The following is a 128,649-nucleotide window of genomic DNA, read 5'->3' as shown; positions in this document are numbered from 1 at the left end:
TCATGGTGAGCTTTTGTGATCGCCTTTTGTCCGTCGTGCGCTGTCTGTCGTCCGTTGTGCGATGTCAACATTTGCCTTGTTCACTCTCTAGAGGCCACATTTATTGTCCAATCTTCATGAAATTTGGTCAGAAGATTGGTTTCAATGATATCTTGGATGAGTTCGAAAATGATGTGAGTTGGTTGAAAAACATGGCTGCCAAGGGGCGGGGCATTTTTCCTTATATGGCTATAGCAAAATCTTGTTAACACTCTAGAGGCCACATTTATTGTCCGATCCTCATAAAACTTGGTCAGAAGATTCATCCCAATAATATCTTGGACGAGTTTGAAAATGATGTGAGTTGGTTGAAAAACATGGCTGCCAAGGGGCGGGGCATTTTTCCTTATATGGCTATAGTAAAACCTTGTTAACACTCTAGAGGCCACATTTATGGTCCAATCTTGATGAAATATGGTCAGAAGATTTGTATTAATGATATCTTTGGTGAGTTCGAAAATGGTTACGTTTGCTTGAAAAACTTGGCCGCAAGGGGGCGGGGCATTTTTCCTTATATGGCTGTATAAGGCTATAGTAAAATCTTGTTAACACTCTAGAGGCCACATTTATAGTCTGATCTTCATGAAACTCGGTCAGAAGATTCATCCCAATAATATCTTGGATCAGTTAAAAAATGATGCCGGTTGGTTGAAAAACATGGCCACCACGGGGGCGGTGCTATTTTCCTTATATGGCTTTAGTAAAACCTTGTTAACACTCTAGAGGTCACATTTATTTTCAGATCATCATGAAACTTGGTCAGAAGATTTGTCCCAATGATATCTTGGATGAGTTCGAAAATTGTTTTGGTAACTTAAAAGACATGGCCACCAGGGGCGGGGCATTTTTCCTTATATGGCTATATATGGCTATAGTAAAACCTTGTTAACACTCTAGAGGCCACATTTATTTTCCGATCTTCGTGAAACTTGGTCAGAAGATTTGTCCCAATAATATCTTGTTATCTCAGGTGAGCGACTTTGGGCCTTTCAGGCCCTCTTGTTTCATTAAACTTGAAACATGGACAGATGGTAATATGGAGATTATACACGTCATTTCATTTTGTTCCTACGTCAAGAATTCTGGTTGCTCTGGCAACACATAGACTAAAAATATTACTAAAAGTGGTGGATCCTGCAATAACTTTAAAAGTTCTTCATATTTTTTAATGAAACCTGAAACATGAACAGATGGCAATATGGTGATTATGCACGTAGGTAGGTAGGGTACTTTTATTGCTTTGCAATAGTCTTGTTGTCCTCTACGGGTGAAACTGGAAGAGACTTATGGTTTGCACACGCCTGTCCATCACACTTTTCTGGATCCTGTGATAACTTTATAAGTTCTTCATATTTTTTCATGAAACTTGAAATGGATTGATGGCAATATGGAGATTATACACGTCATTTCATTTTGTTCCTACGTCAAGAATTCTGGTTGCTATGGCAACAAATAAAAAAATAAAAATTATGACAATGGTGGAGTTTCACCAGTAGGGGACAATATTGCTTGGCAATCTCTTGTTAAAACTATTTTTGGTTCAAGACAAAGGTTATTCATGTGATTATTATTAGTACTGTAGAATAAGTTATTGTTGTCTAGTTTTCAATCCTTATACATGGATCTAATTTTGTCATTCCAATTTGTGGCTAATGCATAATATAATAGATTTAAAACATCCATGTGAAATAAAGATATGAACAATATTTGAGTCTTAAAGAAATCCTTCTTGGCAACTGTCAAACGACGAAAGCTACCTTGGTTTGGTCACGTAATCAGGCACGACTCAATTAGTCTAGTAGGAACGGAGGTCCACGATGCATGATTGGAACCTTTTAAGCAGGTTTTCCGAAGGAAAAAACTGGTTATTAGATTGGCGAATGTCGGCGGGCTGGCGGGCGGGCGGAACAAGCTTGTCCGGGCCATAACTTTGTCGTTCATTGTGAGATTTTTATGTCCCCCACTATAGTAGTGGGGGACATAGTGTTTTTGCCCTGTCTGTTGGTCTGTCTGTTTGCGCCAACTTTAACATTTTGCAATAACTTTTGCTATATTGAAGATAGCAACTTCATATTTGGCATGCATGTGTATCTCATGAAGCTGCACGTTTTGAGTGGGGAAAGGTCAAGGTCAAGGTCATCCTTCAAGGTCAGAGGTCAAATATATGTGGCCCAAATCGCTCATTTTATGAATACTTTTGCAATATTGAAGATAGCAACTTGATATTTGGCATGCATGTGTATCTCATGGAGCTGCACATTTTGAGTGGTGAAAGGTCAAGGTCATCCTTCAAGGTCAGAGGTCAAATATATGTGGCCCAAATCGCTTATTTTATAAATACTTTTGCAATATTGAATATAGCAACTTGATATTTGGCATGCATGTGCATCTCATGGAGCTGCATATTTCGAGTGGTGAAAGGTCAAGGTCATACTTCAAGGTCAGAGGTCAAATATATGTGGCCCAAATCGCTTATTTTATGAATACTTTTGCAATATTGAATATAGCAACTTGATGTTTGGCATGCATGTGTATCTCATGGAGCTGCACATTTTGAGTGGTGAAAGGTCAAGGTCATCCTCATCCTTCAAAGTCAAACGTCATATAGGGGGACATTGTGTTTCACAAACGCATCTTGTTAAATCATTTAGCACATTTGTTCACCATCATTGGACGGTGTGTATCGCGAAAGAATTACGTCAATATCTCCAAGGTCAAGGTCACACTTTAAGTTCAAAGGTCAAAAATGGCCATACTGTAAGCTACCTTACATGTAAGATACAATTGCTCATCTCTATGCGCTCAATTGTAGTTTGAGTCCAGCAACAAACTCTTAGAAGGAAGACGGAGACCGTTTAACGTTTTACATAATGCATCTTTATTCAGACAAGCATTAAACATTATATAATACAATAATATCTCTAGACTGTTAGAGTTGACTTAAAAAGGATGGACGTTTGGTGAACAGTTGCTCTGCTTTAAGGTTGTCAATATCATAAATAGTACTGATATTTTATGAAATACTAAAAACGTTCGTTTTACTTAAATACCAGTACACTGTAACTCCAATATAGTGCGGTCCGTTATAACGCTGTGTCCAATATAACGCGGGGGGTCCTTGGATCCCGTTTTTTCTCCAACCTTCCATTTCTGATTCAAATCCATGTTATGCAACTTCATGTATTTTCAGAAAATTCAAAGAAGCCGTCGATCACAGCTTGATTGCTTTATCCGTCCGCTTAACTGATTTTAATCGATTAGAGGTTGAACGACACTCGACAGTTAATTGGTGTTAATCTGTTGTGTAATGTCAAAAAAGGTGTGAAATCTCGCGAGTCTGTGTTTATTACATGTATTCCCTATCAGAGCGGTTCAGTGCGCTAATTTCAATACGGCAAGTGCAAGCGGAATAATTATCAAATTAAAGTTATTTAAAACGATTACCTGTTTATGTTTTGTATTTATCGTGTATGGTATTTCATTGTATAAACTATTGCTGTGTAAGTGTGTTATCGTTTATTATATGCTACACATGCTTGATAAATAAAAATATCTGTGTGTGAGATGCACTTAAATTTGTGCCCGTTATCTGAAAGTCCACGGAAAGCACGTTTTTCACATGCTGCATATGACGCAATAAAATGTTTTTTTGTATATGTATCGTATTGCATTCAATCTAATTTTAAATTCGCTCGTCCAATGAAAGCTGTGTCCCATAATGCACTGTACTAATTTTTCTGAAAAATGGCGTAGGCATATGAATTTGTTTACAAAATTCGTAAACATATTTCTTGTCATAAATGTTTAACATTATTTTTTTCGTAAGTGATGTTGTAATTATATTGGATTATCGGATAAATGTGCACATTCAAAAAGCGGTATGTATACTGTTATCGTTCGATTCGGTTTATATGCATGTATTTGCGGATGACAACACAGCATGACATAACACAGGACCTATATTATAGGCTATACTTTACATGTTTTTATAGCCCTCTTAATTAAATAAGCTCAAAACTTATAACGCTGTCCGTTTATAACGCTGTTGCGTGGCTTGGACCCCGTCATCCGCGTTATATTGGAGTTACAGTGTAGCTAGTAGTTAATGTAACAAACAAATTCTGGTTATTACTTCTAATTCGTGAAATGAAAATGTTTTATGAAGTATTACTGTTTGTTTCTTACTTTTTGGAAGGGTTTTCAATTGATCGAACAGTGATGTTTGTTGTTAGCAACTGTTGCCAAAACTGTGCGGAGAACCTCCTTTTATACCCTTCGGATGCTGCAGATTTGGCTGCAGTCAAAGATTCAGCTGCAGCCAATCACAATCCTGCAGCATCCTGCACCATGTATGAAAGTAATGCGGTTACATGTAAACAAGAATATGCTTCTAATTATAATAAATCGACAATCATCATAAATATCACATCTTAATCAAAGAAGGCAATAAGTTTGATGACTTGAAATAATAGACACCTTTAAATATGCATGTATAACAATACAATATTAAATGCTGCAGCATGAAAACTTAAGAAATTCTTACGCATTCAGCGTCTCAAAATAGTTCCCTGCAAACTATTATGTTTTAACAGTTAATATAAATAAAGAGTTTGCAAGTTATAATAATTATCATCTTTTTATACAAATAGAGTAGTGAATATTATAATTTTACAGCCTATTTTAAAGTCAAATGCATGCAATAACACTCCACCATATTCCTACGTATGACGTCATCAATATACATTGCTGCAACGATTTTGACAGTGCAGGAATTTCGAATATGTTGGATTATTCTCACAACAAACAACATATAATGGACTAAACACAAGGTAAATACAAATATATAAATATATTAGATCTTGGAGAACATTATCTTGCTAAATGCAGTGCACTGTATAGACAAAATGTGAACAACAAAAATAATGTGCACCGATATTCGGATGAGGAATGAATTCGGATGATATTTACATGTTATACATGAAATATACATTACAATACATAAGCTTGTCTGGGCCATTACTATGTCGTTCATTGTGAGATTTTAAAATCATTAGGCACATTTGCTCACCATTATTGGACAGTGTGTCAAGCGAAAGAATTACGTCAATATCTCCAAGGTCAAGGTCGCCACAACTAAAAATATATTGATATTGAAACAACGGGGGGGGGGTAACTATGGACAATCTGTAACAATGCACATTTTAGTTGTCTCCCTTTATGAGACTTTTTTCAAATTAAAATCAAGGTTGCCACAAGTAAAAATAGATTGAAATTGAAACAAGGGGGGTAACAATGCACATTTTCAATTGTCTTCCTTTATCGGACTTTTTTTTATTACTGAAAACCTGGTTTTGTGACAGTTTTGTCCCTTGTTTTCTTATATGCTGATGATGTTCTACATTGTCTTGGGTAAAAAAAAATTGTTCCCAAGAAAAATGTCATGCCCACAGGGTCTAAATCCAAGATGGCCGACCAAAAACATAGTAAATACCAGTTTTTCGCAAATGACACAAACAACATATATTTTCCATGATTTTGGTAAGCATTTTAATTTTAGCAATTGAGAACATATTATTCTTATGAAACAAATAAGTTTTTTGGTGAAATATTAAACATTGTATGAAAACAATGACTATATCAATGAAAAAAAATGTTTCAATTTGTACCTGAAAAACAGTTTAGAAACAATTATTATCCTAACCACATTTATGTACACTTTTTATTAATTAATGATAGAACTTCAGATCATAAAGTTATAGATAAATATTATCAAAGACATATAAAATACATTTTATTTTATAGGTCTTTGCTATTATTAAGCCGAGTTATTTCCTTTTGATTAATAAGACTGAGGCACTAGTCTGGTTCCTAGCTTCGATTGTAAACATATGAGAAAACAAAGGGGCAGGTCATCTAGACTACTGAGGCACTTGATTAACACATTATTTTAGCGGTATGACTTAGTAGCGGAAAGGGCCCATTTCCGCGGAAAGGGCCCATTTCCGCGGAAAGGGCCTTCGGATTTAACTAGAATATTTTTTAATGTCGTACAATATGAGTAATGGAAAAGGGCGAGCACCACGGAATGGGCTCGTAGAGGAAAGGGGCCTCGGCCTTCAGAAAGGGGCTAAAATTACTTTTTTTCAGGTTAAAGACATTTATTGGTATTTTAATTAACGAAACCCTTCTTTATGTTTACATTTTAATGTCATAAATATGTTACCTGCTATCTAATAGCTACTACCGTCCAAGGTGCGTTTATTTATCCGGAAATTTCTGCAGCCGCGACCCTGTGTCCGCAGTTTAGACTAGGTTGGAACATAGTGTAACGTAACCTAGCTAAAACGGAAACAGTGCCACCATTATCAATCTTCCGGATGAGTACATATAAACAACGTCCATTTTGTCGACTTTGAGTATCGATTTAATTTTCGATCTTTTTATTGTGTATTCGTGGGTTATTGTTCGCATATGTTTTATCACTTGTCTAACAACTTTTTATCTGTGTATTTTCATATGTATTGTATTAAACTTTTGTTATACCCCCATTACCATTGGTAATGGGGGCTATATAGGAGTCACTTTGTCGGTCGGTTTGTCGGTCGGTCTGTGGGTCTGTCCCGAAATCTTGTCCGGGCAATAACTATGTTGTTCATTGTGAGATTTTAAAATCATTTGACAAATTTGTTTACCATCATTGGACGGTGTGTCGCAGGAAAGAATTACGTCGATATCTCCAAGGTCAAGGTCAAACTGAGTTTAAAGGTCAAAAATGGCCATAAATGAGCTTGTCTGGGCCATAACCATGTCGTTCATTGTGAGATTTTAAAATCATTTGTTCACCACCATTGGAGGGTGTGTCGCACGAAAGAATTATGTCGATATCTCCAAGGTCAAGGTCACACTTTGAGTTCAAAGGTCAAAAATGGCCATAAATGATAATGGCATAATAATTCTATAAAATCGCCATAAATTACATTCTCTTGTTTTGTGAAGGCAGCATGCAAAATAGTCTGTGTCAATGCGGCACTTAAGGATATACATCACGTCTGTGACAAAGCTCTAGTCTAATTTATGCAAAGTAGAGTGTATTCAATTGTTCACATGGCGTTCTTTTTTACAATAATAAACTGGGAGAATGTTTATCGTTTGCATTATGTGCTAATAATGATTTTACTTTGCCGTATGACAATCTGGTATGATGAACAGTTAATTGTTTTACTCGTCTTTAAAAAAATAAATAATTGTATATAATTATATAATTGAATATTATGAGAATCCAATACTTCTCCAGCAGCTGGAGTTTCACTTCTTTATATTTCATGTACCGGCTGCACGACCTTCCAGAGCCGCAAGTGTGGAGAAGATCCTGTTCCTGTGGACCTTCGCCACCGTGCAAGACGTTGATCATGTGGCTTCGGCCGTGCGTCAGTCGATGTCAGACCATATAGCTCCCGCCATACTTCGGTCTTTACCTGGTAACGTCACCGGTCATCTTATGACAGGTCCCTTCAGCGGGCACTGGTCACCAGTCCCCATTCATTTACCAGTTCGGTCCTGTCACAGGGGACCAATCACCGGGTTTTACCCGGTGTCCTCACCGGTCATATTATGACCAGTCCATTGACCGGTCCGGTAACTGGGTATTGCCCGGTGATGTCATCGGTCATATTATGACCGGTGTGTTCACTGGTCATTGACCGGTCCGATCACCAGGCATTATCCGGCGAGTTCACCGGTCATATTATGACCGGTCCATTCACCGGTCACCGGGTATTAACTGATGACTTCACCGGTCATGTTATGACCGGTGGAATCACCGGTCTTTCAACGGTCCGGGCACCGGTCATTGACTTGTCCGGTCACAGGTCACTGGGTATTGCCCGGTGACGTCACCGGTCATTTTATGACCAGGCACCCGTCACCGGGTATTGCCGCAAAGAAGAAGCAGAAGATAAGAGAGAAAAGAGATAAAAAAAAGATGAGACATTGCCCGGTCACGTCATTGGTCATATTTTGTCCGGTCCGTTCACCTGGTACCGGTCAGTGACTGGTATGGTGAAATTCAGAATGGTCATTTGAAGACCGGTCCAGTCACCTGTCATTCAATGACCGGTCCGGTCACAGTTCAGCCTTTGACCGGTTCGGTCACCGGTCAGCTTATGACCGTTCCGGTCACTGGTCAGTCTATCATCGATCCGGTCACCGGTCAGCTTTTGACCGGTCCAGTCACCGACATTCTGGTTTGCTTGGCCATTTCAATGGTCATGCAACATCTGCCTTAAAGAAAGGAGGCGCTGCACAGGTGTAACGCTCTGTATCACCGGATTTCAACATTCGTTTATACGTTTACACGACGTTGTGGACACTTCACAACTTCCTCTAACCTAAGACGTTTATCATCAGTTGTTACTGGCCATTCATCCACATCTGATTATTCGTCGTAGGACTCATGTTTTACTTCAACGATCCCTCATCATTGCCGGAGTGAACATCAGGCACACTCTCCGTATCCGAGCAGTTGTCGGCGTCAATCCCCTGGTTAGCGATTATTAACCAGGTTTTCCGAAGGAAAAAACTGGTTATTAGATTGGCAAATGTCGGCGGGGGACAGGTGGGCTGGCTGGCGGGCTGGCGGGCAGGCGGGCGGGCGGAACAAGCTTGTCTGGGCCATAACTTTGTCGTTCATTGTGAGATTTTAAACTCATTTGGCACATTTGTTCACCATCATTGGACGGTGTCTCGCACGAAAGAATTACGTCAATATCTTAAAGGTCAAGGTTGCAATGACTAAAAATAGATTTATTTTGAAACAAAGGGGGTTAATTATAAACAATCAGTTCAGTTTGAGTAGTCTCCCTAAATCAGACCTTATTTTCAAATTGAAAACCGGGTTTTGTGACAATTTTGTCCCTTGTTATCCTCGCCGAAAAAAAATTCGGAGGGAATATAGTAATTGGTCCTGTCCGTGCATACCTCAGAATCTATTCAATGGATTTACTTTAAACTTAGAATATAAACAGATGGCAAATAGGAGAAGTGCAGTGACCAAGAACCATAACTCTATCTAGCTTAGATTTTTAATTATCTCCCCTTTTATATGATTTTAAAGTAAATTTTTGTCCGGAGTATAACTCTAAATCTACTGAAGGGATTTACTTGAAACTTGAAATATAAAACATATGGAAACTAGGAGAAGTGCAGTGACCAAGAACCATAACTCTATCTACCTTAGTTTTTGAATTATCTCCCCTTTTATATAATTTTAAAGTACATTTTTGTCTGGAGCATAACTCTAAATCTACCAAAGGGATTTTCTTGAAACTTTAAATATAAACAGATGGCAACTAGGAGAAGTGCAGTGACCAAGAACCATAACTCTATCTACCTTAGTTTTTGAATTATCTCCCCTTTTATATAATTTTAAAGTAAATTTTTGTCCGGAGCATAACTCTAAATCTACTGAAGGGATTTACTTGAAACTTGAAAAATAAACAGATGACAAGTAGGAAAAGTGCAGTGACTAAGAACCATAACTATATCTACCTTAGTTTTTGAATTATCTCCCCTTTTATTTAATTTTTAAGTACATTTTGTCCGGAGCATAACTCTAAATGTACTAAAGGGATTTACCTGAAACTTGAAATATAAACACATGGCAACTAGGAGAAGTGCAGTGACCAAGAACCATATCTCTATCTACCTTAGTTTTTGAATTATCTCCCCTTTTATATAATTTTACAGTAAATTTTTGTCCGGAGCATAACTCTATATCTACTGAAGGGATTTACTTGAAACTTCAAACTTAAACAGATGGCAAGTAGGAGAAGTGCAGTGACTAAGAACCATAACTCTATCTACCTTAGTGCTTGAATTATATCTCTTTATTTAATTTCAAAGTAAATTTTTGTCCGGAGCATAATGAATTATCTCCCTTTATTTGTTTTTACAAATATTATTCTACTCTCTAAAACAAATGTTGTCATACAAGCAAACACATTTCGGTGGGGATTTGGCACTACTGTGACAAGCTCTTGTTCATATTAAAAGAGTCAAGTAAAAGTGTGATCGCAAGTGTAGCGATTATTGATATTAAAAGAGTCGTGTAAAAGTGTGATCGCAAGTGTAACGATTAACCGCAAGTGTAGCGGTTATTAATATTAAAAGAGTCAAGTTTAAATGTGATCGCAAGTGTACCGATTATTGATATTAAAAGAGTCATGTTAAAGTGTGATCGCAAGTGCAGCAATTATTGATATTAAAAGAATCATGTAAAAGTGTGATCGCACGTGTAGCGATTATTAATTTGTGATCGAAAGTGTAGCGATTATTGATATTAATAGAGTCGAGTAAAAGTGTGCTAGCAAGTGTAGCGATTATTGATATTAAAAGAGTAATGTAAAAGTGTGATCGCAAGTGTAGCGATTATTGATATTAAAAGAGTCATGTAAAAGTGTGATCGCAAGTGTAGCGATTATTGATATTAAAAAGTCATGTAAAAGTGTGATCGCATGTGTAGCGATTATTGATGTGTGATCGAAAGTGTAGCGATTATTGATATTAAAAGAGTCAAGTAAAAGTGTGCTCGCAAGTGTAGCGATTATTGATATTAAAAGAGTCATGTAAAAGTGTGATCGCAAGTGTAGCGATTATTGATATTAAAAGAGTCATGTAAAAGTGTGATCGAAAGTGCAGCAATTATTGATATTAAAAGAGTCATGTAAAAGTGTGATCGCATGTGTAGCGATTATTGATGTGTGATCGAAAGTGTAGCGATTATTGATATTAAAAGAGTCGAGTAAAAGTGTGCTCGCAAGTGTAGCGATTATTGATATTAAAAAAGTCATGTTAAAGTGTGATCGCAAGTGTAGCGATTATTGATATTAAAAGAGTCATGTAAAAGTGTGATCGCAAGTGCAGCGATTATTTATATTAAATGAGTCATGTAAAAGTGTGATCGCAAGTGCAGCGATTATTGATATTAAATGAGTCATGTAAAAGTGTGATCGCAAGAGCTATTCTCAAATGGCCAAGCGATTGGTAGAACTAGGTTTAGCCCAGTCATGTATATGTTTTTTCCTAGTTCGGTCGCTTGATGAGCAATAGCATTTATTATTTTGGGCAGGCGGTGTTGCTGCTATATTGGCATTACTTCATGTCTGTAATTTTAACGTGTGCCCATCCACATCCGGTAGTCATATTTTTCAAGTAGCCGGTTTCCACCATTGAATAGCCGCTCGTTCGGGGCTCGTGGTTACCACCGTCGTTTTTTTGTGTTTAACGCTGCGGCCATTATATCCCACTTTTTGTTGGAAAACAAAAGAAGTGTTAAGTGTTTTTGTTATTATTAAGTAGTTAGTAGTTTAATATTTAGCATAGCCAACTTAAATATTCATTTATTTTGTTAAAGTATGTTCGTTTGTGTTCCAAAATATACTGCATTATTTACATATACATATACACATACATGGTTCAAGGTTAACATATTAAGTCCCAATTGATACATTTTTGGGAATGAAGGCATAATTTACAGATTTTGAAATCATTTTGCATAATAGCATAGGCACAAAATATATGGTACGGTCTATGGCAAAAAAGGGGTTCGACTTAAAAAATAATGAGCATGCGTATCAATCTTTTTGAATTTTGTTTTGGAATTTTTTAGTCATTCATGACAAACTCGATAATAGGTATCATCAAAATCAAAAGGTATAGATTGACATTTAAGATATTACAGATAACGTTGAAAATATTGTTTCATTTGTTTATGTATTTGTTAAATGTCCGCTTGTGAAATATCAGTGATAGAGAGAGAATATAAAGAGGGGGGTAGACATTTTGTTTAAATAAATCTATTGTAAGCAGTTTTAAAAATAATTTACACTATTCCAAAAATAGTAAAAATTTCTTTACTTAGTTGAAAGTTTAACGGGTGGTTAACTTAAATAAAGCGGTCGAGCATTTGGTGTTAGAGAAAAGGTATATCAAGATAAATAACTGCAAAAGCTAAGTTTGATATGGACATATAAGAACAGGTAAACATGTAAGTGAATATTGATTTTTTTAGATCGTTTTTGTAATTTTCTCATTGTCAGAAATGTGTGTAAAAAGAACATTATATGGTGTAATTGGTTTTGTTTTTGAAGCGGAACAGACTAAATTTTCAAAAGAATAATCATTGTATTTAAACAATGATTTAAATTAACTGGAGTAAAACATTAGAAATTAAAAGTTAATAATTGTTTCCATTGTAAAAATAGTGAGTTAATGTGTGCAAAGGCAATTAAATGTAAAAATTGACAATTGAATAACAAAAATATGTTTACAATTAAACAATGATATAAAATACACAATTGGAGATTAATAAAGATACAACTATAATGTACAATTGAAAATTCACACACTATGTAAGATGAATTAAAATAATTTGTTATTCGTGTCCGTCTGAAACAAAAAAGAACAAGAGCATGGTTTAAAATGAGATAAGCGCAAAGCATATATGTAATGAATGAAATGAAAATATGTATCAATCGACTTCTAAAATGAGAAAAACTTGTTATATGAAATGGAGATTAAATAAATTCACTATAATATTTTCTTAAGTGTGTATAATGATTAAATGGTTGAATGGAAAAAATGAAATAATACATTATATCATAAAATTGTAATTTTCGATTAAATGAGTTTGAGGTAATATGGTAATAGGTTATGTAAATAAATGGTACTCTATTATATTTTGTGTCAATTACATAGGCATACAATTAAAAATAAAAAAATACATGCTTGCACATCTCAGCATGTTGATACGCAATCATAAATCTATTTTCTAAAGACTTATTAAAACATAAATAGTAATGGATCAAAAAGAATTATGTTCTTTCAGACATGATAAGCACTGAGTATTTAAAGTTGTTTAAGGATGGTACGAGTCCCGTTTAACTTTGCTTCGATGCGTATTGATTCGTCAAGTCTGTTTTGTATTCTGATAGGCAGACTCGTCTGCAAGCGAAACAAATTAAACATTTATGAATTGATATATAAATATATTAAAACATATATATGTATATAGGGGTATGACCTTTACCTAGTTAACGTGAATTAAACTGTTCATTGCACAACAAGATGTCAAGATTCGCTTTATTATAATTAATATATATCTAACGAACGTACAAGAACAAAGCGTTCGTTAAGTTGATAAAACTTCAATCTTTCCTAAAGACTGGGTGTCACTTACCTCTTAGCTCAATATCACTCGTCCCCAAGGTCATTTGTTGTGCGAACCTGTTGTCACCAGAAAATTGGTCTTGAAGAGTAGAGTATACGCCCGTAGATCTTAAAGTAAGAAAGCTTTTACCGAAACACCACAGAGATCAGTTAGGAGAGTACTCAATGCTTAGTTTAAACTTTATTTAAAGCAAATATTGCATGTTAACATGTACACATGTAAACTTTATTCGAAATACATAGAAACCAAAATTAAATAAACAATGTCGATGTGACACTTATATAAATTCCTCTCCGTTTGTGTGGAGTAGCGACTGTAATCATTGTGGTCAGAAGTTGAATTGTAAGTGTTTAGGTTACATGTGAAAAGTGTAGGAGTAGACACTAGGAGAAATATAAAAAAAAGGAAATAAAAAAAACAAGCAAGAAAAGCGTTATTTTATATGTAAACCTGGTGCACGGTCCGTTGTAGAGCAGTAGAAAGACGATTAAACGTTTGTCGCAAAACGTTTCGTTGCTAAGATATATCGCTGTACAGCGCGGAACAGAAATACGTTTTCTGCTAGAGAGAATCGGTCAAAGCCATTTAGCAGATTATTTGTAGAAATATGGCATCGTATATTGGCAAGGCAGTGGGATCTGAGGTTTATATAATGTGGACATCTTAAGAGAATGTTCGGTTGTTTATGAAGATCCAAAGGAACATAATGGGGAGTTTACTAGATACCTGCGATGTAGATCGTAGTTCAAACCGCTACAATCGAGTCGAAGACGTGTGTGTAGGATTTGTCCAGTTCGTGAACCGCAGTTAACGAGAGGTGAGGATTTCTTTTTTGTTTTATTTAGAGCGTTTTGAATGATTGAACGTCTGGTGAATTTTTTATTGTTATGTGCAATTGATTCCACTCGCGTATTTTGTTTTTGGCAAGAAAGATAAACTATATGCTTGCGTGCGTGCTCTTGCATGTCGAATGTGTCTTAAGTTGTATCCGTCTTATTGGGTTTGATTAATATGTAGAATCAGATCTGACATATAGGATGGTGAGAATCCGTGTGTCATTTTGTAAAATAGGAGTAGGCGATGTTGTTTCCTTCTTTCCGAGAGTGTATCTCATTTGACGTCGTTCAATAGCTTTTGGATGTTTCAATATTTTGTTGCTATTGTACATATGCGGGCAGCTTCCACTTGAACTGATTCGAGTTATTGCTTTAAGTATTGCTACAGTTGTCGCAGACAAAATCAGAGTATTCAAGTGTAGGGTGAATAAATAAAAAATACATTTTTTCGAGGCAAGAGCGGTTTAGGAAGAATTTACGCGTCCTGAGGATACCGATAAGCCGTCAAGCTGTTGTCAGAGTAATTGAGATATGTGCGTTCCATTTTACGTAAGAGGAAAGTGTAAGACCCAGGTTCTTGTGGGTGTCAACTTCTTTAATATTTAGAGAATTCATAATTAAAGGTGGGTGTTGTTGTTTACGCCTTTTCCTGCTGAAAATAATAAATTCAGTTTTCTCAGGGTGAAACGGTACAAGCCATGACTGGGACCACGAATGTATGGACGCAAGGTCGTTGTTTAACGTGGTTGATGCACTTATCGGATCTTCCACAATGATGTAGAGACTGGTGTCGTCGGCAAAGAGCCGGCTGTTTGAGTTGACAGCAGAGACGATATCGTTAATATTGGCGAGGAAGAATAAGCGGCAAAGGATAGAGCCTTGAGGGACTCCTGCTTGTATATGGCGCCATGAAGATGTAGAATTTGCGTACACAAAGCATTGCTTGCGATTTGACAGGTAAGACATAATTAAGTTAAGTAGAGGGTCACATATTCCAAGTGACGAAAGTTTGTGATGAGACCACGAAGCCAGACTCGGTCGAAGGCTTTTGAAATATCGAAGAATACAGCACGCACTTCCTTGCCCTCGTCCATCGCCTGACATATGTCGTTGTAAAGACATGTAAATTGATTTAGGATCGAGTCGCCGTTAATGAAGCCATATTGGAAAGTGCTAAGAAGATTATTTGTTGTTAGATAATTATATATGCATTTTTTTATGCTGCGCTCCATAAGTTTACCGAGGCAACTAAGAGGAGAATTAGGGCGGTAGTTGGAGGGTTTAGAAGAATCTGATTTTTTGAAGATTGGCGCAACGTTAGCAAGCTTCCAAGAATCGGGGAAATGCGAATTTTGCAAGAGCTTATTGAAAATGTTGAAAGGGGTATAGAAAGTTCGTGTGTGCCTTCTTTTAGAAGCCTAGGACTGACAATGTCTGGGCCACTTGCCTTGCTTGGGTCAAGAAGAGAAAGAGCGTCTTAAACGTCGTTGGGCGTAATGGTGATGCTTCTCAAAGAGGATTCTGTAAGACGATTTATTGGTGGAGGATAGTTATGTCGATCGTCGACAGTTGACTGAGAAGAAAAGTAGTTGTTAAGATCAACTTTGTCATCGTCAGTAATTGCCTCTTGATTGTGGTCGTATAATGTTGGTATTGTTTGCGATTGTGTTTTGTTTGTAAGTAGTTTAGCTGTTTTTAACAACTTTTTTAGGAGATGTGTTGATTTAATTTCTCAATAATTTATTTTGATAGTTTTGTTTTGCCTGACGGATATGTTTAGTGACTAAATTTCGTGCGTGCTTAAAATGTGACCATGCGTCTGGCGTATTTGACTTTTTAGCTTTTTTATGAAGTTTTTTCCTTTTTTTAATTAGAGTTCTAATCAGGTTTGACATCCATGGGATGTCATGAGGTCTTACTGTGATAATCTTGTTTGGGATATTTTGGGATGCAATTGATAGGATTGTGTCTGTTATCTTCTCGGTAATATCATCTAGGTTGTCGTTGTCGAAAAGACTGCTCCAGTCCGTCGTCCGTAGGCCGGCTCTGTAATCATCATAGTTTCCTCTGTCGTAGACCCATATACGTCGTTTGAATGGAGCTGTTCGGGGCTTATGAAAATGGAGAACTACCACTACTGGACAGTGAAAACGAGTTAAGTTTGAAATGAAAGGGTCTGCAACAAAGCTGGATAGTACGTGATTTTTGTTTTTTACGAAGATTAAATCGATAAGTGAGCTAGAGTGTTCTGTGATGTGAGTTGGTGAGGAGATAAGTTGTTCAGCGTTGTATGATGTCATAAGTTTTATGATTTTATTTTGGGTTTTGCTCAAGACGATCATATTAAAGGGATCTTTTCACGCTTTGGTAAATTGACAAAATTGAAAAAAGTTGTTTCAGATTCGTAAGTTTTCGTTTTAGTTATGATATTTGTGAGGAAACAGTAATACTGAACATTAACCATGCTCTAATATAGCCATTATATGCATCTTTTGACGATTTTAAAACCTAAAAATTATAAAGCGTTGCAACGCGAAACGATTGAATAATTTGGAGAGTTCTGTTTTTGTCGTTAAATTTTGTGAAACTACGAAGATTGCTTATATAAGGTATAAAATACGCCACGGATGTGTACTAGGCGGAATAGCTCAGTAGGGTAAAGCGTTTTTACTTCAGGACTCTGGCAGGACTCCAGGGGTCACTGGTTCGAAACCTGCTCCGGGCAATGTTCTTTTCCTTTTTTTATTTTTTTTCTTGATTTTTTACTGGAGCTTTTACGATCCAATGTTTACATTTATCAATATAAAGCATTTAATGAATAAGTTAAAAAAATGCCAAAATCTGTGAAAAGGCCCCTTTAAAGTCCCCAGTGATGATGATATCATCGTAGGACATTGTAAAAGCTTGTTCAATGTTATGTTCTAGTAAGGTCCAGTGTTCATTGTTTGCGTCCGGAGGACGGTAAATGCCTCCCAACAGTATTCTGTGTATACCTGTTGATAACTCGACCCATAGGGATTCTAAGCCATTTATAGAGAGATCTGATCGCTTAGTTGCATTGATACCTTCTCGAACGTATATAACTACACCGCCGCCAAGACGATGAGTACGATCACAGCGAAATGGTTGCTGAAAATTCAATAAAGTGATGTCATCTTCAGGAATGGATGAGTAAAGCCAAGTTTCCCTAAGGACGAGTACGTCGTATGGATGTGCCTCGACTTCTAGGATATCAAGCAAGCTTTGGTCTAAGACTCTGAATATTGTGGTGCATAATGCTGAGTCCGTTGTTGTGCAATATATGGCTTTAGCCTGAGAGGGAAGAACTGCTTGATGAATCAGTGCCGGGGTTAGGGTGAACGTCTCCAGAACACAGAAGAAGTAATAATCACCGGTACAGCCGTGTATGTTTTCTGAACATTAATGCTTGATGAATGAGGTTAAGCAACAGAAAACTAGGGTTGTAGTAGAATGGGCGGCATGTCCTATCAGTGTAGATAGACATTGAACTAAGGAGGATGATATCTCGGACGGTTGGGTAGAAGCCATGCCGCCTTTTCAGTTATTGACAAGGTGTGGTGGTCGGATCTCATACCCGCCAACGTGAACCGTGTACCAAGGGGCTTACTAATAAAATAAAATAAACAGATGAATGGAAAAATGTTACATATTATGATTAAGGACATGATGATTAACGGGCATTATGGTATTGGTAAGAGCTGGCGGAAAACCAGTATATCCAAGATATGGGTATCGTGGAAGTAGCTTACAATGGAGGTTGTGTGGCTTATGTTTGATTACCTTTCGTATTAAGTTTTAAACAAGTACAAGATTGGTTGTTCGAATGCGTCTCAGCAGCCTTGTTTTCTGGTTAAATGGTTAGTTAACGTGCCCCACTATAGCAATGACAACACTCTATGCTATTTAAAAGACGAAACGTGAGTTGTTAGTACATAGTTGTTAACTATCTTGTATATGTCAGCAAATATATAACAGGGCAAAATTATATGATGCTGCATAAGTGACATAAAACACACGGCGGATAGGGATATATCAGATTATTAATAAAATACTTGAATGTATATAAGTATGGTTGCATTATAGGTATGACATGTTTGGCAAGCATGAACAAGTGATATATTTAACTGTAGAATACAATAGGCAATCATCTGGCACAATACAGCAACAAGATTTCAAAAATGATCAATGGTTTTAGGTGATCACTTAAACTAGGTATTGTGGATCGTTCATTGAGCAAAAGTCAATGCATGTATAAGAAGTGGTATTTTGTGAATATCTGATGTCTATAATGTAGTTAAAATAGAAATAGTAATAATACTTGTACTATAAATACAACAAATTGTAAAATCTTGACATGCTCTAACGATTCCACAAAGATAAGTCTGCTTAGTTTAGAAAATTAATTCGGTTATTTGCGTGTTACTCGAGGCGAGGCGTATGTGTTACAGTAATAATCAATAATCAAGCACTAATCTGTCGACTCCTCGGGAGTTTCTGTAAGACCCGATACTCTTAGACAGTTGCGCCTAGAGTATTGTTCATATGAGTCGTTCTTATCTTCCATTTCGCTGAAGTTCTTTTCAAGATCTCCTACCTTAGATTTAAGACCGTGGATTGTTGATTTAAGTCCAGCATTATCGGATTCAAGCGCGGTTATCTTTAGTTTCAGGCCATCAACCACTGCTGATACGATAGTGCTCACAAGGGAAGTCAACTGATGTTCGACCGAATCCTTCATCAAATACTAAGTTTCTTTAGTTGCTCGTCACTAAGTGTTACTTTGACATAGTCCTGGCTGGTGTCAATGTCAATGTCATCGCTTTCGCCACCATTTGAGCCAATGCGAGATTTCTTAGTTTCGTCATCGTCTAATGGTGATGATGCCTCACGTTTTTCGTCTGTTGCCACACGAGATGTTTCAGGCGTAGACGACATTTTCAATTGGTGAGGCTAATGTTTTTGCGAACAGTATAGATGAACTATCGTGCAAATGGGGGTGCCCTGCTTATTGATCTTCTTGTAATGCGACTGATTGTTGACAGGTAAACAGATAAATTCGCTCAAGCGTGAAAGTAACATTAACCGTGTTTCAAAATTCAATAATTCAGTAAATCGTTTAAGATTCACCTTTGTAAAAAGTTATCTCGTAGAATCCTTTTCGAAGCTAATCACTTTCGATAGAAACGTTTTCCTTTGGATTTCTGTTCCGCCTGTCGCATAGTTGGTCGAGACACAATAAACGTAGACAGTAAACGTTATCAAAGTCCATTTCTGATTTCATTGCGTTTATTTCTGCTTATTAACACAACACAACGTTTCGTCGAGACACAATAAACGTAGACAGTAAACGTTGAAAAAGCCCATTTCTGATTTCATTTTTTTATTTTTGCTTATAAACACAACACAACGTTTTCAAAATGTTTGTCAAATACAAGATACATGCGAAGCCCGCAACGGGCCCAGCCCGCGAAAGTAAGCAATAATGCACCTTCAATGTTCCACTGCTCAAGTAAAAATGTTTTATCAATATAGATATAAACAAGGAAAGCTTTGATAATTGTTTCGTTTTCAATTCTGATTGGCCGTGTAAAATCACGTGTCTACGTGTACAATTCTGATTGGCCGTTTATTAAGTCACGTGTCTGCAACATAACTATGACGTATGCAGCGGACACATAACGAATACATACGGAAATGACCGAAGATTGACACATAAGGTAAGCAAATATTCGTGGCCGGATTTGATAACCCGAGGTTATAGAAATATTGATCCAGGTGGCCGCTTATCCAAGAATGTATGAAACCTGGTACAAATTTCGATTATTATACGGTACCAACTCAATAATGCCCCAAATGTGCGTTTTGTGTGCGTTATGTTTCACGCCTACTCAAGAAAACAACACTTGTATATGCCCTGGTAAATTGTCTAGCCCGCCATTTTCGGACCGGAAGTTAAAGCTACTCAATGCTTTGTTAAATGTATTTCCTACGTTATACACTAGCTAACAACTACTCTCCCGTTAACGCGTCTACTCATTTAATAACATTTCAAGTGAATTTGTAATGTTAATAGTATAAATTAAACATCTATGCGGGTTATGAGACGTTGAATAAATAACGACTGTTTTGCCAATAGAACGAACGTAGTTACATTAAATACATATAAGTTGTAAATAGATATTATCGGATGTGACAATTCATATAAGCTTTTCGTATTTTCAATTTTGTATTTGCGATTTAAAATTTCATACAAACAAGCATTTATATCAAATTGAATTGTATGTAATATGATTACAGGCTTCTGATTCTTACAAACAAGTGCAAGTTATATGCTCATTTATAACCCATTCCCCCGCAGTAACGCGCTGTGTTTGTATAATAAGAAGGGTCAAATTTAGTCAAAAACTGACAAAGACTTTCGTTATCAAACAAGCAGGCGAATACCGCCGCATAATCATTTGCAATACATTTCGTTCGAATACTCATGGATAATAAAACTCACAAAACATTTCTTATCATTAAGGGCGATTTATTTTGGGTAAAGTCAGTTCGGAAAAACACCGACTGCGTTGTGTGATATCAGTTGGGTCGTTGGAACAGAAACTATCGTTCAATTCGACGTCGCCGGTAAAGGTAAATATTCAGTTTTTCACAATTGTCGTCCATTTTTTTTTTCGGTGGAAGCAACCTAAAGCACTGGGATGGGCGAATATTTTTGGTCTTAAATTTCTCCGTTAAGGGGTATGTTTACAATAACATTATAATACTTCCGATGTTTATGTCTATACTATTCAAGATTATATCACTTGCTATTGGGTTACATTCTTTCTGAACGCAAATGCTACTATAGAGATAACTAATTGACTATGATGAGTTTGCTGCTAACTGGTTCTAGGCCCAGGAAACGGACTCGAGAGCGTTTATATAAGCCTAAGGCTTTCGACGCAATCGAGCTAAAATAAATAGGTTTAAACTAACTATGTTTTTTTGTATGTGTTTTTTTTTTGGGGGGGGGGAGGGGTAAAACAGGTAAACGATACATGAATGGCCTGAATATACAATTCTTTCCCTTCACTAATTACAGAAGCAAAAACTTTTAAGAGAATGTAAAGATATGTCAGAACTGGCGTTTAAGTCTAACGTTCAGAGTATGCACAAAAAGCATCCCTAACCAAGGCTTTGTCCTGAATGAACCAGAAAAGCGTCGGGGATCTAGGGTCTTAGTCTCCGGGTTTATTTCGTAATGAGAAAGTTTTAATATTAAATATTTCAAGTAATAATACGACCGCTCTACGCCGCTACATGAACGTGTGTTACATACACAAACGCAGAAATTTGATTGATGCTTTTTCCATTTTTCATTAACAACTCTTCGTATCAAATTTAAAATCAACGAATGTATGTTCCAATTAATTTAACAGGGGCGTCTACTTCAATTTTTATGGTAAAATATTTAAAATAAAAACAGAAATGTCATGCGATGTTAAAAATGTTATTTATGTCTTAGTATGCAGTGGTTGCAATAAATATTACATAGGACAAACTGGAGATAAACTACGTAATCGACGAACTGTTCATAAACAACAAATGCGCGATCCCTCAACAAGACAAATGCCATTAAGCAAACATCTTGATGATTGTTCTAAAATGGAACAAAAATTTAAAATATTTCCATTTTATAAGTTATATTCGGACATTGTTTCAGCTAGGTTAGCAAAAGAACATTTTTGTATTGATGTATTTAAGCCCCTGTTAAATTAATTGTAATAATTTGACGTCATAATATAAGTAACGTTATTTGACGTTGTAACTCTGACCATTTGACGTTATTGTGTATATTGTATATGCCCTGATGAGCTGTGCGAAACCAGTCGGCATATTTTAATACAGTTTTACTTATACCCATGCGACGTTTGTTTACTTTTTCAATATATTGATATCTTAGTCCGGATTCATTTTACATTTTTAAATTGTATTATATATGTTTGTGTGTATATATATAGAATACACAGTAATTGACATTCTGATTTCAACAAGAAATGTACTTTATATAACTGAATTATATTGGAATAATGGGCCATTATTTCACGGACTGACATCACCGCCGCCATTTAAAGAATTTAATTATAAGACACATATTTATTGATAATATTACAGTAATCGGACATTATTGACATCCAATTCAGTTGTAGACTTCTATTGAGATCAAGTGATAAACGCTGCTTTTTATTTATTGGCAATTGAACTCCAAATATAATGAAATGTAATTAAAATGACCCATTCTTAATAATCAATCTGTCTATATCTAATCATCTCTATCACACGAAGACACACGTGCTACTTTTTAAATTGTATCTTTTTTGTCAATGTAAGCTGCGGTGAAATGCGTAACAGTAAAAAACAACACACCTATTTCGAAGGTTTAAAATGATATTGAGACAACCGATAAACATGCACACATTGGAGCATATCTATTGGAGACTGACCCTACATTTGATTTCAAATCGATGTTACCATACATAAACATTCATAAAAAAGTAATTTTGGTTTATCAAATTCATAATGGCTATACTTTAACTTTAAATTACATAGTTGGTTTCGCTACTGGTAAATTTCCGCAACTGGCTACTCGACTGTACATAGAATGTCAAATATTTAATGTAAATACAAGCTTTCTCTTTGTTGCGCTTCTTAATCTTATACATCTTCATCTTATAATCAAACAAGTAATTTGAATTTTAAACTGCTACGATAATTCTGACAAAAAAGAAACAACAACAAGAATAGCATACACAAATAACATAGTTAGCAAACATATATATAATCATTTATACAACCAACTCTTTGTTTACAAATAATAATTAATTATTTGAGTGAATAAAGTATAAATTCAGCAAAAATACATTGAATTAGTTTTGAATTGTAGTTTGTAAATAAAAATACACTTATAAAAAAGTACATCATTCTGACAAGTACATATAAAGACATTCATATAAGTTTGCAACATGATTGATATACGAATGGATTGTACGAACCAAACGTTTTCCGATTAATCAAAATACCAGATTCGTGCCAATCTATGTTCAGTATTGAGATATGTGTCATACTTTTTATAAATACCTATTTCGTAAATGATTGCAGTTAGTTTAATTTATAATTATATTTATAATGAACAATACATACCGAGAAGCGGATGACAATCCATCGTAGACACCTGCAAAACTTTGCTCGTTTAAAGAGGACATATGTTGAAATCCACGTGATCAATAGTATTCAATGTGTGTTAAGTGAAAACACTCTATATTTACGGCTTCATTAATATAATAGCAATCGCTCAACTAGCAAGATACAACATGCATACGGTACAGGTACAGTATTATGCCATTCAACCAACACCGTCAACATTATAAGCGGTCTTTAAACTCACGGTTTGTTATTTCGTTCCTGCTGCTCACATCGTCGTATAATGCTGCATGCGTCTCATTACCTTAAATTATTAACATAGCTATGATATATTTCAAGTTGTATATCAACACATATAAATAAACACTATTAAAACACAAGCTTTGTTTAACCGCATGCGAATATGCTCGAATCTACAACTGGCCGACACAACTCATACCTTCATAAACAATTAACAACTCAAAACTTATTATCTTATTGATACTTACATTTCTTTGTTAAGTGAATGCGATAGGTTAGACGCATATAAATAAGAATAGCGATGACACCAACAAGAATACAACCCGGCACAATTCCAGCAATGATTAATCCGATATTGGACACCGATTTCTGGGTAGCAATTGTGCCTGAAAAATAAGTGTTACATTATATGTGATCATGGTATTTTTGTTTTAATTTATTACAGGTTGTTGATTCAAACATCATTATTATATGTTTCGGTATGCAAACTATACCTAGTGTTGTAAAATTTATAGAGTCACTTATATCTGAGGATCCGATCTTGTTTATTGCATATATCCGCGCTTGATATTCTGTTTCTGGTCTTAAGTTGCCGACAGTGATGTTCATCAGTTGCTCATGTTTATCCTCAACGACAGTCACCTGATCCCATCTTTGTGATTCAATTTGCTTGTATTCAATGTAAAATGTTTGTATATAACCCCCGTTATAGCCAGCAAGCCAGTAAAATGTGGCTGACGCTTCAGGATGCAAAGATTGCGTGTAATGAAAGTATCTTGGTATTTTAGGTCTGACTGAAACAAAATATGTGATAAATTTTTATATAAGTACGTAATTTATCTTTAATAAAAATAAAAGCTTTTCAAGGGTTTAGAACACATAAACAACAATCTCTCTCACTTATTGTCAACTGTTCTTTTGGAAATAAACGAATCCAAAACACACCAGTGACTGAATAAGTGGGCCAAATAGTGATAGGTGGCCTACTAAAGAGTATTAATGTTTAAGTCTTTTTTTAGATTTTTTTTTATTCAGATTCAACGATACACAGTAAAGTATGTACATGTGTTTTAATTTAGAAACACTTTTGCTCTAGTTTTGGACTTGTATCATGTATATTGCCCAATTAATATTTAGTAAATATTTGGCTAACAGCGACTTCATACAAACTTTCTCTATAGTTGGCTAAAGTAAATTTAACAACCACAAATTACCCGGTAAACACTTTACCCAGGAAGTTATGCATTGATATTAAATAGCGCAATATATTCACTGCATTTAACATTTAAATTTCCAGTGTGATTTTTAATTAAAAACGCAACAGACTCAAATGTGCTGAAGTAGTATATTTACCAAAAAAAACACGTATGTCCTGTAAATGTAATAGAAACCATAACATAAAATATTTTACTTTAAAATAGCTATAGATGTGCATTAGCGCCACCTCCTAATCTGAGCGCCACCTCATTGGCATTGGCTCCATCTCTTTACGAAAAATGCAAATTTATCTCAAATTTATCTATTAGATCGGCTAGAAGCCGATGTTTTTGTGCACGTATTAACTTGTACAGGTTCAAATCAATCGTTTTATGTGATGAGCAATTTAATTGGCTGGGCTTTTGCTCGTCACACAGGCAAAATTCATCGATTTGCTTTTGCGAATTGCCACAACTTATAAAGGTCCTCACGTTTCCAAATGGTTTGTGATTGTATGTTTATGAACATCTTTGGATGAATTTATAATCGCTGAATCGCACTACATTGGCCGTTTTTTTTTAAATAATGCAAAATGTGTTGAACAACATATAAACAATAATCACCCTGAAAAGTTATCCGTTAAGTTTAAAAACATCCGGGCCTGAGCGCCACCTCGGATGTAAGATTGGCTCATTTATTAATGCATCTCAAAAAAGAGGTGGTGCGCGTGATTAACGGCCGTGTAATACAGCCTCGGGAGTTTATCTACCTGACCCGAGTACTTGTCCGGAGTTCTCATTTAACTGACCTGTAGTCGAGTGCTTCAGTACATAAGCTCGAGGTATATGATGGAATAAGAGCAACCTGACATAGTAGCTTTTAGTAAACAATGCTTGAGATAAACATTTAATTAAATTTTTATGATAAGTTATTTACTCTTCCATCATCAAGCTTGGTCGCTTGGGGAAAATTATATTTTAATTTAATTGCAATTTAATATATATTTTTGGAGCTACAGTCAAAACTGACCTAACGGCCACCTGAGAATAACGGTCAACTGCAGACAACGATCAGTCTGGATTCCCCCCGACCAAAATCACTATATATTACAATTGATAAAAACGGCCAACGGCCACTATATTTCACTCCAAAAGTCGTGTTTAAACTGAAAACAACGGTCACGCGTCAGTCGTTTTGAGTCGCGAAAATTAAAAACACAGCACATCATTTGTCCTTATATTTTGCCGGTTAAGCAACTGATAGCGGTAATTGCCTTTGATATTATAAAAGCGGCCCGCTGCGAGTAAACTAATAATAGGGGGTTGAGTAGGTTTGTTTTCCGGGGATAATTATGGGAGGTATCTTCAAAATAAAATCTGTCATAGTTTTTTTACACGTTTAAAGTAATTTTCGCTCATGAAATGACCGCTAATTAGTCCGTTGTACTTACAACCTTGAGTATGGATTTGAAAATAAAATATTTGGATTCATTTAAAGAGCTTTCTAGCGTACGCAACACGTTTACAAGCAATCGGAATAATAAATCACGGAATTAGTTACTCACATTAGAGGAGCAAGTCAAGTGCTTGAAATTATTTGAATCTGGAAAAAGTTCGCGTGTGATAGCACGTGAGCTCTGTGTTGGACATACGCAAGTGCAGAGTTGTTCGGACGTGACGTCAATGGCACGTGACAAGCTTTATTTACTGATGAATGAGATGCATGAGTAAACAATTATACTAGCGTTGATGAAGTCATTGATTTAGTTTAACAATATGAAATTAAATCAATCGATAAGATATTATTCCGTATTATCTAATGTAAGTAAATTATGTTATTATGCTTAGTTATCGGCAATGAGCCTTTGTTTTACACTGTATGCAAACGACTTGGTGGGGTAACGACGTAGCCAACTACCAACTGACTAACCATCTCAAAACTGTGATCCGAAAACAACGGTCACCTGTGGACAACGGTTTTTTTGGTCATTTCCCTCGACTGACCGCTGTTTTCAGTTTTTACTGTATGCTTAAAACTCGAAGGTCGATCGAGCGACACGTAACACCATGTTCATCTTAAAAGAATCAGGCTACTAATGTGGCATAAGTCTTGAACGAGGGGACCAAAATTTGCTAGCGAAATCAATCCAATTTACAATAAACGTACATATACAATTTCTAATTTGATCATAATTGGAAATCAATTGGTGACCTAGACCTTGACCTTGACCATAGGGGGTTGCTGATTTTTTCATGCGACACACCATCTGATGTTGGTAAATAACCGTGGGAGGTTATTTCTAATTAAAATAATGACAATGACAAGAATTATACATGATAAGACAAATATGTTATCTGAATAAAGTTGATCGTTTATACTAAGTGTTAAATTGACCTTGAGCCTAAGGATCTTAAACTCTGTTATCTAAGCATTGAAGATAGTTGGCGTATTCGTTCAATTCAAACAGTATTCGACATTGTTTAGTAATTGTTTCAAAGTATTTCAGAATTGTCCAATGCAATGAATTTGAGAATAATATCCGGAAAATAAATTCAGTACATACTCAACAATCAACTGCTACGAACTATATTTATTATTTAGATATATCTGGAAATTCTGAGTGCTAATTTTAAGAATGTTTAAGTTTAAAAAAAGGCACAAAAACAAGGGCTTATCGAAGTTGGTTTTGAAATGGGTGGGTAGCGAAGTTAAAATGTAGAGTTTTGAAAGATAAATCGAACATTTTATTCAGGTTTTTTTGCTTTCGGTAAAATTAACAAAACTCGAAACAATTTAATTGGTTTTTGACTTTTACACGAGCATCACTTCCCTGGATTACTATGACTGAATTAAATTTCAATCCTATTGATTGTTGTATTACTATTAAATTTTCAGCGCCAGGAAATGCACCGTGTCTTCGTTAATAATTTTAAATTATATGTATATGTTTAAATTGGTATCTATCAATATGAGAATGATGTGCCCATAAACACTCAAAATCAACGAATATTTCGTACAATATTGCGACAAATAAAGTTATCACATAAAAGATTTATGTTCCTTAAAGCAATTTCCAAAATTTCAACTCTAGATGTGGACTTGTTACATAAATTTACTAGATACAAAATGCTCTTTTTGTGGATATATATATTCAACACATGTTCATGTGACAAGTTAGTGTTCGTCTGTCGTGAATAGATATAGTTGCAGGGAATTAATATAGAATATATTGTGCCACAAACAAATGCAAACGAGCATTTTGTATCTCGTTAAATCTGTTATTTGTATCTCGTTAAATTTATGTTTCATACCACATCTAGCGTTGACATTTTGGATATTAAAGGATCACCGATTTTTATGATTTGAATTTATTTTACGAAATATTTAGAGAAATGTTCGTTGATGTTAGTATTTATGTTTCTGTAAATAAAAACTTGCGATCGTCTTGTTTTCGAATATAGAATACCGCTTTTTTTTTCTTAGATATGCTACTTAATAAAGCGTTAAGTAAAAGTGCTTTGTAAATTTAAGTTCATGTCAAACACTAAGACAGGTTCCAAACAGAAATTATTTGTTGAATTTTAATAGACTCACATGCAACCTGGAAATAAAGTACGATTGAGATCTCTCCTTCCGAATTGTTCGAAACGACTCGATAGCTTCCAAAATCTGCTTCTTGTATGTCCGAGATGCTAACATTTGACTGCAAGTGATCAGCAGACGTAACGATTGACATTCTGGCAGAGGGTACAAGCATCGTCCATCCTGATTCACTCATTTTCTGCCAAGTATAGTTTGGAGTTGGATATGCAACCACCGTAATAGAAAGGTTAGCAGAGGAGCGAAGACTTCCCGTAATATAAGAAGCATTTTGTGCAAATGAGGACAACCGCGGTTTGCCTGAAATAAGACGTAAACATGAAAATAACCAAGTAGCAAACTATAGAACACTTTCAAATAATAAATTTATTGTATTCATTGTTTCATTTGTCTGACATTCATATTTTAATAAATATTTATCGAATATTCCCGTGTTATAACTACTTACAAAGCACATACAAGTGCAGCGTTCTCATATCAGGAGATGGATTCAGTTCATTCTTTGACAAGCATGTGTATTCTCCCATGTCATTCTCGCAGGAAATGTTTGGTTTATTATACTCCATCTGTTTGACAGATGTTATCTCTTGTACCGTTGCTCCATTTTTTGTAAGTGTTATTTTAGGCAAAGGGTTACTGTCTGTCACACAAGTGAGTTTGAACGTGGTTCCTTCTGGTGCTTTAACGATTACATCCCCTAAGGCGGCATGTGCATAGAATGTGGTTATGACACTCCTGTCTGTAAATGTAAATACATTTCACAATAAATGAGTTTAATGAAAGAGAATAGCAGCGATACTCCATATAAATTATTCTAAATACACATATGTTTTAGAACTTAAAACGTGTTTGTTCTTCAGATAATACAAAACCAAAGCAAAACCACACATATCTGTCGACATACTAACTGCAATTTTTTACCTAAGTTTCCAAATACATTGTGAAATGAGAGAATATTTCTTTTTAATCAATTATATACTTTAAAACACTGTGTAAAGTGAGATAAAACTGAATTATGGACACAATTTAATAAGCTAAATTTTACGTCAAAACAAATGTTAGAATGTTCAATTATTATGATCATTTACATTTAACATTTATGTAAACATTATGCGATGCTGTGCCAGTTTCCTCTCCAAATCCAGTTGGATTCATCCGATTGAATGCGTTAAAGATGTAACTGTCGGCGTCATTTCGTTTAATGTTAATGACGGTTTTTGCCCTAGTTGAACTCTGTGTGTTTCCAATACGTCGGGACCAGGTATACTGTGTAGCTGACGGATATCCAGGTGTGACATTAAATGACAAGGTAAATGTGCTATTCTCCACTGTTGATATGTAGCTGTCATTGACAGAGAATGTAGAGCTGTCTCCTTGGATATGAATGCCAGACTGAATATGTGGTGGATCTGCACGTAAAAACCATCAAAGATAATTTAACTAAGTCTCATATGTGTGAAAATGGTATATATTTAATAGTTTATTATGAAGCAAAAGTAGCCACATGGTTTGGTACAATTAATATTTTCTGAGCTCTCTAGTGCAAATATTAACAGTAAATTTAAAAATTAAATTAAAAATAGTAACTTTATAGTGAGCAATATTGTTTTCTGTTGTTTTTACACGTTCTGAAGATAATTGTACCATGGCATTAGTGTTCAAGTTATGCTCTACAAAAAGTAAGCTGAACAATGTAACATATTATACAATGAGTACAACAAAGTTGACATCAGTAAATTGAATTCCAAATAAAGGTTCATTCAGAACAGAATATGTAATTAATATTTCTAACAAGTATTCGAACTATACTTAAATAAACATGAACACTGATAGTTCATTACATAAAGAAGCAATCCTTTTGTTAGAAGCAGAAAACAAAAGCATCCCGTAATCAATTGTTCATATGCTTAAAGCCTGACATAAAAGAAATGGTTTAGTGCAGTACTGTTTTCTATTAAATAGAGCATAATTACAATTAAAGTCTATTTTATATCTTCTTCATTTCATTTCATTTTTCAAATGTTTGATGAGTTCCGACAATTTTTGTTTGAAAAATACGAGCCCATACTTAACTTTAAATAAATATTTTTAATAAACTACCCCGTTCTTAAATCTGAAATGAACTGAATAAACAAACAGTTGATTACGTTTGATAATGTTATATCAAATGGTTGTTTAATGAAGCCTATACAGTAATGAACAAACCATGACAGTAAATACATTGAACCGATAAACTGCTATAAATTCTATGTGAAAATGTAAACATACCATTAAAACAGATGAATGTCTTAAATGATAACATCTAGGTTCGTGCACTTAATGAAATGTAGAATTTACCAAGTTGTGTGACTACGTCACAAATTGGCCGTTGATCCCTCACTTATGTAATGGGGCGTGGTCAGTTTCAAGCCCCAGGTAATGACTGCTACAATGTGCTTTATGAACCACAATCTGGTTTCACAGACCATATATAAAAGTGTGTTTAGTGGTTAAAGAAAAGCTTTTTAAAGTTAAAATTCTATTTAATTCAATGCAAATAAACATTGCACTCCTAAAGCCCCATCACAAAGATAATTTTGACGAAAGAGGCATGGGCGTATAATAGCTCTTGGACTCTTCAGCAAAGTTTCTTTTAGATTATTTTATTATAAAATCTATATAAAAATCACGCCTGGAACATGGCCAGTTTTAACCCCAGGGGCATGATTTGAACAAATATCACATAGGAAAATTATACCTGGTGAACACCCAAAATATTAAACCCCTGACCTTTGCAGTTTCAGAGAAAAACGATTTGTAGAGTAATTTACTATTTACAGTGACCATTGGAGTGTTTCCGGTTTTGACCCCACCATCTTTATTTGAATAGTCATTAAGCTATAACACTATATAACTCAATTGATCCCCATAGACAAGGCAAGATGTGAATAAACGTGGTAGGGGAGTCATTACATGCCTAATTGCATATATATGGAAATACGTAGCGCCTAGGCGAGGCCATTTTCAAACCCTGAAACAGGATATGAACAAACTTGGTAATGGACCATCTTTTATTATTATCCACTTAATATAAAAGCCCTGATCCTCGTGGTTTTAATGAGTTTTGTTATTCACTATATTAGTGTACAAAATTCGTTTGACTTTGCCTGGCAGGTTTTAACCTAAGTGGCATGATAGGATTTGGCCACACCTAGTAGTGCACCATGATACGGTGTTCTACAACAAATTATTAGTCCACTTACTCGTGTCTTTTTAGAGAAGAAAATCTGTAAAGTTTTAAATATATTGTTAGCTTGGATTACCTATATATGCAGCGGACGGAACAATTTGAACAACTTTTAAAGAGGTTACAAAAATGGGGTCATTCCCATTAAGCATTGTGCACGACGTACTAAAGACTGTCAGTGCAAAGGTGAGCTACACACAATAAAACGTCTGTGTAGAGCAAAAGCCGTATTATTATGGTGATAAAATTAGAAATCTATTGATATGATTGGGGGACCTAACACAGATTTACAAACATCTTTACAACTTTCGTAATCAATTGTCTTACTTTAATTGTGGAGACTGAATAAGCACATTTATCAGATCAAGTATTCAACACATGCATATAAGAAAAAAGTAAACCATTGGGCATCAAGTTGGACCCCAAGGGCACGATTGGAACACACTTTATAAAGTAACATTTACGAAATGTTATAGCAAAAGCCAAACCTTAGGGATTTGCGGATTCAGAGAGTTTTAGAGTTTCAACCATATGCGTTTACAAAAAAACAAGTTATCCATAGGGCTTTGCCAAATTTGACTACATGCATGCTTTGAACAAACATTCTATATAACAAAACTCAGTGCATCACGGTTTCAGAGCAGAAGATTTTTTGATGTTTTCATTATATACATATAAAGAAAATAAGTAACCCCGAGGATGGGGCCACTTTGACCCCAATAGCATTATTATAATAAACTTAGTAAAGGCCAACCATTTGATGTAACAAGCCAAATAATTAACCATTACCTATGCACATTCAGAGAAAAAGAATTTCAAGTTATGTACTATATGTCGATATAAATCATGTGACCCCGCAGCATAAACAGTTTTGACTCCAGTGACATGATTAAAATTAATTAAGTAGAGCACATGTTATTATGTTACACACATAAATCTTCATTCTCTGACCCTTGATGTTTCACAATCGTTTTTTAGCTGTGGTTACCTTTAAATGCAGCATACCGGACTGATGTAACAGATATGACAGATAATCAAACAATGATCATTACTGTAAAGTTTTGTTCAAATCTGCCCGCCGGTTAAGGAGATGTTCTTTGAATTTTAAGTTCACGCAAGACGCAGAGAAAACTGTACCAAAAGCACGTATTATGCAAGTGCAGGTGAACATAAAACAACATACGATCTCTATAAAGCAGTTATCACAATCTATCAAATAAAATGCATCTATTTAATGAAGCGCAATAGCGGGATTTAAATAAAAAATGTAATACATTACAATGTGAAAATCTATTCAACCCAACAATAAGCCAAAATGTAAAGTCCCTGAAATAGAACAGAAGAGCACAATAATGTTTATTATATAATCACACAGACTGTGATTGTTTTTTGTTGTTAATGCTTTCTGTACTGTTGATCACTATTGGCAGATATAAATTCATTTTACAACAATTAAACAAAATTATAGAAGTATGGGAACATCTTTAAAGAAGCTGCCTGAAAACCATAGCTATAGTTTAAATGGGACACCATCAAACTTTCAACATACGGCTCCTCATACCACTAGACCTGTGTTTGACATATCAGTTATGTTACTTCATATGGCGTGATTGTCCAGAAAACATCAATTCCAACAGACTTTCAGCCTAAGAAACGTTCCAATTTAAAGTTATCCAAAAGCTATTACACTTTAAGCGAAATTAAAGACTTTTGTTTGAGTATGCTACAATAGTTGTGAAATTTAGTATAGCTGCATTGTTCTTTGACCAAAGCAGGTTATACAGGAAGATGTTGCTAAATACATACACAGAAGTTGGATATCCAGACTGGTTGAATATGTGCCTATTGTAACCTCTCCAAAACTAGGCACCATTATGTTGCTGACCGTAACTTGATACTGGTTTGATTGCACAGAGTGTATGTTCTGCACTGAAAGTTCTGGTCCGACTCGAGTTTCACCATTAGGCAAAGTCCATGTGTAATTGTATGGAGCAGGGAAACTGGTGCTGTTACATCGGATGATGAACGTGGAATCTCGTTTAACATACACTGGGGCTGAAGTAAATCTTGCAGATCCCACTGTACACTCAATAACTGCTGGAGGAACTGCAAAGCCATGCCAACAAATTAAATTGAGCGTGATACATATCTTCCCATATCACAATGACACACGTGTTTCAATTGACCTTGGACTATTTTCTTTAAGCCGTATATGTATATTAACATTAAATTATATATGTTGTATCGAATTAATTCATAATATATCGAAGTTAAAAAATATTCCTTAATATAATTTGTTTAAAAAAACTGAGTTATATTATCCTGGGGTATTATCTCAAATTCCTAGGTTTTGTGAAAGTTGTTTCTATTCTTAAATAATTGTTTTCTCTTCATTGTATATGTTTATCTTGACCCTTATGTTTATATGTTTATCTTAACGCGTATGATAATAACTTTAAACAACAAAAGTATGTCAAACATTTAAACATTTTAGCAACTTTCTAAACACGATACATGGCAACACATCAAACTAGATTATCAGCATTTTAGACATACATTTGAATGATTGTGCAATACCAATCTATATATACTCAATAATATACATACAAACATGACTTCACCGCAATACATATATAACAATTCGATTTGTTAAGAAGAACACGTTTTTGTACTTTTAAAAACAGGGGCCTTGATATTGACTCAACTAGTCCCAAGCGGATTTTCAACCTTCATATACACAGCTAGCGACATACAAACTTTAAGCACAATTTATTCATTCACACGTAAGTTATTGTGCAGGAACTGTTTATATAGTTTTGTTTCAATTCCCGTGCCTTTGACCTAAGAGGCCAAAATGCAATCAAAAGTTAGGACTCGGTTGTATCTGTATACACACACAATTTCAATACAATAGCTTAACTTAAATTCAAGTTATTCAGAATAAGCATTTTTTTCAAATTTCAGGAATAGTCACATTCAGTTTCAATGTCGACGTCCAAAATAATATATAAATCTATGTTTCCATGCAAGCGTGCTTAGCCTACATTTCAACCAAAATGTAAAATTAATAACACAATTATTGACCAGACATCACGTGTTTTTTTTTATATTTCTACATCAACTGATCTTGCTCTCAAGAGGCCCCAAACGCGATTTCAAGATAAGTCTTTGTGTAAGCTTCCTACACAAAACTTTCATTGTAATCACATGTGGTTTGCGTGTGGCTATGATATTAATTAGTGAAAACATCATTTTGAGTGATATATAATCAAATTATAACAAAAAATCATTAAAAAATCACTATCAAATATATTTATAACAAGGTATTCAACTCAAAATGATCCGAAAACGAGATGCATCGCTTTGAACAGCCAGAACTTCATTAATTGTGCAGCGATTTCTATGAACTTGCTCGTATTCAACGCAGAAATAAATATCCTTTCTTGAATTATACAAATATTGTTATATTTTTACAAATGCTGGGTCAAATCTTAAGAAATAAGACGATACACAACTCGCGTGACCTAATCGTCACCGAGATGACCCGATCTAAGATTGAAATCTTCATGGAGTAAAGGGCTTTTTTCCTGCAAAGTTCACGGACCTCGGTACCATAAATCAATAACACGTATGGAAAAACATTCTTACCGTTCTTGTCGTTATATTATGCATCAACACTAACTGTTCAGCGCCGTTTGAAACCTTTGTTTACAAACATTTCAACTGGCTGACATTTTAAACACACGAGTGATTTCATTGGTCCAATGCGAATGTGTGTCTTTAAGCCAGAAGATTTTATTCATAAAACGGGTCTTATCGTTGACGAATAGGTCACGCGAATTGTATATCGTGGAATTTCTAAACATTTGACCCAGCATTTGTAGAAATTATACAATATGTGTACGTATCCAGAAAAGAAATACGTTTCTGCGTTGAATAATACCTAGTTCATGGAAATCGCTGCACAATTGATGAAGTAATGGCTGTTCAAAGCGATGCACCTTGTTTTCGGGTGATTTTGAGTTGTTATCTTGTTATATATATATATATATATATATATATATATATATATATATATTTGATAGTGATTTTTTTTTCTGAAAAACATGGTTTTCGTTATAATTTGATTACTTATCCATCAAAATGAAGTTTTCACTTATTAAAGGCCCTATAAAGGTGAAAAATCCAATTATTATGCATATAAACTGGTCAAATTTTTACCGGATTTCAGTTACTCTTGCATAAAAAATGATTATAACACAACTTACATACCCGTAGCCAGGGGGGGGGGTGCGTTGGGTGCGTTCGCACCCAATGTTTTTTGACAAGTAAAAAAATATGTACTATAAGCACCCAACTTTATTCGACGCTAAAACGGTTATTTATCTTTTCCCTGAATCCAGTGAATCTTCGTATTTAAGCGTTACAATAATGTTGAATTCAAAAGGCTACCGACAGGTCACCATATAATTAAATTTCTCTATGAAGTCATTTCCAAGATAGACCGTAATTTTATTTACAATTTTTAACCGCAGAATTACTGAAATCAATAGAAGTTTTGACAGCAACATGTGAGAAGATCTATTCTGTAATAATGACTTTAAACCGTTATAACATTCGATCAGGTGGGCGTTAATGTTAAATGTTCATTAATTGTGACGGATCTTGAGCACAATGGGCAAATACTTCCTTTTTTCAATGTCCTGGTATACACTGATAAGGACTTTGAGACCAAAAGTAGTTTGTGGTTATAGGGTCTTGATGAACCCTTAAGTTTTATATGTTTCTGAAATTCGTTTAGAAAACAAATAACTAATTTGTTTAAAATAGTTGCCAAAGTAAAAGTAACCAGTTATACCATTTTGTTTTTGTTTAGTATTAAGGGTGCAGCATAAGCCTGGTTTTCATGTATTTACACACGGGCTGGACAGAATGTAAACACACCGCTCAGAACTTTATTTTTACATATATGTCACGTTATTGAAATACATTTGCAAAAAATTTTAGTGCATAAAATACAGTTTTTCTTGCAGTTTGTGCCGAACTTTGACAACACGTCTGACATCGATGAAACAATTTCAATTTGCGTAAAGGACAGTTGTGCAGTGTAAATGAAAGATTTGAAAAAAGAACACATGCTTATAATATTAAGTAAATCTGATGTATTTCACATTTACATACGCAGCTTAAAAATCTAGCTTTTATGCACTAGTTGAAATTCTTAACACAAAATGATTTTCAAAGTTATTTGGAGGAAAAAAGCAGCACTTACCGGTGTGTTTACTTCCATTAACAAAGTCAAGTGATCCTGCACCCTGGTATTGATGCAAATTAGAGATGAACCAGTTTTTTTAAACAGTGTTTGTTGTACAATACACTATAAGCACGTTTGGAGCAATGCTATGACTCTGGTACTATACATAGTTGCAGACAAACAATTGTTTTGAAAAAAAAATCAAATATTTCCTTTTAATTTGGTTGACTTATGAATGGTAAAATTTTGGAATGGTAAAATACACTAATTTTATCAAGATTTCAATAAATAATGATATTTTATATCGTTCTTTTTGTTGATTTTACTTTCTATAAATGTGTTGTTGCATATGTAAACAAAGTATGTGCGCGCATACTAATGTCGGGTTAAACGCCGTATAATATAATGTATTTCCGTGACTGGTCGATAAAGGTGGTAAATGAAAAACGGTAATGGGAAATACATGTATATTATATCATATATATGTCGATCAGTCACTGACTATGGTCAATGAAAGGGAAATTTCATATAAAAATGCTCTATAACTCCAGTCTCTAAATACAGACAAAATGTCACCAGAATGCAGTGTTTTACGTTTCATTTTCAAAATGTTTCTAGGGGGAGGACCTTCAAACCTCCGATTGCAGGAGTGGAACACCCCCTCCCGCACCTACCCCCTTCGCCACTTCGTAGCTTAATAACATTCGTTGATGGGAAAATTCGCACCCCCCTTTTCAAAACCCTGGCTACGGGCCTGGCTTAGGTGCAACGTTGTCAAGAATTATGGAAGATATACCCGTTTCATAATTGGAAGAAATGTTTACAACTTTGCAACTAACGTGATGTGTAGCCTCAAAGTGGTGACGTATGCTAAAAAAAGCCGAAAGAAAATTCAATTTTTATTCTATTTTAAACAACTTTTTACCAGCAGAAAGTAACTTATTAGATCACTACAAACGTTTTAACCATTTAGAAGAGACCTACTTTGTGAGTGATACCGGAAAACGTTGAAAATCAACGATATATTTTTGGTGACCAGAGTCACTTTCACTTTTACTTTCCCCAGTTAACAGGGATGTAAATAAACTTATTGTTTGTATACACAATTGACTTGGAGGACACTGTATTTTGAGCTCAAAACAAGTTGTATTGCTCATTTTGTATGGTAATGTCCAATAGCATATATATATTGTTTGTTGATAACCTTTATAAATAAAATATGAAAAAAATAAATTTAAAAATCGGTTAATAATTACGGATCGTCACCTTTATAGGGCCTTTAATATCATAGTCACACACAAACAACATGTGATAACAATATATCAGTCTTGACCTAAGTTAGTGTTTAGTGATGTTCATGTTTATGCAAACAGTGACCTGGCTTTGACATGAAACGCCTCAAAAAAATCCAACCTGTGTTACACAACGAAGAATAAAAGTTGTTCAATAAAAATTCACTTTTATTACCATGTATTCAATTATGGGACTAATGATAGAAATATATCTTACACAATACTCCAACGGTAAGTTTGGTTTCCTGAGAAGTCCCTTGTTCCTGACTGTATCCGGTTGGGTTCAATATATTGACCACGCTGCATGTCTTAGAAAGGTTGTACTGAGCTATAGCTGACCAAGTCTGATTGGATCCATCCCATGTCATGGTGGGTGCAGGGTTTCCAGTAGCGAAACAAGTAACCGAGAATCGAGTCCCCTTGATAACATCCAGGTTGTTACTAGGTATTGCAGAACCAGAAGGGGAGATTCCATAGTAGAATACAGGCTCAGAGGGAGACGCTTAGGTTGAAAAACATGCAAAGTACTATACAAAAAATTATTATATTATAACTTGAACACACATAATCTAAACATGCTTTTCTAGATTCATGTTACTAATAAGATATATATCAATGACTATACTGTGATAGAGACTATCTGTTATGCATAAGCAATTTAAGCGAATAGAAATTATAAACAATACATCATAAGTTTATAATAATATTTTGCAAGTCATTCTAGAGTTTTCAAGCAGTGAAATAATGTGGTAGATAAAAAAAATCAAGTATTTTATTTTCAGCAATATCATAAGTAGTTCAGTTAAGCTTCCATAATGTACAAAACATAGCACAAATTGTGTTCACTTATTCAAATATCAATTATTACCAATTACAAATGAAAACCGATCACAGTCTTAATTGTCATTAATATTCCAATAAAAATAATTTTGACTACTTATAAAAGTACGTACCAAGTATTTCAATGTTGAATGTTGTATAACCGATACCCATCTCGATGTCCCCCCTCGTTGGTTCCATTGTGTTACGTACTGACAGACGATATGTGCCTTCTGTGTTCACATTTGGCACAGACAGACTGTTGTTGCTGTGTGTACCACCTGAGGGTAACGTCCATGTGTATGTTGGCAAAGGGTTAGCGCTAGTGCTGCAGGCAATGGTTAATGTCCTTCCTTTAATAACTCGAATATTACCGGTGGTCAGCCATGCAGAACCTACTGTACAGTTCGGACTAGATGGTGTGTCTAAAGCATAAACATATTACCATACATCCTTTAATCAAATACATATAGCAAAGAACAATAAGTCAGTAATAACGGTTTAAATGCAACACTAATATTAGCTTAAATAACCTTACAGAGTACGTTGACAGGAGCAGACATAGTCCTCGCCCATCCAGTTCCAGATTGTTGGGCAGTACAGGTACAGTTGGAGTCCACATTCACACCAGCAACCCAGTATACAGTACTTGTTACGGTGTTTCCTTGTGTAGACCCATTCTGGGCACCACCATAGCAGTTCCAGGACAGTGTAGGTAATGGATACCCCCCTGTGACAGAGCATTTAAGATGCTGCTGAGTTGAAGAGCCGCGTATCATGTTGTATACATCTGCACCAGGCAAGCCTTCTTTGACTGGACCGTTTGGTGGAGGATCTATAGACAAATTTTAAAATGATGGTAAATGATCTGCAAAAATCTCGCTTGCTGTCTTTGTTACCAAAATAATGTAAGTAACTATTTTCCATTATATATTGCATACTTAAGATTCACACACACACACACACATATATATATATATATATATATATATATATATATATATATATATATATGGAGAAAGATATGCAGATATGCGTGAACAACCAGATACACAGACATACAAACAGACATACATATTTTTATTGGAGACTTCGGCGTGTGCGCCTAGCTACGATGCAGAATCGAGCAGAATCGAGCAGACATACTGTGACATCCCCATCCCCAAATAAAAGATGGTTCATGCACAGTTATATATCCCACACTTACACCGCAACACATCTCCAACGTTGGAACAGTTTTACATACATAGAAGAGACAGTTACATAAACATTTATTTATAACATGAAACCATAGTTGTATTTGGGCACGATCCGATCAGGATCTATAAATACCCTAACACTTTGTTAGAGACACAGCGGAAATACGTTGAATCTAGAAGATACAGTGAAATTATGAGTATTTTTGTGTTTCAAGGGAGATAATATGCGTTTCTCATTGTTTGCACATATGTATTGAATACATTGATTTCACTTATAAAATTCTCAAATTAATTTCAAATATAGATTTCTCTTATTTGTAATGTCTCATCCATTAAATTCAAAGTAACATAAAAACTCAAAATCAACGAAAAGTTCGCAAAATATTTCGCAAAATAAATGAAACCCATACAAAATCAGTGTTTCTTATAGCAATAGCCAACATTTTAACGCTAGATGTGGTATGGTAGTATAGATTTAACGAAATACAAAATGCTGGGATTTATTTTTTTGTGGCACAATACATTCCATTTTTTATTCCTGCAACGATATCAATTCATACGACACACAACCACTAACTTGGAACATGAACATGTGTTCAATATATTGTCACACCAAAAACAAAAAAGAACAGTGTGTATCTTGTAAAATCTATGTTACCAGACCACATCTAGGGTTGAAATTTTGGTATTTCAATAAGAGACATTTATTTTGTATGTGTTAAGTTAATTTTTCGAAATAGTGTACGACATATTCGTTGATTTTGAGTGTGTATGGGCTTTTAAATGTAATTTGAATTACACTGTTGTTTAAATTACAGTTATCATATTCTACCTGAAGACCAACATTGTTAAGACTATTTGACAATACATACACATGATGGCCAGCAGAGGCTTCTTCACCGACTGCGTGACAACTCCACCATTGGTTGCTTTACAGAACACTGTGTAATTAGTGTCAGCCCTCGTAGCAGTGTACCTCAGTGTACTTGTCACTTGGATTGTTCCATTTTTATTGCTTTCCACATGTGTTATTCCTATTGTGATAGCAGCATCAGATGCCTCTAATGATTTAAACCACGTGACCGTTGCAGCCGGCTCTCCCCAGTCAGTTTGACAGATGAATATTTGGGTAGAGTTTTCAATGACATTTACGGTCTCAGATGATGGTGACGTCATTGTCACGCTTGAAATCGAAACTGAAATTAGAATAGTGAAAATAACAAGCTGCTAAACATCTTTCACCTCTTACAAAATCTTTAACCCTTAAATCTTAAATATATTTGTATTATTGCAATTCGACAATAATACATGTTCCTTAGTCACATTTTGGTATAATACACTTGAAGATAATTTGTAAATTTCGTTGGATTCATTACCAAACCATCATAACCCTCAACTCCCACATATTAAATAAGTTTTATTTTTTTTTGCAATTCGACAATATGAAGATTCTTCATAAATAAACTCGCAGATAGTATTTTTAAATGTTCCGTTCATGCATTAGCAAACCATAAATAAAACCTGTAAAAGAAACGATGACAACCTCTTACACACCACAGATCGTAGTGTACAGCTAGTTGCAATTAAATGTAATTAAAGCTAAACAATACAAGTTTCCATAAGATAAGGATGCCCCAACATTCCGTCTTTGTTTCAAAAAGTGATACACGCAATACTTTTCCTCAAAGTGTTCATCTGATATTTTATAGTTGCAAGATTATTGACAATGTTGCGGTCCGGAAAAGCTGTTTTTACCGAATGTGTCCTTTGTCTTCAAAGTGTGACCTTGACCCTCGAGGTTTAAAGAAAAGTGTTGAGAAGAGTTGGTTTCTATGTGTGCAAAATTATTTTTAAATCAATCAATATTAGGCTAAGATATGTCAAAGGCAGGATTTTTAAGCGGTTTAATAATTTTTTCCTGTCGGTGTGATCTTTTCAAATGCACAAAAGTTCACCGCTGGCATCTTGAATGTTCAAAAATGACAAGAAAATTAGACATTAGCAACACATATTTGTGAGGAAACGGTTGAAAAAAAGAGGTCACAGGTCCTTCTCCTGAGACCCGAAACGCGGCTGAAATATCTTTAAAACAAAACGTTTTCACGAAGTCTTATACAGATTGGGCAGTTGTATGACTTCTAAATTGTTCACAAGGTTTCACTTTAACAATTTAACAATTTAAAGCAAACTGCTTCATATCCTGGCGACAGAATAGAACGATTTGTTCACTCGGCCAAAATAACATTAGAACAAAGACTATAAGCAAGTTGTATTAACATTGGAAATAATTTTGAAAAGGTAGTACCACATCAATATAAGAAAACAAAGCCTCCATCATCAACCATAAACGGAAGCCATGTTTATTTTTAACCGCCAAGAGCAATTGACGAATGCAAAACGAAATTAACAGAACAAAATAAGTTATGAATATGTTTCAAGAGATTTGGCAAAAATGTGGTCCATAGACTGTCTTCAAGAAAAGTGTTGATAACGTCCCATGGACGCTAAAACTACCGAGAAAAGGTGATAACAACATGCTCACCATGAGGAGGTTGTGCTCAGATATGTTAAAACGAGCTGTCGGAAGACAGCGCTTTTCACTTTCTGTGTATTCTAAATTGTTTATTGTTGACCTCGACTCAATGTGCCTGATATGCTAAATAATGAAGTTGTGTACGACATATATATGTTTATTTGCAATAAAATACATCAATTCGTTACCGAAATCTTAAACTGCAACAATTTGTCTACATTTAAAACTGTGTTGACCTTGATCACACCTATGTGCTAAACCTGTACATAGAATATATGTATAAAATATCATTTCCAATGCTCAATTAGTATTCAAATTATTATGAACTAATATTTTATTAGTGACCTTGTCTTTGTCAACACGGCAATCTTAAATGACTTTAAGATGGAACATATATATCTTTGTAGTTGAATGACTATAGCTCTTTTTTGTGTCATAAAGCGGACTCAATTTTTTCTACTTTTAATATCAGTGACCTTTGCCTAATGCATGATATTTGCAACCATAGCGAGATTTTGAAAAACAAACTGTTTTACATTTAAATAGCTATATGTATTCTTGAGCATTTTAGCAGAGACAATATTTCTACATTTGCTATACATAACCCTGACCTTAACCTAACCTACCCAGTCTATGTCATCAAAAGCTAAGGTCAATACCATATCTTAATGTATTAAGTGTCATTACAATATTATTTATAAACTCGAGTTACCAAACGTGTCCTATGGCGTTATTTCAATATTGGGGAATACATGTTGTGAGTTTAGTGATGGTTAAGTAAATAAGATGAACATTAATTAATAAAACAATGTATATAATAACGATCACCGCCTATCGAGCTGTTAAGAAAACGAGTAACAGAACTTCAGAATGAATGCAAACAATTCAACACATAGCGATTTATCATCACATATTTATTTAATTGCCATTAAATCCATGTCAAAATTGTTAATTTACAGCAAAAGGTTGTGCTTAGTTCAACAGATCCTGATTTGTTTTAACTGCAGTGAACTTGAAAATGGTGAGAGAACCAACTTTATTTTATTTATAAAAAGTGCTAGCAGGAATGCAGCGATGTTGTCTTCCTTTCTAAAGTACCCTTAAAAAGGTACTTTCTCAAATGAGCGAAACCTACAACATTCCCAATATCCGTACACACAATTAAAAAAGGAATGACATTTGTTTCGATTTCGTTCCGAAAGTGTAAGTGAACAAATAATATGAGCGCTGAATCTGAACACTATAAGAAAAAATGCATGAAAATGAATATTTGAATTGGTTCGTGCAAGTAATACCAAGAAATTAAACATACCCATAATTCTTAAGATGAAGATTTAACTTTATAAAATTTTACCAATTTCAGGAATTTTCACGCAAATTGTTACCAATTGAAACAGTACCAGTACTTTTCCCCATTGTGAAAATAATCGCTGTAATGACATAGTTCAGTTACCATAGCCGGTCGCGAGCTCAGGGCGGGTACATTCAGCTGATCACCATTGTACTTGTGTGATAAAATAGGGGAGGTTTGCAGGTGGCATGTGACCTATAGAGAATAACAGGTTACTGTCCCATCGTTTTGTAATATATCAGGCGAGACTTAGAATAATATAACGGCGAGGCTTGCCGAGCCGTAATTTTATTCGTGCCGAGCCTGGTATATTACAAAACGATGGGACAGTAATCTGTGCTTCTGTTTATCATACCACACTTTCCTAACAATCTGCAAAACAATCCATTTTTTATATTTAAAATGTACACTGATTTTGCTGATCCGGCTTTTATACGTTTACATACATGTAGCAACGGCGTTCGAAACGACGACACAAATAATCGCTTATTTTAAACATCGTATAGAGAGAAAAACGTTGTTTGCACTACGAAGTGGAAGAGTACACCCGCTTTAATTATAAACGTCTTGCATTGGAGATCAGGAATTGACTGCAGCGACAAATTTAATCAAAGAACACACTTCACCGAATAGTTTGGCGACGCCATTTTGGCGATGTGTATTGAAATTGACATTTTGATGATGGTGTCAATATTAACATAAGCGTGCTAAATCGTTTGTTTAAATAGTTGAGGATTAGCATACAGTTATCATTTGTCTTTATTTTCTGTGCAACACTTGCGAGTGCAATGACTATATCGATATTTAAGATTTATTGTCCCATTGATGACGTCATTTAAGTTCTGTAGTGCAGGCTGTGGTGATTGTTAAAAAATAAATATTGATAGAAATAGTTGACTTTATCGCAAATCCCACGTAACTCCAAATATTTACTGATATTAAAACTTCCTGTTGACCATGATATAAAAAAATATATCAGGCAACGTTATATCAAGCAGATATCAATGCGATGGTATGATAATAATTTCTACATGATCATTGTCTGACTTTAAAGGCCTGGTAAAGCATTGAAAGAGCGATGTATTCATGTTGAGGTATAAGCCGATATTCATAATTTGATTGTTTGTGCTTTTTCTTAAATGGTCATACTTTGTCGATGGAAAACTTTCAGATCACTTATGTATGGGTCAGTCATGTATTTGTGTGATTCCAGCAATCATCAATATTCATGATGAATAATCGGCAAATTTACTTAAAATACTTTAAATCTGATACAATCATATTAGACTTGTATTCGTATATATTGCGATTAAACAAAATTACCAGACACGCAAATATCCATGGTTGCGCTAACAAATTAGCTAAAAATGCCACTCCCCAGGATTTGAAAAAGGTGTCTCTTCAGGATTAATTATTTATAAGATATTGCCATCTGTAATCAACTTTCAAAAAATAAATTTCACAATATATTTGACAATTTGAAGTTAATGACATAATGATCAGGTGTAAATAAGTTAAATGTTAAAATATATGTGTTGTGTTCTTGATAACTATTTATCTATGATACTATGTTATATGGTAAGCCCAGTTTGCCTATAATATTACAGGGAATGCACTGGGATGTAGGGGTTATCGCGTTATTAAGTTTTAATTGATGGTCCTTCTAACCAACTATACTTTTTGCATGTTTGACTCAATTTGTAATGACAAGAATGCACATATTGCACATATGTTGAAAAGTGAAGTCTAACACCTTAAGTACTCATACATATATCAACTCGTGATATGTTCAAAGGATACACCTGAAATATGAATATTTGAAATAATATATAAAATATGCATATACATTTTTTAATGGTTAATTAAATAATGAAACACAATTGTTGTTAAAATGAACCAAGATCCATGTCAAAATTCACAGGACAAACATAAAATGTTTGTATGTGTCGCATGAAGTATAAAATTCACGTATGGAATAAAGTATTATAATATTACTGTATATTGTTCATTTTAAAGTGTTTGTCTTTTGTTTATTTTTGTTAAGTATAATGCAAAGTATGTGTCATTTTGTACTTAACAGTGGTATAACGTTAAGGTCATTTTCGCGAAAACTAAAAATGATAGAAGTCTAATTTATTTTGTTTCTAAAAGAAAGTGGAAATTAAATATATCAAAACCTGAAAATGCGATTCTTGAGCCATAATACAGGTTTTTCAAGCCACTGCCACAGTAATGCAAGTTATGTCTTTAATATTTAAAATGGCTTATCAGTTTGTAAAATGGTGAATTACTTGTGAATTACTTGGCAATGAATTGAAGCTGTTTCTTTGTTTTGTCTCAAAGCTACCTAAGATACCAAAAATTAATCTAAGATCAACTGTATTTTTACGTAATTTGTAAAAATTGTATAACTTCTTCAGAAATATATATATGTTACATTTTCCTACAAATATACAAAATATCAATTGTATCATGCTGCATAATCCCTTGTATATGACTTATTATAATATGTGTTCATAATTTAAAAATTTCACGACGAGCACATAGTGCATACGTGAGCTCTTAATAAAGAACATTAAAACCCTATCAATGGAAAAGGAGTTTTTCTGCTTGAACTGTTCACTTCACCATATCCACTTTGAATCTATCTAAGATTATTAATATGCCCTGTAACAAAAATTTAACCAATGACAATAAATCCATTAATGTCATAGAAAAAAGTTATGTTAATTGTAATCCGCACTTCCATTCAAATATCATATCATTATATTACTTTTTTTAAAATCCCTTTAATAGTTTTGAGGTATGATATGCACGATAGAAACAAATTGGACAAGATGGCCCTAGTTTACTGACCAGCTTTATATTGTTTTACAGAATATGTTTTAAATAGACCAGTTTCACATTAGTATTACTGTTGCTATTTTTAGATATCACGTGCCGCGTCGAATTTTAGAACGAGTCTGACCGTATAACTTTCTTTAGCGGAGAATATCGATGATAATAAAACAGTGGATTGTTATTGCTAACTTTCGGAAGATTCATGAGCACTGACACTGGCTGCAATAACGACAAACAAATGCATACAGGCATGTGTTTAGTAAATACATTAATAAGTAATTATAATATAAGCATAATAACAGCCAAATAATAATTCAACGACACATTATTTAGTACCATTAGTCTATCTTTTTAAATTGTATTTCATCTTAATAAAAATACGAGCTACTCACGACTATCAGAGTAAAGGTGGTCTGAAAATTCAGCATCGATATATAAAACAAAACAAAGATATACAATAGCTGTCTAATACAATACATAGCATTATATAACTATAATGCTCAAAGGTATGGGTGTGTTGATAGGTGATATTTTTCATGAACGATCGAACGTGTAAGAGGTGTGTTGAATAACTATAAGACAACGCACTATAAAAGGCGAAGTGCATGACACTGTATACATGTTATGTAAATTTTGTTTTAATTGAATACATTTTCTTTTGCAGTGAATGACAGTATTGAAGAATTCTATAGACAAGTGAAAAACAAAAAACGGACGTGGTTCGGACGGATCTGTCTATGCATGCATATTTGATAACGCTTTATACGTGATTATATGTGACACATATATATAATAAATGTCTAATCTTTGTATTTTTCGGAAACATTACTTAACACCGCTGTGGTCAAGAATAGTGCTTGTTTTGATAATGTTGTTCCGTACGCTAACGTACACTCTTTATATGACTAGGCCCTTCTTTGTGACGGAGTTATACGTTAAATGTTTGGCATTACATTTTTTTTAATATTTAAAACGCATTGTTATAAAGCGCTTAAATAGGTATCTTGACTTTCGTTCCCACGGACAATCGTTCTTCGCTTATTTAGACGAAGTACTAATTTGTTTCAAAGTTGTTTTAACTACCAGGAAATTCGTTAAAACGTTATTTTGAAAACCCGGACAATCGTTCTAACATTATTCTGACAGTCCGAATATTCGTTCCTTCATTATTTTCACAACCCGGACATTCACTTCTACATAATTTTTACATCCGTACAATGGTTCCTACAATTTAAGACAATACCTTAAATGTGAAAGCAGTAGTACATGTATATAGTATAGGGGCATTCCTTCAAGTTCAATTCCAAAATGGAACTTCTAACGAACGAACGCGGTCAGCCTGTGTTATGCTGCGAGGGTCACGCCAACACACGTCTAAGTCTACAAAACGGTGACCATGCAGTTTCCACAAGGTTTCGCATATTACATATATCAGTGTTTTTTCGATATATTAGAATAATTCTTAACGTTATTATGCTCTGCTCAGGCTCACGAAATATTTTTTAAAAAAATGAATAAGAATATGATAAAAATATGAAAAAATAGCACACTATTTTAATAATGACACATTAAAAACACCGGTAAAATAGTTATAAGAGTGCCATATTCATTTGAATAAAATGTGATTATAATGACCAGGATAGCAATAAAGTAAAAACCAATGTCCGGGTTGTCAAAATAACGAACGAACGATTGTCCGAGTTGTCAAAACAATGTAGGAACGAACGTCCATCTGTGTCTAAATTAACGTAGGAACGAATGTCCGTCATTCACTTTATAATTGTGATTAAACTGGCTCATATCTATACAGTGTTTAGTATCTGACTATCTGTAAGGGCAAATTACTTTCAATTTGAGTATTTGGCGTTAAATTAGTCCTAGAAATGACTACGCAATACTTCTACCAGGAGAAGACGTGTAGGAATCATAAAGTGTGTTTATTGACGAGACATCTTCTACGTGTGCTTTATGACAACTTGTTGCTATTTAGTATTTGATGGCACAGTATCTGATCACATCGTGATAATTCATAGTGGCAATAAAACCACAGATCTATCAATAAACAAGATTATTGATCGATCTTTGATAAAACACCGCCATAAAAATGCTCAAACGAAGAGTGCAGAGGGGCTAATCACGTGATTATCAAGATGGCGACGTCCAGTTCGATGCCGGTATGTTTCGCCGTGTTATACCCTTTATTACTTGTATTATGTTTTCAAATTCCGCCCACTTTCCAGCCATATAAGCAAGAAAGTTACTGGCGTTTATTTCAAAGTAATATTCGCTCTATATCCCGACTTTACTCGGTGCGAAATGTCTTAGCGGGATGACCTTATTAGGGCTCCATTAAGAAAATTTGCGGGGAGTAAAGTCGAGATATATAGCGAATGTAAATACGAAATAAACGCTAATCACTTTTTTTTACTGATATGGCTGGAAAGTGAGCGTCGTTTAAAAATTAAACAAGAGTAATAAAGGGTATAAAAAGGCGAAAAATAACTGTCTTGGCGTGGACGTCGCCATCTTGACTATCACGTGATTACTCCCTCTGGAGTGTCAGACTGTGAACAAACAATTGAATAAATAAAACGAGAACATTAATAAAGAAAAAATATTTTATGCATAAATACTTAAAATGGGAATTATATATTGCTTCTTATTCTTACATTGTCATCTTGTGTTGACAATATTATTAGGTCGCCGAATGTTTTAAAGAGTGAATGATTGAAATCAGATGTGGGCGTTGCGTGGCACTATTGGCATTTGATACACGTTCAGCCTCGTTCTGGAATTCTGCGAGTCACGTGACTTCGCCCTGTTATCAATTTTGGCGTAATGTGGAAAGGATCTTTTATTGAGCATTTTGTGTATAGGAACTAATGATCTCATAGTCGATGAGAATGATTTATAAACAAACTTGATATCAGACCTCTTTACAATTGTTAATACCAAAACTTGAAGTTTCTGAGAAACAAATAGACCGCTCCTCCAAGCACTTATTTTTTTAGGGGGGGGGGGGGGGCTTATTTGAATGAGGTTCTGGGCCCAAAATATACAAACATATCTCTCCATATCCCAGTCTATTACCGTATTTTAGGTGTAATAATGTAACCTTCGTACAAAGTGATTAAGCTGGTGAAATACGAATGGAGCTCACATTTTAATGTTATTAATGTTGATGCTTTTTTAACAAAATTGAGCATTGGTATAAAACAATAAATAAGTACATACCCTCACACAAAAGAACAAGAGCATATATGAAACGATACGATTTATCGTTATATGGGCATACCGCGTGGAAACATATAAGTGTTGAAATAGCAAAATCTCTCTAAATACGGACCACAGCGGAACGACATGATAGTATGCGAAAGTCCACTCTGATACGATACTGCATATTAAACCTCCATTCTGAAAAAAATGTGTGCAATCGATGTCACCAGGAGTATACAAGAAACAAAAACAAAACCGTCCCGATTATTATTAAGGTTTTAATAATAAGCCTTGTTTGATAAAAAAGATCCATCACATAAATTATAAGATATTAGCCGGATTTACAAGTGTGTCTTCTGAAACATGCTAATTTGAAAGTTTAGTTACTGTCGGTAATAAAAGTTTACTGGGTATGTCTACCAGGTAACTACCAGTTAACTATAAATAACGCAAGTAGATTGATCATCATCGTCACGTGGTAAACCCAGGATTGCAAATTGTGCATGCGTAGTGAATTGTATATATTTTATAAATATAAAATGATCAATCTTATTGCGTTATTTATCGTGTGTATATCGTTATGTCACCTATTTTCGCGATGTACTTTCGATTTCAAATCGCGAAATTGTATTACAGAATATACTGAAAATATGAAAACTTGACAACTTTTTTCAAGTAATGTAATATGCCAGTCGTGTTATTTTAATCAATATAAACTTATAATTGTAAAAAATACGGTATTTTATTACTTTTCTTTTCCCGTCAATCTAGTTGACGGTCCCTTTAATGTACATGTCAAAGAAAAAAAGGACATAATATTGAGATTAATTTTAATTCATTATCTGCAAAAAACACGTTTATTTAAAGTGAATGGCATTAACTAAAGTACATCTTAGTGTCATACGTGTTTGTTATATTTAGCCATTCTTTAAAAGAGACGTTTACATGGAACTATGTATATGCATGTTTAGACGACTTTTTGTTCTTGCTATGCATGTTTAAAGTGTAATGGATAACCTTTCGCGGCCTCCTGTATTTTGACAATCAGTTACAACACGCTTTGCTGTAAGTTATGGAGCGTTGCCTATGCACGTCATGGGCGTTGACGACATTGTTACTGTTAGGTTTTCTTTAGTCAGTAAAAGGAACAAACTGTACAAACTCACAAAGCTAAACGATCTCCATGTCTCACATCAAAGGTACGTACATGTTGTTTTATCAATGCATCTTCAAACACGAGTGAATTACGAAAATAAAGTGTGTCGCCAAAACTAAACACATGCTTGTTTCTCAACCATTACTGTAGCCATATTGTAAAAAATAATAACATATCAAATGTGTTAAAGTTTAAATTATATGCTTACATTTTGCCCAGCGTTTAAAGCATGTTATACCCATACTAAACCAAATCAAGTGTTTATATATGTTACTTTTTAACTGTTTTCGTTTGAGTTACTTTATACGAGTTTTAATGTAAACGGCTATATGATTTACAAACATATATATTAAGTAACGAATTCATAGTGTCAAACAAAGAAATGTCCGCGCTTGACATGTACATAACCGTACAACAACATTTTTAATCATTGTGTGACGTAATCCAGGTATATTTTAAAATTTGAAATATTTTTCATGACATCAATACCATTACCTCTGATCAAATCCGAAAAAATGATTAATTGAACTCACGTATAACAACCTTACGCCAATTTACACATCTTTCTCATGGTATGAAGTTTTCATGTTTTGATCAAATATAACAAAATACGTATTTCTATAATTCTCAAATGACGATTGTATTTTAATTTTATTAAAACCGAACATTAAACATATACATTGTAATGGCTGTTTGTTAGAAGAGCAGATATTTGTAAATGTCATGTATTGACGTGACATGTATGTTTATTGCCCCGTGTTCAGATCATCAAATTTCTGCGTTGTGTTAAAACTATAGTAACACTTATTTACAAAATACATCATCAATGAAACAACATAGTTTGAATTGTTTAAAAATTATAATATTTAAAATTAAACAATTAAGGTTTACAATGATTTTATAGGAGCTTCGTTTAATTTATTTTTAAGAAAAACATGGTAGCGAACCTTTTAAATCCCCTTTCGTTTTAAAACTAGTTTAAAAGAGCAAACTCAATTTTAATTAGAAAAAAAGATTCACATGAAGTTAGCACTTAACATGAGAAAAACCTAAACATTACATAAAACAAATATTAGGCCTACGGTTCTAAGATAATATAAAAACTTTGATAACTAATGAAATGTTTGTTGTCAAAACTTCCAAAACAAACTTGATATACCAAAATTGATGAGAAAAAGTGCATGTTAAATACACTTTATGCAAGCGCTTACCGATGTTGTACTAAGAAAGTTGCAACTATATAAAATAAAGAATAATATTTGTTCGTTATTTTTGAAAGAAGGGATACAATTAAAATCTTTATATAATAAGCATGTCACCACTCACTGACAATATGTTTTTAAAATGTGTTTTATTTAAGACGAACATGTCCATTTACCTTTCTTTGTCTGCATGTTAAATAGAACAGTTCGCTAGTGACTAAATCTTCTTCCAGATCATCAAACTTGTATCTTAAGCTGACAAACAAATCATTTTTTGCGTCAATATAATGATACCCAAACTACAACTTTTCGATTAAAACTATTTTTTCCCGAATAGTAAATAATGAAGAAATGCTATTAAACAGTAAGCTGAAGATACTTTATCGAATTAATTTGTATGTATTGAAAGCATGTATTTAGAATCAATGTTATTTTGGGTATAAACAATCGAACTCGTTACATCATACAATATAATTATATGTACACAATCGAAAAACGTTAGTGTTTAAACTGCATATACAATTGTAACGGACATAAAAACGGTGAAAGTTCAAAATGTTACTTGTTCGATTTCAATACGTTGTTTATTTGGTTTCACATTACTTCCTTGTTCGGAGATTTATTCCTTTACTCGAGAGTAATAATTTTACTATATTAAAATTGGCGTATTTTAAGGAAATATTTTGCATACAGTGACTAAAAAATGGCGCATAAAGTTTCGGATCATAAGTTCCTTTGATTTGACACACGCTCATAAAATTCACTAGACTATGTCATATTATGAATCAAAACGACATACCTTCCTAAAAATTATTCGAGTGGAACTGTCTGAAAAAATGTACTCACGTCCATCACATAAAGGGTAATAAGTGTTAGAAATCCGTGGAAGAAATTATCGCTTGATGGTGAAAACACTTTATAAATAATCAACAAAGCGGAACGACATGGCAACAATCCACATGTACACCCTACGAAAGTGCATATACAGTTTCATCTAATTCAGATTCCACAAAAAATCCATTAGAAAAAGAAACATTAATAATCAAAGGCCAATTAATTCCTCACACATCATTTGAATTGAATAAACCGAAATCAGGATGCGTATTTTCACCTTGGAGAAATGCCGAATATTAAGTGTCCTCGATGTCTGATAAGTACAGCCTGATATCTCGCGCGGAAAGGAAAAGTATCGTATAAATAGTCAAATGGGTTGCATAAGTTTATTTATAGTGCAGTGCGGTGCAGTGCAGTACAGTACACTGCAGTGGACTGGAACGGAGTGGAGTGGAGTGCAGTGAAGTGCGGTGAAGCACAGTGGAGTACAGTGGAGTGCAGTGGAGGTGGTTCGGGCCGAGTCGATAAGTATAGCAGTACAGTATAGTTTTAATATTTTAATATATTTGTATTTTGATTTTAATTAACAAGAAATATATTTACTTACATCAGAATATTGAGTGGAACTAAAAGGCAGCTTGATAATGAACACTTTCTCAGCTTAGGTCTACTGCAGGATAAAGAAGTAAAACTTCAAAACGATCTAATTCTTGCAATACATAGAATTTCAAGTAAGAAAGTACACATCAGACCAGTGCTTCTGAAGTTCAAGTCTTACAATGACAAAACAATTATTATGCGGAAAAGGAAGGAAATAAAGGCAGAAGGGCACATCCTAGTTGATGATGTCACGGCGCTGAACAGTGCATTGATTAATAGACTGTCCTTACATCCAGCCATAGACCACTTTGTGTTTCAACGGCTCCGTGTTTTCACTTACCAATAATCAAGAGCGCGAACAGAGCGGCATTCATGACAAGATCAACAGTGTCACAAGTGAATACCGGGCAAACCGTCCGAAATGAACAATAACTTCATTTAGATAGTTTGGACATACAATGAAGTTTTAGAGTTAGAAAATACTTATAATCCCACCAATTATAAACTATAGCATATAGGACTTACCTTTAAAAATATTGTCAAGAACATTTTCTTTAGCTGAGAAATATTGTTGAAATCAAACTAAGGTTTTGTAGTGTTAAAATATCTAAATGTAAATAAATAAACAGCTTTAAATTGAAGGACTACTAGAGTGCATTAATTTTGTATTAATATCAACTATAGTATTTGGGGCTTATCCTTTAAATATTTTCAAATGACATTTTTTAAGTTTAAAACTATTGTCGAAAAATTATAAAATTTTAATATTATTAAAATATCTAACTAAATAAACAGTTTTAAATTATATGGCTAGTTGCAGTTCAAATGTGTTTTGAACAGGTTTTTCCAATATACTTACACACTCCAATAGTTCTATATATACAGACAGTTTGTTTTAGTAATGTATGTTTTTCTAAAACTGATCGATTAATCTTATTCAGCTACTGCACACATGTACATTTGTATATTGATCAATCATGTATGAATATTTACATAATTATGTGCTTAATTAAATAGCATCTCTAAACACTGCATTGTAAATGAATAAGATATAAGCACTAAACAAATGCTGTAGAGATAATATTTGCTGTTTTCACAAAAAATGGAAAAGTAATTAGTTACTATGTTTATAGTTTTTTGCTCCACGTAATGAAAAACCGTTAACACTTTTGCAATGCTATCAAATTCGGTATTAGTGTAATGTGTCATTTCAATTATTAAATCTAAATAACGTGTACGATCATTATGTTATTCAATACTTTTAATTAATAATGAATATGTTTGAGAATATTTTGCATTTCTCAAGTGATTTGATATAAATACAACGTGCAATACAATACCAACTTATTTCAATACGCAGGGCATATTTTGAGCATAGTTTTAAAATGATCAAAAGCTTACTTTTGTGTGCGTGTTTGAAATTTATTGGTAATTAGGTTCTATTGTATGATATACCACAATAATAGTTTAAAATTAAAAATATATACTTATGGTGGAATTTTATCTTACAACTTCCATGGTCTTAACGACTATAAACAAAACAAATGATGTACTAAACTATTTGAAAAAACCAAACATCAAATGCATATTGTTTACAAGATTGTCACTTTATCCAATCAACAGAAACAGAGGTATCCGGCTGGGGAATGTTATTTCAGTCATGATACTTCCAACCTTTGAGGGGTTTGCTTTTTTTTAAGATTACAGCGGTAACCATTCATGACACCCTAACAGATCAAACTGGAAATAACTTTTTAGATTTAACATTTGATACAAAAAGATTTTCTCTATGTACTATATACGGAGTCAATTATGATAAGCCCAATTTTTATGATAAGCCTTTTCAAAAATATAAATATTTGGAAACGACACCTATATCATATGTGGGGATAGAAATCTTGTACAAGATAATAAATTAGATTATTAAAATTATAAAAATCTCGATGACAACAAAAAGTCAAGAGAATTTTATCTTCTGATGTATATGATAAAAGCTTGATAGATACCAATATACATGAAGAAAACCAAATACTCATCAGCAAGCCAGACTTGATTTCTTCCTTGTCACAAGCAATCTTGTAAAGTACAAAAACAATCTTAAATTACAGCTTGCTACAAATCTGAACATTCAGTTATAACTTCAGATTTAAGTCTATGTGAAGTCAAGTATGGTAAAGAACTTCGAAAGTTCAACAATGCATGATAAATATTCTAAAGATAATGAAATACAAAATTGAAGAAATTTTAAAAAAAACAGTACTGCCTTCCTGTTTATAACACTGAATTACTGAGTATTATTCATGCTAACTTGTTGCAGTTTACTATAAATATCAGCTGTTTTAAGAAACTTTATTATTGGAAAGCAGAGCCAAAACTATATGTTTTTTCATTTTATAAGTCAAACCAAAGAAAGAATATGGACTTGTTTTCTTTTAAATGAAATTGAAACACTAGAACAATATATTAATGAAACAAACATTGATGAGCTGAATTCATTGCAACCGGATCTCTCAAATATACGTGAAACAAAATTAATCAATTATAACATCAAGCGCAAACATTAAGGTGAAAAACCAACAAAACATTTTTTTAAATTTGAAAAAACTACATTTATCTAGTGAAACAATACCTTATATAATATTAACATTGATGATCAAGGTATATATGATGAAAAGACAATTCTTAACCGAAGCTGCTAAATATAACAACACTTTATATACAGACACAGTAACAAAAAAAATCTATAGTAATTCTGACATAATTGATGACCTAGAACATATACAAAAAAAATAAACTAAGTAATGATGAATCTCAATTATTAGAAGACTGGCTGACAATGGAAGAAAAAACATCTTTAATAGACCAAAAATATGGTAAATAAGAAAAACCCAGTCTTCACTACTTAGTTTTTCACAATTTTCTGGAAGTTTCTTAATTAGTTTATTCTTAGAAGTCTTAATTATTCTTTATTTCAGGAGTCTTGTAAATAACTCAACAACGGGGAATCATCTGATGCATACCAAACGAAAACAAACGAAAACAGTTCTTACAAAATCTCAAACCTTAAAGCTAGCCTAGCTAGGGAAAACTTATCGCCAAACACTAAACTGGCTTTAGTTAAGGACGACGTATAATATAAAATACAATACTACTATATGATGTTTTAAAATACACAGAAGATAACAAAATATATAGACTTTTAATGCAATTAGAATTTGAAATGGCCTTGTATACACTCAATTTTATTGAAAAAAAAACTTATTGCACTTAAATTGTGGTGCTATGTTCAGAAATTGGGTCCGTATTTCTTATATAACACCATGATAACTATTCAATGGGCTTTTATCAGATTTCATTTGAATTGAAAGAAGTTGCCGTAAGCGTTAACCCAAGTACTTCAAATATCTTTATTTTAAGTGCAGGCATTTTGACTATTCTAATTCAAGACACGCAACAAAAATAAAAGGAATACAAATCGAAAATGTTGAATACAAAATATCTCAATTTGCAGATTACACCTCTCTTTTGTTGGATGGTTCGAACATTTCTCTTAATGCTTTTTTGCCGTTATTTCATAATTTTGCTTTAGAGTCTGTACTGAAAATAAACTTTGACAAAACTTATTTAATATAGACAGGTTAAAAAATATATAGCACACACTCAATTAAAACTAAGTAAAACTCCACTGGGGAACAGCGAATTTTGAAGGGTTTTAATGTATATTTAGAAAAAAATGGTTCAGTTATATTTTCGAACAAGATTTAAAGTTTACAAAGTATAATACAATTTTGAAAAAGAAAACATCTTACACCATCAAGGAAAAAACCTCGTTGATTTCCCTTTTTACACACTTATTTATTTTTCTTCCTAGCCCAGGATCAAGTATATTGTGACAAATACACGATTGTTTAACGACCTATTATGGAATGGGCCTATACATATTATGCATAATATACTTATCTAATCTTATGAAGATGAAGGCCTTAATATGATTGCCGTTTATTCATTTGAACAAAGAATGAAGCGTTCATGGATAAAGAAGTCAGTAACATGTGCAGGAAAATGTTTTCAACGTGTGCATTCACTGTTCATTGTTTAAAAATGATAAATATGGGAAATGCATATATATTGGCAATATTGTTTACAACTTCACAAATTGTTTCTGGAAGGATGTACTAATATATTATGAACTAAATAAAAGCAAAAGAAGTAAACCTGATGATATACTTGACATGCCACATTTTATAAAAAATAACTTGAAGTTTGGTTCAAATTATATTTATGATAAAGTATGTATGGACGGTGCATACTATTTATAAGAGGCATATTATGTACCTCAGGAAAATTCAAGTCTTAGCAATTAGTTGAAGCTTGTACTGTTAAAAAAAAACAGTATTTTTTAATTTTACGAAGGTCTAAAAATATCTGCAGCAGAGTTCATAAAAACTCAGGTGTTGTATACAACAACTAATATTTGACCTTATACTTCTTGTTGCATTGATTTGTTTGTTTTTAACTTTTTACCCAGAAGCAAAATAAACTAGTATATGAAACTCTAATTTCAAATACTGCAACAACTTTAAGTAAAACAAAATGGAATGACATAATGAGTATTATAGACTGAAAGTATGTGCACAGTTTCGTTTTTAAAATAATCAGAGATACTTATATAAAATCCCGAATGTTCCAGGAACGAAGATGGGAAATATAAAAAAAAACAGTCGACTCACCAAAATAATAATTTCCCAAAGTGGTCAGTTTAAGAGTATTCGTACGATGAACCCAGGCCAATATAATTTATTTTAGATAATATGTACTACTAAATATCCATTTACAAATATACAATTAAGGCACGTTTGTGTCATGCCTATTTTTGTCTCTCCATTGTTTAATGTTGTATTACATTTCCACAATGCTAGTGTAATTTTTAACCTACTTGAAAGTTAAACATGATATGTGTTATATTTAATTTGTTTATAATTCAATGTATTCTTGAAGGAAGATTTTTACAATGTCTATATATCCATAGTTAACATACTGTGTTTGTATGTCTCTTTGGAAATATTAACTCATATTTGAGCTGCTCATACATACTCTTTTGTACGGTATAGGGCAAGATGGCCTCGACCTGCACATACCTATGAACGAGGTAAATAAAATCTACTCTACTAAAAAATTAATTTAAAAAAAACATATCCGAGCGTAGTGAAATGCAAATGTGTGGCCAAAACACTTGATCATCGTTCATATATATTACTGGCAATTTTTTACCTCGTAAAATCAGACTTTAAAAAATCTACGTCATCTATGTACTTATTTTGCTAGGTGTGTGTGGAGTTGTCATATTATGTAAGAATATTCAATAATTGCCATAACGTGGTAATCAGCAACACTTGCTTGGCCCCATTATTATTTTTTAATTCTTCTGTTGTACTTAAAAACTGATGCTACGTCATGAATATTAAACGGTGCAAATAGATATCCGTTTGCATAAATTTATCACCTTTCTTAGTTATTTGCCAACTGTTGTATCGACACATACAACTGTTTCAGAACTCAGATTTTAAGCATCCTTTTTCGCATATATTTTTAAAAGTGTAAAGCAACGATTATTTGAACATTATCTACTGAACTTTAGATAAATAATTAATTCATAAAAATAACAATTTCATGGTGTGTTCTTACATTAAAAAAAAACAATGATTGAATGGCGTGACCTTATTACAAGTTATTAATTTATTAACCTACCTAACTTCCCCATGTACTGTCAAGCAGATAGGCAAAAATGCCATTTAGTAGTTACACTCCTTTGGTGAACTTTTCCTGATGTTACGTCCTATCGTCTTGTTTATCATTGGTATGTAACCAGTCACTGTTGGTATTAAAGCATGAAGCCTGAACACACTTCACAGGCCGGGCTGTAGTTTCACAATTTCTAATTGTCACGGGCGAAGCCCGTTAACGGTTTCGCTAGTATCTTGTTGATTATAATATTACTGGACTTTGAAAAGTGTTTGTGTTAGAATTTAAGAAGCTAAATAAACATCAATGAAAACTCGTTGTTCAATCGAATAACGCTACACATACTTTTATGGATGCCGTCGACCTTGGATCGAAGCTTAATACAACCACCATACAGGATCTAAGGCCAAGGAAAATCACAAATTTGAGAAAGATCTGTGTATTCATAAATGATTGAATTTGAAGAATGTTACGTTCTAATGTGTTTAATGAATAATAATAATTTATGTGTTTAAAGAATAATCAAATCCACGATGAAACAGTCGATTGTAACGCGTAAAAATTCTGAAGGGTCGTGTGCAAAGTCACGTGTCTAACTATTGCAACGTAAAAATGACGCATGCAACGGACACATAACAAATACACACGGAATTTACCAATTTTTGGACGATCTTTATGATACTTTAATATAAAATGATTTATTAAGTATGATAAAATCCTGAAGTGTCCGAAACTGATTGACGTTTGATACCCGAGGCAATAAAATGTTTGTCTAGGTGTAACTGCCTTTTGAAAATTGTATGAAATTTTGTTTATTGCGTTGATACACGTTTCGATTGTTATAATGATGCAATAATGCCTCAAATGTTCGTTACGTTACACAACCTTCCTCCTTAATTTGATTTTGGTATATTTTATGAATAAAAAATATCTTAAACATTTTTACTATTGAATTACCAAGAACATAAAAACATCGTTCATATTGACAAACAAATGATGAAAAAACTGAGGATAACAATAAGATTTTGACGAACGCTGAAATAAATAAAATTTGCTATTGTTATACAATTTAAATGTCGAACGTAATGAAGTGGAGCACATCACATGTCCGATGATGTTGATCGTTGGACATCTGTACATCTGTTGTCGTCCATGTAGTATTGAAGTTGTCGCTCGCGGCGAATACGATGTTTCTTTTAAGTCGGATTTATTACGGCAACAGTCAAGACAGTCAACAGTCAACCGAGCGTCAACTCGTCCGTGGCGATTCGCATGCGGTTGGTGATTCAGATCTGCTTTCCGATGTTTCTATTGTGTCGTCCATTGTCGTTTCTGTTTTAATCATCATTGTTATTGTTTGCGTTATTGTTTGTGTTTTTGTTGCTGGTAACAGCGACATCGTTTCTCTCGGGACATTAAGATCTTCTATTTTGTCAAAAGTCTTGCGAGAGCTTAGCTATGGTAGTTCCCCTAGATGTCTTAAGGCGCCAGATTTATTAGGTTGAAATCCGGATACTTTATATAAGCACGTCAATTATATGAACCGCTGCCACATTCCATTGTGTAAATTGTCACAAGTATTTTGTCCATATGTGCGCCACTCAATGTCTTTTCGAAGATTCTCAGGCGTTGATTTCATATTCAGCAATACGGACCATGTATTATGCTTTCAGAGCAAAACACAGTGATGCCCCCATACAATTCGCGTAGTATGATCTCCACTTCGTTGTGGAGGGCGTTGTTTCGCGATCGTCATTTGCGCAGTCTTGAAATCTCGATCTTTCATTTGCGTTGTGGTTGATACATGCATCAGTTGTTCAAAATCAAGGCAAACATTTATTTATATTCCCTTTCGTTATTCTTAAATATCGGCATGACAAGTTACTAGAACGCATTGTAAATACAACCTTTATTTCATCAAAAATATCGAAACACGTCCTCAAAACATACATAACAGCTTGATATTTTACGTACGTGCAACCAGGAAATTTTAGAAATGTATTCGCCACTTTACTGTCCTAAGGAATTGTACAATGATAGACGTATCCTGTTAATATCGTTATTTCATAAACCTCATGTTTACCACATATATTGCAATAATACCAAAATTATATAAAATTCTTAAAATACTCATAATTCGCCTCTAATTTAATTATTTCTATAACTCATAAAATAATGTAAAACTCAAATACTTTCTTAAATATTCTCAATTCACCGGAATTTTAAGAAAAATTATTGATCTATGCAAAATATGATGATTGAATTTGATACTTAAACAATTTCTGTGAACATAATTTATTATTATTATTATTCTTTTAACAGCTAACTACGTAAAATCCTTTAAAATAATTCTAAAAAACTTCGTTTTAATGACGCCTTTTCCTTTTTTATTTATAAATTAATAAATTTTGAAATCCTCTCTCTGTTTTCCACCATTTATTAATACACTGTCCGTTATTCATGTCGAGTTGTTATTGTTCTGTTGGCTCGTGATGACCGTATAGTGGATTTTTTTAACTTCTCGGTTCGATCCTGATCACGGCACCATTAAAAGACTGTGTGGCGAAGTCTTTGATACAGGATACACAGTTTTATTTCTGCTTATTTAACCTAACACAACGTTTTCAAATGTTTGTAAAATTCAAGATAAAAGTGAAGACCCCCGACGGGCCCCGCCCGCGACACCAATAAATTATTGCATCTTCTATCCGGCTACTTGCGTGAGACTGTGTATTTACTAACGTCAAAATACAGATATAAAAAGATGAAACATTTTATTTTAACGCGTGCAAATTCGGACGGGCCGTGTGCAAAGTCACTTGTCTAACTATTGCAACGTTAAAATGACGCATGCAACGGACACATAACGAATACATACGGAATTGACCGATGTTTTGACGATCTTTACGATACGTTAATATACAAGGATTCATATAGTATGATAAAAACCCGAAGTGTCCGAAACGTATTGACGTTTAATACCCGAGGTAATACAATGTTGGTCTAGGCGTGACTGCCTTTTGAAAAATTGTATGAAATTTGGTTTATTGCGTTGATACAAATTTCTATTATTATATTAATTCAATAATGCCCCAAACGTTCGTTATATGACACTTTAACATAAGGCAAAATACATTTGTCACTTATTTAGCATTACTGATAAAGTTATTTGCGATCTCATGCATTATCTTCTCAAGGAAAGGGTTGAACGGGACGGAAGAGAGCAGACAACCCTGACGAACGCCCACTGATGTCCTGAAGAAGTCCCCCTGCTGTCCGTTGAGAAGTACTGCACTGCTGGCGTTTTCGTAGAGTTTTATAATGACTTGCACCAGCCCTTCGTCAATGTTGAATACTCTTATAACATGCCAGACGCGGTTGAAAGCTTTCCTAAAGTCAATAAATTTGTGGATGAGCTCACGTTGGTGTTGCAACTGTTTCTGAATGATGATTCTGCAGTTGAAGATCTGTTCCACTTCGCTCCGCCCAGCTCTGAATCCAGCCTGCTCTTCGGCCAGCAGTTCCTCAGCCTTACTCGATTAAAGATGTTGTGTAGCATGATTTTGCTGGGATGACTGATGAGACTGATGCTGTGGTAAGGCTCGCACAACTTGAGGTTGCCCTTTTTCGGTAGCGTTAGGACCAGTTACTGGGTCTTCTTCTTGGGCTACTTTTTCTCCTCCCAGATCTTTTGGCATAGTGCCGTCAATGCTGCAATCGTTTTCTCTCCTCCGAGCTGAATCAGCTCGGAAAGGATGTTGTCCATTACCGGAGTTTTCTAAGCCTTAAGACTACTCACTGCTTCATCCACCTCTGCCTTAAGTTAACTTTCGTCTTCCGCTTCTGATCTGGTATCGTTCTGAAAGAGACTAAAGTCCGGTTGAAGCGAATATTTGTAGAGCTCACTGCAGTATATTATCCATCTGTTTAGGACTTCGGAAATGTCGGTACAGAGATTCCCGTCAGCTTCTGATACAACAGTGGCCTTGGGCTGACTGCTTTTAGTGAGGGTCAAGGGTGCTGTAGGCCTTCTTACTGTTGCCTGCGGTCATCCCTTTGTCGATGATGATACATTGTTCCTCAAACCATTCCTCCTTGGCTAATTTCATCTTCTTCCTTACCTCCGTGTTCTGGTAGCTTACCCTACAGTCCAGGTTGGTGTACTTCTCAAGCCTCAGCTCTCTTCTTTTGTAACATCGGTTCATAGTTTTGATCGTTACCCATGGCTTTTTCTTCTTTCTCACTCCCATGCACTTTTTCGGCCGATGACAGTAGGATATCCTTGATGTTGTTGTTAATGGTAGTGTGCGTCAGTTCATGGACCTTGCAACACGTATTGAGTGTTCTTACGTTCCATGTTCCTATGGTTGTTCCTTTTGTCACCAACTTGAGCGATCGATTAGCTCCAGTAACTAACTTGTTGCTTCCAACCTGGAGACTGGCGGTGGAGAGCGCGGTCGTTGTTATTCCTGGTCCCGACCGATACGGCTTTGAATTCTGTTTTTGTAGTCATTGTCATTTCATTTGTTTGTTGTTAAAGCAATCTTGGCGGCGCCCGTTTCCTCTCAAATAATGTGCAAATGGTCGTACGAAACGTGCCAATTCCCTCACTTCGTTTTAACCGCCAAAATAGAAGCTGGTACCAGGGTGTGGTTGGGTAAAATGTCTCTAACCAAAAGTGAGAGTTGAGTGATTAGGTGAGAACCGGTTTTGCCTGACTTCCCGATGGAACTGCTGCAAATCGACAAAGAACTAATTCTGCGCTGACCACCCCATACACCACTGGTATTACAAAGCATTTAAATCGAATAGATAGTTCATCAGCGAATTAAAAAAATAACAAGTAAATCAATAATATAAACAATAAATAACAAGTTTTTAAAATATATAGCGTTTTTTTACTTTGTTCATATAGTCTGCATTTTCCATTTTTATCTATATCGCGTGCGTTTTTCAGTCTGCGTTTCATTGAAACCCACAGCTGGTGTTCGCTATAAACACATACACAATATGGCGCCCAACGCTATACTGTAAGTCAGTTATTGCATTCGCTTTGTGGTCGCTTCAATAATTATCAAATACTTAACAACTATTTTAATAGATACTCTTTGAATTTAAATATGTGTATTAAACAGTTATGATAAATATTTACTTTATCTTTTCAATAATTAAACAACGGACAGATCTGTAGGAAATTACTTTTCTCCAATATTAAAACAAGAGCATACATAAGCGTCCGGTCAATCAGAAATAACATTAACGACCGAATATTTACTTGTTCGCAAAATACCAAAATCTCTTGATACGTGAATCTGATTTTTAAATTGATTTAGGATGTTTAATGTAATATATATTTCAGCAGCGACTTTCAAAAAAAACATAAAAACATAAATAAACAATAGATAAGATAACAAAATTAAATTTAAATAAGTAACTAAAAATACCGTTGTAAAGCAAGAACCGGAGCCCTTCCCTACCTTTTACACATCGACAACTTTTTGGTAATTGGATTCGACCTTTTGCTGTTCGGATTACTTAACTTGACGTCTAAATACTATGAAAATAATACTGCTGTAATGTCTTAATTACCGATAATTATTTTGTCAATTTTATAAAAAGTTTTCTTTAATTTTACCCCTGAAAAATAAATAAATTATTAATTGTTTAGAAGTTAATTAATTTAAGTATCATAACCGTCATAAATATATTGTATATTAAGTAGGACTGTCACTGTAACAAAGGCAAACAGTCGTGATATATTGATTATTAATAATATTATTAATGTATGCATTTTGTTATCAATTGGAGTATTTATTTGTAAATACCATCATAAAAGTTAAATGTTAAAAGTTTTTCATAAATTATCATTTTCAGTATGTTATTGTTATTATTATTTAATATAACTAGAATGAATCAACATCCTTTTGTGTTTATTAAAATATCACTATTAATTATATATACTTCAGTTAATTTTATTGATTAACTTTAATAATTTTCAACATGTTCGTAACATATAAGTGAAGTTCTCTACTTTGTGCAATTAACATTTAATTCTGCTGTAATTATCGAGCTTCCTAAAAAATATTTTCTCCAGCATTTGCCAATTTGAATTATATAGTTCGTGAGAGCGGCCAAGAGGAGGTAGTTCAAACAAAATGGCGATCATTAAACCAGAGTCTGATCTATGCAATAAATTGTCTGCTGATCCAGATTGAAAGGGCAATAACCATGAAATAATAACAGAAATAGATATAGCTCTTGCTTATAATATGTTTTCTTGGTGTGAGCTTCCTAACCATGAATGTTTTTGGAGATATATATAGACATATATATAGACATGCTTCCAACAAAATAAGCATTCTTAGTAAATAAAGGATATTTGTTTAATTCGGTGGATGATCGATTTTAATTCACGAGTGATCATAGAAAATAATATTTTCACGAGTGGCTGAGCCGTTCGTGAAAATATTTTTTTTAGTGATCACTCGTGAATTAAAATCGATAATCCACCGAATCGAACAAATTTCCTTTTTATTTCACGCTGTTTTCACCGTTTATATACATTGTTTAAGAGTTTTACTAAAGAATTTTGCTGGGATAATGACGTAATTTCGTCAAAAAATGACGTCATTTCACAGTAAACTGTGAAAATTATCGATAATTTTCACTGTTAATTTTCATTGTTTGAAACAGTTTGAATTCACTGATATTTTTCTATAAACTACCGGAAAGCATAAAATTAAGGATAATAACCCTGAAAAATTGCTGCGAGATTTATGATTATATAGCATTTCACTTCCTCTCAATAACAGCTCCTGATTAATTATTTTTCCAGTTGGTACTACATAATTTTTTATATACCAACGGAAAACGTTTTGGCATAAAAATTAACAGACAGTAATACGGTTACACCATGAAAGCTTTGCTCACTAAACCCCATCCACCCGACCCGATGAGATTTATCGACCAAAGAAATGTAAATTTGATACACTTAGAAAAGGAGTTATCCCCGAACCACCAAATACAACCGGACGGGCAGGCGACCTGATTCCTGTTTACACATCTACATAAAAACGTATATATGTTCCACTAGACGTTACCTTATTACATTTAGAACATTGAAAAAAAAAACATTTCCGTCTAAAAAAAGTACATACAATTACTGTGATTATTTGATGTAATGTATACATGCATTAATATATATATCGCAAATGAAGAATTTCATATACTTGGATTCATCTGCAATGCCAAGTGTGTAACTCACTGTAACATGGTGTTGTCTTAGCTTCCATTATGAATAAAGATATAAGTTTCACAATTGAACATTCACTTAAAATACATCGAAAATGTAAAACAAATCGATGACTTACTGGTTAAAACATTAGCAATTATGAGTTTGCATCGTAAAGGGTGATAATGATCGTAAGTCCTCCTGTTGCTATGTTTTGTTTCATACAGTCATTTTATAGAGAAAACATCTGTATTTAGCAATACAATTAGGCACTCTTCAGAAAATCACAAATAAATAAATATACATAGAGAAACTTTCCAGTGCATGATTTATACTTGAAGTATAAACGATACTTACTAAATGTCTGGATAGTAACTCTTTCGCTTGTCAACTCCTCAGATCCAATTGTGGGAGCACCCTTACATCTCCACTGATCTCCGTCTTGGTCAAGTGTCAGGTTTTTGATGATGCAGGTGTACTCTCTGGACCTGCATGTACACTCCATGTAACTAGGAAGCGTGGTGAATGGAGAGTAATTGCACTGGTTAGTGTTCTGCACCTGTGTTGCCAGAACATATTTCTCAGTCAGTGCACCATATTTTATCACATACCAATCTGCAAAATCATTCATATTGGAATGTGGTATGCATGTGAGCTGAATTGATGAGTGCTCTGCTTGTCGAGTTGAGTTGGAAGTCAACACTATTTGGGCGTAGGCCACTGAAACAAAAAAGACAATGAAATTGGTTTTATCGGCGATTGTCGGTTATTAAATAGCGGTTTGAATCATGTATGTTTAATAGTCGCGAATCTAATAAACACGAGCGTATAATCATGCGCGATTAACGATATGTTGAACATATATTCTTACAGGGACTTATTTACGGATGTGCAATTCCCTTTCATCCATAAATACGTACTGTAGTCGATATTATTAAACATGTTTTAACTCATATGACAATTACACCTTTAACCGTTATAGTTGTATTGTCTTTTGGAGGAATTTAAAATTGTCACATTTTCAAAAGTTGTTGGCCCAAATCTAATATGCCTATGCATAGCAAGGACACTTTGCCGAACGTTATATCAACTACACCAATTTTCTTTTGCAAGTGTAAAACTGTATTCTAATTATAGCCGTACATTCCTTGTTATTTCTTTAAACGCAGTTTATATTTTCACAATAAATAAAATGTTTAATAATAATGCTCTAAGCAGTACTAAACAGGAGTACAAGTACGCTGTGTTTCCTTTATTCGTTGTAAAATGGCGGATACTGGGTCGAGTCCCAATGACCATGTGTCAATGCAGCCTTCTTTCATTAAAGATGACATTGGGACATTTTGAAAAGAGGAGGAAACTGTAATGGTTCATTTAGATGAATTAACATCGAAGTGGAGCTTAAACGAAGTTGCTGATTTTTGTTTGGAAGATGATGCTAATTTGATACCCGTTCCCGATTTCAGTCAAAGAAAACATCGATTCAGGATTTGCGCAGATTGGTTTGTATAAATCAAAGAATTGACAATCAAATGCCTGCATATCTAATAGAGTTAGCAACAGGCACATCAATAATTTATGATCTCACAGAAAATTAAATCATAAATGAAATTTAAATGCTCGGACATATAGGTGAAGAAAGCTCAATTGTTGCCCAACGCAAGCTTTCCTATTCAACTTTATTAACAATCGGGCATGAATAAATTTATCCTACGATAACTCAGTTTATTACCAGTAATGTATTGCAATGTATTGTAGGCTTGGTCATTGAATAATCATACAGGGTAGCACTCGTACTTATACATTTTACACGATTATTTTTGCAAAGAAAATTGTATATAAATAATAATCTTTTTTTATATTATGAGTTTCTATATTTTCAGAGAGTTTTCTATATGCAGATGGATGACTGTGATAGAGAATGGCATTGGTTTCAAAATTGCAAGACTATATTTATAAAATCAATCTAGTTCTCTGAAACGTATTTAGTGACAATATGCATATCATTTATATTATTTTGCTTTTTGTGAACCCGTGTTGGGATTGTGGACATTAAGTACCATGCTTGTTTTAAACTTAATGGTAAGATGATAAATAATTGATGTTTTAATAAATTAAATGACATGTAAATCATAACGGTTTTTACTATTTTAAGGTAGAATCGGCTATGAATATTAACATTTTCCAGGGAATATTCATAAAGGCCAGGTTAAACCTATTGCATAATACGGGCTACAAAAACACCTACATATATTGATTTTTTTTTCATTTTGTTGTATGTGTTTAAATAGCTCTTGGAAAAACACTCTAGTTTCAGTTAAAGTAACTGGACATTCGTTTCAGAATCCAAACGAATGTTATGATACTTAATAAGAATAAAGTAATACAAATTTCACGTTTTAAGTAGAAGTTATAAGTATATATTTTTCATGAAACTTTCGGTATAGCCTTCATCTGCTTGGTAATGATGAATAGGAAATGACGTCGAATTCATCAGCTGTCAACGACGACATCAACATCATTTTACATATGATTAGGTCACTGTTCTTTTAATTGGTAATATAATGATACAGCAATTAAAGAAATATATCAATACATTAGCAATACTTTAAATAAAAACATTATTTATTATATAACAAATATGTTTAATTTAAACAGTCTATAGCAACTATAATGTGTACATTTGATTCAAAATAAAACGTTTGATTTATGCAAATGGGACTGTAGTGCCGAGAATATGCATCCATTTAGTCTCTTTAAAAAGTCAATTATTTTTAGATCTGTCTTGGCCAACGTGATCATTCATTAACAGACTTTGACTAAAAAGATGAAAACGTTCTAAAACATCTGTTAATGTTTCAGGAATGTGTTTGATATCAAGCATATCACTGCTTGCACGTTGATTACATGTTTGTTTTGTCTCGCCAAAATACTGTTTCTTGCAGGCTTCCTTTTTTTATTGAACTTTGTCTCTTGGCATAACTGATAAATAGCATCAATACTTTACCCAGGAAGATTACAATCTTTTTTAAACATATTTGAATCACTCAAGAATGTTTTAAGTTGTTCGCATGGACAACTGAGATAAATAGTGGTGTTTGAAAAATTGGTGTGCTCGGTACTACTTTTCACCAAATCACACTCCATCCGCATCCGCCGTGATAATGAGTTCACGGCGCGAAAGAGTATTCTTTTCATAACATTTTTGCATAATAAAAATAGTAAACTGCGTTTTACGTTAAAATCGCGGAACACAGCTCTCCTTAAAGCTAACAGGGGCAGGTAAGCGCATAGATGCATTCGCGAAAACGCAGCGGGACTTGTAAATGAACCCTGAAATACACACATACACACGCGCAGCACAGCAGCTGAGGCTTTTAATAGCAACCTTTAATACAGTCGAGTTCATATCAGACCAACGGGAGAAAAACGGAAAACCTCAATATCATTTTAATAAGTGATCAATGAAACCATTACTTCATTATGTAAAGCCAAAAAATATTAAAAGGAAAACGTTTTATTTTAATATGCATACAATTCCATTTCAATATTGTTACATTATGATAAGATATACACTGTTCATTGAGAAAAATCGTGACAATCGGAGATAATATATCTATATTCGCTTCAACTCAACATGAAAAGGTTTGTTTTAATCTATATATGAATGTCTTTTATGTATGTTTAAATAAAACTGAAATTACTAAATCGTCCCGGGAAGACATAATGGACTATCGATAAACTTTGATAACAGAGTATTGCTTTCAAGAAGATGAAACATTGTGTTGAATATTGTGTTGATAGGAAGAAAATCGTTTCATTATCTAACCATAAATATTCGCTGTAATCGGTAAGTCGGTATAGAAATCGTTCTAGAAACAATAAATAAGCTACCGAAATTTGCCAGTTTCCTATAAAAAAACAACACAGTTTTACTTTAATTTTCTATATAAAAGTAATGTACTTAAATGTTCCATTCAAAAGTTACAAATACATTTTTAAGACCATCGTCATGTGAAAATGGATTTTATGCCATATGCGGCCAGCGTATCTATAGTCTAGCCTGTGCATCTCAGAGTTTGTTCAGGAGATACATAATGAAACCACAAAACCTTGCGTGATTTATAGCTATAAGTGCAGCTTATGACCATACTGCGCAATTGCGATGAATATGCGATTAACAAGTGAAAAGCAACAACAACAATTAATACCTTTCTTAATTTTATTTATTTAAAAAATGTATTTTTCTTAATTTATTTCAAAAACAGGTTATTATGTTTAAGCGATTCCGATAGCCAAAAATCGCCAATGCCGATTAAATTTTTCAGCTGGCGGTTAAAGCTTGAAATGTAAAAGGAAAGGGCGATTTAAAAAAATCGAGGTTTCTCTGTTAATGTATCAGTATTCCCTACTTTAAAAGACCACTCGGTACCTTCTTCAACGCGTAATCGCCATAAACGCCACATCGGCTAATAGATACTCCACTGATCAAAGATAGCATGACGCGCGTATCGAATATTCAAGCCACATTACATAATCTTGTGTCAAATGAGAAATTCTCAGGGAACTTTCTAGTCGCCATACTGTGATGTTAAACGTCCAATCGGTTACGAGAATGCTTATGAGGGTTGGGTTAACTGGCGACTATTATTTTTAATTTACGTCGGTCAATGAAGTAAGCGTCTACCGCAGATAGATAAGCAACTAATTACAGTTTTCTCATTTACGTTATATCAAACGGTAATTAATACAGTAAATAAAAGACATTAATGTCGGGCATCATCATCACACATGTCAATTTACGTCTAAAACATTGCAGTAGATAGTAAGTTCTTAAATAAAATTTTCACGGAAGGGGGGGGGGGGGAGAGTATAGGAGTTACACATTACTACCAATACATAAATTAATAAAAATGAAATGGAAATAAATGAAATCAAGAATTTAATTTCAGACGAAAAAAAAAATGTGGTTTGCTTTAGAATTTAAAACAATGCCCATTAATACCAATGCATTTATTATGATAATTATGTTATGTTATAAAAAAAACAAATAAATATTGATTATATACTGTTTGCAACATGCTTCAATATTGTATTATGCATAATGTCCAAAGTATAAAAACATATAGAAAACATTATAAGAGAGACATACATCATGATAACTGGAAACATGACATTTTTGAAATATCCAATCACAATATAATTACACAAATAATTGACATTGTAACCAAAATAAAATATAATTGATGTTTACAATCAACATAAGAACTGTGTTGTTGCGGCCATGTATGGCTTATCGGTGAATACATGGTACATAAATGTACTGTTAAAATAAACATTAATTTAAAAGCTTATAAAATACATTTTTAACATTAAAATAATTACTTGTATTTAACTTTAACTATAAGATAACAAAGTGATATTTGTTATTTGCATTATTTTCTTACCTGTACAGCCTTGGTGCATTCTTTATGTGTGATTTGTTATATTTAGTTCTTAATATGTATTAATATTTCAAATTGCTTTCATGTCGATAGTAAAAATAAATGAAATAAGTGAACATTGATTACATTAAAACAGAAAACAACTACTAAGACTCTTACTTCAGTTTAATAACAATTATAACATGTTGAGTAAATAACTCTAGCAATGGATAACATCACTTCCTTTGCATGCTTTTGAAAGTTATTTATAACTGTTTTTCCTCCAAATACATGAATAGCTGATCAAAAAAAATTAGACTCAAGTTTAAAAAAGTTAACACAAAACATAAGAATAATTTATACATAGTAAAATATATTACACTTCGTCAGCGATCACCACAGTTAACATTTGACATTATAAACAAAGTAAACTTATAGACACATATGTTAAAACTAGTATTGATAGGCATGGGATTAATTCGAATTGATAGTGTTTAGGAAAAAAAATATCCTAGAGGTCATTGAAACAGAAAACAGTATGCATGTGGTATAAACATTTAACATATATTAATAGTGTTCCAGTATATAACGGAATGGGTGTACGCTTAACGCACATCCAGTGCCCGAGCAAGTTTGTTACATTTTAAACATAACCCTTTAACCCACGATATAACGTTTTAAGCATTGTAGCATTGACGCGCCTGCGTTGAGGAACGTTGGACACACGTCTGCTTGTTTTTCATGCGGTAAACTGCACCATTGTAAGTAGAAGTCTACCCCGCAAGTTTGAATGACGAGTGCAATCATGCGTGCTATATTGGGATTATTATGAAAACAAGGAACAAAACACACTTTAGTCCAAGATACCATTATTAAACGTTGGAAAAGTACCAATGAGGGAGGGGATTCACTTTTGGAGGTGATCGCTAACAATTGATTACATTAAACGGATTTCTGATGTGGTCAGGGACACATAACTATTAAGTCCCTGAACATCTTTTACCGATTTGAAATCAATTTTGAAAACATCAAGATACAAAAAGCCCTTAAATGCTATTCGGTAGGGAACAAATGATAAGCATATCACCAAGACGGCAGAGTAAAAATTAAATTAAGTGGACAAAGTGTATGTTGTGTCAGAAATTTACAAAAGGACAGTCTTTATAGTGTACAATCGCTAGAAAAATCTGCTCAGATTCTTTAAAAAGATAAAAGTAAAAATTTGATGTTAACTCGGGTTATTCGAAAGCAGCCGATGAAAAATCACATGTTTGCTTTTTTTTCCAATTTTAAGCAAAATGCATAGAACAATGAGATCGTCAATACAAATAAGGACTTATTTAGCCCGTTCGGAGTCGGAGTCAACAGCTAACGATCCAATTTGGGATAAACCTGTCTGAAACTATGAGGGAACATTAAACAAAGAAATGGTTGAAATACTTAATATTTTCGAAGTGACTATGAAGACACACGGAATTATAAGTACAACTGGAGGAGTATAAACTAACAGAAGGTTGAAGATATTGTCTCCAATAGACAGGTGGAAGATATTGTCTCCAATAGAATATATTTTTTTCATTTAAATAGGTTTGTTGGAAGTTCGGTTATTGATCATGTGCCCAATAACAAAAGGTGCATCGATAATGAACACATTAAATAAAACAATCTTAGTGTTGCACAAGATATAGTGTAAAGCGATAATAGAGAAAGACGATGACTTAACATCAGTCTACTCGCTCTGAGAGGCGTGTAAACTTGTCAAATGCTGCGAATAATTGTATACAAATACAAAATTCTACGGTAATATCGGAAATAGATATATTTATCAAGAGATAGAATAAACGACGTTTACTTGAAAGTTCTCTAGCCCCAAGTTTAAGAAATACAGACTGACATGAGGAAAAGGCTCAGAGAAGAAGACTATACAATATAGTTCATACTTGTTAACTTAGAAAAGACTGTTACAAGACAGAAGTGTAGCAACAAACAGTTCGAATTTGGGGCTCATTCAATGAGTCATATTTTACCAATTAAATGCTTTGACAAAACCTTGAATTCAGCCTTGAAGTGTGAAGCAACTTGCTGCAAGCCTTGCCGTGTAAGCTGTTTGGTGACGAGTCACAGACATTCGAGTAAATAAAACACTAGCCTAAACTTTTATTTTATATATTTTAATTTGGAAAATATGTTGATTTAATTACTAAACATAGTACTTGAACAACGCATTTCATTACCTGAATCTAACCTGGCGAAGTATCAAATATTTCAAATGAAATGTCCTTTCGCTTCTCGAAATATATCTTATGGATTCTATGTTTAAGCAGTGTAACAATACAAAAACATAAAATACTATATGCCTCGATCAAAGATATTCATCATTTTAATATTATGCGTTCCAGTAGTAAATGGACGTATTATTTTGAATGTATAAATTCTCCTTACTAAACAAAAGATAACACATGGCAGACGGTTTTCGACTTTCAAAAAGGTGAACATGCAGGATCTATCTCCGGATTTATTGTTATTATTTGTCAATAAACTAGTATTCATAATTGCTTACAAATAAGAAAAATTACAATGGGATCTAACTCAAATCTTTGTATCGAGCACGTCTCACCAAAGTTTTGGTTCGATGTAAAATTCGTCGTAGTTGTGTTTAGCAAACGTATTCTTCCATGATGAACAATATAATAATTTTACATTCAACCAACAAAGAAACCACTTATTTATCGAAGAAATTACAATGTCTTTTTTTGTTCATTTCCAGAAAATTGTTAATTAAATCAGCACCAAACATATTAAATAACACAGACTTTTTACAATGTATGCTACTCAAACATTGATATTATTCCTTTATTTGCGTGGATTTTAATTTATGATTCCAGTCATTCCAGTCATATATTTCAAATACTTTTATTCAATTTATATCATAACAATCCATGTAAAATACACACATAGTTCCTTTTTTAAATCCGTTTGCGTTTCAAAACGATTGCGAACTCGAACCGAGTGATTCTATTAAGTTTTTGAGTAATAACATAGTGTGAAATACACGTGCCGTTTGGTGGAATTTTGATTTTCATTGAAGCAGAAAGAAAATTTGAAGATACAGGTGGAAGCTTTTGTAGCCATACTGCATCGGATGACCATAAACGACCACGCAGATGGAGTTCAGACAACATTGATGAGAGGAAACACTGGAATTTGAAGCCGATGAAGTTTATTCAGAATTTGTTAAGGGAATGTCCTTAAAAGAAGCAATCATTAGATCAACGAGCTTCCTGAAGTTCAAACCACTCAATGGATTAACACAGAATGCATAACGTTTAGCAGACTAATTGGAAACTGCAAGAAAAGACCAAGTTTGCAAAACATGGTCACAAACGTCAGAATTGTTAAATGACACAATAAGACAATTCGTTCTTTGGGACGACGAAGATGGAACAACATCGAAGTACATATAAATGATCCACTATTGTCACGATTAGTAGCACAATAAGATCAGAGCGACGAAGACCCTACAGCTGTTCGCTATTGAATAACCTTAGACGCAACTCATTTTTCAAAATAAAGTTATTGCTTTTTAAATGGCAAGTTTAAAATAATAACAACTCATTCAAATTTATTGAGAGTGTGTCTAAACGCAAATGATTATTAAATGTGTGAGCGCTGTTAAGTACCCTATGGATGTTATAGAAATAACTTAGACAATATAACAACAGGCCCGTTTTTAGATTTTCTGAAAGAATAGAAATTTTGACGAGAACTGTACTATGATAACCAGTTTATATAAAATAAAAGTATTTGCAATCACCATTATTTTAATAAATATGTCGTTGGAATATATGATACCTATTACAATACCTCTCACATTTCATTATGGAAATTTTCTTTACAAAACATTTGTTTTATAATACCACATAAACATGGTTAAATATACAATTAGATTTTGATGAAAAGAAATACAAAATAAATCTGCGAGCAAGACGTTTTACTCACGAATAATGTAGTCCTTAAGACAGCGCTGTTGACACGCTTTAGGGTGTTAATGTATTACTTGTTACCCTCACATTTTACATCGTTTTAACCAGTCCCTGAACTTATCATCTGTATATAACACTATTCTGCGTTGTATTTAGTTGTTTGCTATACCAACTAAGGTTAATAGCCGTGTTTCAAAAATCGGTATGCTGGGAACTACGATTCACCAAAGCAAAACTCAATTTGAATCCGCGCCGAGAAACAGTTCGAGAGGCGGAAGAGTATACTTTACAAAACGGTTTTGTTTTATGAAAATAGTCCACTGCGTGTTACGTTATAATCTCGTAACACAGCATCGGATGGTCAGGTCAGCCAATATATGCGTTCGCGTAAACGCAGTGAAACTACTAAATGAACTCTGAAATGCACACATACACGTGCGCAGCTCAGGCTTTTAATTAGAAACATTAAAAACAGCCGATTCTTTAGCAGATCAACGATAAAATAACGAAAAAAAAAACAATACTATTTTTACTAAGTGATCAATGAACCATTATTTCATTGTGTAAAGCATAAAAACAATATTAATAAAAGAAAAATGTTTTATTTCAATATGAATATAAATTCCATTTCATTTTTTTTTCATTATGCAAGTAAAACCCTGTTAATCGAGAACAATCGTAACAATCGGAAATAATGTATCCACTGTATCATCTTAAACTCAACAGAAAACAACAAAGTTTTGTTTTGATCATTGTCGATTTAATTGTGTTTGATATATGTTTAAATAAAACTTCGCGTTTTGGCTAGGTACTACGTCACGAAATCGTCTGGGGAAGATATTATGGTCTATCGATAAACGTTGGTAACACAGTATTGCTTTCAAGATGAAAAACCAAAAAACTACCGAAATAATAGCGCCACGGAAATCTCTTCATTATCTTACCACAAATGTTAGCCGTTCTTGGTCAGTCGGTTTGGAAGCCGCTATTTAAAGACTGAATGTGATACCGAAATGTGCCAGTTTGCTATAAATAACATAGTTTGATTCATTTTTTATCGAAAGGTAGAGTGCTAAGATGTTCCATTTATAAGAAACAAAAAAAGGTTTAAAGCTTGATGAAGATATAAACACCACCCCGTGCTTGCTCCAATTACTTGTTCTATTTTTCAGTATAAAGTACTAAATAATATATTTAGTTTTGCTTGCGTCGCTTTTATTTGTTTATCTTAATATGGCTGATTGTAATTATTTGGAATAGACAGATGGTAGATGATTTAATGATCAGTTTTCTTTAATATTGAATATTTATCTTTAGCATGTCATGTTTTCACTGTTATGAGATGTGTGCTAGGTATCATCAGTATCTTTCATTCCGATTCATACATTACACGCTTAACTCGTTAGTATAGCTTTTTTCTACTAGTTAAAATCAATTGTACGTATTTATCTGTTTTATTCCGGTTGATAAAAAGCACTCTCAACTCGTTGGTATAGCATGTTTCTGCTAGTTAAAATTAATTGTACGTATTTATCTGTCTCAAAAAATCGCTTCCCTTGTTTTACACTGCTCATGTGTGTTTTGTTTTTGTTTGTTTGAAATTGATTTAATGTGTGCTACCATTTAGTCTCTGCTGTTCAAAGAATGGTAGAAAGGGTTGAATTTTGTGTGTTGTGTTTGTTAATTGTTTAAAAGTGTGCCAATATTTACTTGTTGCTGTTATTCAGTAGCTACTTAGAGATAAATTGTAAAATAAGCTTTATCACTAAAAATTCATATAGACAGATACTTGAATATGATTACTTCTACACTTGCTTATATTTATATTTTTATATTTCGAATATACATCTTGAATAGCTGAGCAATCAAACCTTATTGTATAAAGTTAAGGGCAATTTATCTTACTATTTGACGTACTTTTGTGTTCTTTTTAAATTGTATGTTTTATGTTATTGTTACATTGTATTTCTCTGTTAAATTGTTTATGCCTGTTTGTTTGTTTGGATGAATATATAATGAATTGTGTTTAGACTGCAGTGAATGAGAATGCTTTTTTATATCTATGGTGTTTCAACGAAAATGTAATCGTTTATAATACGAATGGATAATTAAACGATTGCACAATACAATAGTCGTGTTCTGAATGATGTTTCTAAAAGATCTGATGTTTTTGACTATCTGAAAACTCTGAATAGCCATAAATATTGTCTGCAAGATTGTCATTTTATTTATTTAATGAAACAACAGATCTACTAACAATTGGTTGATGAATGCTGTTTTAGTTTCGGCACTTCTAATTCAAGAGGAGTATGTATTTTCTTTAATAAATGTGTAGCGAACATGTCTTTTAAAGTGCATAATCAATAAAAAATATACATAAGGAAATTGCTTAATCCTAGACTTAACAATAGATATCCATAGATTTACTATGTGCACTTTTTATGGACCAAACAATGATACTCCTTTGATTTATAGTATACTTTTCAATACAATAAAGACCATAGGAAATGAGGCGTATGTACTATGTGGAGACTTCAATTTTGTCCTAGATGTGAATATTGATTATGCCAACTATAAAATATTTACTAATAAGAAGAAGTCAAGGGAATTATTATTTTCTGCTTTCACTGATAAGCACTTAATAGACACGTTTAGGGTCATAAACTGTTATGAAAAATGTTTTACTTTGCGAAAGCCTTACACTTTCCAACAAGACATATTGAACGTTTTAACCACCAATGATTTTCATAAGTTTATTAGGAAATCGGACATACACGCAAGCCACAGATAACTTCGCTATAACTTTGGAATTGAACTTAAGCAAAATAGAACATGGAAAAAGCCTGTGGAAATTTAATAACTCATTTCTTTATGACCAAGAATATGTTCATTGCATAAAACAAACATTAACGAAGTAAGCAGCAATATGTCTTACCTGTTTATACTATTGAACTTCTTAATACTATAGACAATGACTCAATACAGTTAACTACCAATGATCAACTGTTTCTTGAAACTTTATTGGTGGAAATCAGAGATAAAACCATATCCTATTCAAGCTTCAAATCCAAACAGAGAAAAGAGAGAGAAGATATTATCTTAATAAGCTATTGAAGACATGGATAAAAAACAAATCGAAAAATTGACGAGCTCAATACATTGAATAAATAACTTTTAAACATTCGATACATAAAATTGAAAGGAGCTTTTATTAAAGCTAATGCGAAATGTATTGAAGAATGCGAAAAACCCTCAAATTACTTTTGCAACTTAGAATCTCAATATGCTACTAGTTAAAACATCCATTTTATTGAAAACGATGAAGGTCAACGGCTACGTGACAATCGTATTTTAAAAGAAGCAGCCTAATTTTATAAAAAAATGTATACAAAGTATATTTTCAATGACTCTTACAATGTGCATGATAACCTTAAAATCATAAATACTATTAAATTAAGCACTGCACTTCTAAATCATTAGAAGGATTACTAAAACTTAAGGAAATATCAATCACTTAAAAATATATGCAGCATGAAAAAAGCCCTGGATCAGATGGTTTCACCGCAGAAATTTCGACATTATGAAATATACAGGAGATAACAATATCCCTAGACTCTTGATGCCCATCGACTTTGAAAACATTCGACACCCTTGAGTTTGATGTGATAGAAAAAAAAACATTTTAATTTGGGAAAACGTTGATTAAATGGATTTCCCTTTTTCTAAATAATTCCTTGATGGCAATTCAAATAAATGTTGTTTTTTTATCAGAATGTATTACAATTTAATGAGGCTGCCGACAAGGAGACCCAATAAGTTCGTATATTCTTATTCTCTGTGCTGAAATTAAAGAATTTAAGAAATTGTAATGCTATTAAAAGGATAGTGATACAAAATATTTAATACAATATTTCTCAATTTGTTGACGATAAAGCTTTCTTACTAGATCGCACCGATGTCTCCCTCAATGCTAACTTGATTTTTTAAATCATTGCGCCTTATGTTCTGGATTAAAAATTAATTATGACAAACAAATCCTATATGGATTTGCTCTAAACAGTTCAGCATACAGTCAATAAAAACTAAATATAAGCTAGTCTGGGGCACAACAAACTTTAAAGTTTTAGGAATATTATTTGATGTTGATTTAAAGAAAATGATTGGCATTAACTTATCCAGTAAACTTGAAAAGCTGCACACGCTGCACGATATCATACATTTTTGGAAAAGGAGAACTGTATCACCCCTAGGAAAAATAACTGTTGTTAAATCACTCTTACTTCCCCCTGTTACACACCTGTTTATAGCTCTTCTTTGCCCAGGAGAAAGTGACCATGGCTTTTGTATATGCTTTTGAATAAACTATGACAATGACATGGTTAAGTAAAATTGTATCAAGCAATGGAAAATGTTTCCAACTGGTATATTGTATGTTTGATGTGAAGAAAATGTTTAATTTAGGATAATATTAAATTGAAAAAAATATGATAATTTAAAAAATTGTTTTTGGAGAGATGTCCGTACATGCTATATCGAGTATATTAATAAACGCATTTTCAGTAAGTGTGAAGATATTCTTGATATGCCTTTATTTTACAACCACAATTTTAAGATAGGCATTAATAGTATATATAATAAAAATATGTATCAAAGTGGAATAAGATATGTAAGGGATAAAGTATGCACTTCTGGAGAGTTTTTAAAACAATCTGTATTAGAAAATCAGATTGGTGCTAAGATTATTTTTGTATGAAGACTTAATCAGAACTGTGAAAGCACTTATCAGATTATCATGAATTCCAGTAATAAAAAAGCCCAATATACGATTTGCATTTATATCATTTTACTTAAATAACAAAGCATTGGAGAATAGTCAAAACAAACTTGTTTATAAATGTTTTAACTATAAAACAGATACACCCACTTGCCATTCAAAATGGAAACACTTTTAATAACATTGAACGGACAAAAGTGCATACACTTACTTTTACTATATCTAGAGACACACACACTCAGTGGTTCCAGACAAGAATTATTCAAAGAATCTTAAGAACCAACTATTTGCTATATGAAATGGATATTGTTACTTACAATTTATGTTTCTTTTGTAAGGAAAATGAAGAAATCATATTACACATATTCTGGGACTGCATTTTTACAAAGAGAATTGTAAATTATGTTATAGAATTTTTAGAATCACATAATGTGCACAAATATACAGAGATTTTCTGTCAAACAATGCTATTTGGGAGTACAAGCATACAACTACTAAACTGGGCAGTTGCAAAGTCTTTTTGTAACTCAATAAAATAATCCTATTGTAAATTGTGTTGTTTGCTCTACATATTTGATACCATTGACTTTTGATTTAATTTTAAAATTTGCTGATGTACAACCGTTTTTCGATCATAACATAGATTATGGGTATGTGTCCGTGCATGTGTGTGTGTGTTGTGTGAAGTGTATGTTTGTGCCTATATAATGTTATGCATGGATTTTATTTACCTCTATTATAGCCATACCTGTTTTATATATAGCGAGTTGAATTGTTAAAGGAACTATATTATATACTTAAAAAATAACATGTAAACTAACAATACATTTTGTAATGAACGGAGGTGAAATTAAATTTAGATATTTATAAAATGAATATTTTTTTTAAAGACCCGCGCCTTGCGAAAATGGGTCTTATGCCTAATGCGGCCAGCGTAGCTATTGTCCAGTCTGCGCATCTCGCAGTCTTTCAGGGAGATGCCTAATGATACCACAAAATCTAGCGTTATTTAAAGCAGACAGACTGGGCTTGAGCTACGCTAGCCGAAGCGTCATAAGACCCATTTTCGCATCAGCGGCTCTGAAAGTATAATTTGAATTTGTCGAAAGAAGACTGCGTATTAATAACATATTAAAATACTATATATTTCGATAGTGAAAAATTAAAATCATAAACCACGTGAGGAAACTGGATGTGCTCTCCCGTAGTATATTTAGACTATTTGCAATAGCAAATAAGCTTAAGTAATACCACAAATCGAAACAACGGGGCAAAGGTTGACTCAAAAAAATGCGGTAAAATGCCGCGATGTAGTAGACGTTGGGCAGATGGAATGGATATGGTAGTTAACATTGAGTTTACTAATGCTGACATTTTTGTCACTTGAATTGTTTCTAACATTGTCTTCTTAGAATTTTTCTAAGACCTTTTTGTTAATTTTTCTAAAACAATGTAAGTGAAAAAACGTTCTAAGAAAATAAACGAATTTCCTTCGTGAAAGAATTCTGTAATTGGAAAAGCGAGGGTCTAACTAAAACGCATACGGAAAAAACGCAGACAATATAGATTATGTTGAAAAATGCATACGATATGAACAAAGAAGGACAATGCAGACGGTGATTGGTGTCCATTACTATGGTGTTTATTATGGTTTCGTTGTTTTAATTTTAATGTTAGCCGTAAAAAATACATTATAAATACTTTAATATTGATGTTTTGTTAAAAAACGTTGCTCGGAAAAGAGATTTTGACAAAGTTGAAGCCGAGTTGTTTCCGAGTGAAACGATGTTAGGCTGTGACTACCAATTTGCGCACTATATCAAACCATTTATAAATAATACAGACAAAAGCCAGCCGCGCAGATGCGGGCGTTGACCGCTATTTGTATGATATTTCTGACAATCATATATACATAGTATTTAACATACCTATTAGACTCGACAGTTGTCTGCCCGCGTCATATATTTTCGCGATGGATTCATATACCACTTCGACAACAGGTATATCACACGTATATGCATACTCGGGCAAAAAATAGCTAGGAAAGTCATTATTTTGTAGCGCATTGTTCTCTATCTTATTTCACCCCCAAAATACGACTGTTTTCTCTAATTTGATTTGCTTCCTGTTTTCTGTTTCCCGGATGTAACGGAAAAAGCCATAGTTCCAGACTGGTTTGCCACAAATATAACCCGCCTTAAATGTAAAGCAAGAATACCGATTTATTTTGATTTAATGAGCTACAATATATTCGAAATCTTATTTGTATTATTATCCTCATAAATCAGTTAATACTTGTTTAAAAAAAAATGATATAAAAAAACATTAAAGTTGCCATCTGTATTCTTGCCGTGTCATTTTTCCTGCGGTTTTGCAAATGCGCCACCCTACTGTTTACATGTCAGATTCTGTGACAATCCCCATGCAGAGTTGTCGTTCCTTGCTCTCACGTAATATAACCGTCGTGCAAGAGATTGATTCTGTGACCTAAATTCCATTCGCTCTAAGAAGCAATTAACATGTGATCATGATCGATATTGTTGCCAGTTGTGGTTTAAATCCACCAGAAACACATTAATTTACAAAATGTATCAATACCCCAAATTTACATTTGAATATTTTAGCTCATTTTGAACTTTTTTTTCACTTTTTCTGCTCGCACCTTGTCGATTTGCTGTTAGGTTACATATCACTATATAAAGATTCGGCCTTACACCGCTAAACTAAATCCTGTTGAATTTTCGTACCAAACTCATCCAGACTGTTCAAAATCAACAAACAACATTTACAAAATTGCTGTATCATCTATCAATTTTTTTTGTTTTTTGTTTGTTTTCTGTTTAAGAAGCTGCTCTGCATAGTGCTGGGCATCACTCAAGCCATTCTGAGACTGTTGAACAAAACGGACCGATTTGGTTTCCATAAACCAACAAAGAAGGGATTCCTGAACTATCCAAGGTACCAAGGAATAAATATATTAGCCATGGTGATCTTATTTATTGGTTCTGTTGGTTTACTTCGATGGAAAATATGTGAACTTGCATAGATTTTTAGAGAGCTTATATATGTCTGTCTATAAACAAAATCAGCTATGGAATTACATGTATAAAGATCAGATGTTCAAACGTTGTCAAAAGGTTGTTAAATTATTGATTTGAGGACAAGAAACGATGTCCCCATGCACATTTAGCCTGTATGTCGACCAGTGCCTAATAAATGTTAAACACATAATACAAAACTTGCGACAAGTATGTGAAAGCACATCGTACCTAGACCAATGTGTTGTGATCATTTTAGTATGACAGTGTACAGAAGCAAAAAGTTTGTTTAATTAATTCATTAATATGATTTCTGTTTATTGTGAAATACTTAATTTGTTACTGTTGTTCTTTGATAAATGTATAATACGCTAGTACAAAAGCAGCATTGTTTATTATTTCAAAGGTTATACAATTTTACGATATTTTGAACAAAGTGCATGTTATGCTGTATTATACTTGTTTTTTTCATTTATGCACTGAATGGTTTAATAATACATAATTCATTAATTCAACAGTTTGTCAAAATACTTGTTCACTTTGCAATCACATGTACGTAAAATTATTAAAGTTGATGACAGGGACTTCGTATTATGTATTGTTTTTCTATTCTTTTACGTTCAATAAAATTATCTGAAGTGTTTTGCAGCACCATACATTACCATATAAGTTTATGTATATATTTATATATATATATATATATATAAATATAAATATATATATATATATATATATATATATATATATATATATATATATATATATATATATATATATATATATATATATATACTATATATATATTAAAATTATTTACATGCTTTTGCTGGCGGCTAAACCTAGAAAGACAATGACTGAAACATAAATAGGCTCATATGATTAGTGATATATCTGTGTTTGTTCCATGTATTATTAAAATGTATAAATAAAAAATATGGATTATATGACATTGTTGTTTGCATTCAAATCTTTAATATACAGCTACAAACTAAGGGTATGCAGTCAAGACTGTGATTTATGATTTGCTTTAAAATTGCTAGATTTTTTTGTGACGTCAGAATTTAAAGTAGGCAACAAAAAATGCGAAAGAAAACTCTGTGAGATACCTATATGTATAAAATATTTCAATTGCAAAACAAGACACTTACTAACTATCATAAGGGGACTGTGCAGGCAAAGTTATGTAACTCTGACTGGCATTTTAACAGAATTATGGCCCCTTTATACTTAGAAAAATGAAAATTTCGTAATGTTTTGTATTTTGGGCCGCTTTACTCCTAAAGTATCATAGCTATTGCTTTCAGACTTAGAACACTCACAAACTGTCATAAGGGGACTGTACGGAACAAGTTGCATAAATCTGTTTGTCATTTGGACGGAATTATGGCCCTTTTTTTACTTAGTAACTTTGAATATACGGTTAAATTAAATGTTGTGTTTACACCCACTTAACGTCTAAAGTATCAAGGCTATTGCTTTCAAACTTCAAATACTCTCATACTTTCATGAGGGTACTGTACCTGGCAAGTTGAATTTTACCTTGACCTTTGAATGACCTTGACTCTCAAGGTCAAATTATAAAATTTTGCAAAAAATGCCATTACTTCGTTATTTATGATCAGATTTGATTGATACTCTGACAAAACAACTCTGACATACTACAATAGACTCCACCCAAACCATCCCCCTTGCCCCCCCCCCCCCCTTGAATCTCCTCCCCCCCCCCAAAAAAAAACTTTTTTATTTAAAGATCATATTACAAATGACCACAGCCTCACACTATACCCCCGGCCCCACCTACCCACCCCCAATTTGTTTTTTGGAAGCATGGTTAAAAAAAATATATATTTTTATTATTTTACTTTTGAAAGACCGTCAAACTATCCCACCCAAGAATCCCCCCCCCCCCAAAAAAAAAAATTTGTTTTTTGCATTTTCATTTCTTATTTTTGGAAGATAATGTAATAAATGACCACACCCCACACTATACACCCCTCTCCACCCCAACCATCCATCTTTTTTGATTGAAGTGTTGAGATAGTTCCCTCCACCTTTAAAAAGAAAAATAGATGAGCGGTCTGCACCCGCAAGGCGGTCCTCTTGTTTTAAACAAGCATCAACCGAGTTATGAGGATAGTAATAAAAATAAGATCAAGAATATATTGAAGCAAATAAATTCAAAATAAGTCGATATTCTTTCTATATTTTTTAGGCGGGTTATAAATACCTAAAGTGTGTTTGGAAAAAGCTATCGCGATTTGTGGTAAACCAGTCTTGGACTATGTCTTATTCCCTAAATGCTGGGAAACAGAAAACAGGAACAGATCAAATGAGAGCAAAAAGTCGAATTTTGACGGTAAAAAACCTAAAACGCACGAAGATAGAGAACAATGCGCTATAAAATAATGACTTTCATAGCGTATGTTTTCCACGAGGTATGCATATACGTGTGATATATCATTTGTCGAAGTGTCAATTTAGCTCAAGTGGTCTATAAATGCATCGCGAAAATATATGACGCGGGCAGAAAAAAATGAGTTTGATCCCCTGATACATATTGCTATATAATTTTATCAGAAAATTGATACAGATAGCGGTCAACGCACGCCCCTGCGCGGCGGGCTTTGGCCGTATTAACAATTTGTTGATTAAGTTTAGTTCATGTATGCCTCTCCAAGTTTTCTACTTTCACGTTATGTTTGTTAAGATGCTTATATAACTGATGATGAGTTGAAAGATAGATAGTAAAATGACTAGGGTTGTATAATCAAATGTGGTGTCGGTCAACTCGCAAATACCGGTAAGTCAACTCGCACGGTAGTCAAAAAGCACGTTGTCGTAAAATGCCCGAACCGTTACGAGACCGTTCCGACCGATGGCCATGTCAGACGCGAATAACGCTGGGATCCAGTGTGCGTATCCTGATCCAGAAGAAGAAGTTGTGTTAAAACTGCTTCTGTTAATTTTATCTTTAAATATCCTGTTGACGCACCATTCTTCGATGTCATCCACATCGACTGATGTGGAAAGGTAATATTAACTAACTGTATTTCAATACAATTGGCGCTGCGAGCTCTGAACTTGTCGCATTTTTTACTTTTAAAAAGTCAAATATTTTGACTTGACAAAGTTCACGTCGGTCATCTTGAAAAATGTTCAAGAATACTTGTCCTCGTCTGTTTTAATTTTAACTGTATGCACTTTCATTAACTAACTATTTCTTCGCTGCAATTTAGGTATTAGGGTGTGAATTCAACCGATTACGTGGGGGTTTGTCTGCTATTTTTCTGATTTTGACGTTGGTTGCACTACGTACAATTGCGGTGATTTGAACCATGTAGTTGCTTTTTATTCGCTCAATTTACCATCTATATTCAGCTGTACAGTTGTAATATCATTCAGTTGCCTATAGTCAGGCGAATAACCACATTGTTTTCAATTCTGATTCATGTGTGAGTGCTTCGCTGCTCATTTTTTCCAAAAGTTTCGCATTTTCACTATTATTAATTCTTATTGATAAGAATTATCGGTGATATTAGACGTTTTAAAACACTTCAAATCAAACAAGATATCTATAGAGTGTTATTCTTATTAGATTGCATTTTATTATTTAATTGAATTTAAAGTCCTTTTTTCCACTTGTTTTTAATATGAGGGAGTTAATTTTTATACCAGCAGTTTGCAGTAAATGTAATTTAAATAATTTAGTTGTTTAACAATTCATTAAGTTGACTACATTAGTCAACGTGCATGATGGATGGACATCTCAAATTTAACATTGGTTACATCTACTTAGCATTTGATGTAGGTCATGTTTGGGTTCAGTACATCTGAGTCTAGGCCTGATTCCGAGCATATATATATATATATATATATATATATATATATATATATATATATATATATATATATATATATATATATATATATATATATATATATATATAATGAGGAGGGGAAGTGGTATGGAGAGGCTAGCGGGCAAGTCACTGAACCGGTCGATGAGCAGCCTGTGCAATACCTGGCTGTAAAACCGACACCAGTTGCATGGGAGGCGCAGCCTGTGCAATATCAGGCGGTGGCGCATATGTCGGTTACCCATGGTGTTGAGTCGGGTCTATACCAGACCATGACTCAGGTGCCCATGGCACATGGGGTGTACCCTGTACAGTACCATACCTTGGTGCAGAAGGCACAACCTGTTCAGTACCAGCTCACACATGGCGTGCAGTCAGGTCAATACCAGGCGGTGACTCAGGTGCCTGTGGCACATTGGACGTGCCCCGTGCAATACCATGCAATGGCTACATAGGCACAGCCTATGCAATATCAGATCATGACGCAGGAACCAGTTTCACAAGTTGGCCAACTGCATTATATGTTAGTGAGTGGTCAGGGTCAATTAATTGACCCTGTTAACCAAGATCAAGTGCCTTATATGTTTCAACCAGGACAGTCGGGGTATGTGACCTCGACACCGGTGGTACCTGCACCACAGGTTGACAGGAGCGGGGCAACCCCTCGTCTAAAATCGCAGAATTTTGTTAATGCAACGCGAGGTGTTAGCAATAACGTTGCGGCAGCTTTTGGCTAGATAGCCTTGCATCCTGGTCAGCATAAGTCTAGGCTGCAATCGCTGCCTTAGGCACTAGTATATGATGGTCGGGGAAGCTGACGGGCTTTTCTTACCAAATTTAATAGTAATCCACTATTTTTGAGTGGGATGATAGGGAGAAGAGATTCTATTTGGGTCTCTGCTTGACTGACAAGGCAAGTTAATACCATGCCTTGGTGATGGATATGGAGGTCGAGCAAAGCTATTTGGATGTAGTAGACAAGCAAGAGAGGCGTTTTGGGTACCGCGACTTGCAAAAGACGGTAATGGTAACCTTCTCCAGTGCTAGGCAAGAAGATAATGAATCGGTCTATCAATGGGCCGACATGGTAATTACTCTTGCAGGCAAAGTAAAGGGACTTGCCCGAGGCTTCTATGTTGCAAGACTCCATATGAAGATTTCTAATGGGTGCTAGGGAGAAAGAAGCGGGTTAGCTAGTCATAAAGCAGATGCCTGCGTCTATAGAGCAAGCTATTGACCAGCTGAAGTGGGTCATTCCCACTCACTATGTGCATCAACCAACATTGGTACGGAAAGTGGAGTGTGCAGGGCTGGTCAAGGTAGCAGGGGTGAAAGTGGCCTCGAAAAGTAGGCTTGTAGAAAGGGTGTCGGCCGTTGAGAGAAAGAAGGACATGTTAGATGAGAAGATGGACATCTGTATGGGGATGCTTGACCAGCTTTTGGCAAGGCCCACCAGAAGTCCATCGCCATTTCCAGTCAGGAAGCAATGTTTCAATTGCAAAGAGATAGGGCACTTATCTCAAGAATTTCCACATAGTATCCAAAACGTAAAGGGCCTACCGGTGATTTTCGGGCAGATCAAATCAGACTCGATGTCCCGGATAAATGCACGTGGGAACGGCGTTGCAATACAGGCTGTAATAGATACGGCGGCTGGGAATACCTTGATATCGGATTGGATAATTGCTCAGTTGCCGGAAAAGGTTCCGATGGTTGAACAGGTGCACAAACATAAAGACACTATTGACGGAGTGAGGGCCGCCTTAGGTTTAAGTGCCCAGGTGGTCCATATTGCCCTTGAAAGGAACCGTGCGTATGGATTAGGAAAAGGAAATGATATGCTTCATGGTTCCCGGGGCGCGTTGTGGTGAAGGCAGTGAGCGATTTCCGATTTATTCAAAAATGGCTCATACACGGCACTGATCCACCTGGTAATGAAGGTTTGACGAGCTTAAAAGAGAGCAGTTTCCATGCGAATCGAGTCCGACTGAATAATGACAGCCTGAAAATGTGTAAACTGGATAATCTCCCTGTACGGTTATTTCGTGGGCAAGATAGTCGTGACCTTGTGGAAGATGGGAAAGATAAACCCGTATATTGTACGTGTAGGGGAATTGACAATGGCTCCTATATGATTGCATGTGACGTATGTGAGAAGTGGTTGCACGGAAGTTGCGTGGGAGACACTGAGGAAGAGGGTGAAGAAATAGATCTGTATACATGCCCTGCGTGTAGGGCATGTTTGGTCTGATATGTTGAAATGGTGGAGGAGGTCGGGTTTAACTGGTCTGTAGTTGAGGAAGGAAAAGTCTGGATTAACTGGCCTGAAGTGGAGGTGGAAAGGCCCGTACTTATGGCACGGAGTGAGAGACGGTCCAGGCGTACGGAGGAGGACGTAAGGTTGGAGATCAGGGACAGGTCCCGGTCTAGACATGATGAAGGGAGGGAAGAGATGAGGGTCTGGGAATGTCCGTTGTGCGGACTAAGGACAGGGTCGGTGAGGCTGCATGTGATGTCGCGGCATCTTCCGCCTGTGTTTGGTCATGGGTTATAGAGGACCCGGGATTGGATCGCCTCCGGTTCAGGGGTGCCATATGCCTCATCAATTGTCTGGGCCTCCAGAGCATTGATGAGGCTATGCTCTTTGTGCATAGGGTGAGGTTGGCTATTCCGGAAAGGTCTTGGCTGTATGACGGAGACCAGGCTTTACTAGAAAGGGTGTGCCGTCGGTTACTATGGAGCATACCGTCCGCGTTCCATGTGGCACGGGTTAAATCCCGGGCATTCCTTTTTATTTGGAGAGTAATGGCCGCACTACTAAATATGTGCGGACCAGAATTGAGAAAAAAATCTTTGCCCAAAGTTATGGTTGGCGTGGAGTGGTCCCGGCATCTGGGTCGGCACAGAAAGCTGAGCTGACACAGAGACCAGGGCCATCTTGTACGATGGCAATGGCGGTTCAGGCGACTGGATCGACGCAGGAAGCTGAGTCGATACAGGAGCTCGAACCAGTGCGCGAATATGTTCTGGTGACTGGGTCTACTCAGGAAACTGAGTTGGCGCACAGTGTGGTGGTAGATGCCCGGTTGATTGAATCGAATCAGGAAGTCGGTACATGAAACAGGGCCAGTCCGGTTAGTGTTATCTGAAGCTATGGCGGCTGAGTCGAGTTCGGATGTTGGATCGACTCGGGGACCTGGGTTAACGAGTGGTACTATAAGAGGTGCCCGGGATGTGTCGGAGACTCAAATGGTACGGTCAGTGCTGGAGCCCAAATCTCTGGTACAAGAGGATGAGGTTAGTGAAGGAATGGAGGGAAGTACCTGTGGTCCTTGAGTGGGTGTTGGCCAGGAATGCGGAACTTACCGCTTTCGACAGCCATTTTGTGTCACTGGTTTCGGGTCGGCTGTTGGGGTGCACCCACAAGCATCTCGTGGGGAGTTTGAGGGGTTGATGAAGCTTGTTGAGAGTGGGTTACGAATGGACGGACTGATCTCGTAAGGGCAGATTGGTTTAAACCAGAAGCGACCTGACCGAGAGTGGAGCGAGCAGGAAGTGATGTTTGTGAGGCTGCTGGAGCTGGCTTGCCCTAGGCGAGCAGTTATCCTTCATATTCGGGGCGGGACACTTACTTTTGCGGGGTAAGTGCTCTCTCTCCGTCTTATGAAGAAAAATGTCGGCCCAACGCAGAAAAACCACATCTTCACTGCTTCGCGGGGACTCTTCACCAGGTTTTAGGTTGGTCCGCTGCATTCCCTCGATGCTACTTCAGCATTTTGGGCCTTGCTGCACGTTTCGATGAAGTGCAGAGGTCTGCCATCCGGGGGATTTCGGCGGATAGGCTGCTGGTGGAGACTGACTCTCCTTACTTGCGTGTCCGTGTTCAGGAGACTAACACGGTGGCATACGTGGGAGAGGTGGCAATGGTTGTGGCTAGGATACGGCGGGTTACCCTTGAGGAGGTTCTGCGAACCACTGCTGAGAACAGCAGGCGTTTGTATAACCTCTAAGGGGTCAAACGTTGGCAAGGGGAGTTGTGCGAATTGGGGATCGACCATTTTGTTGGTGTGTGGTGCGTCAGGTTGTCTGGCTGACACTGATTGAGTTGCAAAAATCATGTTATGTGGTCTTTGTGCGTGGCGGGAGAATCCGAATATTGGGTCCAAAAGGAGTGTGTGCGCAAGATGTCAGGACAAATCTGGCCTATTGTTGGGAGATCATAGAATGTGGTCTTGGTGTGTTGTGGGCAGATCCGAATGTTTGGTCTAGAAGGAGTGTGTGCGCATGAGGTCAGAACCTTTCTGATCACATAATGTGGTCTTGGTGTGTTGCTGGTAGATCCGAATGTTGGGTCTAGAAAGAGCGTGTGCGCATAAGGTCAAAATTTTTCCGGCCTCTTGTTGGGCGATAAATTTATGTGGTCTTGGTGTGTGGTGGGTGGATCCGAATGTTGGGTCTAGAAGGTGTGTGTACGCAGGCGGTCAGACCATATTTGGCTTATTGTTGAGAGATCATGTAATATGGTCTCAGAGCGTGTTGTATTGGTACGGATCAAAATGTTTGGTCCTGGAGTAGTCGCATGTCGGCAAAGTAAAGGGAGGGCTGTAAAATGGGGAGGAATGTGGTAAAATGACCGAATCGTTACGAGACCGTTCCGACCGATGGCCATGTCAGAGGCGAATAACGCCGGGACAGTGTGCTTAACCAAATCAAGAATAATAAGTTGTGTTAACTGTTACTGTTACTTTGTATCTGTAAATATCCTGTTGACGCACCATTCTTCGATGTCATCCAGATCGACTGATGTGGATAGGTAATATTTATTTACCGATATTTCACCACAACGTCTTTTGTCAACTTGTACATGTTTTTTTTATATCAAACTCGCACTTATTGAAGTCAACTCGTAGACGAAAATAAAATTTAGAAATAGATGTAGGATGTAATATTATCTTTAGTTTATAAGTATAAATCATAGAGATGATATCTTTTTTAATTATCAGAATATATGTTTGTAACAATTTATTGTGCTGCAAATTTCAAAATGACATACGGTTAGTACCAAACGATGTGCTCATAATTAGATTATATGAAATGACCTACACCAAGCAATTATTTATTTTGTTGTGTTTAGTTTTCATTTCTGTTTTTTTTTCCTGTAATTAAAAAACAACATATGATTATCTATCCAATAATATGAAGATATTTCGACAAAAAACACAGAATATTTGTCTTTAAAGAAAAATGTTTTATATTACAGGGTGGACAACATTTTACGATATTTATGAAGCAGCCAGGCATGGGAAGAGATTACCGCGTACCGGTAACCAGCAATAAATACATGTATGATCAAATAATTAATATGCATGATACTTTGTATTATTGTTTTAATAAAAAATATAACATATGCTTTATACACTGTGCATATCTAGAGGAAACAAAGTAAATTATGTACAAACAAGAGACTTATTTTGATGTTGATTATATCATTTGATTAATAATTTATTGTGTTATTTTCACAAAGATTAGGTTCAGTAAGAAAGGCAATAATGCACGGAAAGATAACATGTAATCATACCTACGTTACATCTATCTTTCAGTTTGAACTCAGATAATTTTAAAATGCATTCTTATTGATAACCATGAATGTATGGTCATATTGAAATAGATATATATCTCGAGCCTTTTTTTAATCAGTCAGTCATCCATAAGTACCAATATTAACCAAGATAAATTATGTTAAGGAAATACAATGTACAAATGTTTTTGAAGACACATTTGCATACATGAACTTTCATGTATAATCCCATTTGTTTACACATTCTGGATTTTGTTAGTTTCCTTATCTGATTGTGAACAATGTCTCTAGTTCACTGTAACTTTTTAAATTGCAACCAATGCTTTTATATGTTTGGTTGTATCACATTTGCGGTGAACATGTCACAATTTTAATCAAAAAACATCTCTGATGAATTGTACGTACATAATATCTAAATAACTTAATGTTGTTGGCTTTCAATTTCGCTGATTTATACTACTTGCAGTAGCATATTTGTCTGAGAAAATAAAACAAAACAATGCTTTAGCTGAAGCAACTTGATTACTACGTTACATGAAGCCAATTGCTCTAGTGTGAATGCATGGTTGCTGAGCCAGAACAGCAGTTCGTTTCGCTGGTGCTAAGTGCTGAGTGATCTGCCAACTTTATAGAGTGTGATTTATGAAGTAATACGTCTATCGTATGGCATATAAAATTTGATTTTATACAGGCATGTAACAAAGTATCTACCTGGGGAAAAGAGACCTTAGTTATGAACATACTGGCATGTAAACATAAAATTTAACATATTTATTATAGTTTGGACTAAAATTAATGTCTTAATATTTAGAATGGAGCAAAATATTTTCAAATAAAATAAAGGCTAATACAATGTACACAGAATTAAGGCACTGTAAAGTAATGTTTATCAAGGAAATTTTACATGGAATTTGTATAGTATGCTAACACATTTTGAAGAAAAATAGGAGACTGTGTTTATTGTGTGTATATAGTTAATGTACACGTACAACAAAGCATTACACCCGTATACCATTAAACGGGTTTAACAATTTCTCCCGTTTTAATGTTTTTTCCAAACTAGCGGTAAAATTATTTTTAAACTTAAAATCCCCATAAAAGTAACACTCACAGTTAGCATTTTTTGTAGATGATGTGTCACAGCGATTAATATGGGCAATCTTGATACCTTTTTTGAAAGATTGACACATGTTGAAGCCAGTTGTCATGTGCGACCGGATATGTTTCTCAACGTCAAACTTAACATGAAACTAACTATGTACGGGGTTTCCATTAAGAACAATCATATAGTTTGCGGGTTGTTGTTATTTCTTAGAGAATGGATGTTTTACGTAAATTCTTAAATAAAGAGGAATGTATATTTAACGGATAATTAAAAACATACTATCCATAGATAAGATCGTTACTATATTCTAATATTTTAATAAAATATTAGATTTACAAGTGTAGTGCAACTTAGCAATGTTTAATTAATGGTTTAAATCCATGTTATGAAAACGGTTTCCCAGCATTAGCTCTCTTTGTCAGATGCCACTGCGGCTGTCACAGTAATGCTAATCTCGAGGGGATGTCTTGGTAAGACCTTAAAATCATCCTTGAAATTTAATTAGTATCTACAAAGCTTCAGTTACCATAACTATTTATTTTATCATGTTAAATGTTAGCTTTTATTTATTATGTAAAGCGTAAGTCAATAGAAAAAAAAATACTTTTTATAAAGCATTTGTTTTTAAGAAAATTTAATACCTGTTGTATACTGAAAACTATTTTGTAAGCATACCATACATAAATATTGATAATGATTGAAAACACTTTCAAACTCATATTTATATATGGGCTCCATTAAGTGTCACCTTTCTTAAAAAATATATGGAAATTGGCTTGATTATTAGTTGTATATTTTACTAAACACTACACAGCACATTAAACTTTATTTCTTTATTTTTGAAAGGTTCTTTCTTTTACAGTTCAATTATTATATTGTATTGATAAAATTGGTTCCTAAGTTTATTATATATTTGTTTACAGTTAATTGCTATGAAAATTGAAAATCAAAGAAATCATGTACATTGAGATGATTGTAAACACTGTTCATGTGTTTTTAACTCTGATGTGTATACGGGTATTCACCATTTGTATTTATTTTAATTATACAATAATATTGTTTTGTTTGGTACTTAATTAAAATATGTTAAGCTACAAAATCTTTGTATCGTTCACCGTACTACTGATTAAATTGATCGATCCTGTCTCTATCCAGCTGGTGATGTCTAACTATCTCAATGAAAGATTTTCAAACATGTCCAGCCTTTCATTCATACCTACAAGTCAATAACTAAACACATTTATATCAATAAAATCTTCATTGGAAGAAAAATACAAGAGTAATAATAAAAGCAACCTTTAGAAATTATAAATGTCTCTTTACATAAGCGTAAACATTTGGGGAAAATAAATCACGAACATCCGATAGATGTGATGCACTAGGTAGCAACTTGTTGCATCAGGTGGATATCATTTGTTGGGTCAGGTGTGAGTGCTTTAAGATTATTTCTTTTGATAGCGAAATTTATTTCATTTGCAATAAGTATAATGACATCACCATCCTATTACATGTGACAAATTAAATATTAAGAGTATAACAAATAATATAAAAATTTTGGTATAAATATTAGCCAAAATGGAAACAAAGCCGGATAATTTCACGTTTTTTTAAGTGAAAATGGTAGCAAATAGACATGTGACAATACTTTCATCAATTAACAAATTGTTAATAATATCTAACTCACTTAACCTCAAAGCACAAAAGATGATGTGCGTTTCAAACGTTCGGTTGTCAAAGGTCATTGGAAGTTGTCCAAAATGTCAAAACAACCGGTACGTTCGTCATTTTATTTGTTTTGACGGGAAGTGAATCTATTCATTGTGTATTCACCACCCTTCAGTTTCATTTTGTGTATAATAGGGAAGTACAGGTTTCGACATTTTTATAAAATTGTAGGATGATAATTACGTTCAAACAATTATTTGATGAATTTTCTAACCACATTAAAAATGCAAGGGAATGCTTACGAGAGATATGTATGTAATGCGTTATTAATTGCTGTTGAATCATGTTAAATGTTTACATCGTTTCGCCAAGTAAAATTGTAACTTACCTGTGATTGCTTGACGTGAAATTTGAGTTTTGTTTTCATAAATCAATAACAAAATGGCCAAATAAATGGTCTTTTATAAAATTCTATAAGCCGCATGAGCCTGAAAAAACAGGTGCCGAAAAACCTTTGTGCCGAAAGAGCCGACAACCGTTTGAGACAGGTCTATATGTTTTTAACTTTTTTTAGTGAAATCCGGCAAATAGAATATTCTAAGAAACTTTCACGTTTCTAAGACAAAAACTGAGAAAATATCATAGTTATATATATAGTATTAATTGTTTTACATAAAATATGAACTTTTAGTGAACATTATGTCACAGAAGGTTTTACCGACCAAGGTTGTCTCTAGGCCAAAGGTGTTATGTTTCCTTTCTACTGCAATGAAAATCAAGCGCTCGTTACAGTATTAAACAAAACAAGAAAAACAAAGATATAAATTTGACCTTAGCTTCCGAATATATAAAGTCGTTCAGTCTCGTAAATAATAATTTTGTAATGACAACGTTACTTACCACACAGTACAACTATCTCAAAGGAGCATGGAATAGTTAACAAACAACGGACAGATCTGTCGGGAAATATTTTTCTCGAAATTAAAAAAAAGAGCATAAATATACGTCCAGCAAATCAGAAATAACTGTTAAATCCGGGCATTTGCTTGCTCGCAAAATACCAAGCTTCATTGATGCGTGTTTTTGATTTTCCGATTGATATAGGGTGTGTTTTTCAGTATTTCTTCACTTCTTGCTTCATTTATTTGTACTTAAACTTAAAAAAACTTCTTTTTGGTAGCCTGTTTGATTTTCATCCTGTCAACTGTTCCCTACTCATTTACTTCAGAAGAATCAAATAGTTTTTCAACACCATCGGTGTCTCGTTTTTATTTACGAACATTCACGTGTTGTTTAAATACACGTGCACTTTATAACAAACATTTAATGGTGTGAATATGCGACAAGCAAGGGGTAAAAAAAACACAATATAAACCTTTTTTTATTATTTAAATATTTAAAAACGCATTTTTCTAACTTTGCTTCAAAGTCAGGATATTATATTTTAGCATTTCCGATCGCCAAAATCGCCAATCGCGATTGTATCTTCCAGTTGGCGATTAAAGTTGATTATGTAAAAGAAAAGGACAATTGTAAAAAATTTCAATATTTCTGTGTACATGTATCAAAACTCCCTACCTCAAAAGGGCCCAGTGAACAGCGACGCAACGGGTGCGAGAGTCACCCGCAGAAGACTTCCTTAAAAACATCTCTAAAGAATTGCCAGGCGACATTTTTAATTGTCCGTAGGTGGATAGTGGTTTCAATACACCGTCTGAGGAGAGTCGGATAGGGGAACTTCTACGGGCGGTTCTGTTAACCCAGCGAGTACCGTCATCCCTCGAGCCGAGGACGTCCTCTCCAAGTTCCAGAACTTGGAAGGATTGCCAAGCGGAATGATGATTTCCGTAGGTGGATAGTGGTTTTACTACCTCGCCGGAAGAGGGGCGGGATTAGCGAAGTTGGCAGCGTACAGGACGGACATGTCGGACCTTGGGCAGCGATGCAGACCAGGATTTCAAGGCGGTCGCCCTATGAAGATAATTGAAGTGTCCATGGACGGTGGTACTCAGTACGCTCAACGTGCTGGGGAGACCGTTCTGGTGTTCAGGTCGACGGCTTGTGACGTCTAGAGAGGTCATAAAGGCGGTGCATCGCGCGAGGAGCGGGAAGAAGGTCTTGTTTAATTGTCGGCACTCCTCTGGCTGTGCAACCTTGTCCTTTTAAGGACAACCAGACATGAATGGTCTTTACATTGTCTAACAGTTCACATGAATGTCTCATTTGCAACCTTTCACTGTTCTATTAGGAACAAAAATTATTTCGTTGGCGAATACCCGGGAAGCCGAGGTAAATGTGACCTATTTGGGCTCCAAATTAAATATTGTTCACTTAATGTTGACATGTGCAAGTCTGCAAATAATGTAGTCGTGACGACTTAATAATGGCTTGTAAATAAACTTATGAATTACACACACACTCTTTAAGGAGCACTATGTACCTTTTTCTACGCGTAATCGTCATAAAAGCCTAATGGGGTAATAGATAATCCACTGATAAGAAATAGCATGGCAAATTTATCGAATATTCAAGCCGTATTACAGAGTCATGTTTGCTGACACATATTCGTCACGAGACATTCTCAGGTTACTTTCTGGTCGCCAAACTATGCGTTTTGCCATACAATCAGTTCCGCGAATGATTATGAGGGCGGGATTAACTGCCGACTTTTATTTTTGATTTACGTCGGTCAATGAAGTAAGCGTTTACCGCAGATAGATTAACAAATAATTACAGTTTAACCATTGACGAAATATAACACGGTAATTAATACAGTACATTTAAGAAAATGTCGGACATCACCCTCACACCTTTTAACTGTTAACTATAGTTATTTATGAACAGGTAAAAGCACATCATGAATATATGTGAGAAAGAAGAGAGCTGAAGCATGAGAAACACACCAGCTTGGACTTTATGAATGAAAGCAAATAGGGAGGTCAGGAAGAAGATAAAAGCGACCAGTCGGCGCAAGGTCAACGTTATCGCATACGCTGACGAGAACAGTCTGACCGAAAGTACCGGATTCCTGTACAGGTGAACTGAAAACAGCTGCGACTTTTATAAATACGCGTATCAACTAGACAGTCTCCTTTAGAACGATCCCAGACAAGAAGCGAATTACGAATGTCCGCCCATACGAAAGGAAGAGGTGGGGGGGCACTGCGCAATCTAAAGGAAAGAAAATCTCCGGTAATAAGATCAAGCATTTACGAGAGGCAACGACGGCAGCAATAATACGACTATGCAAAAATTCTGGGCTGAAAAGAGGTGGCCCAAGGTGTGGACCCAATCTCTGGTCACCCCCCTACCAAACAATGGCAACCTCAAGCTGTGAGAAAAATACTGCACCATCAACCGTTTCAGTCTTCACAGCAAAATCACGCTCGTAACAATATTGGTCGATTGAAAAGTCAGGCCAAGTAAAAACTTGCGGAAGAGCAGGCTGAATTCAGAGTTGGTTGGAACACTGTGGAACAGATCTTTAACTGAACAGTCATCATTGAGAAACAGCTTAAACACCAACAGGAGCTCTTCCACAACTGCGTAGACTGTAAGACTATCAATCGTTTGTGGTATGATGGGCCTATGGGAAGTTATGAGAAGATTCAACATTGACAATAGAATGTTTCAAGTCATCCAAGAACTCTACGGAAACGAAAATGCAAGCAGCGCAATTATTCTCAATGTACAAGAGAGTGATTTGTTCAGGACTAGTTTGATAGCATTGTTAAGTTAAACTCTTTGTTTGTAAGCAAGTGGACTACGGAAGTAGAATTGATTGCTTCGTTGCCCCATAGGTAGTACAAAAAAACTTTATAGTTACAAATAACTTAAAAGCGTTATTGAGACGCGTGTGAAATTAAACTACAAGAATGCATTGACATTACCGAAAATGTTGGTTGATTGGAATTTTGATAATGTCAACAGTGTTGTTGTAAGCAGTTATTTAAACTAGTTTCTTGTTCATGCACATGCAAATAATAGTTTTCATTTTTGCCAATTACATTTGAATAGCCGCTTTACGAAGTCATCTGAAATAAATTGCAGGGTTCATACTCATTTTTAAAAAATACTATCTACGTTTGTTTCTTTAAAACCATGTCCAAGGTGACATAACCAGATCTCTGCTGTCTATACCTCGATCCATTTCATTTCGAACACCATCCTTGTCCAAATTACATAGTTGACATACTAAAGACGTGAATATTGTGTGATAAGGTATAAAACTACCTGACGGTAACATTAAACACTCTGCTGATAATGTTTAAGTCGATTATTAAATTATGAGCATATTAATCCCAGCCAACAAGTTATTGACATGAGAAAGGAAAAGAGCCTCCAAAAGTTTGCACTTATAACGATACTATTCTAACGCCTATTTTAAGTTGTTCGAAAGAACCACTAAGGTAAATAGTGGTGTTTTAAAAATCTGTGTGCATGGTATTACGATTCACCATATCACAATCAACCCGAATCCGCGCCGAGAAAGAGTTTACTTTACATAATATTTTTGAATAATGAAAACAGTTCACTGCGTGATAAGTTGAAATCGCATAACACAGCTCCCCTTAAAGGTCACAGGTGTTGGTAAGCAAATAGATGCATTCGCGAAGACGCAGTGGGACTTGTAAATGAACCCTGAAATACACACATTAACTTGCGCAGCACAGCAGCTGAGGCTTTTAATTAGAAACCATAATAACAGCCGATGCCTTGTCAGATCAAAGGGGGGAAAACGACAAAACCCAAAACATTTTTTTCATTAACTGATTAATAGAACCATTATCTCATTATGCAAATCAAAAACAAACATTAAAATAAAATTGTTTAATTTTAATATGCATGTAAATTCCATTTCATTATTGTTTCATAATGATCAGTTATACGCGGTTGATTCGGAAAAATCTTGACACTCGGAAATAATTATCCACATTCGTTTACACTCAGCAGAAAACAACATAAAGGATTGTTTTGATGATAGTTGATATTATTGTGTTTGAAATATGTTTAAATAATGCATATATTAAAATAAAAACCAGCTTTTTGCATCGATGGCGAACTTCTTTTTTTTACCCTGTTCTCGGTCAATAAATCGCCCACGTTGATAACACAGTATTCCTTTTAAAGGTGAGGCAACACAAACTACCGAAATACTATAGTGTCATGATAAGACATCATCTTACCACATATGTTTGCAGTACTCGGCCAGTCGGTATGAAAATCGTTCTTGAAAGATTGAATAGGCTACCGAAAATTGCCAGTTTGCTATAAATAACACAGTTTGACACTAATTTTCTATTGACAAGTATTGTGCTTAGATGTTCCAGTCATGCGAAAATGGATCTCATGCCATATGCGACCAGCCTAGTCATAGCTCAGCCGGGTCAGGAGATATCTTATGGCACCAAGAAACCTTGCGTGATTTATAGCGAACAGAGCTGCTCCTGCAATTGCGCAGACTGGGCTTGAGCTACGCTAGTCGAAGCGCCATAGGACACATTTAACCTTTTCTTTAATTTTAATTATTTAGAAGCGATTTTTTATAACTTTATTTCAAGGTCAGGAAAGTATAATTATGATTGCGTTTCCGAGCGCCAAAATTACCGATGACGATTGAATCTTTCATTTTGCGATTAAAGTTGAAAATGTAAAATAAACAACAGACGAGCGTATCGATTATTCCAGCCACATTACACAATCAAGTGTGCTGACCCTGATGCGTCACGAGAAATGTTCAGGTAACTTTCTAGTCGCCATACTATGATGTTCAACGTCTATTCGGTTACGAAAATGCTTATAAGGGCGGTGTTAGCTGTCGACTATAATTTTTGATTGACGTCGGTCAATGAAGTAAACGTTTACCGCAGATAGATTAACAAGCAATAACAGTTTTACCATTGACGTAACATAAAACGGAAATTAATACAGTACATTAAAGACAATGTCGGAAATCATTCTCACACCTTTTAACTGTAAACTATAGTTACTTATAAAAAGGTTAAAGCAAATGGTGAGCAATTGAATCTTTGAGGCGAGTAAGTTGTTTGAACAATAACCTTAAAAATTCACGCGGTAGCAATTTAATTCAAGTACATATATATTTCATCATGTCCGTTTATAAAACAGATTAAATCCGTTTTTCTATAGCCACGTGATTATTTTTGCTGTTTCAAGTACCTTCGTAGGCATCTACAGTGTACACCATTCCCTTTTCATGTTCGCCATGTAAAATCCGTGTTGTAATAAGAGCGCAAAACTGTTGCTGTCGTCTGTCAAGTTCCACGCATGAAAAGCTTGCGTGTTGCAACAGACCAGGTGTTCAAAGTAAATATAGACATGCAACATAGTACATGTAGTATTTGTTATGAAAACAATCGGAAGTAATGCACACGATGAGAAAGTATTGACCCATTGAAAGTAAAGAAAACAAGATGTGTTTGTGAAACACTATGTCCACCCCATATGTTTGACCTTTGACCTTAAAGGATGACCTTGACCTTTCACCACATAGAATATGCAGCTCCATGAGATACACATGCATGTCAAATATCAAGTTGCTATCTTCACTATTGCAAAAGTGTATATTAAATGAGCGATTTTGACCCATATATTGGCCTTTGACCTTGAATGATGACATTGACCTTGACCTTCCACCACTCTAAATGTGCAGCGCCATTATATACACATGCATGCCAAATATGAATTTGCTATCTTCAATATTGCAAAAGTATGGCAAATGTTAAAGATTGACGCAAACAAACAAACCAACAAACCAACAAACAAACCAACAGACAGGACATAAATAATATGTCCCCTACAATAGTGGTGGGGGACATACGAATGTCAATTTACGGCTAATACATGGCAGTAGATGGTACGTTCGTAAACAGATAATGTTTACGGGGGAGGAGTATAGGGGAGTTACATGTAACTGTTAAACCGTCAATACATGAAAATGAATAAATATAATTTCAGGCGAAAAATATTAAATTACATTTTTAATGTGGCGTGCTTGAGAATGTGTACACTGCTCGTCGATACCCATACATTTATTATTATAAATATGGTGTGGTTTATTCTGTGTACGACTCGCACAAAGCGACAAGTACACTAATGTATAAGCAAATAAGCAAATGATGTGGGTCGTCATCGTAACGCTGAAACTTGGCTATTGCTTTTTTCCTTAGCGCCACCCTAGATATAGCTCGAATATCTTTTTTAAAAGATAAGTTATTGTTTAATCTAACCTTTATCTTGTAATCATAAGCGCATTTTATTTAAATCCTTTTTAAAAAATATTTGAGATTGTAAACATGCCCTGTGACTGTTATATTAAATACATCGGTTCAAAGAGCGAACAACTCAGTGCCTTCAGCGCTTTGATATGTTATGTTGTCATGTTGTAGCGTTTTGTAAACGTTTTTGAGAGCTTCAAAGGCGCTTAGAAAGAAGATATGCCAACATGAAACAATAAGCGCTGCGATCCGATAATTATCACGCGTCCTTTCGTTTTTGCGACTTAGTCTACCGATTTGCATGCCTCAAAACGAAACGACAAAAATTATAAATGGTCGCAATAATGTTCTTCTTTGTCATTCATTTTCTGTTCGTTTAGGCGCCTTTCAAACTGATATTCGGTTAAAGACCCGCGATCACACATGCGCAAGTTTCCTCATCAACAGGAGTTCACTTACCTTGGAAAACAGCCGTGAATCCACACAGGAAAAAAGTCCAGATAACAACATGCTTTATCCTCACTGTTAACATTATCCCATCAAGTATAAATGATATACGTTATAAAATTATAGTTCGGTATACAGAACAGTTTACATATACATGTATTTACAGCTGAGTTTAAGTGGTTTACTTCAACATTCACAACTCAAAATTCAAGTCACATATGTATATATGTATAGATAAATATTTAAAAACGCGTTTAAAGCTCAAAGATATTTCTCAACCGCGTCCACACCAGGAAACAATCAGCAAGCTTCTAAACTTCCTCTTTAGATAAAGGCGACTTTTGAAACGCGTTCATGCTCATTCATCATGGTGTTGAGAGGCAGTAATGTTACATTCTGTCCTTCCTTATTTGGACGAAATCGTAAAAAAAATTACGGAAGCGGTCGGGTGTTAAAAGGCGGTTAGCGGACACTTTATATTCTGTATCGAAAATGTCCCGCGCCAGCGAAACAGGTAAACTTGAGAGAAGCTAGTGGTTTACAACTGTTGAATTGGGTTAAGAGGTATTATCAACAATCCTAACACGGCACGCGACTTGTTTTCTATAGATAAAAAAGGAAATCAAGTGTGGATTATTCTGCAATAAATTATGGGCGGAGCTTAATGTTTCCAAAATAGTTCCGAATAAATAAAGAACATATTGCAGTAAAATGCACGTGCTAAAACCCGCTCTAAGAGAAACGTCATAAATGTTAATACATGTAATAATAAAACAAATTGTATATTTAATGATAAGTGACATAACCACACCTGCAAAGAATGTTATTTGTCAAGCAAAAAACGTTATTAAAAAAACATTTATAGCATGTCAGCTTTTCAGTTGCAACAATAAACGTGACGTCATTTAGTTTCTACGAGTGTTGTTCTCAATGAAAGTGACGTCATTTGCAAAATATTTATAAATGAAAACGACGTCATATGTTTGTACAATTCAATGAAGTCACTAAATAGTGAACTTTGTACTAAGAAGGGCGGAGTATTGAAAAATATAATTCATGTCCAAAAGCTTGAACCAAATCAATCAGAATCGTGTTAGAATCGAAATAATATTTTTCTATGATGGTTTGTTGTCGAATAACCCACAGTAAGGAGTATAGATGCGTGTTATAAAATCACTCGTGCTTCGCCATAGTGATTTATTTCCTACGCATCTATACTCCTTACTGTGGGTTATTCGACAACAAACCCTGATAGAAAAATAGTATTTCCTAATTACTGTTAATTGGCAATGCTTATAAGCAACGGTAATAAATAATCACTTACACCACATAATCACACATGCATCAAGAATTTACCATCTGCAGGTCAAGAACCTGTTTATAGAATATAGTTTTCGCACCTACAACCAAGAGTTGAAAATGGCCCTAAGTACAAAATCTTTGAATTGGACCAAAAAGCTGCATGGAATTCATAAGTTTTCGATAATAAAAATTTCAGATTATATAAAAGAAAATGGAAAAAATAGGGCATTTGATAAAGGGTAAAACTTTTTCATAGAAAGTAATATTCATAAGGCTTTTGTTTGCAAAGATGATGAAACATTCGTGGTGAAGGCAAAATTTTGGCGGAGTCAAAGAAAAAACGAAGCACCACATATGGTATCTGCTGATATTTGTCTGAAGGACGGCAAAGCTTATGGTGGACGGTGCAGCTGCATAGCAGGGTAATAATTATGTACTTTATTATTGCCTTATTATAGATAAAAAATGTATTTTCTACATTTTTAATTAAAGAAGAAAAAAAAAAATAAGCAGATGCATAGTTATAGATGCATTCACACGAAAACATAACATGATTGAATATTATATTTGTGATAGAAAGCATAATACACAATAGGAACTTTTGATGAATGCATATTAACACTATTGTGCTTTGTTTTATTTCAGGACTGGTGGGGTTTGCAATCACATTATTGCATTAATATATACAGTTCATCACTGGGTTGCAGGAAATTTCGGCAGACATGTCATGTACAGAGGTGGGCATAGTATGGCACAAGCCACGTGGGGATAAAATAGAAGCTGAGCTAGTTATGAAGCTGACTTTTGCTAAAAGTACTACAGATAGACAAACGAGAAAACGGGAGCCTGTAAAATGTAATTTGTATGATGCCCGTGCAAAGAAAAGTAAAATGACATTGGGACTGACAGAGGAGGAGATTGATTCAATACAAACCACAGTTTATGGACGAAATGATAATATTCCCATAGTTTGCTTAACGGAAAATATCTCTACTACCGAAACAGCAGATACTTTATTTGGTGAAGTGCCAATGGGCTCTCCGCTTAGTTATCAACTAAATGACTACCATAGGTCAAGGCTAACAAAACATTTTTGAAATCATTGAAAGTATATAATGTTAAGGCTACAGAAATTGAGCAGTCTACAGTCGATCAATCACAAAGTACTTTGTGGCATGATATGCGAAGTCTCCGACTAACTGCTTCAAATTTCTGAAATGTTATAAAAAGAAATATACGCCCAGTGAAGCATTTATGAAAAATTTATTTATATCAAAGGACTTGTCAAATGTTGCATCAATTTCACAGGATAGAAAAAAAGAAAATACAGTTAGAAAATTATATACAAATAAAATGTGGAGTGCGTGTCACCATAATGTAACAGTATTTCAAACAGATGTATTAATCAAGCCTTGTTGTCCATACATTGGAGCCTCTCATGACGGGAAGGTGATAGGCAGATCTTCATATGAGCCCTTCGGGCTTCTTGAAATCAAGTGTCCATAAAAGTACAGGAACAATACACCCGGAGACGTTGCAGGATATTTCATATACTCCTGAAGCTTTGCAATTTGGAACACAACAAATAAACACCATAAGTACAGAGGAATGCATACAAGTCAGTGATAAACTGATATGTACAGCTGGCTAAGAAAATCTCTGTTTACCTGCTTCAATTCACTGGCGTTATCTTGTCTATACAGTGTATTGAAGAGAGTAGCAAACATCTTGGAATTATCCCCCCTTCTGAATAACCATGTATTTTGACACTGCTGCGATTCACATACGGAGGCTTTCATTAAATTTCAGTTTCGATTGAGAAGTCTACCCAGTGTTTATATAGTTCTATACGTGTGTTAAACTTGCAGTAAATATCGGTATATTTTGATTTGGTTTAGTTCGACCGTGCCTGGTGCGATTTGCAACGTGTCATTTATTTTCGCAACTAAGTAAAGGAGATTAAGTGTTTTCGCAGGATTTTTATTTAAATTCAGTTCAACTGTGTGTTGTATTACCACTTTTGTATTCTGTTAACAACATATGCTTTTCGCATTTGGACACTTACAGTGTGTTATACAATAATTTGACGCTTTCGACGTGTTTATAAAGTCAGTCAGTATGTTCCGGCTTTCATCCTGTTCCGGCATTTTTCGAAATTGTAAGGCTGGAAAGGATAGAGAACGTTCAGAAACATTATTATTTCTGTAGTGCCATGTTAAGTAATGATTCTTTCGTCAAACAAATGCATGTTTACAAACATTGGTTGAACTCTTGGTCATCAAGCGCTTGTAGTTACATAACGAGGTTTCAGAACGAGCGATTTCCGTTCACGTTTTTAGGAAGGGTGAAAAGTTGGAGGTAATTATTGTGTTGTTCTGTGATTCAAAATATTAAAAGGTTGGGTGAGATTATGTATAGTTTATGTCTTACAGTCATCAATATGACTGTTCACTTTCATTTAAAGAAGAGAAACGTCATTTTGTAAAGGTCACTAGGTGATCACTTCCGGTATCACTTGACGCATAACTCGGGGCCGTATACACGTTACCGTAACTTCGACACGCGTATTTCATGCATGTTTGACATATTTATTCTGCTGTGCTCTGCCTTTTTTTGGTCATTAAACTTTGCTATTTTGGTCATTAAACTGTGTTTACATGCACAGCATATATTTTAATTAAATATATTCATAATATAAATAAATGAACTGACCAAGGGAAGACAAACTGGTATCATTTCAATATATATGTACTGTGAACTCCTACTTTTGCATACAAACCTGATGTTATGTTTATTCAAATGAGTCATGGATCTCAATAATATACTTCTTTTGATTATACCTTTACTGTTATGTATGATGTCTCAGAAGATATTTGCAGAAAATATTCCAACTGAAAATTATTACTAAGATAAAGTTCGACAATGATTTCAAATTAATTGTCGGATTTTTATATTCATGACATATTTGGTTAAGCCAATGGTATATCATTTATATCTGCAGATAAAATAGCCATCCATGGGAAAGCAGAGCGAAAGAAGATCACCTCAATGTAGTCCGGCTGTCAAGTCGCAAAATCTGTGAAGTGGGTAATTAATGTCTTACGTCAATTAATTAATTATACAGTGGAAATGTGTTCACTTATAATGTGCATCTCATAAGAATACACATACAAGTAATAAATATTCTTTAAATTCCATTACAATTGCTCTCTGTATCCTAGGTTTAATAAAACCAGAGTGCAGTTAGATACATGTACATATCTTATTTACGGATTTAAATGTATGTTATTCTCATGCAATACTGTATGAAAATACAAGCTATCAAAAGTAATAGTTTGCCTTTAACAAAATGTAAAAATAAACAATGTTATTAAAACATGAACTGTAATAAAACTAAATATAGTAATGTGGTTTTAGCTCACATGATTACATTGTGCTACAAGAATAGCAAAATAGGATTTGAGTGTTATCATTTTAGCCAAGATATGATGAATACGGTGGCTCTATTTGATTAGCATGGGTCGGTTGGTCTGTCTGTCGGTCTTGTTTCTGTAGACACAAGTTGAATTTGATTAACCTTGGTGGCCTTTCAACAGAGTGGAATGAAATTTTATACATATATGCAATACGGAAATTCTGCATTTGCCCGTCAGTTTTTTTTTTTACGAATTCACTTCAAACTGAACTGGTAGCCATTGTTGCTTCAGGTTAAATTCAAAATGGCCAACATATCTGACTAGCTACAATTTTGCTATGGCAAGGTACTGTATGGTGGTATTATTCACATCGAGTGCTAGCTCTCGTTTAGATTTTGACCAAAGCGTCATCTCTACATTTCTCTACATTTCAGAAATATGGCACAGGAAGCATTTCCACAGGGAAAGGTCTTCCAGTCGGACAAGCTTTTTGATAGACGTAAAGGTAGAAGAAAACCTCCATCAGACAAGCTTCTAAGAACAGTTCTGTTTCTGTTTTCTTAGACGTCGTCTGTCTGGTGGGGAAGCACTGAACAGCAGAAATGGTCCACTACCTGTATTTAGCAAAAAAGAGGAGAAAATAATGACAGCAAGGCTTCAAGAATCGTCGCTTGCATGTTTCTTATTATCCAGTGTGTGCGAATTAGCTAATGTATGATATGCGGTTAGCTCTTTAATGATAATTGAAGTGATTAAAACGTATTGTACCGAGCAATGAATGTCCTTTTGTAACAAGGCTTTTGGAAAGTCATCTGCTACAGGATGCAATTTGGTGTTAGGTTGTAAGGAGTTCAATGTATTTGCACCATTTTATTCTATGCCGAGGAACTGCTGTTGTGTGAATACTATTTACATTTTATTTCATATTATGATCTTGTTTGCACCATATAAGTCATATGCAGAGGTTCTGCTGTTTTGAACATAATATATACACGTTATATCATATTACGATCTCTTTTTACTAATTCATATGCAGAGGTACTGCTGTTTAGAGCATACTATTAACACTTTGTTTCATATTATGATCTCTTTTTGCACCATGTTATTCTTATGCACAGGTACTGATTTTGTTTGCATAATATTTACACCAAACGTTATTTTTGTACGAAATATGTGATAATATTGTTGGACCCCTGTGTCAGTCTACTTTATTGTTGTAAGATATTTTTTTTAATTGTTTAGTGTCTTACCTTAATTTCTAGCTGCATAATTCACTGTTCTCCTCCTAAATTGTTGTCCAGTCTAGCCTGACCACATAATAATTATTGCTGCCCAATTAAACACTTAACGGCCAGTCAATAGAATTACATATACAGGCTATAATCATTTTTGTGTGTTTATTCCATTGTTTAAAATTACTTGTATTGACTTCCTGTTGGCAAGTCAGACATTTGTTTCTTAAGGCATAACTTTCTTTGCCAGTCAATTCAAAAAGTACCTATGTCTATCAATTTAAAATGCTACTTTTTATATTTTTGGTAAGTGTTACCACATACAACTGGCTTAATCCAAATATTGTTCCATTTAAAGCTTTTACACATGTTGTTATGGATGAACTGGCAGTCATCTTGATTTTTACTGTACCCAATTCTCGTTGCCAGGTTACAGTCGGCTTATTCTACAAGCGTTAACCATTCTTAAACATTCTTTAAGGAAATGTTTTTGCAATGGAATGGCAGAAAACGCCCTTTTGAGGTGATTGTATTTTCTAATGTTATTGTTGTTAGTAATGTAATTGTATTGTATTGTAGAACTTGTATGTTTTGGCATCTTTCTATCAGCACCTGTTAAGGCATAGTGATTTCTGCATCCGGCGCAAAATTTGTTGTGGTAGGCGCACTGTGTCGTGTGTCGGGCGCACTGTGCCGTGTGCCCGGCGCAGTGTGCCGATGTGCCCGGCACAATGCGCAGTGTGCCATCCCAGTAGAATATAAAGCCGAGATTTTCTCATAACTAAACTAACGAACCTTTGGGTAACATCTCCCATACAATTTCTATTTAGAATTTTAGTAAGCCAACTTTGTTAGTAAAATAAAACAATTGAAACATAGAGTAAAATATTGAATATACAGTACACATTTGAATTTATATTAAAACATTAAAAGTTACTTAAGTTGCATTTCTTGCTGGAAAATAAAAATTCATGGACATGTTGTTCGGTTTGGTTTTATTAAAATCACGTAATGAAATTCCCATTTCTATAAACGCGCGGACTGGGTCCCAACAATATCATGAACATGCTGGTTCTTCATGTCTTTGAACTATATATATATACACAGTCGAAACTGACCTAACGGCCACCTATATTTACCGGTCACCTGCAGACAACGGTCAGTCTGGAATCCCCTCGACGAAAAACAATCTATATTACGCCTGAATTAAACGGCCACCTGTCCATAACGTCCAACGGCCACTATATTCAACTCCGAAATTCATGTTTGAACTGAAATCAACGGTCACGCGTCAGTCGTCTCGAGTCGCGAAAATTAAAAACACTGCACATCATTTGTCCGTCTATTTTGCGGTTAAAGCGTTTGATAGCGTTAATTGCCTTTGATATTATAAAAGCGGCCCGCTGCGAGTAAACAAATAATAAGGTGTTGAGAAGGTTTGATTTCCGGGGATAATTGTGGAGGTTTCTTCAACAGAAAATATGTCAGAGTTTTTGACACGTTTAAAGTAATAATCGCTAATTAAATGACCGCTAATTAGTACATTGTACTTACAACATTGAGTATCGATTTTAAAATAACATTTTCGGATCATTCTTTAAAAGAGCTTTCTAGAGTTTACAACACTTTTAAAAGCAATCGGAATAATAAATCGCGGAATGACAATGAGTGGTAAACGTAAGTTCCTCACATTAGAGGAGCGAGTCAAGTGTTTGAAACTGTTTGAATCTGGAAAAAGTTCGCGTGTAATAGCAAGTGAGCTCTGTGTTGGACGTACGCAAGTGCAGAGTGTGCTTAAGCGTAAGCGAGAAATTATGGAGGAGCATGAATCGAATGCAAATGTGAGTTTGAAGCGTTGTATTTTGTATGAGGTTGTTGAATTAAAATGATTTTTGTGAGATGTTTGCGTACGAATAAATTTTAACAAATTTTTTATGCGTCTTTTTCTTTGAATAAGAACGGTATAATATCACCGTACTGTCGGTTTATGAAAGCGAATCCGCTTTTTAGACTTGTACGGACGTGACGTCAACGGCACGTGACAAGATTTACTTACTGAATGATCGAGATGCATGAGTAAACAATTATACTAGCGTTGATAAAGTCATTGTTTTAGTTTAATAACAATATGAAATTAAATCAATCTATAAGATATTATTCTGTATTATTCAATGTAAGTAAATTATGTTATTATGCTTAGTTAACGGCAATGAGCATTTGTTTAACACTGTGTGCAAACGACTGGGTGGGGTAACGACGTAGCAATACTACCAACTGACAAACCATCTTAAAGTTGTGATCCGAATTCAACTGTCACCTGTAGACAACGGTCACGTTGGTCATTTCCCTTGACTGACCGCTGAATTCAGGTTTGACTGTATATATATATATATATATATATATATATATATATATATATATATATATATGCAGTGATGGTGCCCAATTGTTTTAAAGCGGAGCTGACATTAAAGAATAATCATTTGAAACTAATGCTGTTAAGGATAGACCTTACAATGACGACATACACCAACTTTTCGAAGAGGCGTTAGACATCTTAAAAGAACACAATTTGAAAGCTGACTTTGTAACATTTCACTTTTTTGATAAAAAGGACCGTACACGTGTGTACAATGGAGATTAGTGGTACAGGCCGAGCAGGGACGGGTCCTTTAGGGGAAAACAGCCCATCCGAGTACAGTTCGGTTATAAAATCAATGAAGTAAAGATGCTGCCTTCTAAACGATTTGTTTTCAATGAAGATTAATGATATGTTTAGGTGCAACTGTTAAACATTTCATAATCCCTATGCGTTAATTTTAAAAGATCGTTAAAATGCATATTGAGGGTTAACAACTTAATTTAAAAACGTGTTTATTATTACAAGCGAATGTAAAGTTGCATTTCTACCTTCAAGTGGGCCTGGTCGATCCTTTCGTTTTTACACTCTTATGAAACGAACTGGAACATTGTTATACGCAGAATTAGATTTTATTAAATATACTTTCATTAATATTGTGTGTCTTGTTCTATGTTTTAAATTCATGACGCTTATAAGAAGTGTTCTCTACAAATAATGTGTTTATTGCTCTTTTCGATATTTGTTTTTTTTTCAAAATACAGGAACATGAAACATTTCTTTTAAAACCAGTTAAAGTATGTAACTTAGGTCCAAAAATGTGTTTGTGTTCCACTTACCTTACCCTTCCAATCCTAAGTTTTCGTTCCGACACGTAAATTGTTTGGTCATTTGAAATTAAGTTTACAGCGAACAATTCATTGTTTGTTTTACTTAATTATTATTATCAAAATTATGACTGTGCCATCTTTGAACTAAAAAAAATGCTGCAAACACCAAAAGTCCTTGCTAAGTTGGAAATATCTTACACAGGTAAAAAAAGTCAAATGAAAAAAGTTTTGCCGACCTACCTTCCCTAATTTTTGGCAATATTAGTGGAAACAAGAAAACATTATAAATGAGCGTGGTAAAATTTCAACATTGAATTGCATTTTGATATTTACATTCAAATGTATTAAGTGATAATTTAATAATATATCAGAGGGGAAAGAAGTGAAACTATTGAGCACACAAGCATATATGTTATACAGTTTAATCTACAACATATTCTTTTATCCCAATAGCATATAGTTTTTCTTTTATCCCAATAGCATACAGTTTATGCAGTTTAAAGTAAAACAAAATAAAATGTCTTTAATTACATATATTAAACTATTACCGTAATTTAAACATGCATACAATGTAGGCGTAATATATATAACAGTAAACAGCTCGTTAGCTTCATATCAATCCCAACATGCTCTTTGATAAAACTGTTACAACGAATTGTAATTTTATTGTAATTGTAACTTTATACCAACTTCTAGGATGGGTATAACACGATGCTAAGTTACGGTATGTTACTATTCTACAGAAAAAAACGCATTTGAACATATTGAACGAATAAAATAAACATACACATTTTGCAACACAAAAGGCTTTCAAACATAATTTTACGAGACCATTAGCTCAAGGATAAATTGTTACTTCACAGAAAGTGAAATTTGCCTTTAAACTAAGAAATGGTTTTATTCATGCAAACAAAATATTTTCATTGTTACCCGAACTTAACAGAAAAAACACTACATATACCGACATGGCTAAGAAAACACACAAAAAACACATATTTTTGGTTTGAGATTTAAAACGGTTTAGTGTGTTAGTACATACTGAAAATTGAAGAAAGTAAAATATATAGCTAGAATGTTTTTACACAATTGCACAAGCACAGTGACAATGGTGTAAAACAATAAGCAAATGCAAAATATGTTGGATAACTTTTACTCGCTTGGAATTTACTTGTTGAAATTGCCCATAATCTAATCGTATAAGAAATGTATGACTGTTAAAATACCATCAACCAAAAAAAATCAACATCATTTAAACGATATAACATAGTTCCTTTGTTAAAAAAAATTAAAGTGTCGTGGTCCTATTATTTTCGTGACAATTTTGGTTTGTTTGAACTGTTTAATCCTAAATTTTGTGATTGTTCTGCGGCCAGAAACACATTTACGAAGCTGATGTTTTGACGATTTCGACTTGCAAATCCATGTCTTCTTTGTGGAGGCTTTCCAGGTCTCGACTGCCATTTAAAATATTCGCCAAAGAGCTCACAAACGAATTTGTGATTGGGTTTTTTCGCTCTCATATGGTTAGATAAAGTTCCTTTGGATCGGAATTTCTTGTTGCACTTTTCAAATATGACTTCTGGTTTTTGTCTGCCACACAAATCCACGTGTTGTTGAAGACTTCGTTTGTACGCAAACTCCTTGCAACAATTTTCACACTTGTATTTGTTTCCGTTGCCATGAGACTGGCTCAAATGTTTATTAATGTATCGCCTGCAACCGAATCGTTTGTTGCAAACCAAACACTTTTGAACCCTTTTGTTCAAGTGTACGACGCGTTGATGTCTTTTCATGTTAAAAACTGTGCTAAAATCTTTGCTACAGAGAAGACGAAGCGAGTTGATTGTTGATGGATGGTTTTGATATGGAATGAGACTATGGCTTTTGCACTAAAAATCTTACCACATACATTGCAGAAGAACTTTTGGCGTTTGTTTGATGTCGGCATAACCTAGTTGCGACCTGAAACATACCATTTCGTTAGTAGTATATACCGTGACAGTTTAGCAAGAAAATATTGAATTAGGACGAGCCAGCCTATAAATATATCGCGCTTGATTAACAACCAATGTGACAATCCCGTTTTTTAAGTACCTTCAGTGCATTACAGTTATCGCAGGGTCCACTTTTGGTGAAATGTTTAATTTCTATTTATGCACACCAAATTTCATAAGAGAAACCGGTTTATGGTTAATGTTGTACCGCATTATAAATTTTTGCAGAAAGACGGACGGACGGAGGGCAAACCTATTTGCATTTGTGAACTCTAGACTCGGGCCATGGAACTGTTCTACGTATCTAAAAACGAATTTTATTAAATTCCTACACATGGAAATGTAATGTTGTTAACAGCATAATCACGTAAAGAATTAAATCGAAATAATTTATCTATATTATCTTCATGTGCATTTATCAAGTAAAGAACCTACTCCGTATTGAAATTATTTCTTTTAATTCTGATAATAAAGTTAGTAGCAAAGTAAAACTGTGCCGTGTTAAAAAAGATCTGGCAATGAGGTTCAAAACAAAATGTAATAACAAAATGGAGATGTTAACTGTAAAAGCCTCGTTTGTCTTCTGAAAACATTGAGCCTACATAAAATACAGCAGTGTATACACTGGCGCATTTGTTAATAAGGTTAATAATTATGTAATCAAATGCGTTTCAAATATTGCAATGTTTATACTGGTATTTGACTTAACATAGATATATAAGCACAGAAATTCAAATCCATACTACGGACGGACGGACAAGGACAGATGGACAGACAGAGGAACAGACAGACATACACAGAGAACGACAGGCGGACAGACAGACAAACACAGCGACAGACAGACAAAGAGACAGACAAATAGACTCAATTATCCATCTGTTTTACTTTACATCAGCACCACAACAATAAATTGCGATCACAACATATGCTCGCGACCACAGCATTTTCAAAACAACGGGTACAACGCCTTCTTTTCAGCAGAGGTTGCGATATTTTGTGTAGCCTAGAATAGTTATTAAAAAAAACGAATATAAAATGGGATTTTCTGTACAAAAATATAATAATATCGTAAACAATATGCGACTTGTTAATTGTCAACATCACATGAACCAACCTTTGTAAAACCCTAGAGGTTAGGAAAACGGATTTTTTTAAGAATTTTGCCAGAGTAGTAAATAATATTAATATTTGTATCGAAAAGCATTCTCGGATTTTTAAATTCAGGTCTGTAGGTCTTCGAGAAACGTAAAAACAAAATCGTATCACCGTTTGCGTCCATTTTTTAAATTGCCACCACAACGGAAGCTGCATTGCGACATTTTACGCACATAACACGAGCCTTATGGTCGCAGTCATTCCACCCTCTGCAAAAGAAGAAAAGAAGCCCTTATCAGTATCTGAAAACGTTTGTTTCAACAGCAATTTGCATACAAGTTTACAATAAATGAATGTTCTATTGAGAAATTGCATTGTTTTTAACTAATTTTTGGTTTGAATATTTTTATTTTGAATACTGCAAGTGTGTTGTGATTTGTTAGTTTTCAGTGTTGTGTTGCTTATTTTTCATTTCATTTTTCCAGTTATCATTTTGTCAATTTGAGTCGGTGACGTGATGTTTTGGTCCTATTAATCCCAGTCCGGTCCTACAATTATTTTTTTTATTTCACAGGACTATAAATACTTTTGGGAATGTCTGCCCTGTGGTGAGCAATCATATCTTAGATTATACTTAATCTTGTGTAAAATACAAAGTTTAATTATGGTTTCGGTTACTAGTTCATAATATATAACTGAAATTTTATATTCTTACATATTGCGGATGATCAGCTTGGTGGTTACCAAAATTTCTTGAAATTTGACAGGGTTCTTTCGGTTTCATTTTACAGAGCAAAGCAAGACACATTTTGTAAAACAATTTGTATTCACTTCATACTATTTGTTTTATAGGCGATTGAATATGCGAGTTTAAAGTTTAATTTTTTAATTGTCACTGAATTGTCTTGATTGCATAAAATGATAATACATATTGAATAAAAATTAGTCAGCAGAGCTACAGATAAGCTGCGAATGTGCGTAAATACGCAATAAAAATAGGTGGATACGCATTTTGTTCAAAACATGTGCGTACCGGTACGCAAAATAAATTGCTAATACCCAATTGGGGCCGCATTCTTGGCGTAATGGAAATTCCAGTTTGGTGTTGACGTTTTGACTTAAATCTTAATAAATAGGCCTAAGCGCTGGTTTTATAGTGTTACCACTTTACCAATAATTTAGATGACAACACATGAAATTGAAACAACATGGCGTCAAATTCTAAAGGAAGAAAAACGTTTACTCCAAAGAAATATAAAAAAACGGATTGCTACGCACTTTCTGCTGATATTGCGAAGGGAAAGAACACTTTGCAGAATACAGGCCAAGATCTAAGAAAGCAAAGACACCGTAATATGAGAACTCGCTATTGTTAACTTAAATATGTTAAATGTTTGTTACCGGTGGGGTGTGTGAATAACTTCCCTTATAGGGTGTCCCACTGAGACTTCCGAAATGTGACCCATTTAAATACTGGAACTCTGATAAAGTAGACCCATTTGATACAAGATTTTTTTTAAAGCAGATCCATTTGTATACCATACCATTAAGAAAGTGGACCCATTTCAATGAAAGAATTTTGATAAACTGTATTGTTCAAAATAGCATAGCTTCATTTACAAAATCTAGAATTCGAATTAGCATTTTAAAACTTTTTGATACTGATACGTTCAAATCTATATGCATTTATATACAAGCAAATTTCTGATTTCAATACCTATATCTATATTTAGATGCTCAAAACCATACCCAATAATATAATTTTAGTCGAAAAACACACCCCATATTTTGGCACAAACCTAAATACCCGTATATAGGAAGGTACCCCCAGGGGTTTGTTATGTTCAATTAGTTACTGTTGAAACAACACCTGCAATATATTTTAAAATTAAATTGTGTTCAGTCAGAAGTAATGAGAAACTGTTTGTTCTAATGAGTGAAGAGAGTGGGTATCGAAAGAAGGAAACAACCTATTCTTCAATTAAATTCATAGATTTAAAATTTAAATTAATGCTTTATTGCAATTACCCAAGACATTTGTTTGTTTTTTTTACAAATACCCAATTATTTTTTATATCAGCGGGTATCATAATTTGTGATACCCAATTACGTTTTCCATTACCCAATTGATTCATATTTTGAAGATTATTAGCTCTGTTTGTGCATTAGTTTTGTCGTCTTTGTCATTTAAGGAGCACACAGGGGCGTAGGTAATGGGGAGGCAGGGGCCTCGCGGCCGCCTCCCCAATATTTCGGCTAGTCGTCGTTATATAAATAAAACGTAAGATCCCCCAAAATCGCCACCCCAAAACCAGTATTTTTGTAATCACGCGCCGTCAGTGCAGAAGCCATGTGTCCTCTCTCCGTCTGCTCCGAGGTTGCCAATAGTGATGTGTCAATATCCCTTGTTAGGTGTCATAAACCAGGGGCCCGGGAAAATGTCATTGCGTAACTTGTATTGTTCTTTTCTGTGATTGCACTGTCGGTGTTTTGATCAAGGACAGGCTATTATTTTATTTTAACTGATCGCTTTAATTGAAAGGTAACTGCCACTTAAAACAATTTTGAGTAAATATACGCGTGAAAAACATTAATTTGATTGAAAATATTTTTGTTCTCAAAGTATTACATTTATTATTTGATTAGAAATTGTTGAAACAAAATCATATATGTAATTGTTTAGTGCTCAAAATGAGTATTCCTAATCAGTTCTAGAGACTTTAAAAATGAATTATGCCTTAATTTTTTTTATTTAACTTAATTTAATAATATTTATTCATCCTGGTACAGTATTTTAATAGTGCTCGAAAGGTGGATATATTCTTTACTAATCATGTCATATTGTATTGGTTATTGTGTATTTTCATGTGGTTATTTCGCATTTCAGGTGTTAAACATGTGCATCAGTAATACAATATTAGTGTTGTGAATGTAATGTTAATGTAATTATTCCTCATATCACTTGTTAAACTCCGTCATTAAAATACATAAACATTTACTTTATTTTATGTTACAAATGGCACGAGTGTTTGGAAAGACAATATAACTGTTGAGATTTCTGGGTCGTCGTCGGCGGCATTGGACAAACTGATTTCATAACAAACTGAGAGTGAGACAAAAATCGAGCACCATATTAATTGTAAATGTAATTTTTTTCGGAACCACGGGAGAAGACAACCCTCTCAAACGAACCCCTTTATGTTCCCAGTAAAGAAATCCAATTGAGTAATATTTTGAAGATTATTACCCAATTACCCGATACAACTTATCTGTAGCTCTGTCTGTGCAATAGTTTTGTCTTCTTTGTCATTTAAGTAGCACTGCCACATGAAAAGGTTGATGTGATGGACAAAAGACTTCACTCCTTAACCAACAGGTTTAGTTAAAACCTATTTATTTGATTGCATAGAAAGATTACAGATTTTTGAAAAATACCCCGCTCTATAGAAAAATAAACATTTTTTTTAACGTGTAAGCATTTCGTTATTAAAGTTAAGTAATTTCTTCTATTAGACATTAAATTGATTAAATTTAATACTGAGAATGTGTTACGGTTAGTTAGAACTAGCAGGGCTTTTTTCTTGATTTTGGAAATAGGCATGGCCTTCAATTTCGGGGAAAAATTATGGACAAAACTAAAAAGGAAAAGAAATTTTCCAAAGTAATTTGGAATTTGGGGAAAATAGCATCATTTTAAAGAAATTATCTTTGGGGAAGAGGCCCTTCTTTTTTGGGAAAGGGGACTAAATAAGGCCCTTGCTAAAGAAGGAAAAAAGCCTTGCCTAGTAATTGTCCCTTAATTGGAATAACTATTGAAAATGTGCTGAAATCTGTTCATGTGAAAAACGAAATGTCGTTCACTGCACATTATCCTTATGTAGTATGTCACAAAAATATGCGAAATGTTCCACAATATAACATCCTAATTTAAAACAATGTGTATGGAAACATCCTAATTTAAAATAATGTGTATGGAACAAATTTTTTGTAGATTGTCTCTATGCATCGTATTAAAATACGGATGGTTCACTCCGCGCAATACATGGTAAGATAATACCTTCTATAAATAGGGGTTCGTTCTTTGATTACCGGTACATGACCGTTTTGAATGAATGAAAACATTTCAAAAGTGAAAATATGGGAAGGTCCAAATAATAATGAAGAATTCTGTATTGGATGCCATCTTGCATTCGCTTATTGTGTCAGTTTGATTGTTGAATATATATTGTGCATTACGTATTCATAGGACATTTTAAAGTAAGCAAGCCATGCATATATTGTGTTGTGTATCAAATTATCAATATATATTTCTACGAGTTAATTTATTGGATAAATAGACTATTTGGCCATACAATCGTTACGTGTTTTGTGTTTTTTTTAACTGTCTGACCTACTTTTGGTTTTCTGCATAATTACAGCTGCAAATAATAGATTGAGTTTTAATTAAAAACAAATATTAAACAGTCCGTATTTGCTGACGATGCAACTTATTTCTTAAATGACAGTAGTGACTCATTCGATAATCTTTTAGAATCGCTAACACTTTTTGGAACAGCATCTTGTCATAAACTAAACAAAAGTAAATGCACTGTGCTACGAGTAGGTAAATTAAAACAAAGTAACATTCATCTAAAAAAAATGAAATTTAACTGGACTTCAGATGAAGCAACAACGTTAGGAATAACCTTCACAAAAAATGAAAATGAAACAATTCTAAAAAACATATTGCCGAAATTACAAAAATTCAAAAACTGTTTAAAATCATGGCAGCATCGTAAACTTACACTAATCGGAAAAAACACAGTGTTTTCAACACTGAAAACGTTTGCACTCCCAAAAATAATTTATACACTAACAGTTCTTCCCAACCCACCAAATGATATTATTGAAGATATAAAATCAGAAATATTTAATTTCATATGGGACGGTAAACCTGATAAAATTAAGCGAACTCAATTAATTCAATCAGTAGAATATGGAGGTATCAGACTAACAGATATAGATTCATTCCTGAATGCAATTTAATGCAGTTGGGTCAAACGATATTTAGATAACACCAATACGAGTTAATGGAAATAATTCTACCAGAAAATCCTTAAAAAATATGGTGACTCCTTACTTTTTGAATGTAATATTTACAACAATATCTTAGACGAAATTTCAACCAAAAACATATTTCTATCGAATGTTCTATCGGCATGGTGTAAAGTTACTCATAGTTTAGAAACCAAAATAAACAGTAAAATCATTCTATGGAACAATAAAGACATAACTACTTATAATAAAACGTTTTTCTATAAAAATTGGTTCCAACGAAACATAAAATATGTAGATCAATTGTACGACTACAGAATAAACGACTTCTATTCATTTGATAACGTATGCTACATATTCGGATTACCTACAAGTAATTTCCTGATGTACTTCACATTGATCAAAAGTATATCCGTACATATTAAAGATGCTACCAATACAAATAACACACCATGTACTAAAACAACATTCTTAGAAAACATGATTGCAAAACAAAACAAAACAAATAAAATATTTTACGCACTTCAAATTAAAAAACCTGCCGAAATCTCAAAGGCACAAACTAAATGGCAAAACCTTCTTGGAGAAAAAGAATTTAATTGGAAACAAATATTTGTCATGCCATATAAATCAACTAATGATAGCACACTGAGAAACTTTCAATATAAATACATCCAGAGAATCATAGCTACAAATAAATATCTTTTTAAGTGCAAACTATCCAACACAAATTCATGTGATATGTGTAGTGAACATATTGAAACACTAGAACACCTTTTCTGGGAGTGTAAACATATTCAATCTCTATGGAATCAATTGACAACCTTTCTAGAGAAACGACAATTAAATGTTAAACTATCTCTCTCAGACATCAGTTTAGGGGTAAAAACCTTTAAAATACAAGAGGTTAATAACGCTGTGAACTACATAATTATAATAATGAAATATTTTATATTCAGCATGAAATACAGAAAACATATACTAACAATGAACTGTTTTATCAATTATTTAAAACTGAAGATTCAAATAGAAAAAGAAATAGCCCTAACCAATGATACACTTCATATATTTGAACAAAAATGGAAACACATTAAACTTTCATAAACAAGTCCAGTATGTTTTCTACCCACTTCATACGACTCGTCCTAAGTCAAAATTATTCTGCCGTTTTTCCTTTTTTTCTGCCTTTTCTTTTCTTTCTTTAAAAAAAAAATATATTAGCATATCTTGTATAACATGTTTGAACATTATTGTTGCTACATGGTATCAATTTGTTGTATGATCACATGCATGTATACATTGTATGTATTATATTGAATAAAAAAACAACAACAAATATTTAATCTTATCAACTAATGTTGTATAGTCCTTCAAATTATATAATTATATAAGATTATATTTGTTGTTTTGAGATGTTTTGGAGTTTTGTCCAAAGACAACTCTCACCAACTGTTATCAGGAACAAATTACCATCGAATCAAAGTGCTGATAATTCAACTTTTTCATGCAGCAGTGTTTATTATGAACAGTTCAAAACTATTTCCAAGTCAGAGTATCACGTTTAAACGGTAGCGTTCCGTGTTTTGCTCAAAAACATTTTCAAAAACAGTAAAGGTTTAAACGACAGTCAATATCAACAGAATCTAATTTAGTTCATTACGTTATGACGATGTAAAGCTTATAAAAAGCTGCTGAAAATGACTCGTATTTGTATCACGTGCGCCAGATGGCCCTTATTCACAATGCCGTAAAACATAGCAATACACCCATACGGACTAGACGTCTTGAATATTTAACGCGCGTCGACACGAAGTGCTCGGGAAAATTTCCCCGTCATTTGTTGCATGAGCATGCCCCGAATCGTCTTGAACATTCAACGCGCGCGTCGGCACATCACTTGTTTTGATGTACATACCTTACCTTAGGTTACTTTAGATGAATTCTTGAAGAAGGCCCTCAGCCTCTGACTCAAGCTCTTCATTTTCTTTGTGTCTTCTGGTTGAGATTTTGGTTTCAAAGTTGTAAACAATTTCTTGGTTTTTCCAGTATTTATCAAGTCTTGGCTCAAATGAGTTAATGCATCTAGATGTAATGACGCTATTTGGTATTGAGTTCCAGATGTCAACGACTCGATGGCTGAATGAGTACTTTCTGATGTCCAAACGAGGTCTTGTCTTGTATAATTTCTTATTATTTCCCCTAGTTACACTTTCTTGATTGAGTTATAACAATACCTTTTCATCATAATACTATTTTTGCATTCAGTAGTTTATTAACTTCGATCATATTCCCTCTTATTCTTCTATAACTTAGTGTTGGTATATTCAGTTTCTTTAATAGTTCTTCATATAATGGATTGTTCAGTCCAGGAATCATTCTATAGTTGCTCTTATCTGCATGTTTTCAAAGGTAATAATATTTTTTTCTTGTAGGGACACCAGATGGGATGAGCATATTCAAGGTTAGGTCTGATCAGTCAAATGTTGTTCAAAAGTCAGTTTATCATCTATGGTAACCCCGATATCTTTCTCTGCATGGCTTATTTCCATTGGTTTCAATTTTGGTCTTAGCTTGTATATTTCATCACCCACTTTTTGATTGCTTAATTCAAACGTTTTCAAATCGTCAAAAGATGCATATAATTGATATTGTAGAGCATGGTTTATGTTCAAGATTACTGTTTCCTCACAAATATCATATCTAAAACAAAAATTTGCGAATCTGAAACAGCTTTCTTTAATTTTGTCAATTTATTAAAACTTGAAAAGGCCCCTTTAAGTGTATTTTATAAAAAAAATATATTCTCGTGTATTTTTGAGTGTATTAGTGCACTTAAAATTCACTCAAGTGTACTTTTTTTAAATACGCTCAAGTTTTTTTTTAAATACGCTCTAGTGTATTTTTTAAATAAATTCATTTTAAAAGAGGCCAGTTCAAATATGATCCGAAACAATGACAGCAAATAAACTTTGTAAATAAATACATTTATTAACAAGTTTTTCCTGTGTTTAAAGCGAGCTTTTATCAGGAAGTTAGTTTATTTGTATTTTGGTAAGTAATTTCAGAAAAACACAAACAAAAACCATCTAAGTTCTTGTGTTTTTTTGTCAGTTGATTTTGTGGGTTTTAACAGTGGTTTTAGGGCGTTTTCTTTAAAAAGTTTGTTTCTGTGTACCAAAGTGTGTTCAAGTCGGGTTTTTTATGTGCTTAAGAGGGAGTTTGCCCCTCTGACCTGTAAGCGGTATAAAACAACAACTTTTTTTTTGTTCTGATATGTGCAAGTGAAAAAAATTGCCACATGCAGTTTACCGAAAACACTATATGCTGGAAAATCATCTTTATAAGTCAAAAAGGTACATCTAAATAATATGATATACAGAAGTGAAACTCCAGCTGCTGGAGCAGTATTGTATTCTCATTATATACAATTAGTTGGTCCTTTATTTAAGGCGAGTGACCAATTGCCAAAACAGTACAAAACAGCACAATACAAAACAACATAAACACATATAAGAATAAAGCTGGGGTCACCACCTTGCAACGGTCAATGAAAAGCATTGGGGGCATAAACCGGTTTTAGAGCGCTCAACCTCACACTTGGTCCAGCAATATTCATGATACATATAAGTGTTAATAAAATTTAACCTCATAGAATTGCAATATGAAATGTACGTTATATTATAAAATAAGACCAAAATAATATAAACATGAATTGTACGTCATATTATAAAATAAGACATTTGTGGAGGATTGTATGGCCAAAGGTTAACCGCAGTAGACCCCAGCGGTCAAGTATTTAGACCGCAGCTGCTGCAGAGAACTGAATCACAGCTGTTGGAGGTACCTGAAGCGCAGCGAGCGGCGGAACCTGGATTTCAGCGGATGGAGGGACCTTGACTGCATATGTTGGTGGGACCTGTACTGTAGCCTTTGTAGGGACCACAACTGCTGGTTGGACCTGGACAGCAGCCAGTTCCTAGACCTGATCTTGTAAGGTGGAGGGACCTGGAAAGCAGTGGCTGGAGAGACCAGGAAATCTGGCCCTGGAGGGACATGTACCACTGATGCTGCTTGTGTCCTTTTCTCAAGAATATTTAAACGCAAGTTGATCTGCAAAAGATAAATCCCATATCACACACGTTCAAAAGGGCGAGGCATTCTTCTATACAAATAATTTGTTATGTTATAATACCACTTAAATGTGAAATATTGCTGTTAAGGTTATCTTGTTGCTATAATAATTATTAATGTAAATCATAACAGTTTTGTTTGCTTGTTTGTGTTTGTTTATTGCATTTAAAATCCCTTGATCACATGCGACTTTACTCTTTTCATAAATAATTAAAAGAAGTGGCATTTGGCAGAAAAACAAATTTGCAAATGTACCAAGATGTGTGGTCTCATTAAATTTTGGCTGTGTGGGCTGGTCCGAAGTGTGATTCCTTTTCTGTTTTACCTGAGGAGGAGCTGGTGCAGAGTTGTCGTTTTGAGGGTTTTGTAGTCATCTGAGCAGAGTATTCCTATTAATAAACAGGCTTAAACTTTCCTATGTTAAATAACATATATTTGATCATCATGCTCAAGTAATATTTTAACAAAGACGATTCATTAAAAAAAAATGTATGCTTAAATTTTATTTACGCAAGTTGCATCTTGAGCAGTGCTCCAGGTAGGCCAAAGCCCCGCCCTGATCTTCCGAGGCCCCGCCCTGCCCTTTTATAATATTTTTTTGACATATGATAATTTATAAATCTCTTATTACATTGTAATTTATTCATTCCTCATTGTAGACATTTTATTTGAATGCATGGTTTTATACTAATTGGAATAATATATTATAACAGTTTTTAATAACATATAAATTAATATGCAACAGGGAGCATTCCAGATACGCCCGGGTGCTAGAAAGTGCCCTTTTGACAAAATACCCCCCATGTTAACTTTTCACTGAAAGGAAAAAAAGCTGTTGCTCATTTAACACTCAATTTTATTCAATTATAGTTTTATTATTAATTCTGAAGTTAGAGAGTCATTCACGAAAATGCGATACAATATGTCAGGATTTAAAACATTTCACTAAATCATATGTATATCTTCTGCAGTTAATCATTGAGACCAACCAAACTACCTTGCAAAACCGATGAGAAGGCTTACCCTCAGCTTAGTGTGTGTCCCCTTCTATCAATCACTGTGCAAACCAGATTGCTATTTGGTCAACTAAATGTGTGTGTATGTGTGTATTTCTAAGTGAATAAGGTCTATGGCTGCAATATGTGAGGGCCTGGAGTGTGTCCCAGCACTCCTGTATAATTTGCCTATTAGACCCACAAAACCTCAAACAAAGTTAGAATTATAGCTGCAATTTCCAGCCGTTTATATGGGAAGATATTCAATTTTGGTAAGTTCTTATATGTATGCTCTGGGGGGAACTGGAGTACCCTGAGAAAACCCCACGTGTCCAGTGTCATGACCACAAACTAAACTCACATGTACTGGGAACAGGGATTGAACCCGAGTATCCTAGGTGAGTTGTGTGCGTACCAATTACGTCGCTAAATTGACAGCTTCTGTCAGCTTAATACTTGCAGTATGTAGTCATATTAAATAATGTAAAATTACGATCATACACTTAAACATTATGCAAATAAAGAATAGAAACACCCCCATAAAATACATGTAATTATTATCAATTATAAATGTTAGAATAAGTAATGCGTTTTAAAAGGAGTAAAAATATTTTGACAATAACAGATATATTTCACCTATTAAAGCATATGAAATAATGTGCACTGTAACTCAAATATAACACAGATGTCAGGGTCCAAACAACAAGAGTTCATTATAAACGGAAACGCATTATAACTTCTGAGCTAATGTATTGCCATGTTGTGTTTTCATTGGCCAATACATGCATACAAACCCTACAGTATCAATAACTGTATAGGTGTGGCGATTTTTACCTCACATCGTTTTATTTTACTTCTGTTTATTTTTCTTTTGGTACTTTGGTCCTTTCAGTTAATAATAATATCAACCTCCGCGCAGTGATTTGACGGGAACCAGCCTAGCTGGATCAAATCCCTGCCATCATAAGCAACCACGTGATGATAGCCGAGCCACGTGATACGATCAATAATGGCGCCTTACAGTATACACTTGTAAACAATATAAAGTGTTTCTTTATTTCTGTTCCTTAAGGCTTAGAAATTGCTTGTAACTAAGTTAGTTATAACTGTAAACTATTAATTGATAACTAGTGGACAGAATAAAGTCGAGTGCGCCCGCTAATAAAGTAAGTTTAGAACTATGTTAAAATATGTTATGTCTCATCGAAATCCAGGCAGACGACGTAGAAATTATAGATAACCATGTGTACGCCGAAGAAAAAAGTGCCGGAGAATTGTTTCCTATGTGAAAACAAAAGAGTTTTTAGTTTGACTGGAAAAAAAGAATCAAATTATAATGAAGCAATCTCTTATTTATTAAATCGTCCATTTAAGGATTTTGTATCTGCAAATCAAGAGGCACAAATTGAATTAGGAGTTTGTAGAGGGTGTGACGCCAAAATTCAATCTGCTCAAGAAATTGTAAGAAAACTGGACCTGGCTTTGAGTGATGGCATTCAAATAACAGACTCAACTCGATTTAAGCGTGGCACAGTCTCGCCCATAACCCCAAAATTATCTGCAACTGTGAAGCGTTATAAACATGCTCCTACTGCTAGTAAAAAACCTGCAAGGCGTTCACTTGGTGACATGGCCATACCAGGTCCTTCCAAGGAGACTTCAGAGGTTGAAGTTGTTGTAGGTCATTCTTTGCTCATAAAAGATCATGACTATACGGCCACAGCCGTTGGGTCAGATCATGACTACACCAGGGCTTCAAACACAGATATGAAACCACATGACATTCATGCCATCCCTACAATCACTGCCATGGACATAATCAAGCGGCATTTGTGTGAGACAAGTGGGAGCACTGAAATAGTGGATGAAATAGTTGATATTGTCGCCAATAACAAGGTTTGAACAAACAATTACTGATAATAATTTGCTTCTTCATTTATAATTTGTACCATTTTATCAACTTAAATCTGCATATTGGAAGTGTTGATAAAAAATTTAAATCAGGAACTGTATTGAATATAAGATGAGTGTTAGATAGAGATGAACTTTATCATGTGAGGCTTAAGGTTCATTCCACAGCATGAAAGTCTTAATTTGTATCCACCACTCATCACATTTATTCAAAGCTACTTATCCAATTATGCTGTCATCAAAGTTCAAACATGTTAGTAACATGAAAATAAATACAAATACTTTCAGATATCTTGTATTAGGCATTATTTTATTTTGTTGGTTTCAAAGTCACCATGTGGATTTGTGTCACATTTTTAAAATCATGGTAGAATTAAAACATGGGCTTAAAATAGCAGCGGGATA

The 128,649-nt window shown here is 34.4% G+C and overlaps 2 protein-coding genes across 2 annotated transcripts; both read right to left on the bottom strand.

The window, feature by feature from the left end:
• Nucleotides 1-23,525: 23,525 nt before the first annotated feature.
• LOC127840572 (hemicentin-2-like) lies at nt 23,526-41,314 on the bottom strand. The gene is made up of 11 exons (XM_052368982.1): nt 41,004-41,314; nt 39,471-39,767; nt 39,067-39,357; nt 38,331-38,615; nt 33,374-33,673; nt 29,430-29,750; nt 28,790-29,080; nt 28,336-28,641; nt 24,039-24,338; nt 23,793-23,930; nt 23,526-23,608 (listed from the first exon to the last, which is right to left on the bottom strand). Exons 1-11 carry the CDS (start codon nt 41,305-41,307, stop codon nt 23,526-23,528), a joined length of 2,916 nt encoding a protein of 971 aa, XP_052224942.1. The 5' UTR covers nt 41,308-41,314.
• A 22,985-nt stretch (nt 41,315-64,299) lies between these two features.
• LOC127840571 (uncharacterized) lies at nt 64,300-104,145 on the bottom strand. Its single transcript, XM_052368981.1, has 3 exons — nt 103,958-104,145; nt 67,195-67,557; nt 64,300-64,388 (listed from the first exon to the last, which is right to left on the bottom strand). Exons 1-3 carry the CDS (start codon nt 104,028-104,030, stop codon nt 64,300-64,302), a joined length of 525 nt encoding a protein of 174 aa, XP_052224941.1. The 5' UTR covers nt 104,031-104,145.
• Nucleotides 104,146-128,649: the final 24,504 nt, after the last annotated feature.

Source organism: Dreissena polymorpha, chromosome 8, assembly GCF_020536995.1.
Source record: "Dreissena polymorpha isolate Duluth1 chromosome 8, UMN_Dpol_1.0, whole genome shotgun sequence".
Lineage (NCBI taxonomy): Eukaryota > Metazoa > Mollusca > Bivalvia > Myida > Dreissenidae > Dreissena > Dreissena polymorpha.
Note: the sequence above shows the minus strand (reverse complement) of the source record. Positions and strands in the feature narration are given on the sequence as shown.

Bases quoted from the DNA above. Each gene is read 5' to 3' on its own strand.
- LOC127840572 (XM_052368982.1), bottom strand. From the start codon at position 41,307: ATGACGTCACCATCATCTGAGACCGTAAATGTCATTGAAAACTCTACC. The intron at 28,642-28,789 runs GTAAGTAGTTAT...GTCTTATTTCAG, and splicing joins GCTGCACTTGTATGTGCTTT to GCAAACCGCGGTTGTCCTCA. The intron at 23,931-24,038 runs GTATAGTTTGCA...CTTATTTTTCAG, and splicing joins TATAAATTTTACAACACTAG to GCACAATTGCTACCCAGAAA.
- LOC127840571 (XM_052368981.1), bottom strand. From the start codon at position 104,030: ATGTTAACAGTGAGGATAAAGCATGTTGTTATCTGGACTTTTTTCCTG. The intron at 67,558-103,957 runs GTAAGTGAACTC...TTTTTGTTTCAG, and splicing joins ATTCACGGCTGTTTTCCAAG to TGGCCTACGCCCAAATAGTG. The intron at 64,389-67,194 runs GTAAGTATCGTT...TTGTAATACCAG, and splicing joins AGTTACTATCCAGACATTTA to TGGTGTATGGGGTGGTCAGC.